This window comes from Hyperolius riggenbachi, chromosome 6 (assembly GCF_040937935.1).
Source record: "Hyperolius riggenbachi isolate aHypRig1 chromosome 6, aHypRig1.pri, whole genome shotgun sequence".
In the NCBI taxonomy this organism is placed as follows: domain Eukaryota; kingdom Metazoa; phylum Chordata; class Amphibia; order Anura; family Hyperoliidae; genus Hyperolius; species Hyperolius riggenbachi.
The window spans coordinates 388,242,219-388,357,218 of record NC_090651.1 but is presented as its reverse complement, the minus strand read 5'-3'; the positions used below and the strand labels follow the sequence as shown (position 1 = coordinate 388,357,218).

Sequence of the window (115,000 nt, the reverse complement as noted above, 5' to 3'; positions counted from 1 at the left end):
ATGAGCTTTACTCACCTGGGGCTTTCTCCAGCCCCTTGCAGCCCGACTGTCCCACGCCGACAGCTCCGCTCTCCGCCGTCATCCCGGGCTCCCCGCATGTTGCAGAGGCCGACCGCGGGGGTCGGTCTTACTGCGCCTGCGCGAACCGCCACTGTCAATCATCGCCATGTGGTCCGCTGTGCACTGCACAGGCGCAGAACTACGCCTTTTCTTTAACGATATTGCACAAGATTGTTTAACAAAAGATTGTAAAAAAAAAAGTGTCACGACATCACGCCACCCACGGCGATTGTTCGTTTTTGAACGACCGACATGTTGGATTGAAATGCAGAGGATCGTCCTGATCCTCATTAGAGATGAGCCGAAATTTTCTTCGAACTGCTTTTATTACGAATGCGAAATTTAACATTACGACCCAAATTCGTAATTTCGTAATTAATTTTCAAATCGTAATTTATAATTTCGTAATCGAAATTTCACTTCCGTAATGGCGAATTTCGTGTCTCCAACCGAAATTTTACTTTTTCAGGTTTGTAAGGGTTTCTATCCCTCTAGATGCCTAAAATGAATAGCACAGCCAGTCCTCCTTCTCTCGCTCTCTCGCTCTCCTCGCTCTCTCGCTCTCTCTCTCTCCAGAGATTTGTAGTATTTTCAAAACCATACTCACATTCATGACATATCCAGGGATCAAACACCAGGCCAACCACATGGAAGACAGCTATGCTCACCACATACCACCAAACACACACTAAATAGACTGCTAACCTAAATCTTACTTGTAGACAGTCATATGAGACACATGCTGGGTGCAGGGCTTTGTGATTGGACCATGGACCATGCGATAGAGTGAGGTGCAAAAATGAAATCATGCCTAGCAGAGGATGGTTTCACAATGCTAAATGCTAGGCTGGCTGTGGTGCAATTGGTTAGTGCGTCTGGCTGGTAACAGCAAGGTTACAGGTTCGATTCCATCCAGCATGTCTTTTCCTTTTGCGTTCAACAGTTGTCCAAACAGAGCCAACAGAGCCCCAGATAGCCATGTAGAGTTAGGTCACAGCTAGCCTGGCTGTGGTGCAATTGGTTAGTGTGTCTGGCTGGTAACAGCAAGGTTACAGGTTCGATTCCATCCAGGCATGTCTTTTCCTTTTGAGTTCAACAGTTGTCCAAACACCGAGCACAAAGTTTTGCAATGCGTAAAGTTTTACGCACGCAAAATACCCCATGGGGTTCAATGGCGCAGCGCGCGCACGCAAAAGGAAAAGACATGCCTGGATGGAATCAAACCTGTAACCTTGCTGTTACCAGCCAGACACACTAACCAATTGCACCACAGCCAGGCTAGCTGTGACCTAACTCTACATGGCTATCTGGGGCTCTGTTGGCTCTGTTTGGACAACTGTTGAACGCAAAAGGAAAAGACATGCCTGGATGGAATCGAACCTGTAACCTTTGCTGTTACCAGCCAGACGCACTAACCAATTGCACCACAGCCAGCCTAGCATTTAGCATTGTGAAACCATCCTCTGCTAGGCATGATTTCATTTTTGCACCTCACTCTATCGCATGGTCCATGGTCCAATCACAAAGCCCTGCACCCAGCATGTGTCTCATATGACTGTCTACAAGTAAGATTTAGGTTAGCAGTTTATTTAGTGTGTGTTTGGTGGTATGGTGGTGAGCATAGCTGTCTTCCATGTGGTTGGCCTGGGTTTGATCCCTGGACATGTCATGAATGTGAGTATGGTTTTGAAATACTACAAATCTCTGGAGAGAGAGAGAGAGAGAGAGAGAGAGAGAGAGAGAGAGAGAGAGAGAGAAGGAGGTTATTCATTTTAGACGTAATTTGCGAAAATAACGAAATTTCGATTACTGCTAAAATCGTAATTGTAGTAATTTCGCGAAATTTCGGAAATTCGTAATTAGGTCATTACGCTCATCTCTAATCCTCATTGACCTCCACGGATTTTGCTGCGATTGTGTAAATGATCACCCACATGACCCTTTGTTTACAACGGCGGGGAGGGGGGGAGAGTTGGGTAGGTAGGTAGGTAGGAGAGGTAATTGGGGGGTGGCTAGAGAGGAGGTCACTGTGAGAGGTGACAGGGGGAAGGGGAGAGGTCACTGGGGGCTGGCTAGGTGGGAGATTTCACACGGAGTGGCAGGGGAGCGGGGTTGGCTAGAGTGGAGATGTCACTGGGGGTGGCAGGGGAAAGACATCACTGCGAGAGGTTACGGGGGGGGGGAGGTCACTGGGGGATACCTGGGGAAGATTAGCTGTGAGGGGAGGTCACTAAGGGTGGCTAGATTGGAGATGTCATGTCACTGGGGTCGACAGGGGAGACAGGTCACTGTGAGAGACTAAGGTGGGGAGGTTCACTAGGGGAGGTTGGTTGGGAGGGGTGGTCACTGCGGTTGGCTAGAGTGGAGATGTAACTAGGGGTGGCAGGGGAGATAGGTCACTGTGAGAGGCTACGGGGGAGGGGAGAGAAGGGGGTCACTGGGGGTTAGTTGGAGGAAGTTGGCTGGGAGGGGAGGTCACTAAGGGTGGCTAGATTGGAGATGGGAGACAGGTCACTGTGAGAGACTAAGGTGGGGGGGAGGTTTCACTGGGGGAGGTTGGCTGGGAGGGGAGGTCACTGTGGGTGGCTATAGTGGAGATGTCACTGGGAGTGGCAGGGGTGACTGTGAGAGGTTGGGGGATCACTGGGGGATTAGCAACCCACAGTTTGACTCCTGCTACACCTCAAAACAACCTGCTACACATGAAGCCCGGCCCCCTGCTCAGCAACCAACTCACCCGAGAAACAGTTAGGGGAGAGTAGCTTGCCGGGATAAGCCCCGCCCACCCCGCGGCCGTAAGCCCCGCCCCCCATATTTCAAACTGCAGCGTAGAGAATGGCTAGTCACTCACATTCCACTGATCTTCCATCCTGCTGAATCACCTCGCTGTCCTCTGCTCTGCGAGGTCTCATCTCTTCTTTGCACTTTACCAGCCACTGTCTGCAGCCCAGAGTTGTAGTTACCTACCTACAGTCTGATGGCTCCAGGTCGGGGGGCGGAGTTTGAGCACCAGAACAGTCAAGCAGCCAGCCAATAGGCTACCTTGCCTGCAGGAGGGACGCTGTTCTGACTTCTGACTTGCTCATGGCACAGAGCGACAGCCAGACCAGAGTGCCAGGACCGAACTGCAGGGGGCGGGGCCGTTCAGCGAGCGGCCACTGCGCTGCTATGGTAATTGAAATTACTGGCATCAGCCTGCTCTGGCCAGCCCGATTGTTTGGGGAAGTGGCGGCCCGGGGGGAAACCGCCCCCCATCCCCCCGGGCCAGTCCGCCACTGGCTGCTGCCAAATGCCTGGCAGTGGTGAGGCAGGGGCTCTGTGGCTGCTGCTGGCAGTGGGTGAGGCTGGGGCACTGTGGCTGCTGCTGGCAGTGGTGGTGAGGCTGGGGCACTGTGGCTGCTGCTGGCAGTGGTGGTGAGGCTGGGGCTAGTGTTGGGCGAACAGTGTTCGCCACTGTTCGGGTTCTGCAGAACATCACCCTGTTCGGGTGATGTTCGAGTTCGGCCGAACACCTGACGGTGCTCGGCCAAACCGTTCGGCCATATGGCCGAACTAAGAGCGCATGGCCGAACGTTCCCCGAACGTTCGGCTAGCGCTGTGATTGGCCGAACGGGTCACGTGGTTCGGACCCGAACGCGCTCTGATTGGCCGAACTGTCACGTGGTTCGGGTAAATAAATACCCGAACCACGTCATATCTCCGCCATTTGTCTGTGGGTTTAGCTTTGGGTAGGCAGGCAGGGTAGTTCGCGCTCCAGCCACGCTAGCCAGGGTCCCCCCCAGTCATTGTGTGTCACTGCTGGGAACAGTAGTACACCGCTCGTTCAGCCACACTATATAGCATTCTGTTTACTGCCACTCTGTGTACCTCGCTCAGCCACACTATATAGCATTCTGTTTACTGCCACTCTGTGTCTGCTGGGAATAGTAGTACACCGCTTGCTCAGCCACACTATATAGCATTCTGTTTACTGCCACTCTGTGTACCTCGCTCAGCCACACTATATAGCATTCTGTTTACTGCCACTCTGTGTCTGCTGGGAATAGTGGTACACCGCTCGCTCAGCCACACTATATAGCATTCTGTTCACTGTTCTGTGTCTGCTTGGAATAGTGGTACACCGCTCGCTCAGCCACACTATATAGCATTCTGTTTACTGTTCTGTGTCTGCTGGGAATAGTGGTACACCGCTCGCTCAGCCACACTATATAGCATTCTGTTTACTGTTCTGTGTCTGCTGGGAATAGTGGTACACCGCTCGCTCAGCCACACTATATAGCATTCTGTTCACTGTTCTGTGTCTGCTGGGAATAGTGGTACACCGCTCGCTCAGCCACACTATATAGCATTCTGTTTACTGTTCTGTGTCTGCTGGGAATAGTGGTACACCGCTCGCTCAGCCACACTATATAGCATTCTGTTTACTGTTCTGTGTCTGCTGGGAACAGTAGTACACCGCTCGCTCAGCCAGAGTATATAGCATTGTGTTTACTGCCACTCTGTGTACACCGCTCAGCCAGACTATATACCATTGTTTACTGACACTCTGTGTACACCGCTCAGCCAGACTATATACCATTGTTTACTGACACTCTGTGTACACCGCTCAGCCAGACTATATACCATTGTTTACTGCCACTCTGATTCTGCTGGGAACAGTAGTACACCGCTCGCTCAGCCAGACTATATACCATTGTTTACTGACACTCTGTGTACACCGCTCAGCCAGACTATATACCATTGTTTACTGCCACTCTGATTCTGCTGGGAACAGTAGTACACCGCTCGCTCAGCCAGACTATATACCATTGTTTACTGACACTATATAGCAGACTATATAGCATTGTGTGTACACCGCTCAGCCAGACTATATACCATTGTTTACTGACACTCTGTGTACACCGCTCAGCCAGACTATATACCATTGTTTACTGCCACTCTGATTCTGCTGGGAACAGTAGTACACCGCTCGCTCAGCCAGAGTATATAGCATTGTGTTTACTGCCACTCTGTGTACACCGCTCAGCCAGACTATATACCATTGTTTACTGACACTCTGTGTACACCGCTCAGCCAGACTATATACCATTGTTTACTGACACTCTGTGTACACCGCTCAGCCAGACTATATACCATTGTTTACTGCCACTCTGATTCTGCTGGGAACAGTAGTACACCGCTCGCTCAGCCAGACTATATACCATTGTTTACTGACACTATATAGCAGACTATATAGCATTGTGTGTACACCGCTCAGCCAGACTATATACCATTGTTTACTGACACTCTGTGTACACCGCTCAGCCAGACTATATACCATTGTTTACTGCCACTCTGATTCTGCTGGGAACAGTAGTACACCGCTCGCTCAGCCAGACTATATACCATTGTTTACTGACACTCTGTGTACACCGCTCAGCCAGACTATATACCATTGTTTACTGCCACTCTGATTCTGCTGGGAACAGTAGTACACCGCTCGCTCAGCCAGACTATATAGCATTGTGTTTACTGCCACTCTGTGTACACCGCTCAGCCACACTATATAGCATTGCGTACTCTGCCAGTCAGTGTGTATATTGCTGGGATCAGTAATACTCCACTCACCGTCAACCACTATATGAGCTCAACATGAGTTCCCCAGAGACCTCCGCTGTGAGCAGCACTCCCAACAACAGCAACAGCCAACACCCCACGCAAGCTATAACATCCACCCCAGCAGCCAGTGGTCAGCAGCAGCCCTCCCCAGAGGAGAACGTTGTGTCCATCAGTCCGTCGCCAGAGCGATTAATGAGGGCTGCCATTGAGGAGATGATGGGGCCTGATGTGGAGGAGGAGGTCTGGCTCAGGCCAGCATCCCAAGTTAATGTTGAGGACGATGAGGGGTCTGTGTCTGGGGATGTTGGGGTGGCAGAGGTGGTGGGTGGGTCAGACTCAGGAGAAGAGTTGTATGATGAGGATGATGATCGGGACCATCTGTATGTGCCTCAGAGTCCGACCCCGGAAAACATGTTGTATCGTGTGTTTAGGTACTAAAATCTGCGTTCCCTCCCAGTAGTGTTGGGCGAACAGTGTTTGCCACTGTTCGGGTTCTGCAGAACATCACCCTGTTCGGGGTGACTATATAGCAGACTATATAGCATTGTGTTTAATGCCACTCTGTGTACACGGCTCAGCCACACTATATAGCATTGTGTTTACTTCCACTCTGTGTCTGCTGGGAACAGTAGTACACCGCTCACCCGCCACTGTATAGCATTGTGCTCTGTGTCACTGCTGACAATAGTGGTACACCGCTCACCCACCACTGTATAGCATTTCTGTACTGCCACTGTACTGCTGCCAGTCAGCGTGTACTTTAAGGATAAGTGAAATGAGGAAGAAATCCGGTGAAAGAGGGAGGGGCAAGGGAAGAGGTGTTTCCCCTGACGGTTCACGTACAGGCCACAGGGGAGCACCCAAGAAAACCCACTCAATACTGCCCATGTTGTCCAGGACAACAACCCTCACAGATCCAAAAGAACAGGACCAGATAATTACTTGGATGACCTCTCAAGCGTCCAGCAGTGGGTTAAGCAGCACCAGCACATCACGCACGAGGTCCGAGTCCTCAGCCAGTTAAAGTCTGGGCTTTCTTTGAAGACTGCACTGAGGATGTTACCATGGCGATTTGCAAGGTGTGCAAGACCCGCCTGAGCAGGGGGAAAAGTATTAACAACCTCTCCACCACCAGCATGAGCCGCCACATTCTATCCAAACATCCCACTCTGTGGGCAAACGCGGCAGGACAGGGTACCACCAGCAACACTGCCTCCCTTGGGTTCACCAGACTCACCACCAGACCCGCCTCAGCAGCAGCAGTAGCCCAGCCATTGCGTGGTTCACAACATTCACAAACATCAGACGATGCTGACACTGTCACTTTCCGGACTAGTGCTCTTGAGGTCTCCCAGTGTTCATCAAACACAACAACCAACAGCCCTTCGGTGTGCAGCGCTACGGTTGAGTTGTCTGTCTCTGAGATGTTTGAGCACAAGAGGAAATTGCCAGCAAATGACCCCCGGGCCGTGGCAGTAACAGCCAGCCAGCATAGCCAAGCTTCTGGCCTGCGAAATGCTGCCATATCGAGTGGTGGAGACAAACAGCTTCAAGGGCATGATGTCAGTGGCCATCCCACGTTACGTGGTTCCCAGCCGCTACCACTTTGCGCGCTCTGCAGTGCCTGAGTTGCATGAGCACGTGGTCAGCTAAATAACCCGAAGCTTGAAGAATGCCGTTGCCTGCAAGGTTCACCTCACCACTGACACCTGGACGAGTGCGTTCGGCCAGGGTCGATACATCTCCCTTACCGCGCACTGGGTGAACCTTGTGGAGCCTGGCAGCGATTCCTCACCTGCTACGGCGCGGGTGTTGCCCACGCCGCAAACAGCTGGATAACAACAGCAGCACCTACCTCTCTGACTCCTTCTCCTCCAACGCATCTCAAAGCTGTACCTCATCCGGAAATGCTAACCCAGCACCAGCAGCAGTAGGATCGTGGAAGCAGTGCAGCACAGCTGTTGGCATGCGTCAGCAAGCGTTGCTGAAGCTGATCTGCCTTGGGGATAAGCAGCACACAGGGGAGGAAATTTGGAGGGGAATAAAGGAACAGACGGATTTGTGGCTGGCACCGCTGGACCTGAAACCGGGCATGAAGCTAGACACCTGGCACGAACTGGCAATGTACACAATAGAGGTGCTGGCTTGCCCGGCAGCCAGCGTTATGTCGGAACGCTGTTTCAGTGCTGCCGGAGGCATCATCACAGATCGGCGTATCCGCCTCTCCACAGAAAATGCAGACCGTCTGACTCAAATTAAAATGAATCAATCCTGGATTGGAAACGACTACGCAACACTCCTGGACCCCAACCAAGTAACATGACCGATGAACATCTGGGATGGTTTAGCGTTTCCGGTCCCTGTTTATTGAACCTCTCATCTGTATTACATTTATGACTGCATGGCGGCAAAAAGCATTGCTGCTATATCCGCACGCTTTTTGTCCTCATGCAAGGCCTGGGTTGTTGTGTCTCACAAAGCGTGGCCTTCTCCTCCTGCGCCTCCTCCTGTTCCATCACGTGTGCTGCTGCTGCTGCTGCTGCTGCTGGGTTACTGTTGCCGGTCCCTGTTTATGGAACCTCTTATCTTTATTACATTTATGACTACATGGCGGTACAAAGCATGCTATCCGCACGCTTTTTGTCCTCATGCAAGGCCTGGGTTGTTGTGTCTCACAAAGCGTGGCCTTCTCCTCCTGCGCCTCCTCCTGTTCCATCACGTGTGCTGCTGCTGGGTTAGCGTTGCCGCGTGGTCCCTGTTTATTGAACCACTTATCTTTATTAAATTTATGACTGCATGGTGGTACAAAGCATGCTATCCGCACGCTTCTTGTCCTCATGCAAGGCCTGGGTTGTTGTGTCTCAAAGCGTGGCCTTCTCCTCCTGCGCCACCCTCCTCCTTTTCCATCACGTGTGCTGCTGCTGGGTTAGCATTACCGGTCCCTTTTCCTGGACCCTCTTATATGTATTACATTTATGACTGCATGCCGACAAAAAGCATGTTACCTGTGCAAAGAAAACAGACATTTCCCGCATTTAAAAGACAGTTTTCCCTTTGAAACTTTAAAATCGATTTTCTCAAAAACTATAAGCTCTTTTTGCTAAAAATTTTTTTCCTCTTGTACCCACTCCCAAGGTGCACATACCCTGTAAATTTGGGGTATGTAGCATGTAAGGAGGCTTTACAAACCACAAAAGTTCGGGTCCCCATTGACTTCCATTATGTTCGGAGTTCGGGTCGAACACCCGAACATCGCGGCCATGTTCGGCCTGTTCGGCCCGAACCCGAACATCTAGATGTTCGCCCAACACTAGCTGGGGCACTGTGGCTGGCCTGGCTGGGACCTAACCACTAGCTGTGCTCTGTCTACCTACCTACCCCAAGCTAAACCCCAATGCGAATGGCGGAGTGAGCCGCGCGTTCAGGTATTATTTATATTCCCTAACACGTGACCCGTTCGGCCAATCACTGCTATGGTCACAGCCAGCTAGGCTGTATGACCATAGCTGAGGAAAAAACCATCGTTGCCACTTATTGGCTGTCTGCAAAGGTGCCAATAAGTGAGGGGAGGAGACCGAACAGCGCGGCCGAGCACCATGCTTTTCTCTTTAATCAGTGTTTTAATGATTTTATGTATATATTAAATATTTATATTGTTTTTATTAATAAAAGACTGCTAAAGTCATTAATTTCTCAGCTGCACCTACTGTTCAGCCAAACAGAACAAATCCTAGCTTTCTGAAGAAATGTTACTCAGAAGTACTGTTTATTATTGCTAGATTAGTGTTTTTTAACTGTTTTTATTCGCAGGTCTTAGAGTCAGTGAGAGTAGGTCCTCCTACAGAGGTGGTGGCAGTTTTGTACCCTGAAATAGTGTGTAGTTTGTGTTACTGTAGTTTGCAAGCTCCCTTCTAGCCTGTCTGCTGCTAAAAAATTCCAGCGGTTTCAGCTCATTGATGGTGTCCAAGAGGTTGGATGGTCTGTGGGTTGAAATACATTGTAAGACATTGAGCGGTCAAGCCACTAGGGGGCCTGTGATAGGGGGGTCTTAGGGTTAAATTTTTTTATTAAAGTAACTCAGAGAAATAGCATACAGAAATAATAAATAAGGTTAAAAAGTATGCCATCATAAACTGAAAATAACTTCATCGCATACAACATAAAAGAAAATAGTATGTAGTAATACATCAAATCAGAAAACAGGCTTATTCCATATATACATACAGAAAAATGAAAACAATGCTTGTATTAGGCCATAAACAATAGAAAGAAACACTTTGTTCATCATATCAAACCACAGTAAACCATGTTGGGGAGACAACACTCACCCTCATTTATACCAAGACAACCAGATAAAAAAAAAGGAAAAACCAAAACACATATAACATATACCACCACCAATAAAAGACAATGACGGCACCTACAATACACCATTCACACCAATATGACAACCAAAAGTGAAAAGACAACACCAACATTACACCATACACACCTCATGCATGCTGCGGGACTTTTACGCCCGAAAGTACCCAAGTACGTAAGACTGAAGACACTACATAAGACAGGACAAAATCAAAATAATACCCAAAAACAGGACAAAACCTCACCTACACACAAAAAGAAGCACAAAGGGATACTCCCTGTGTGCCTGCGGCCAATACTTCAAAAATATCGAGAAAAAAAAAAAAAAAAAAAACCTAAGGTGGAAAGAGAAGAGACAGTCAAGCCACACCCAGGAGAGACTCCCACCGAGTCAAGGAGGCTTGATGTTCTGCCAGGCCAGAATCCAAGCTCCTCTCCCCAGCTTCTTCCTCTCCAAGTACCGAATGGTCCCCACCTCACCAAGAATAGTGCTCACCACCACCCGGACGGGCAAGTCTTTCTTTCTAATAGCTAAGTCACACCGTGCCAACCACCATAAGTGTCTCCTAACCACTAGACTGACTACATACAAAGTGCACAAATCATAACCCTGGCGCTGATTGAAAGCTCCATAGGCCCACTCGGCATAACTAAGATGCGCCAGAAACTGGATATTCAGGGCCCTCCCCACCTGTTTGTACACTTCCACATTGAAAGGGCATGACATCAGGAAGTGGTCCATGGTCTCCTCAACAGCGCACCCCTGCCGAGGACAACCACGTTCCACCACACCCCGACACTTCATGTTCCCTCCAACGTAGAGCTTGCCCTGAAAGGTAAGCCAGGCGATGTCCCACAATTTATTCGGAACCCGCGGTGAATTCAACAGACGCAAGCCCTCCTCCAAAATTGTGCCTGGGCAATCCCTCAAGGCCAGTGAGTCAGGAAAGTAGGAGTCCACCAACCTAGCCGACAGGACTTTCCTATCAACAGATCTGATGTCCTCCACCGTCAATCCCCACTGCCATAGTTTCTTCAAGCAAGGCAAGACATAGGTCGGAAGATAGCCATGACGTGTCCTCAGATTTTTCACTGGGCCACCGCTCTTCCATTCCCTAAGGAAAGGCTCACACCAAGTCTGGAAGATCCCTACCCAGCTAGGCGGGTTCTCCATTAACATGCTACCAATATTGTGTTTAATAAAAATCAAGGAGAAAAAAACGATCGGGTTGACCATACCTAGGCCACCCTCCCGCCTAGTTTTATAGGTAATATTCCTGCGCACATGGTTTAGCTTGTTTCCCCATAACATAAGGAAAAACAAGCCATTGACCCTGGTGTACAGGGATGCCGGCAAAATCGTGACATAGCTGACATACAACAATATTGGTATCAGATAAGTCTTGATCAGGTCAATCCTTTCCCTAAAGGTCAAACTCCAACCTTTCCAGCGGACCACTTTCCTGTCGACATCAGATAGTTTGCTAACCCAATTTCGCAGGCCATAATCGCCTGGGCCAAATTTAATGCCGAGAATCTTGATTTCGTCTTGAGGCATGGGAAAGGATCCGGGAAGTCTAAAGGACTCTCCATCTTTGCCCATCCAGTAAGTATCGCACTTATCCGGATTGATCTTCGAACCAGATGCCAATGAGTACCGGGTGATCTCCTCAGCAACCACCGACGCCTCCTCCGCATCCGAGACCACCACAGTAACATCATCGGCATATGCCACCACCTTCAGAGATGAGCTCCCAGAGATGCCCACCGGAACCCCACCAAGCATGTTACCCTCTAGCCTTCTCACGAAGGGGTCGATGGCAAACACGTATAGTAGAGAACTCAGCGGACAACCCTGGCGGACCCCCGAGCTCACCTCAAAAGGCTGGCCTACCCATCCATTGATCAGCATGAAACTCTCAGCCTCTTTGTATAAAGTTCGCAGCCAATCTACAAACCTCCCCTGCAAACCATATACAGTAAGTAGCCGCCATAGGTACTTGTGATTAACCCGATCAAAGGCTTTGGACTGATCCAACGTCAGCAGATACTTTCCCCAACCTTCAGCCCTGCACCGTTCCAGGATTTCCCGGACAGCTAACAGTGCTGAGAGTGTACTCCTACCCACAACAGAGCAGTGCTGATGGCGAGAAAGTACGTCTGTCACCTGGGACAACCGCCAGAACAAAATTTTCGCCAGGATCTTCCTGTCGACGTTGAGAAGGCTGATGGGACGCCAATTCTCAATCATCTCAGGATCACGACCCTTTGACAACAGGATTACTGCAGATTGCCTCATGGAGGGCGGTAACTGGCCCCCAGGAAGGCAATCATTAAAAGCTCCAGCCAATTGAGGGGCCAGAATGGACACGAAAGCCTTGTAAAACTCGGCCGTCAGTCCGTCTGGACCCGGGGTCTTTTTAGGCGCAAGGCCACCAATGGCTCTTGCTACTTCATCTGCAGTAATCTCCGTTGTCAAATCTATGGCAGAAATATCAGCATCTTCCAGACCTGGTGTGGAGTCCAAGAAGTCTTCCATCCTCGCCTGGTCAAGTGGCTTCTCCCCAAGCAGATCAGCGTAAAACTCTCTAGCGATGGCTAGGATCTCCGACCTGGACTTTGCCAGAGACCCCGAGCCATCTCTGAGACCGATGACCGTCTTAAGCGCCGAGCTTTGTTTCAAACTCTGGTAAGGGTCAGGCGAGTGGTATTTACCATGATCCCTTTCCAAAGCCAAAGAAGCCAGCCGATCGTACTGCTGCTGTTTAAGGCGAAGTTTGACCTCAGAGATCTCCCCCGGATCTCCGCCCTCAGAAACGAGAACAGTCAACCTCTCCCTTAGAGCCTGGTAAGCCAGATTTCTATCAATACCTCTGCGAGTAGTTAGACCCTTGAAAAATCTAACAACACGTTTTTTGACCTCCTCCCACCACTCAGACCTATTGTCAAAGCAGTCCAGGATGGAGACCTGTGCTTGAAAAAACTCCTCAAAGGATTGTCTTACCTCATCTTCCAGTAGCAGGGACGAATTCATTCTCCAAATATCCCGACCTCTGGGAGGAGCATCTGAAGCATTCAAGCCCACCGACAGAATAAGGTGATCCGAGAACTCCACCGCCAACAACTTAGGAGTTGAAGTGATGAGGCTCTCTGAAATAAAAAATCTATCTAACCTGGACCTACTGCTGCCTCTATAAAAGGTGAAACCCGTGAGACCTGGGGAGTGACGAACGTGCACATCCACCAGATCAGCCTCATTAGCTAATCTAACTAAATACTGACTATCTACACCTATCCGGACCTGGGCCCTTGCCCTTTCCATGGCCCTAGTGATGGTGTTAAAATCACCACCCAGGATCACAGGATAGGCTGAAAAAAGGTATGGCCTGATCTGCGTGAGAAGGCGCTTTCTCTCCCCCTTAAACCTGGGGTTGGCATAGATATTAATTAGCCTGAGATCTTGCCCCCTCACGCAGACGTCTAGGACCAGACACCTACCCATCTCCACCTCAATAACCCGCCGGCAAGTTACCATGTCGGCCCTAAAAAGGACCGCCACACCACTACCAGGCTCTCCCGCAAGAGACCAAAAACTCGGACCGGACACCCAGTCCCTCTCAGCCAACCAGAGGTCAGCCACAGAGGTGAGCCTGGTCTCCTGCAGGAAAAACACATCAGCCTCGTGGGCAGCCAAAATCGAGAAAGCCAATTTTCGAGCCCTGGTCATTTTAATACTGGCAACGTTGATCGTTGCCAGTATGAGTGGTGGGGGAACTGCCATCAGAGTGATTTAAGGTTTCCCTTCATCCTTCTTTAGACAAAGACAAAAATGCAAAAGCAAAGGACAACATCTACAAAAAGAAAACACAAACACAGATCACAATGCCTCCCCAACGGAGGTAGGACTCTCCGTTACCATCTCCTCCTCCTCAGAAGCGAGAGGAGAAGTGGCCAATACCTCGAACCTGTTGGTCAGGTTTACCTCTTTCTCCTTCTGCCTCCTTTGATAGGCAGCTATCCTACTTGCCTCCCTTGGGTTTTCAGGAAGACCCCTAGACAAAGGTTTGACACCTTTTTTCTTTTTTGTTTTGAACCGTTCTTCCAAATAGGATCTATCCTCTTGTGAAAGATGTTCCTTTCTCCAAGGGGCAAGGGCTGCACCCGTGGGGCCAGGGGCTGAGAAGGCATAAGCAGTGGGGACAGGACTGGACAAAACAAAACCACTGCCATCAGTTGATGCGGAGGGGCAGGCGGGAGGGAGGGGAGGGGGCAGGGTGGTGATAGGAGGGGCAGGGGGGGGCACTGGAAACAGCTGGGACAACAGGGCTGGGAGGGGGAAGGGACACAGCAGGAACAGGGGGGCCAGGAGGGGGAGGGGACACTGCAGGAGCAGGGGGGCCAGGAGGAGGAAGGGACACTGCAGGAGCAGGGGGGCCAGGAGGGGGAAGGGACACTGCAGGAGCAGGGGGGCCAGGAGGGGGAAGGGACACCGTAGGAGCTGGGGGGGCAGGGACAGGAGGGGGCGGGGTAGGGCCACCTGCAGAAGAAATGGTGACAGGGGGAGTTTTTGTCTTCCTAGGAAGAGGCTTAGGAGCTAAAGGTTGATCTACGGGAGCAGCAGTGAGGGGTCGAAGACCACCACCTCCTCTACTCCTCACAGGTTTAAGTCGCTGCTCCTTGGGAGGAGGGCCACCTCCGCCCCGAACAGCACCCCGGGCAGGAGCCAGTGACTCAGGCCCATGCTGCCTATCAGAGGCCATGCTGACTGAGAGAGAACCAGGGGAAGGGACTACAGAGGACGGGTTCACACTGGACGTAGGCACGGTAGGAGCTGGAACGGACTCAACAGACACATTAGGGTCACATACAGAGACATCTTGGCTCTCTCCTATATTTGACAACATGGCAACTTTCAGATCTGAGGGCATCGTCGCCCAGGAGATCGGGCACGCTGTGTAAGGATGACCAAATTCAAAACAAAAGTTACACTTTATCCTTTTGCAAGATGACGCAGCGTGCCCGAACTCCTGGCAGCGACTGCACCTCGGATCCGGGGAGCCGCTGGCCAAATGTCCCCTCTTGCCGCACCTATTGCAGGTCCTGGGTTGGCCCGGGTAGTATGTGATGACTTTGTCCCGCCCTATAAGGGCGGAACGGGGAATATGGGTGACGACCCCCTCCTTTGTGCGGAGTCGGATCGCCACCTCATACTCCCCCCACCAGATCCCGAGCTCGTCCAGGACCTTGTGCGGCGGGGACATTATGTCCGCGTAATGTTGGACCCAAGTCACTAGGTCCCGCACCGGGATGCTTTCGTTTTGCACCACAACGTGTGCCTTTCTCTCCAGCGTTTGCCTGGATAGAGGAACGACTTTAAAGCCATGCCACTCATTGTTTTCTGACTGTCTTAGCCGCTCCTCTAAAAACGATTCCATGCCGTGCTGGGAGAGAAAGGACACGTCATAGTACGGCGGAGGGTCCCCTGGAGCCAGGATCGCAAAGAGGTCCGCCGGCCTTATCCCCAGATCGAGGAGGTATCCAACAAACTGTTTCTTGGTAGGAATAGGAAGTAGGGCATGATCCCACTTGAGGCGGACAACATTCCTCCGACCTGGGGTGCCGTCCTCCAATCCTGTCTCCAGGGGAGCCATAACCCTCCTACCAGGAGCAGGACCCCTAACCACTCTCGAATATGATACTGGGCGAGCTGATGAAGTACCCTGAGCCGAGGCTGCCAGAGGAGCAAGGGCCCCCGGATTCTGGGCAGGACCAAGCTCAGGAAACCCAACCCTCACCACACTTTCCAATTCTGGCACCCTCGGCTCAGTCACAGCACCCCCACCAGCCTCTGCCACAACAACACCACTAGTCTCAGCGGTCACGTCTGCACCAACGTTTTCCCTGACAGCACCAGTTTCGGCTGTAGGGGTCACAACACCCGTCTGGATAAGGCTGACTGCAGTGGAGGCGGGGGGAGGCCCACGCCTGGGGGCATTTGACCCGAGCCCAAATATGACCTCCATCCACTCCGTCTCTCCTGAAAACGAAAACCTTGTGATAGTATCATTTCGCACTGTAAACTTTTTACCATCCGCTCGGAACTCGAGCTGGAGGCCACAATCTGGGACACCCATGCCCACCAGGTGTAGGCCCCCGTAATATCCCCCCGGCTCCACCGCCAAAACCACAGCCTCACCAGAGTGGTCATCGATGACCACTAATCTGGTCTTCTCTAACCTATAAGTTAGATTAGCCGTTGTAAATTCTGTGACAATATCGTCAATCACCAGAGGGGGGGGGGGCTCAGGGTGCTTATCCTTTTTCTTTTTCTTCCCCCCTTTTTTCCTGTTCCCCTCCTCATCCTCAAATATAAAATCTGAAAGAAGATTCTTTTCAAAGAGAGGGTCAAGATCTCTGTACCCTTCACCTCTTTTTTTGGATGCACCTTCATCCCCTTTTTGCACCAACAAAATATCCCCACCCTCACACTCTTGTACAAAAGCAGGGGTACCTTCTTTATCCTGGACACCCTCCCCTTCCCCACCTAGGGTACCCTGAGAGGATACGTCAGTCTCCCCCACCACTGACTTAGACACTTTTTCGTTCTTTCCCTTCCTCCCACCAATACCAATATTTAATTTTTCCATTTTACTTATTTTGTTCTTCCCTTTTTTTTTATTCTCTTTTTGGGCAATTTATCAGACAGAGAAGGTTGTGTCTCACCCATCAGGTGCTTAGCGTCCTCGTCACCACTCTGGTCCTCAGGAGAACTTGAGTTTGCCTCTCCAGCAGAGGCCGGAAAGAACTCCTGGGCTAATTGGTCAGTGCCACTTTCAATGCCTTCCATGCGCTCGGCAGGCTCAGGCATCTCAGATTCATTATCCTGAGGAAAATCCTCTTCACCAAACTCCTCAACAGGCAAATCCATGTCCAGACTCGGTTCCGTGGCCAAACGTATAATTTTCTTGCTTTGATCCTTATCTAAGGATGAGTTCACAAGTCCCAGGAAAGCTGCCCCACTTCCATCTGGGTCTTCCCGCAGCATTGTAGATGTTGTCGCCACAACTCCCCGTTCAGGTTGCCTTTTTTGGACTCTGATTTCCTCCTCCTCCTCATCTGCATCATCACCGCCTCCAGAAGCCATCTCATCTTGTGATATCTCACTTGGTGACTGGTTTTCTGCATCCCCAGCTTCCATTAGTAGTGGAGATGCATCCCCTGCATCACCAGGCTGAAATCCGCCTTCCCTTGCATTCACATTAGTGGAAATTCCGCCATCAGCCGCATTGGGAAAATTTCCGCATCCACTTGCATTGGTGTCAGTGGTATTTCCGCCTCCATGCGGAATCACTGTCGCATTGACTCCAACAGAAAGTCTGCATTCACTTGCATTGACATTAATGGTAATTCCGCTTCTATGCGGACCCTCAGCCGCATTGACTGTATTGGAAACACTGCCTTGACGCGAAATTACCGCCGCATTAACGCTAACAGAATTTCCGCATTCACTTGTATTGGTGGTAATGGCGTTTCCGTCTTCAGGCGGAATAGCGGCTGCTGACATCACTTCCGCCCCGCCGACCGGAAGCTGGCTCGGCGTGGACGAGGCACCGCTCGGCAAGCCGGCGCCATCTTGCTGGGACACATTGCAAGGCAGGGAGCTTTCCCTTTGGCTCTGGGCGCACAGCCCCGCTCTCAGCTTCACCCAGGACCCCACATCAGCCACCTCAGGTGACCCCAATGCAGGGACCAGGAATCCACCAGGAGCAGGGGCCATGCGAGCATCCAGGGAGGCCGCTGCAGCTGCAGCCACACCACCACCTCCAGGTATGTTAGAGGGGGGCATGCCAGCCACAGCCACAGCAGAGACAGCACCAGCACCACCACCCACTACCTCACTAAGGGCCCCAGTAGCACCCACGCCACCAAGACCCCCAGCAGCAGGGGCAGCGGCACTAATACCACCAGCACTCACCTGGACACTCGCCACAGAGCCCAGTACTAGCATCCCCTGCACCTCACTCCCGCTCTCTTCCTCCATGGGGTCCTCAGCTCGCACACTCTGCCCAGGTGGAATAGGGGATTGGGACACCTCCTCCATCCACAGTGGTCTTTCTGGGGGGGTGCACTCATCTTCCATGATCCCGCAGTCCTCCTCCGTGTCACTATCGTCTACATCTTGTTCTGGTTTGAGCATTTGCTTAAACCTCTTTTTGTATCCCAGCTGTTTAGCGAAGGGACCGCCAATCTTCTCCAAATCAGCTAATTTTGCTTTCTGTATTTTTATCTGTTTTCTCAGGTCCAGCATTTGTTCGTCCTGCCACAACAGCTCAGGCCTCCATTTGATGCCATAGCGAAACTTGGCCCTGGCGAAGCTGTACCTAAGTTGTCCCAGGGTCTCCTCACAAGCATTTGCGGCCTTGACCCAGGCTACCGCATTACCCGCAATGTCCTCTTCCGAGGAGTCTCCGCCATCCCCCAGGTGAGTTGGTGAAGCTGTAGGGGGGTATGAGCTGGCCGCTCCATGGCTGGAGCGGCCAGTTAGCTTAGGACAAGCCCCTGCCCGGCAAGGCCCGGAGCAGGGACTTCAGGTGAAATTGTGCCCAGGAAAGGTTTTCCAAAGCTGGACTCGGCTCTGCAGTCTGAAGACCTCCTCTGGAAGTCCAGGAGCTCTCCCAACACACGTCCTCACCCTCTGAAGTTAGGGTTAGGCACTAACAGGGGGTCTAAGGGTTAGTCACCACTAGGGGGGATTTAGGGTTAGGCACCATCAGGGGGGATTTAAGCCTAGGCACCACCAGGGGGTCTTCGGGGTTAGGCAAAACCGGGGGGGGGGGGGGGGAGTGTCACAGGGCCCCTAGTGGTCGGAACGCAAATTGACTTCCAATCGGTTTCAGCACACAGATCATGCAAGCTGTGTGCAGAAACTGACGGAATTTGGACAGCAGCCCGACTAAAAGGGAGCCTGTGGGTTACGGTAATTACAACTTACACACTATTTCAGGGTATAACTGCCACCACTTCTGCTTTCCTGGGCCAGAAGCACCCACTGACTAGCTATTTCTAGACCTGCAAATAAACGGTTAAACACTCTATTCTGTCTAGTTAACAACAATACAATAGTAGCGTCTCTCCAGAAACCTGGGTTCAGGTCGTTTGGCTGAATAGCAGGGTAGCTGAATAAACAAGGACGTTTGAAAATCGTTTATTAATGCAATATAAATAATTAATATATACAGACAATCATTAAAATCAACAATTATTGAGACATTAATAGCGCAGTATGAAAAGAAAAGGATAAAATACTTAGGTTCATGGAAAGGTGTCCTTTTGTGGGAAAACTTGTAAAGTTCAGTTTCAGTTTCAGCAAAGTCTTTGGTTTCAGCTCAGTTCAAAGTCCAAACAAAATGGCTACCATTTGTTCCTCAAAGTGTCAACAGCTTTCATGAAGGTGTAAAATGGAGGAATGAGGGAGGAGTCCTTCGCAGACACTTTTGAACAATGCACATCTTTGGGTGGAGTCTCAAGTACAGCCCAGGGGTTGGACAGGGGCGGTTAGCTCCCTGGATGGGTTCCCCATGCCCACCAAATATGACATTTGTCATATCTCGGCTTACGCTTTCCGCACACACATGACCATCACATATTCATATACCTCAGAATATGCCAGTTCATATGATACCAAACTTGATTAGGGTAGAGGATTCAGTTCCTGAGAAGTTTAATAACTGGGTTGTAGGGACCCCGGGCCCCTCTCGACTGGTATCAAGAGATTCAGCATGACCCTACGGATGCAATGATACCGCTCTCATAACTACCCTATTTACGGTATTCTGTAAATAGGCAAAAAATCATATAATACCTGCATCTGCCCTTAGCGGTGCCAGTCAGTCTGTGGGAAGCAGGTTTTGAATAGGCCTCCTGCTGTGAGTAGCTTCCTGGCTCTCCCTGTATGAAAAGGGCTCACCAAATGGTGGGCAATTGACATCTGCCGGAGGTAATTAAAAAGTAAACATTCCCTTGGACACAAGCCTGGCCCAAGCTAATTAACAAATCAAAAGACATCCTGCACCTAAAGGTCCGTACACACGCCGGACTGGAGGCAACGACGGGTCCGTCGTCACCTCCCGCTGGGTGGGGGTTCCAGCGACAGTCCGGCGTGTGTACAGTCTGTCTGCAAACTGATACGGCTGTTTCTGAGCGATCCGCCGGGCGGATCGCTCAGAAACAGCCGTATCAGTCTACAGACAGACTGTACACACGCCGGACTGTCGCTGGAACACCCACCCAGCGGGAGGTGACGACGGACCCATCGTTGCCTCCAGTCCGGCGTGTGTACGGACCTTAAGTACTGCTATCTCTCTGCTGGGAAAAGAGAGAGCCCAGATTGACTGCAGATGCTCCTACACAACCAATCTAGATTCTATCGATCTTAATCGCAGTCGATGCAGAGAATAGATGGTGATCGCATGTTCTGCACGGGCGGTTCAAGGACGCGGCGCGGCCACGCAACCGTCCGTCACAGGGGGGTCTTAGGGTTAGGCACCACCGGGGTAAGGATCTTAGGGTTAGGCACCACTAGGGGGTCTAAGGGTTATGGAGAGGTAGAGGGAGTATTCTGTAGAATAGTAGGTTTAGGTTTAGTTGTAGTAAAATGTTAGTAATATTTACTAATGTTTTACTACAGATATTACGAACATACTATATTTTATTACATGAAAAAATTATAAGTGAAGGTTATACACAATATTATACAATTATAACGATTATACATATATTATGGTTTTCAATGTTATAAACGTTATTTTCAGATTTATTACATGAAGAAATGATAGAAGAAGGTTATACACAATATTATACAATTATGCATATATTATCGTTCTCAGTTTTATAAACAATATTTTCTGTTTTTTTTTTATTACAAGAAACTATAAAATATGGTTATTGACAAAATCATTAAATTTCAGCTACACCACGTGCCTTTTTTTCCAGGCACCCTTTTTTGATGTATACATATGGATCTGCTGTTGATTTGTAAGTGACATAGAAAAAAATAACAGAATTTTTAAATGTATGTACTGTATAGAGATGGCTCGAACGCGAACTTCCGCAAAAGTTTGTGAACATGCAAACTTTTCGAACAGCAATAGACTTCAATGGGCAGGCGAACTTTCAAAACTTCAAACATTAATTCTGGCCAGAAAAGTGATGGAAAAGATATTTCAAGGGGTCTAACACCTGGGGGGGGCTTGGCGGAGTGGGATACACGCCAAAAGTCCCGGGGAAAAATCAGGATTTGACGCACAGCAGCGTTTTAAGGGCAGAAATCACATTGCAATGCTAAATTGGAGGCATAAAGTGCTTTAAAACATCTTGCATGGGTATACATCAATCAGGGAGTGTAATTAGAGTTCTGCTTCACACTGACACACCAAACTCACCGTGTAACGCACCGCAAACAGCTGCTTATGTAGTGACGACCATGCTGGACTGGTGCGCACCATGGCGAGAGTGCAGGCCATGGCGGTTTTCAAGCCCATATGGTCGCCGGGCTGTGGTAGCTCAATGACAGAACAACTGACTGTCCAGCTGATCAAATTTGGTCTGTCCACAATGAAGCAATGACCTTATTATCTTGGGTGTGCCCCCCCCCCCCCCAACACTTTCATATAGCCAGCAATCATTGCTTCATTGTGATATGCAAGCCCCTTCACCGCGGCAAGGTAATGATCACAAAGGGGAATTGACATGTGTACATGCCTTTTGTTTTGTTGTTGCAGCCGCAGTGCAGCCAGAAAAATTAGGCAGGCATGTACACGCACCAGAAAAATATTAGTATTGTTTTTGTTAGTGGCCGCTGCTAGCAGCAGTCTTAAAAATTCAGGAATCCACCTGGAGTCCTGGACTCTGTTGGTGGTGGCGGAAAAGACAGTCAAGCGGATGACTCCACTTGCCTTTCAACATCACGGTACAGTTTGGGTATCGTCTTTTTTGACAAATAATTGCAGCCTGGTATCTTCCACTGCGGTGTGTGGCTTTGCTTTTGTGTGCTGCTTTCCCTCAGGTGGTCATCCCATTGCAGTTTGTGCTTTGTCATCATGTGCCTTCATAAGGTAGTTGTTCCTAAGCGGGTCTTGGTCTTTCCACGGCTCAATTTTTGGTGGCAGAGAGTACTGATGGCATTGCTCTCATCTGAGGCAAACACACAAAAAAATGTCCACAACGCTGAGCCCTGGGGTGATGGCACTTTAGTGGTGACGGCCAACTGAGTGTTAAGTGGGGTGCCAGAATCAGAGCAGGAGGAGGAAGATATGTAACGGTTCCATGCGGAAGCTGAGAAAGATGAGGTGTTCTGTGTTAAATAGTCAACTACGACCTGATAATCTTGGGGGTTGATGGCACGTGCCTTCTTCTGAACACTGTACTTTGGTTCAGGGCCGCACAAAATCACAACAGCACAACCTCGAACAGACCTGCCGGGTGGCCTGCCTTTGGCTCTACCTCTGCCTGTTTTTTCCATATTGGGGGTGATGAAGTGAAAGGTATGCACTGCCTTGACTAATACAATGTGCAGTCACACAGTTACTGTGAACAGGTATGCAGTGATTGGTATATAAAAGTGCGTGCTGTCACACAGGTGCAATAAACAGGTATGCACGGACTGGTATCAATACAATGTGCAGCTGTCACACACACAGGTACCATGAACAGGTATGTACGGACTGGTATATAAAATTGCGTGCTGTCACGCAGGTGCAATGAACAGGTATGCACGGACTGGTATCAATACAATGTGCAGCAGCCACACAGGTCAGGTGCAGTGAACAGGTATGCATGGACTGGTATTACAAATGTGCAGCTGTCACACACACAGGTACAGTGAACAGGTATGCAGTGACTGGTATATAAAACTGCGTGCTGTCATGCAGGTGCAGTGAACGTGAACAGGTATGCACGGACTGGTATTACAAATGTGCAGCTGTCACACACACAGGTACACTGAACAGGGATACACAATGAAAGTGGAACTATGCTCAATACCTCTGTCAGCCGACAGTGCAGGAAAACAAGCTGCTCACACCCAGAAATCCATGTAGTGAAGGTGAAATCCGCACTATGTCGGTTGAAAAATTCCTTTATTTCATCAGATACATATCAATCCAGAACACCACATGCTGACATGTTTCGGACGTAACACCGTCCTTAATCACAGCATAGGTACAGAGTGGCGGGAGGGCCCTTTTATAGAAAAGAGCCACTTGTTATAGGGTGTAGAGTTGGGCCGAACGGTTCGCCGGCGAACGGTTCCTGGCGAACTTCGGTGGTTCGCGTTCGCCTCCCGCAGGCGAACGTTTGCGGAAGTTCGCTTCGCCCAGTTCGCATCAAAAAACAAAATTTTTACCCTCCATTTCACTGTCAGCAGACATGTTATGGTCAAACACACTGCTTGAGGACCCGCCCACCCTCCCTTCAAGCTAGGTCCTTTATACCATTTGACTCAGTTGTCTGCCTACACTAATTAGTTATGGGACAGCTGCTACACTCTCTGCTAGTGAGATTTTAATTGGCCTCCCACCTCCCACCTCCCTCCTCCCACCTCCTCCCACCTCCCTCCTCCCTCCTCCCACCTCCCTCCTCCCTCCTCCCACCTCCCTCCCTCCCTCCATATCCTTCTCCGTTTAGGTTCCCTTTAAGGATTTGTAGCATAAAAGCCAACTCACATTGGCTGGGATTCGAACCTGGGTCTCACTGTATGGTGGACAAGCACACTATCCACTATACCAACTGAAGCTGGCCTGAAATTGCTGGCCTGAAATTGCTGGCCTGAAATTGCTGGCCTGAAATTGCTGGCCTGAAATTGCTGGCCTGAAATTGCTGGCCTGAAAACAAGCTGCATCACACCCTGAAACAAGCATGCAGCTTGTTTTCAGGCCAGCAATTTCAGGCCAGCATTTTCAGGCCAGCATTTTCAGGCCAGCATTTTCAGGCCAGCATTTTCAGGCAGGCCAGCTTCAGTTGGTATAGTGGATAGTGTGCTTGTCCACCATACAGAGAGACCCAGGTTCGAATCCCAGCCAATGTGAGTTGGCTTTTATGCTACAAATCCTTAAAGGGAACCTAAACGGAGAAGGATATGGATTTTTCCTTTTAAAATAATACCAGTTGCCTGAATTGCCTGCTGATCCTGTGTCTCTAATACTTTTAGCCACAGCCCCTGAACAAGCATGCAGATCAGGTGCTCTGACTGAAGTCAGACTGGATTAGCTGCATGCTTGTTTCAGGGTGTGATTCAGCCACTATTGCAGTCACAAAGATCAGCTGGACTGCCAGGCAACTGGTATTGTTTACAGGAAACAGCCATATCACTCTCAGTTAAGGTTCCCTTTAAAGGAGAACTGTAGTGAAAGGTATATGGAGGCTACCATATTGATTTCCTTTTAAGCAATACCAGTTACCTGGCTATCCTGCAGATCCTCTGCCTCCAATACTTTTAGCCCTAGACCCTGAACAAGCATGCAGCAGATCTGGTGTTTGACATTTTTGTAAGATCTGACAAGATTAGCTGCATGCTTGTTTCTGGTGGGATTCACATGACAGTGGCTGGATAGTGTACTGGTTAAGGGTTCTGCCTTTGACATGGGAGACCAGGGTTCAAATCCTGGCTAGGTCAAGTACCTATTCAGTAAGGAGTTCAAAGCAAGACTCCCTAACACTGCAGGGTGGCCTCTTGAGTGCGTCCCTGTGGCTGCAGCTCTTGAGCGCTTTGAGTCTGACAGGAGAAAAGCGCTATACAAATGTTTGGATTATAATTATTATTATTACTGCAGCCAAATAGATCAGCAGGGCTGCCAGGCAACTGGTATAGCTTAAAAGGAAATCAATATGGCAGCCTCCATATACCTCTCACTACAGTTCTCCTTTAAGCAACCTAATGGTTCTATTGCATTGAGCATTAATGGTACATTTTACGGTAGCTTCACTTACTACTGTAGTGGTACAGTGCTTAGGGTGATGCACTGACGTGTCCACCATGCAGTGTGATCTGGGTTCGATTCCCAGCTATGGTATGATATATACTGGCTTTTAAAAAAGTATAATTCCCTGCCAGAAGACACCCTCCTCCCGGAGGGAGGAGGGAATAGGTTGAAGGGTTGAAGGGGGGAGGGAGGGTGGAGGAGGGAGAGTAAAAACTCCCTAGCAGAGTGTGTAGCAGCTGTTCCATAACTAATTAGTGTAGGTAGGCAAATGGTATAAAGGACCTTGCTTGGAGGAAGGAGGGAGGGTGGGTGGGTCCTCGAGCAGTGAAGTGTATTTCACTCAATTAGGTGTGACTCTAGGCATTAGAGCTTTTGAAACATGTTTTCTATCATTTTTGCAGTGTATAGAATTTTTTAAAACTTTGAAAGTTCGCCTCCCCATTGAAGTCTATTGCGGTTCGCGAACTTTTTCGCGAACCGAACCTTTCGCGGAGGTTCGCGAACAGGGAAGGAGGGGGGAGGGGGGAGGAGGGAGGGGGGAGGGGGGAGGAGGGAGGGGGGAGGAGGGAGGAGGGAGGAGGGAGGGGGGAGGAGGGAGGAGGGAGGGGGGAGGAGGGAGGAGGGAGGGGGGAGGGGGGAGGAGGGAGGGGGGAGGGGGGAGGAGGGAGGGGGGAGGGGGGAGGAGGGAGGAGGGAGGGGGGAGGGGGGAGGAGGGAGAGTAAAAACTCCCTGGGAGAGTAAAAACTCCCTAGCAGAGTGTGTAGCAGCTGTTCCATAACTAATTAGTGTAGGTAGGCAAATGGTATAAAGGACCTTGCTTGGAGGAGGGAGGGAGGAGGGAGGTGGGAGGAGGGAGGTGGGAGGAGGGAGGTGGAGGTGGGAGGAGGGGGGAGGAGGAGGGAGGAGGGAGGTGGGAGGAGGGAGGAGGGGGGAGGAGGGGGGAGGGGGGAGTGGGGGAGTAGGGGGGAGGGGGGAGTAGGGGGGAGGGGGGGAGGGGGGAGTAGGGGGGAGGGGGGGGGGAGTAGGGGGGAGGAGGAGGGAGGAGGAGGGAGGAGGGAGGGGGGAGGGGGGAGGAGGGAGGAGGGAGAGTAAAAACTCCCTGGGAGAGTAAAAACTCCCTAGCAGAGTGTGTAGCAGCTGTTCCATAACTAATTAGTGTAGGTAGGCAAATGGTATAAAGGACCTTGCTTGGAGGAGGGAGGGAGGGAGGGAGGGAGGGTGGGTCCTCGAGCAGTGAAGTGTATTTCACTCAATTAGGTGTGACTCTAGGCATTAGAGCTTTTGAAACATGTTTTCTATCATTTTTGCAGTGTATAGAATTTTTTAAAACTTTGAAAGTTCGCCTCCCCATTGAAGTCTATTGCGGTTCGCGAACTTTTTCGCGAACCGAACCTTTCGCGGAGGTTCGCGAACAGGGTTCGCGAACCGAAAATCGGAGGTTCGGCCCAACTCTAATAGGGTGTTGCTCTTTTCTATAAAAGGGCCCTCCCGCCACTCTGTACCTATGCTGTGATTAAGGACGGTGTTACGTCCAAAACATGTCAGCATGTGGTGTTCTGGATTGATATGTATCTGATGAAATAAAGGAATTTTTCAACCGTCATAGTGCGGATTTCACCTTCACTACACTGAACAGGTATGCAGTGACTTGTATATAAAACTGCGTGCTGTCACACAGGTGCAGTGAAAATGAACAGGTATGCACGGACTGGTATTACAAATGTGCAGCTGTCACACACACAGGTACACTGAACAGGTATGCAGTGACTGGTATATAACACCGCGTGCTGTCACACAGGTGCAGTGAAAATGAACAGGTATGCACGAATTGGTATTACAAATGTGCAGCTGTCACACACACACAGGTACACTGAACAGGTATGCAGTGACTGGTATATAACACTGCGTGCTGTCACACAGGTGCAGTGAAAGGTATGCACGGACTGGTATTACAATACAATGTGCAGCTGTCACACACACAGGTACACTGAACAGGTATGTAGTGACTGGTATATAACACTGCGTGCTATCACACAGGTGCAGTGAACATGAACAGGTATGCACGAACTGGTATTACAAATGTGCAGCTGTCACACACACAGGTACACTGAACAGGTATGCAGTGACTGGTATATAACACCGCGTGCTGTCACACAGGTGCAGTGAACATGAACAGGTATGCATGGATTGGTATTACAAATGTGCAGCTGTCACACACACAGGTACACTGAACAGGTATGCAGTGACTGGTATATAGGTGGTATATAGGTGCTGTCACACAGGTGCAGTGAACATGAACAGGTATGAACGAACTGGTATTGCAAATGTGCAGCTGTCACACACACACAGGTACACTGAACAGGTATGCAGTGACTGGTATATAACACCGCGTGCTGTCACACAGGTGCAGTGAACATGAACAGGTATGCACGAACTGGTATTACAAATGTGCAGCTGTCACACACACAGGTACACTGAACAGGTATGCAGTGACTGGTATATAACACCGCGTGCTGTCACACAGGTGTAGTGAACATGGACAGGTATGCACGAACTGGTATTACAAATGTGCAGCTGTCACACACACAGGTACACTGAACAGGTATGCAGTGACTGGTATATAACACTGCGTGCTGTCACACAGGTGCAGTGAACATGGACAGGTATGCACGGACAGTGAAAAGGTAGGCACTGAATGTGCTGCCCCTGGCACAGTATAGCAATTAACAAGGACTAGCTGCGACAGACAGGGCTGTATATGCAAGTGTCAGTGGGCCACACAAAATAAAACAAAAAAACAGATCACAGGAACATTAGCTCTCAAAAGAGCTGATTTGGGGTGATTTTTAGCAACAAATATGAGCAAGGAGCAAGCTAACAATTCTAACAACAGCCTAACTAAGCTTTCCCTATCTTGTCTCCAATGTCTCTCCCTAATTTCTGAGCAGACTGAGTGAGAACATGGCCGACACTGCCTGCCTTTTATAAAGAAGAAGAGGGGGGGGGCTCCAGGTGGGAGTGTAGCCTGATTGGCTGCCATGTGTCCGTTGACTGTGATATAGAGGGATGTTCGCGTGAATAAGCTTGCATGCGAACCGTTCGGGCCATCACTAGTACTGTAATAATGTTGTATCGTGTAGTACAACACAATAAAATATGTAAACCACTTCGGGACCGGCCGCCTACCCCCCCTTAAGGACCAGGCATTTTGCGGTGGAGGGGGGTGCGTGCGTTTGGGGGGGTCAGGCGGCAGGATCCCGTCTATGGCTGGCTGGGCAGTGTCCCCCCCATGGTGGCAAGTGTCCCCCCTTATGCCAGCAGCCATCACTCACCTTCCAGGCTCCAGCGATGAGCCTCAGTAGCTCCCTTCTTCTCCAGCCGGCATCTCCGCTCCAAATGACGCTCAGGTCGGGTCGCGGCTTGATGACGTCATCAAGCCGGGACCCGGCGCTGACGTCAGACGGAGCAGAGATGCTGGCCAGAGCGGAGGGGGGCACCGATCATCGCTGGAACAGCACGGAGGTGAGTGGATCCTCTTCTTTTCTCCCTGCCGCCGCCGCTGTCAAAGTGATCACTACGATCCGACGGCGATCGTAGTGATCACGTGATCAGCAGCCATACGCGATTGCTGAAGGGAGATGCCAGCTGTCATATGAAAGCTTAATCTCCACTCTCGGGTGCGCACGATCGCATCGGGATAGTTCTTTAGCGCGGACATTGAATCAACGTCCGGTCAGAATGGTAGCACCACCTGCTGGACGTTGATTCAACGTGCCTGGTCCCCAAAACGTTAAAGAAAAAGCAGAATGAAATGGAGTGGATTGTGTACTATTAAGATTCCAAAAAAAGCTGTAAGTGCCTGAGGACTAGTTCACTCGGGTGATTACGGGTCGTTTCCCACTGGCCACGGTGCTCACCGTTAAATCGCTGCCCATTAAAGTGAAGCAGCAGCGCCTGAATGCTGCATTACAATACCGATTTATTTTTTTTTGTCATCTCAGCCAACACATGCAGCTTCCAGGGTGGCTTACCGCCTCATCACCATGTCCCCCAGCGGGGAGGAAAACAGCCAGAAGCTACTGAAAACCACCAGAAGATATAAAATGCTTTTCTGCATGCCGTGACTCTGGCAGACGCCCATGTGAACCGGCCCTTAACCTATATATTTTATCTGGTTTTCTTTGTGTCTGCCATATGGGTTGTTTCGAATGCGAAAGAGAGCAGAGGTCATGTATTGCGTAAGTGTTCACCTTTGTCTGGTTTGAACTAGCTGTTGTTTGTCATGCGAGGAATGGGCTCCTTATTGCCTTACTGTGTTGTTTTATCTGGTTTGTACTGCCTGTGCATGGAACTGTAGAGACACACCTAAGTAATAGACTATCACACAGGTAGGGCTAGACCGCCAAGGAATGAGGTTTCACATAGAGGTGGCTGAGCAACCCCAAAAACATGGTGCTGAGTGTGTATTGCCTGAAACTGTGCAGTGTTTGAGGAAACTTAAAGTGGACCTGAATTAAAAATGAAATAGCAATAACATAATAAATGTTACTTGTTACTATCATCAAAATAAAGGAATAAATATATTATTTTACTGTTCAGAAGTCGTCATTTCTGTGCCTGCTGTCTGGTGGCGTGTACCTCCATATGCCAGCTGGCATGTAACAATCGCCAGCCAGCTCCTCCTCCAGCCCCGCCCCCTGAATATGCTTATTAGCTATGGGAGTGTACACCTGCACAAGTGTTTGTCTCTCCATATAAGCCAGTGCTGTGTCTGAAAATGCTGTAAAAAGAATGGACCAGCACACCAAACTGCTAAATGAAACAAATATGTTTTGAAATATACAAAATTAAACACAAAGGAATAGTTATAGCAACACTATAATACACAGCAATGGCACTTTGAAATACAATGGTAAATAGTAATCACCCAGCAAAAGCATACAGTAGCTGTATATAGCACAAAATCAGCAATAAGTCCCTTAATAGCAGGTTGTATACAGCGTAGTGCAAAGGCAGCAAAATATGACAGACTAGCTGATGACCTGGTGTTGCCTGGGTATGTATTTAGCTGGTGTTGGCTCCGCCCACTGATGATCCGGTGTTGCCCGGGTATGTATTTGGCTAGTGTTGGCTCCACCCACTTTTCTAACCCTAACACACAAACACTCAATGACCAAGTTTTGTGAGCTTTGTGGTCTTTGGCATCAATAATTTGCATTGAAACAAAACAAATCTGATTGGCTGTGCCCCCCCCCCCTTTTTCTGAATTTGAACCCCAGTAACCCAATGACCAACTGTACCAGGTTTGAGGCTTGTTCTACTAACAATGCAAGAATGGCAGCAATGAAATATTCCCCTTCAAAAGCAATAGGTGTATTTTGATTGGCTGTTGTAGGCTCCACCCACTTTTCTGAATATTAATCCTAGTCTTCCATTGACCAACTTGTATTTGTATTGGTCTCCACCCACTTTTTGGTTATGAGGATAAAAAGTATCCTATACTTTATTCCAGGTAATGTACTATGTGTGTGCCAAATTTCATTCAAATTCGTTCAGCCATTGTTGCGTGATCGAGTAACAAACATCCAAACATCCAAACATCCAAACATCCCTATCCTACCAATATAATAAATGGGAAAGTTCGGATGTTTGGATGTTTGGATGTTTGTTACTCGATCACGCAACAATGGCTGAACGGATTTGAATGAAATTTGGCACACACATAGTACATTACCTGGAATAAAGTATAGAATACTTTTTATTCCCATAACCACAAAGGGGGTGGAGACAAATACACATTTCACTGGAAAATGTAAACTGCAGCCATTCTTACACTGTTAATGGCAGGGTTCTCAAACTTTGCACAGTCGGTCGCTGGGTGACTGGGATTAATATTCAGAAAGGTGGGTGTAGTCTATAAAAGCCAATCAAAATTAACCTATTGGTTTTTTAAGGGGAATATTTACATTGCTGCCATTCTTGCACTGTTAATGGCACAAGCCTCAAACCTGGTACAGTTGGTCATTGGGTGACTGGGGTTCAATTTCAGAAAGGGGGTGGAGCCACAAACAGCCAACCAGATTTGTTTCATTCCAATGCAAATTATTGATGCCAAACACCGCAAAGCTCACACACTTGGTAATTGAGTAATTGATTAATTGTGTGTGAGGGTTAGAAAAGTGGGCACAGTCAACACCAGCCAAATACATAAGCGGGCAACACGGGTCATAAGTGGGCGGAGACAAATACAAATTTTACTGGGAAAATGTAAACAGCAGCCATTCTTACACTATTAATGGCAGGGTTCTCAAACTTTGCATAGTTAATTACTGGGTGACTGAGATTAATATTCAGAAAAGTGAGTGGAGCCCACAAAAGCCAATCAAAAATTACCTATTGATTTTTCAGGGGAATATTTCATTGCTGCTATTCTTGCACTGTTAATGGCACAAGCCTCAAAACTGGTACAGTTGATCATTGGGTGACTTGGGTTTGAATTGATAGAAGGGGGTGGAGCCACAAACAGCTAATCTTATTTGTTTCGTTTTAACACAGGTTATTGATGCCAAAAACCACAAAGCTCACAAACTTGGTCATTGAGTAATTGAGTAATTGTGTGTTAGAATTAGGACAAGTGGGCGCAGCCAACACCAGCCAAATACATATTGGGCAATGCTGGGTCATCAGTAGGCGGAGACAAATACAAATTTCACTGAGAAAATGTAAACTGCAGCCATTCTTACACTGCTAATGGCAGGGTTCTCAAACTTTGCACAATTGGTCACTGGGTGACTGGGATTAATATTCAGAGAAGTGGGTGGAGCCTACAAAAGGTAATCAAAATTCACCTATTGATTTTCAAGGGGAATATGTAATTGCTGCCATTCTTGCACTGTTAATGGCACAAGCCTTAAACCTGGTACAGTTGGTCATTGGGTGACTGGGGTTCAAATTTAGACAAAGAGGTGGAGCCACAAACAGCCAATCAGATTTGTTTAATCTCAATGCAAATTATTAATGCTAAAGACCTCAAAGCGCGCAAACTTGGTCATTGAGTAATTGTGTGTTAGGGTTAGAAAAAGTAGGCGGAGCCAACACCAGCCAAATACATACCTGAGCAATGTCAGGAAATCAGTGGGTGGAGAAAAATACAAATTTCATTGGGAAAATGTAAACTGCAGCCATTCTTACACTGTTAATGGCAGGGTTCTCAAACTTTGCACAGTTGGTCACTGGGTGACTGGGATTAATATTCAGAAAGGTGGGTGGAGCTTACAAAAGCCAATTAAAATCCACCTATTGACTTTTAAGGGGAATTTTTAATTGCTGCCATTCTTGCACTGTTAATGGCACACGCCTCTCGCACTGTTAATCACCTGTACCTGATACAGTTGAACATTGGGTGATTGGGGTTCAAATTCAGAAAAGTAGTGGAGCCACATCCAATCAGATTTATTTTATTTCAATGCAAATTATTGATGCCAAAGACTGCAAAGCTCACAAACTTGGCCATTAAGTAATTAAGTAATTGTGTGTTAGGGTTAGGAAAAGTGGGCGGGGCCGACACCAGCCAAATACATACCCGGGCAACGCCAGACGTCCAGCTAGTATATAATATTAGTGAGATGAGATGATCACAGCGGGGTGACTACATGAGCAGTCCATTACCCTGACAGCACCATTTTGGACAAGCGTCCTTCGTCAGAGGGTAGTGTGCAGGTGGCTCCTTTAGGCTGTTGCAATATATCCAGCATGCAAGACATATTTATATATATCCAAAACACAAAAGCCTGCGCTGGACGCTGGAGCCGTCTCCTATGACGCACATGACATCACGGGGCTCATGCCACGGCATCACAACGTCACTTCCGGGTTCCGGTGTGTGCCGCTCGAGGCTGCCAGGCAAGTGGGGAATGAGATGCCATCACCACTATGGCTGCTGCACCTGCACATTGCACTGCGCACCACCCGGAGTAACAATGAATGAAACTAAAAGCAACAGAGCCATGTGGTCCAGGAGGCGGAGCTTGAAGTTCAAAGCAGTGTCCAGCAGTGAAGAGACTTGCTTTCTGAAAAAGAACAAACAGAGAAAATTACCAAACGGCCTTAAAGGGGCATAAACCAAAAATTTTAAAAAAAACTGGAAACATTAAATCAAGGATAAAAAAAACGTCGCTCTAGAACCTTACACAGGAAAGAGTGCAATAGTGATGCTCAGAAGCCAGTAAACCTATTCACCTCAGAAATGGGGTCAAGTTGACATCCCCATTCATCCTCTTAAAGGGACACTTAAGTCAAACAAAAAAAAATGAGTTTTACTCACCTAGGGCTTCCAATAGCCCCCTGCAGCTGTCCGGTGCCCTCGCCGTCTCCCTCCGATCCTCCTGGCCCCACCGGCAGCCACTTCCTGTTTCGGTGACAGGAGCTGACAGGCTGGGGACGCGAGTGATTCTTCGCGTTCCCAGACACATTAGCACCGTCTATGCTGCTATATGGTATATGATATATGCTATAGCAGCATAGATGGCGCTATTGTGGCCAGGAACGCGAAGAATCACTCGCGTCCCCAGCCTGTCAGCTCCTGTCACCGAAACAGGAAGTGGCTGCCGGCGGGGCCAGGAGGATCGGAGGGAGACGGCGAGGGCACCGGACAGCTGCAGGGGGCTATTGGAAGCCCCAGGTGAGTAAAAAAAACTTTTTTTTTTTACTTAAGTGTCCCTTTAAGCTTGTATATCAGTACAGTATACAGTTCTCTACATAATATTTTTGGTCCATGTCGCCCCCTCTGTATGGAGGAGTCACCACCTCAATCGCCCTGAACCTCAGCTGGGTGACATTGTTATGTCCTGCCACCATGAGATGCCTGGCGACCGGGGAATCTGTGTCATGGCAGCCGATATTGCTACGGAGTTCACTGATCCTAGTGCAGACTTCCCTTGTGGTTTGTCCAGCATAGAGTTGGCCACAAGGAAACATCAGGCCAGAGGCATCACTAGGGTTGGTGTCACCTGGTGCAGAAACTCATGGTGTCACCCCCTCATGAACCTCCAACCTCACCAGGTAGTAACATTGATTGTAATGTAAATATGATCACCTTGTGGCCCTGGTGGCCTCTGAATTCCATTATCAGCTTAACATGGAACAGCCAGAAGGGAGAGGAGCAGGAAGCAGAGATACACCAGGCGTTAGCCTGGTCTGTATTTGCATAGCCTACTCCACACTCCGTAGCCTAGAGCTTGGTGTCACCCCCTCTGCTGGCGAAACCTGGTGCGGTCCGCACCAACCGCACCCCCTAGTGACACCACTGCATCAGGCAGTACACCACATACAGTTATTTCCACAGCCGGCACTACCATACAGGCATAGGGGGCATTTGCCACGGGGGCCCCGACCTCTGCTGAGGCCCCAGCAGTGCCGACCACCTGATCTGCTGCATGCTTCAGGGTCTAGGGCTACAAGCATTAGAGGCATCAGCAGGATAGCAGATGATCAGCAGGATAGCCAGGCAACTGGAACTGCTTAAAAGAAAATACATTTAGAAGCCTTAATATCACCCTCACCTCAGGTCCACTTTAAGTTCCCACTGGACCCCCTATGCTCCAGGGCCCCATAGCAGCTGCTATGGCTGCTATGGCTATTGCTATGCCCCTGACCCGGCGTGTGTTTACACATGACGCACTGGGTCATAGAGTGGGAGGGAGACAGCGTGTCTCCGAGGGCAGCCGCTGCCTGCCCCCTCAACCGCCGGTACTAAGGTAATTATGGCTGCTAATATACTTGCAGCAGGGCCCCGGGGAGCAGAGGGGTAATGGGGGGGGGGCTACAGGGGGCCAACGCTGAAGTTTTCCCCAGGGCCACAGGGCCCCTTGAACCGGCCCTGGATATTTCGATGAGCAATTAGCAAAACAAAGTAAGGAAGTGTGCACCCCAGTGCAAGGATGGGGAAATGTTTGACCACGGTGAACATAACTACACTGGGCACAATGACCACATTGGAACATGCCTTTTGGTCTGGGCAGACTAGAAAGCCAATTACCTCGTCCATCAGAAGTCAGTCTCCCGCTGCTGGCATGGACCAATGAGTCACGGAGGTTCCTTGAATCAGCTGTTCACGAAAAATGTGGGATAAAGCAGGATCCCTGCTCCGTATGTGCCAGTGACTTCTCACGATCATTTGGAAGAATAAGTTGGCACCATAGGGATGCACGATTGCTCAGACCTGAGGTTAAACCATAACAACGAGGACCTATCATTGTTATAATTTAAGTAGGCCTCAGTTATTTGGACTAAGTTAGTCAAAAAGGCTTGGGGTGCAGACCTGCCCTTTAAGGGGATTTTCTCTGAGAGAGAAAATCTACAGTTCTATCAGCAGAACTAGAACATACCAAGAAGCTGTTCTATGGACAAGGCCACAGGTCTCACTGACCTCAACATGTACACCACAGTAAACACAGGCCATATTTACCAAAATACCAAATTCCTGTATGTAAGTGAGAAGTGACATAAAATATTAATCGAGTAGGTGTGTATTATGACACCACGAGGGGTCTAAGCTAATAGTCAGGTCTGGGGGATGGCTAAGATGAGGTCACATTTAACTCTTTCCTGGTCAGTATTAAAGGGCCGGATGAGCTGTCAGAGCTCACTCTGATTCCTGCTCTGCTTCCTACTTTCATGCTATCTAGATGCTGACTGGGACCTCTAAGTATTTTCATTCTTTATGTAATCTGATCTGATGTATGCTGTACATAGGTAGTCTAGAGTAACGTAGTCTAGAAAGAAGGTAACTGACTAACATTCAGGAGGAGGTTAGTCAAGAGCTGTAACGCCAAGGACTTAAACAGAAGAAGTTGCTTTGCTAGGATATGATGAACTGTATTTGTATCTATGTGTAGTGAATAAAGAGCTTATACTTTGAAGACGACTGAGAAAGTCTATCTCCTGCTTGCTGGGATGAGTCGTGTTTGCAACTCTTGCTGAGGAGTTTGCTGGTGCCGGAGCAAAAGGTGATTAGAACAGTTTATAACAGTGGTGCCGAAACCCTTTGCTGTCTAACAAAACAGGCAGACAGGGGCCAGGGGCCGAAGTTTTTAAGATATTCCACAGCGACACAAGCGGAGTAGACGCGGACTGGAAAGCTTATCAAGCTGATAAGTGGTGTGCGTGAGCCAGCAACGGGCTGCAATTCAAGGAAATCAGCGGCGAAACTCTTGGACATTAAACGTACGCTGCAGGTGCACATGCAGTTAGAAGCCTAGACTGGATCACAGGTTACTGGAACGCTCCGAGGCCGGCCGCAACTGCCGCAGGAGATCGATCCGCTGAGCCAGTGTGGGGACAGAGAGAGATTACGCTCAGAAGTTCCAGGGGGTCCAATCAGAAGTTTCGTGGGAAAAGTTGCAAAGGCTGATGAATTGGCAGGCGTATGACGTCCGGGTCCAGGCAAGTATGGTTTACGTTGTTATATTGCATTATCTGTATTGTATTTGCAGTTGAGAATGTATTCTGTGTTAGGTGCAGCTGGAATGTTAGGCTGCGTGCTTCCTCCCCCTCCCGGGAGAGGTGTCTGTTCACAGGCATGGATTCTGTCTCTGGACAGATGTTAACTGTGTTCTCTGCTGGGTTTGTTTTGTTTTTTTTCTTCTCTCTCTCGCTTTTTCAGAGAAGGTCTGCTGCTGTCTGCGTAGGGATTAGAAGAGCTTGGAGTAATGCCAGCTGTGTTTCAGTCTACTAGTGGATGGAAGGGAGATGCTGGTAGAGAGAGGCTGGTAGAGAGAGGCTGGTAGAGAGATTGGGTAGAGAAAAGCGTAGAGAAAAGCAAGCTGGTTCCAGTTAGTGCTAAAATGTTATTTTTCATGTCTGCATAAGTTTATGTTGTTCGGCCAGCTACGGCTGATATATGTTCGTCTCAGAATAAGTTTGTATCTGGGATGGTAACGGTTTAGAGTTACACAGCATGCTCTGGTAGTTCTGAGTTATGTCTGAGATAAGCGGACGGCTGTCCTGTGGAGAAATTTGCACGTTACTGGGGATCCTAAGGTCTGAAACAGTTAGGATTACAGCTGGGACGTAAGGTTTTTGCAGGCATCCAAGAGTGTATGTAGTGGAATGCTGATTTTCTCCACTGTGTACTTATGCTATAGGTAACTAGGCATAAAATGTTTGTTCTGTTTGATTTTGTTTTTTTCTCCTAATGTGTATAGGATTAAGAGGTTGCTATGGGAGATTGTATAGCAGTCATCTTAGCTGGCAGTCCAGGACTCAAAATGGCGGCATTGGGGAGGGCTGCCCCCACGAGTCATGGCCCCCACACGTCATGGCAGGGGGGATGAGGGGCTGGAGGATCCACGTCATGTCAGGCTGCACTCGCGGCTCCGGGCAGAGCAGCTGAGAGGAAGGGAGGGTAGAGATAATGAGACATTCTACTGAGTATCTCGGATCCCGGAGTATTTCCCCATAGCCTGGGTCCAGGGATAGGAATGCCAGAATATGTGCACCAAGCAGTTGCTGTGAGACTAGCATGGTCACGGATAGGAAGTGTTTCCCATGGAAACACGAAGAAGTCAGATATTTCCCAGGGAGTGATTTGCAAGTGCAGCGCAGATCAGGAAAGTGTCTGTAGTGAGTTGCTTACGGGATTATTCCTTTAAGTGAGGCACCTTAACGGGTGGTGCAGCATGAGTTCCCAATAGAGTAAAAGGGGGGACAGTGCATCACGGGGTGCCGGAGTTGGAAAAAAAGGGAGGTGACCAATCCAGGTATCCGTCGCCGTGGCTGCAGAGCGGTAACGTTTTTTCCAGTTTTTGTCGTGGACAGGGCCAGAGCTTGATTAAGAGGTCAATGCTGGGCTGGGGCTGTTTGTGCGTTTTTTTCGTCCACTGATTGGTCAATTTTTTTTTCTCTCCAGCTCCTACCAAGTGTAGCACAAAGAACGAGAACTGACAGCAGTTCATGGGGCAATTATAAAGATGAAAGAATTTCCATTTGCAGAGTGACAGTGTATCAGTACGGTGTTTACCATATAACTACTTACCAAGTGGGCATTCAGGGATCTGCATACAGGCATTTGACGCTGGTATGCTTAGCCCTGCACCCTGTGTAGTTTAAGTGCAAAGTGCTCCTTCCTACAGGGAAGCAGCCATTTTTTTTGTAGTATGGGGGTAGTAGCACGGCAAACATTGGTCAGAGGGTACAACACACAAAACTTCTAGCATTGGTCAGAGGGTACAACACACAGAACTTCTAGCAGAGCTGGTATCGCGATGAAGTTTTAGGTAAGTAAATGCGAAAATGAGCAAGAGCATTGCAGGCTCACCTGTAAAGCAGCAACAGGTGTGGCATCCGTAATCTGTGCATGCGACGGCCGCGTATGTACAGATAGGGGGGGATGTGGAGGGAGCTTGCAATGAGGTGGGAGCTTCCAAAGGTGAAGTCCGCGGGAGCATATTTTACACAGGTAAGTACTTAGGATAGTACTGAGGTAGGGGAGAGAAGTTTAACTCCAATCTACCAAAAAGAGTAAACAGAGTTCATGAGAACCATAAAGCAACAAGATCAATTACGATATATATTGATCAATTTAAAGTGTACAGAGTACAAGCCGCAGGGCGAAACCCAAATCATTAATAAGAATTAATTTGTTTGTATTTCGATTTCAGGAGTTTGGCAATATGGAATCGAGACAGCTGCAGTGCTGGCAGCAAAGATGGAGATGTCAGTCGGATAAGCGAAAGGTTCCAGATGATCTGAGTTTGGAGAACAGCGAGATTCCTGAAATCGGAAAGAGACTAAAAAACGAGATTCCTAAGATCGGAAAGAGACTAAAAAAACTGACTGAGCAAAGCATAATGCAAAGTGCTAATGTTTTTCTTTCCCAAGGAGGTGCTTTTATAATGAAGAGTACCGTGCTGATGGTGATCCTAGGCTGCCATTTCGTCCTAGGAGAACGAAGAGAGGACATTCTCATGAATAATAAGGGGTTAATGAGAACACAAGGCCCAAACATGTTGTTGTTGGGTGACAAAGGTACTGATCCTTTCACACCTCCCTCTGATTGGCACAGATGGACCAAGCAGGGATGGAGGAAACGAGCACAAGTGCCAGGTGAAAACAAATTTCATGGCACAATGTGGGTGGGAGGTCTGAAGGGTCAGGTGTGCGGGCAGTATGAATTGAATGGCAGGGTAAATCTGCTATTGAATGCCACACTCCCAGAATCGATGCACCGATCCAAAGAGTTGTTAAAAGGTACATTGCAGTACAAGGGGTACATGCAAAAGGTGGAGTGTGTGATTCAGGGGTACCTTGTCTTGGTTATGCAGAGTGAGATGGTTCCAGATTGGAGAGGAACGAGTAGGAGGCGTCAATTCTCCTGCCGGAGAGACGCAGGGGACAACATCACACTCTGGAGCTACCAACAGAGAGTGCCTCTGAAACAACTTTACACACGTAAAGGCTGGCAAGCCGAGGGTGGGTGGTTCTTGAAACAAGAAGTAAAAATCGAGATCAAGCCACATTTCCAGGTGACAAAGAGGGTGGGGAGAGCGATCCCGGGGGAGGGAGAGCCAACACAGGGAACCCCATTCTCACTACACGGGTCACAACAGGGGACGATATTACACAGTCCATATGCAGCCATTTATCCTCATGCTAGTTGGGTAAGTGAAAAGGTACTCTTAATTGAAAGATTGCAGAGAGTACAGTCTTCCCGACCCCAGGTACATATTGTGCCTCAGGACATAAGGGGGGAAGAGGTCCAATCAGGACAGTTGGGGACATATTTTGTCAGGGAGATGCTTAAAGATCCTGTACAACGGAGATTGGACAAAGGGAGGTATATCGATTTTTCTGGAGAAGGATCTTTTTGCATGGAAGCTTCGAGATGTTTGGGTGAACAAATGGAAACGTTGCAACATTTCTTTAGGCACCGCCACTTCCTTAGTTCCCACCTCAACACATGTCTTACACCAAGACCTGAGAGGTCAACTTTTTGTGGTGCTAGACAGGGAGGTGAAACGAGTAGACTTGTCCTCATGCGGGCAATTCTCACAGAGGTACCTGTGTTGGCCAGGGCAAGTCAAATTTAGTGGAGAAGCCTGCTGGCGCAATAACACAGAATGCGAAGCTACCATTCAAAAGATCCACCCTGAAGCCAAACCGATAGTTCCGGTGGCTGAAGGAAGGGTTTGTTTTTTAAACAGGAGGTCTAATGACACATGTTTTGTACATTTTCACAATTGTTCCGATAAGGTGGATCTTTCACGGGGAACATACCCACTTCCTACACCCACTGGTCGTCTGGATGGGGATGACAACTTTGGGCATCATTATCCAGGTGAGGTTGTGTGTCAAATTACGCAAAACAAATTAACCTGGTCAAGAGATTGGTGCCTCATAAACAATCTCATGAACCAATATTTCCAAATTAAGGGATATACAGGGTTACGGGTATAGGTGTAGTAGTACCTGGTATGGAGCTGATTGTATAAAGGCGCTCTTTTAGAAGGCACCTGGCACTGCTCCGTTGTGTAACAAACAAACGAGTTTCACTTTTCTGTAGTCATGCAAGTTTGTGAGTGATACTCAAGTGACGCAAATGCTGAGCATGTGGTATAGAGGGACTTAGAAGTAGGGCCTCCCCAGAGAGCTTGGTTACAGGAAGACCAAGAGGTCTTGCCCTCTCTTCCAGGGATAACCGCCTAGAGCAGAGAAGTTGTGTGAGCATGAACATCGAAAAGTGAAACATAAAGAAAAGAAACCAGGTACTGTTGGGTTCAGAAGCAGGGATCTGCGGATCAAGCCTTTTTAGGGGGGATTATTATAATTTAAGTAGGCCTCAGTTATTTGGACTGAGTTAGTCAAAAAGGCTTGGGGTGCAGACCTGCCCTTTAAGGGGACTTTCTCTGAGAGAGAAAATCTACAGTTCTGTCAGCAGAACTAGAACATACCAAGAAGCTGTTCTATGGACAAGGCCACAGGTCTCACTGACCTCAACATGTACACCACAGTAAACACAGGCCATATTTACCAAAATACCAAATTCCTGTATGTAAGTGAGAAGTGACATAAAATATTAATCGAGTAGGTGTGTATTATGACACCACGAGGGGTCTAAGCCAATAGTCCGGTCTGGGGGATGGCTAAGATGAGGTCACATTTAACTCTTTCCTGGTCAGTATTAAAGGGCCAGATAAGCTGTCAGAGCTCACTCTGATTCCTGCTCTGCTTCCTACTTTCATGCTATCTAGATGCTGACTGGGACCTCTAAGTATTTTCATTCTTTATGTAATCTGATCTGATGTATGCTGTACATAGGCAGTCTAGAGTAACGTAGTCTAGAAAGAAGGTAACTGACTAACATTCAGGAGGAGGTTAGTCAAGAGCTGTAACGCCAAGGACTTAAACAGAAGAAGTTGCTTTGCTAGGATATGATGAACTGTATCTGTATCTCTGTGTAATGAATAAAGAGCTTATACTTTGAAGACGACTGAGAAAGTCTATCTCCTGCTTGCTGGGATGAGTCGTGTTTGCAACTCTTGCTGAGGAGTTTGCTGGTGCCGGAGCAAAAGGTGATTAGAACAGTTTATAACAGTCATGGCTCGCAGCGCGTGGAAGCAGGGCCGGGCCGAGGCATAGGCTGGAGAGGCTCCAGCCTCAGGGCGCAGTGTAGGAGGGGGCGCAGAATTCATTCAGCTGTCATTCCTAATTGTGTTTGAAGCAGAAAGAAATAAGAAAAGGGGATACATGGCAGTGACTGCAAGCCAGATAACTAGAGATTAAGGTGTTGGGGAGGTTGTGGGCCCTGTGGCGCCTCTTAGTCTAATAGCAATCAGTGTGTGACGGCTGAGGTAGCAGGGATGGAGGGGCGCACTTTGGTGTCTCAGCCTTGGGTGCTGGAGGACCTTGTCCCGGCTCTGCGTGGAAGTGCCCTGTTGACAGACACAGGGTAATAGCCCTGCTCCAAGAAATGGTCCAGCATTCCCGGCCTCCTGGGACAAAATCAAAGCATGAAGGTGATTTTGTTGTTGAACGGAATCAGTCAGGAAAAGGGTTAAAAACACATTCCCTAGCATTGAATATACCTCAGAGCACAATGAAAAAGAAAATAAGAGATAATAGTGTTATCCAAGTGTGTTGCCAAGAACTGGACCTCCATCAAAAAATGATGAACAGACAGTATGTCAACAGATCAGGAAGGCTTCCACAAGACTTAGAGTGCATTTACACAATATCCGATGCATTGCAGAATGATTCTGCATGTCAACTCACTGCCCAACCAATTCTCTGGGGCTGTTCACATCTGTGTGTTATGGGTTATTTAACTCTATGCATAGCCTATACATCTTGCACAAAAAAACATGCCCTACCTACATCTTTGAGCTTGTTCACAGGTATACACCAAGTTGTCCCCCCCCCCCCGGTCCTCCAATGACCTTCGTCTGACTGCCCCACGCATTTCCCACTCCCATACAGTCCGGCAGGATTTCTCAAGAGCCGCCCCCACCCTCTGGAACTCCCTTCCACCACCCAACAGACTTGCTCCCTGCTTCAACACATTCAAACAAGCCCTCAAAACCCACCTCTTTAAAGGAAACCCGAGACAATGTTATACCTAGATTTTTTACTTTCCCGGGGCTTCCTCCAGCCCCATAAGCACGTTTGAGTCCCTGGCCATCCTCCTGTGGTCCTCTGCTCCCGAAGACTTCTGAAGCCTCCTGCGGCAGGAGATTTGAACCGAGAGTCAGCACTGGAACACAGGGACCGTGAGGATAATGGGAACATTCTATAGGACCCAGAGACTTCCCTCTCCTTAGGTGAGTATTTTTATTTTTATTTCAGACTTGCTTTAATGTCAGGGAAATCCTCACAGGACAGCTAAATGTTTTGTCAGAATACAGTAGAGAAATTCCCCAGTTAAAAATTCAAATTTTATTCCATCCTCTTGGGCATTTAGTAAAATCAGGCAATATTAGATAGGCAATAGTTATCAGCACTGTGGCCTGAGATTGGCAGTGCTGATGAAGATCGAGGATCGTTTAGCCTGCAATTTGGGCTTTCTCAAGACCAGAGCTCAGATTGCCTGCTTTCACTGAATCCCCAAGTGGATGGAACGCAAGTTGTATTTTCAACTGTGGATTGCAATTCTCTCTACTGCAGGGGCGTTCCTAGGGTCCTTGGAGATCGGGGGCACCTGTGGACACTAGGTGGGAGGGTATATGCGGCGGGTGCAGCATGCCATGGCAAACAATCGGCGTGGTCATGCAGTGAGTGGGCGTGGCCATGTGTGGGGCCAAATGTGCATAAACTTAGCAGCGGTGTAAGTTATAGGTAACGGGCCTGCCCATCAAAATATTGGATGGAGCCCCCTGTCCTTTATTTAGATAATTTACAATCGGTATAAGCATAGATCAAAGATGTATACACACATACAATTTTGATTGGTCAATCACTGACCAATTTTACCACCCCATGCAGTAGATGGGCCAACAGATAATGAATTTGATGAACAGAGCTAAAATTGGCTAATCAAAATTGTATGTGTGTACCAGGCTTTACAGCTAATACTGTACATACTGAAAGTAGCAGGGATCAGCATACAATACAGCTGGTTTACAATCAATAAAGGCACAGAGTAACACCTTACACTGTACACACTGGAGGTAAATCAGCACACAGTGCAAGCACTAGAGAACAGCGTATACTGTACATACTGTAGGCAGCAGAATTCAGCACACTGCAGCTAGCGTGCCAAAAATATGAGGATCACGTTGTGCGGCGTGCTTATCGTGCTGAACCGAAAAATGGGTGGGCCATGGACCAGAATATAGGTGTGGTAACGGCCGGGTGGAGACAAATTTACATGAACCTAGCAATGGTGGAACATCAGATTATGACAGTGGTGGCGAACTTTTTGGAGGCCGAATGGCCAAACTGCAACCCAAAAGTCACTTATCTATCGCAAAGTGGCAACAACAATTTAAACTAAATACTGTACAAACGTTTTAACACATACATGGACCCGCCGGCGGCTACTTCCGGTTTCGCTGTCACCGGCCGTCAGGCTGGGAACATGAGTGATTCTTTGCGTTCCCAGCTACAATAGCACCCCCTATACGGCTATTGTGGCCTTCCTTGCCGCAATAGCAGTACAGGGGGTGCTATTGTGGCTGGGAATGCGAAGAATCACTCGCGTTCCCAGCCTGACGGCCGGTGACAGCGAAACCGGAAGTAGCCACCAGCGGGTCCAGGAGCATCAGAGCGACTCTACGTGGGCACCGATCAGCTGCAGGGGGCTGAGGGAAGCCCCAGGTGAGTAAAACTCATTTTTTATTTTTGACTTAAGGTTCACTTTAATGTTATTGTCTCATATGATGATGATTCAGCTTTTCCCATAGTCTTGCAGTTAGCAATCATGTGACCCTCAACAAGACAAATTCAGCAATCATGAGGCCCCCAACATGACAAATTCAGCAATCGTGAGGCCCCTATCAAGACAAATTCAGCAATCATGGAGCCCCCAACAAGAAAAATTCAGGAATCTTGAAGCCCCCAACAAATCATGAGGCCCCCAACAAGACAAATTCAGGAATCTTGAAGCCCCCAACAAATCATGAGGCCCCCAACAAGACAAATTCAGCAATCATGAGGCCCCCAACAAGACAAATTCAGCAGTCATGAGGCACATAAATAGACAGTATTTCACATAAATAGGCAGAATGCCCCCTTAATATGGTAGACACCTCTCACCTGGCTTCGGAAATCTCCTCTACTGGCTGCAGTGTCTGGCAATACTGTTTTTGGCTGGATTGGGGATGATGTGTGGGCTGAAAGGCCTGGCAGTGATGTGTGGCCTGGATGGCGGTGATGCTGTGGCCGATGCTGTGGCTGGGTTGGCTGGCGGTGATGCTGTGACCTGGCTGGCAGTAATGCTGGGCTGTGCTTGGCTGGTTGAAGTAAATGCTGGCCTGCCTGGTGGTGATGCTGTAGCCTTTTTGACAGTGATTCTGGACTGGTTGGCTGGTGGTAATGCTGGGCTGGCTGGCCTGGATAGTTTAGGTAGCGACAAGTGCCCCCTAGTTAAGGTAGCGCCAGGAGTCCCCCAGTTTAGGTAGTGACTGGTGCCCCCCAGTTCAGGTAGTGACAGGAGCCCCCCAGTTCAGGTAGTGACAGGGATCCCCCAGTATATGTAGTGACAGGAGCCCCCAGTTTAGGTAGAGACAGTAATCCCCCAGTTTAGGTAGTGAGTGACAGGGACCCCCAGGTTAGGTAGTGAGTGACAGGGACCCCCAGGCCAAGAGGGGGCAGTGGGTACCCCTGGAAATAGATTGGGGGCACCCCAGGACATGGTGGGGGCACGGGCCACCCTAAAATATGGCCCATGCTCTACTGTACTCTGACATGTGCTTAAATCCTTAAACCACTTATCTACATAAAGGGAAGTCAGACTATTTTAACTTCTCTTCATATTGAGATGGACAGCTAAACTTTATTTGGGGTACAGTCTCCTTAATTAATGTCAGTTCAGTTGTCTACCCAAGAAAAGTGCTGTAATTATACAAAAAGGTGCTTCAGCAAAGAATTAGTTTAAGGACCCTTTCACACTTGAAATGTCTGTTGCGGTGAGATGCTTCTGAAATCACACCGCCATGGTGCTGAAAGCTTGGTCCACGCGTTACTGTTGTGGTGTGACCGTACAGTGAGAATACTTTACAATTTATGTATGCCTTGCTTCCAGGTTTACTGTGCAAGACACACTGCAGACCCTTTCGTCGCCATGACGGCCGGGACACACGGAAACGTGATTAGTGCAAATGCGAATGGTCCCTAATTATGTGCCCACTTATGCAAACACCTTATACATTTTTATTTTTATTCTTTCTCCCCTAAAAGATTTGATTCTATTTCAGTTGTAAAGGATACTTTGTTACTTACAGGAGTTTACACTACAAAAACATATCAGCATTGGCGTGTTCACTGTTTATACCCCTCTTTTATAACTCTTTGTTTGCATTTCAGCATTTGTTTTCCTAAGGCAGGGACTCAAACATTATTCACGGCACCAAGTAAAAATTCCAATAATAAAGTCTCAGTTTCGGCAAAACTGAAAGCAATCTATGTCAGAGTATATAAAAAACAATAGTATAGCTAGCACTAAGTCAGACTGTGGACATACAGTGCCCGCTCTGGAGCAAAGCGCTACAAGGTAAACACCCTCTCCTTTATCTTATTGTAATACTTGTAATGACAGAATGATCACTTGAAGGAATCAGATATTTTAGCTTGTCACTACTGATAATTGATAATAATAATAATTGATAGAAAAAATAAAGATAATAGCATATTTGGACTTTTTGAATAACCATGCACACGGAGTACCAGGATTGTTGTGGGATCAGCGAAGAACCCTCAGCCAATTGTGATTAGCTGGTTAGCACTAAGCAGACAGTTCTCTTATCAATATAGTGCTGGCCACACATGGGCAAACTCTATTTTGATAATAAAGATACCAGTCTTTTACATGTTTCTGCACCCATAGCGCTAGTCCAGGTAGGACAAATTGGGCATGGTTAGTTTCTCCCTGGTACTCATTTGGATAGTTTGCGACTTCTTCAATAATAAATACATTTTTGCAGTAGACTTCAGTGCAAAAATCAAATTGGAACCTGATATCAAATGACACCACTAAGGCTCGGTTCACATTAGCGTTATTTTGTGGAACGTAAGCGGAACGTATACTGTACAAACGGAACAGATGTAAATGGATCTAATGTTAACTTATGGATCCATTCACATCTGGTCGTTGGTACGGATATGTTCCGTACGTTCCGGCCCCCAGATCCCAAAATTGCTGCAGGCCCTAATTTTCTGGACCATTCTGCCCTGCGGAACGGAGCCGGAAAAAAAAATGCTGCAGAATTGGGGGCAATGGGAAACGGAATGTTTCTTCACACTAGTGGGCAATCGGGGCGATGGGGGCATGGGCGACGTGATCGTGAGCAACGGGAGAGAGAGGGGAGGGTGCAGCGGCCGGGCGGGTGGGCTAGGGAGGGTTTATACATACCTGATCGTGCGCAGCAGCTGGCGGTAGAGTCTTCCGTCTTCTTCCGGGTCATGTGACTACATGATGCGTCATGTGACTAGTCACATGACGCGCTGTGTAATCCCAGCAGGAAGAAGAGGACCCTCTAAAACCGGTTGCTGCGAAGATTAGGTATGTATTTGCTGAGTGAAAACTGATCCGATCAATCATTGATCAGATCCGTTTTCACAATGTGAATGGCCACTCCGTGGGCCATCCGGATCCGGTGATGCGTACCTGGATCCAGTCATCGGATCCGGTTTGGCCCAAAACGCAAATGTGAACCGAGCCTTAAAGTTTGATAGCAGGCTGAAAATAATCAAAAATATCTTAAAGGGAACCTAAAGTGAGAGGAATATGGATTTTTCCTTTAAAAATACTACCAGTTGCCTGACTCTCCTGCTGATCCTGTGTCTCTAATACTTTTAGCCACAGCCCCTCAACAAGCATGCAGATCAGGTGCTCTGACTGAAGCCAGACTGGATTATCTGCATGCTTGTTCCAGGTGTGTGATTCAGCTACTACTGCAGCCAAAGAGATCAGCAGGACAGCCAGGCAACTGGTATTGTTTAAAAGGAAAAATCCATATCCCTCTCAGTTTAGGTTCCATTTAAATGCTTATTCAAATGTTTAGTCAGGTAACTGCTCAATTTTTCAAGCCTCACCTATTGTAGGGGCCATTTCTAATTCTATGTTCCTTTGAGGTAAGAGGTACTAGGGGTCGTGGTGGTGCATCATCCCATGACCATGGCATATGTGATCTTCTGCAGTAGAAAGGTATAAGTTACAAGAATGCAGAAGAGGTGGTTTACTGGTAGAGATGTAGCAAACATCAAATTTTCAGTTCGCAAATGTGAATTTAAGGCAAATGTTTGCAAACCAGCAGTTTGCGGCAGGCTCCATAGACTTTAATGGGCAGGAGAACTTCAAACTTTCAGGGCATTTCTGCAGCTACAATTTATTTAAAAAAGGTGTAAAAATGTACCCAAACCCAGACAGTGGCATGGTGGAGGAGGATCAAATGTGAAATACTGGCCAAAAAATACGTATTTTGCACAAACGTTTTTTTTAATGGTTATTCTTAAAGTTTAATGGCCGATGAATTAAGCGGTTAATAGTAAAGACCTCGTATGTGCTAGAAACACCAAATTTGGAGGGTTTGTGGAGGTGGACAGTGGGAACAAGGGGGCTTTGGGTGCTCCAGGGTGACGGTGTGGGTGGGCACTATAGGTGCAGTGGGCGGGGAGGAGAGCAGGAGCCCCGCAGGGATACAGCTCTACCTATACTAAGTATACCTAGAGTACATAAGCATCTTCAAATGTCCAGAAAAAGTGGGGGGAAAGGCTACGCATCCCTAAACACATGTTGCAATTGAATGGTTAATCGCACAGGCATACACCGCCTCTGCCAGACTGAAAAATGCATGCCCTGCATCCAAAACAATGCTAACATTTATTACACTAGGAGGTACTTTAGCTTCCAATATGGTTTGCATGCAAAGTATATTATACTAGACACTTGCGCCACGGTGAGGCAATCCTCCGGGCAAGTGACCTAACCTAAATTAAAACAACATATGTAAAACCTTGGGAGCAGCTAAGCAAAAAAATATGTAACTTACATTTTGTTGGACAGTGAGGAGAGGGCCAGCGCATATGGTAAGGGGCTGCATGTCCGACATCACCATAAGATCGCTGGAGTGTGAACATGGGAGGAGGAGGAGGATTACTGGCACCTCTTTCCCATTGTGCTGTGACATCACCCTTAAACACACTGTAAAGCATACTTGCCAGATTGTTGTGCATGTGCTGCATCCTTTCTGCCTTCTGGTAATTTGGTAACATTTCCTCCACTTTGTGCTTATACCGAGGATCTAGTAGCATTTCTACCCAGTACAGGATCTGGTCCTTGAGTCATTTTACTGTCTCCCCCTCTGAACTGTCCTCCTGTTCATCTCGTCTTTCGGCGGTATGGCGATACCACATGTGTGACACTTTTTTGCACCCTAACTGCGCTAAGGGGCCCAAAGTCCAATGAGTACCTTTAGGATTTCACAGGTCATTTTGCGGCATTTGGTTTCTAGACTACTCCTCATGGTTTAGGGCCCCTAAAATGCCAGGGCAGTATAGGAACCCCACAAATGACCTCATTTTAGAAAGAAGACACCCCAAGGTATTCCGTTAGGAGTATGGTGAGTTCATAGAAGATTTTATTTTTTGCCACAAGTTAGCGGAAAATGACACTTTGTGGAAAAAAAACAGTGAAAATATATTTCCGCTAATTTGTGACAAAAAATAAAATCTTCTATGAACTCACCATACTCCTAACGGAATACCTTGGGGTGTCTTCTTTCTAAAATGGGGTCACTTGTGGGGTTCCTATACTGCCCTGGCATTTTAGGGGCCCTAAACCGTGAGGAGTAGTCAAGAAACCAAATGCCGCAAAATGACCTGTGAAATCCTAAAGGTACTTATAGGACGTGGAGCCCCTTAGCGCAGTTAGGGTGCGTAAAAGTGCCACACAAGTGGTATCGCTGTACTCAGGAGAAGTAGTATAATGTGTTTTGGGGTGTATTTTTACACATACCCATGCTGGGTGGGAGAAATATCTCTGTAAATGAACAATTGTGTGTAAAAAAAATCAAACAATTATCATTTACGGAGATATTTCTCCCACCCAGCATGGGTATGTGTAAAAATACACCTAAAAACACATTATACTACTTCTCCTGATTACGGCAATACCACATGTGTGGCACTTTTTTTGCAGCCTAACTGCGCTAAGGGGCCCAAAGTCCAATTAGCACCTTTAGGCTTTACAGGGGTGCTTACAATTTAGCACCCCCCAAAATGCCAGGACAGTAAACACACCCCACAAATGACCCTATTTTGGAAAGTAGACACTTTAAGGTATTCAGAGAGGAGCATGGTGAGTCCGTGGCAGATTTCATCTTTTTTTGTCACACGCTAGCAAAAATGGAAAAAAAAATGTTTTGTTTTTTTTTGTCTCAAAGTGTCATTTTCCGCTAACTTGTAACAAAAAATAAAATCTTCTATGAACTCACCATGCCTCTCAGTGAATACTTTGGGATGTCTTCTTTCCAAAATGGGGTCATTTGGGGGGTATTTGTACTATCCTGGATTTTTAGCACCTCATGAAACATAACAGGTGCTCAGAAAAGTCGGAGATGCTTCAAAATGGGAAAATTCACTTTTTGCACCATAGTTTGTAAACACTATAACTTTTACCCAAACCAATAAATATAAACTGAATGGTTTTTTTTTTATTAATCAAAGACATGTAGCAGAATAAATTAATGTATACAGAAATTTTACTTTATTTGACAAATTTTATCACAGAAAGTTTAAAAAATCATTTTTTTGACAAAATTCATGTCGTTTTTGATGAATATAATAAAAACTAAAAATCGCAGCAGCAATCAATTACCACCAAAAGAAAGCTGTATTCGTGACAAGAAAAGGAGGGAAAATTCATTTAGATAGTAGGTTGTATGACCGAGCAATAAACCGTGAAAGCTGCAGTGGTCTGAATAGAAAAAAAGGCTCTGGTCCTTAAAGAAAACCTGAACTGAAAATTAAAAGTCAAAATAAACATACACAAGTCATACTTACCTCCCGTGTATTCTACTCCTCAATATCTTTCTCCTCTCCCGTGTCCTGTTTGTCCTCTGTGATCTAGGGAATTTTCCGTCCTCCATTTTGAAAATGGCCATTACTCCCATAACAGCTTCCTAGTCAGCACACAGTTAAACTGTAACATCGCCCACTTGAGCCATAGGGAAACATAGACATTACTTGGCACATCAGTTGTCCTCGCAGCTATAACTGACAGCAACTGATAAATAACTGACAGCAACTGATATATTTAGGTTCTGACAAAATGTTGTCAGAACTGGCAGGGATCATTGCCAGAAGAAAATGGTGAGCTTCTGAGAGGAACTGATGGCAAGGTAACTTTGTAATGTTCATTTGAAGTTACCTCATGTGTTTATTTTAAATAATTTTATTCAGTACAGGTTCCCTTTAAGGGGCGAAAAGACTGTGGTCCTCAAGTGGTTAAGGACCCTTTCACACTTGAAATGTCTGTTGCGGTGAGATGCTTCTGAAATCACACCGCCATGGTGCTGAAAGCTTGGACCACGCGTTACTGTTGTGGTGTGACCGTACAGTGAGAATACTTTACAATTTATGTATGCCTTGCTTCCAGGTTTACTGTGCAAGACACACTGCATCCCTTTCATCGCCATGACGGCCGGGACACACGGAAACGTGATTAGTGCAAATGCGAATGGTCCCTAATTATGTGCCCACTTATGCAAACACCTTATACATTTTTATTTTTATTCTTTCTCCCCTAAAAGATTTGATTCTATTTCAGTTGTAAAGGATACTTTGTTACTTACAGGAGTTTACACTACAAAAACATATCAGCATTGGCGTGTTCACTGTTTATACCCCTCTTTTATAACTCTTTGTTTGCATTTCAGCATTTGTTTTCCTAAGGCAGGGACTCAAACATTATTCACGGCACCAAGTAAAAATTCCAATAATAAAGTCTCAGTTTCGGCAAAACTGAAAGCAATCTATGTCAGAGTATATAAAAAACAATAGTATAGCTAGCACTAAGTCAGACTGTGGACATACAGTGCCCGCTCTGGAGCAAAGCGCTACAAGGTAAACACCCTCTCCTTTATTTTATTGTAATACTTGTAATGACAGAATGATCACTTGAAGGAATCAGATGTTTTAGCTTGTCACTACTGATAATTGATAATAATAATAATTGATAGAAAAAATAAAGATAATAGCATATTTGGACTTCTTGAATAACCATGCACACGGAGTACCAGGATTGTTGTGGGATCAGCGAAGAACCCTCAGCCAATTGTGATTAGCTGGTTAGCACTAAGCAGACAGTTCTCTTATCAATATAGTGCTGGCCACACATGGGCAAACTCTATTTTGATAATAAAGATACCAGTCTTTTACATGTTTCTGCACCCATAGCGCTAGTCCAGGTAGGACAAATTGTGCATAGTTAGTTTCTCCCTGGTACTCATTTGGATAGTTTGCGACTTCTTCAATAATAAATACATTTTTGCAGTAGACTTCAGTGCAAAAATCAAATTGGAACCTGATATCAAATGATACCACTAAGGCTCGGTTCACATTAGCGTTATTTTGCGGAACGTAAGCGGAACGTATACTGTACAAACGGAACGGATGTAAATGGATCCAATGTTAACCTATAGATCCATTCACATCTGTCCGTTGGTACGGGTACGTTCCGTACGTTCCGGCCCCCGGATCCCAAAATTGCTGCAGGCCCTAATTTTCTGGACCGTTCTGCCCTGCGGAACGGAGCCAGGAAAAAAATGCTGCAGAATTGGGGGCAATGGGAAACGGAATGTTTCTTCACACTAGTGGGCGATGGGGGTGATGGGCGATGTGATCGTGAGCAACGGGAGGGTGAGGGGAGGGTGCAGCAGCCGGGCAGGTGGTCTAGGGAGGGTTTATACATACCTGATCGTGTGCAGCAGCCGGTGGTAGAGGCTTCCGTCTTCTTCCGGGTCATGTGACTACATGATGCGTCATGTGACTAGTCTCATGACGCGCTGTGTAATCAAGCCGGAAGAAGAGGAACCCTCTACAGCCGGTTGCTGCGAAGATTAGGTATGTATTTGCTGAGTGAAAACTGATCCGATCAATCATTGATCAGATCCGTTTTCACAATGTGAATAGCCACTCCGTGGGCCATCCGGATCCGGTGATGCAGACCCCGGATCCACTCATCGGATCCGGTTTGGCTCAAAACGCAAATGTGAACCGAGCCTTATAGTTTGATAGCAGGCTGAAAATAATCAAAAATATCTTTGTCGGACATATGGTATGCGCTGGCCCTCTCCTCGCTGTCCAACAAAATGTAAGTTACACATTTTTTTGCTTAGCTGCTCCCAAGGTTTTACATATGTGGTCTTAATTTAGGTTAGGTCACTTGCCCGGAGGTTTGCCTCACCGTGGTGCAAGTGTCTAGTACATTATACTTTGCATGCAAACCATATTGGAAGCTAAAGTTCCTCCTAGTGTACTAAATGTTAGCACTTGTCTTGGATGCAGGGCATGCATTGTTCAGTCTGGCAGAGGGGGTGTATGCCTGTGCGATTAACCATTCCATTGTAGCATGTGTCTAGGGATGCACAGCCTTCCCCAAACTTTTTCTTAACTCTGCAAGTATATAACTATCAGGTTAGCTGCTCCCAGCCCCTCCTCCTGAGTTTCCTGTTTGCATAATAAGTAGTAGCTAAGTAGCAGCAGATTTGCATATGATTTGCATCTGAATTGAATGCGAAGTGTGCAGAAAGCCTATTAGAGGTGCTGCACACATGAGCTGGTGGTCATTTCAGATGCACCTTTGTGGTATGCGCTGGCGATCTTCAAATGTCCACCCAGGGCTCCCCATTCCTCCAGATATCTGTTAATAGACCAAATGAGAGCCTTGGAGGGAAATTTAAAAATGATTTGTGCTCTACCTATACTTACTTATATACTATACTTACTTAGTATAGCTAGAGCTGAGCAGGGAGCAGCGATGTAGCGGCGGGTGCACAGCGGACATCTTCAATCAATTTAACGAGAAGATATTGGCATGGGACATTTACAAGGCTATTGGCATGGAAAGATTTTCTTAGGTAAGTATTCATGATTAATAAAGGACCTTTTCCAGTTTTTTATTTATTTATTTATAATATTTATAAAGTGCCAACACATTTAACCCTTTGTGGAAGTGGGTAAGGGGAACTTTATACCCCTATACTAATTTCTTCCCAGGAGGGGGCTGGCATCTGGGAGTCCTCTTCTTAAAGGGAGTCGTCGCCCCCACCTCCTCCTGGGGCACCGGAGGTGGGGAAGAGACCCTTGTCCATGGATTGGACAAGGGCTCGGGGAGAGGGGAAGGCTTGGCCACCCCTCTCCCCCAACCTCCCCCCCCCCCCATACCAGGGACCACACGGGCTGCTATAGCTCAGGGTGTGAAGCCCCATGCGGCCGGGGCTCCGCATTCTGGCTATCTCAGCCTGCATGGGGGACAACGAGTTAAAGAGGCTCGGGAGGGGGGACTCCACGTCTTTTTTTTTTTACCACACTCTGGACAAAAAAAGGTCCAAAAAACTGGTAACGTTGCCAGGGAACCTTATACAGCCATATTGCGGCTATATAGCGATACCTGGCCAAAGCGTTGCCACAATTCCATGGGGTTTCCAGGGGGTTTGTACGCACTATGTACGGACCCCTTGGAAATATTTCATGAAATTCACTGCTCTTTGTTTTGAAATATTTAAATTTACACTACTGTTAGGTTGATACATTTTTTGTTATTTACCACATTTAAATATTTACTTTTTCCTATGAAGTTTTTAAATCGATTCTCTCCAAAACTATAAGGTCTTTAAAAAATAATAATAATCTATTGTTTCTTGCATGTATGGGATCTTTAGCACATATGAGGGCTTTGCTATTAACCACTAAAGTTGGCAGCCATTGACTTTAATAAAAAAAATGCTTATGCAAATTTTTGACAACAAAATTTTTTTGCATTAAATGCAAATGGCGAACAGCTCAAGTTCAACAGGAATTGTCCGCTGGCAAACTGTTTAGGCCATCTCTATTTATTGGCTCACTCTGCATTTCAGGTAACCACGGTCATTCTTAATACCTTTATTTGAAAAATCTAGATCACCCTTGATCCACCTCCACCATTCTGCTGTCTGGGTTTCGGTACACTTTGTACACATTTTTTTAAGAAATGTTGTTCTTGAGGAGGTAAGATCTACATACTCCTACTGTATATTGACCAATTGTAACTAACACCCTGATTCACTAACCTGTGGTTAGATAGCTCTACACAGACAGAGCATGGCATATGTAACTATTATTACTGCTGATATCGTAGTGCACATCTAATTAGCACAACCCGTGTTACCTAAGTCAGCAATGTGAGTGTTGCTAGCATAACATGTGCAACAGTTGGCGCTACCTTAGTATTGCACATATTATGGATAAACTCCACAGTGCAATAGGTTAAACTGGGTGTTTATTGAGGATTAGAGATGGTCCGAACATCAGATTTTGGGGTCGCGAACCGCGAACTTCCACAAAAGTTCAAGATCTTGCGAACCAGGATAACCGCCGTAGATATCAATGAGTAGATTAATTTTAAAACATACAGGGACTATTTCTGGCCACAAAAGTGATAGAAAAGTTGTTTCAAGGGATCTAACACCTGGAGGGGGGTATGGCGGAGTGGGATACATGCCAAAAGTCCCGGGGAAAAGTACGTATTGACGCAGGGTAGGGTTGTAATCCCTAAAGGACAGAAATCACATTGCATTCCTAAATTGGAGGCATAAAGTGCTTTAAAACATCTTGCATGTGTATACACGGATCAGGTAGTGTAAGTAGTGTACTGCTTCACACTGACAGACCAAACTCACTGTGTAACGCAGCGCAAACAGCTGTTTGTGTAGTGATGACTCAAGGGCCAGCATACAGGCGAGCCACGCCCCCGCTTGGGGCCTCACACGGAGGGGGGCCTCGCTTGGCTGCTGGCGGCGGAGAGGCAGGAGAGTGGGCGCAGCGGGGGCCGAGGGGAGCGGGCAGAGCAAAGTTTCAACTGACCTGCCTCGATCCTGCACACAGCCTCTATCTTCACCCTGTCCCGGCGTGCAGCATCTGTCGCTATGGTAACAGCGCCCCCTGTGATGACGTAACCGCATGTCATCACAGGGCGAGCTCTTACTGATGCAACAGACAACACACGCCAGGACAGGAAGAAGATAGAAGCTGTGTGCAGGATCAAGGAAGCCAGGTGAGTTGAAACTTCACTCTGCCCGCTCCCACCACCCTATTCTGCCGGAGACACTTATCTATCTAACCTATCTGGGGCTCGATTCACTAACCGGCGCTAACTCAGTTAGGACATCTTAAGGCTTAAGACGTCCAAACTAGGACGCTAGGCAGTCATCGCATATAAAAATCTGCATTGTGCACGTTACATCGGTGCACCAAAAGGTCGCACCATTGGGCGCACTGGTGTGACGTTTCAGGGGCATCATATGCAACATTTTCGTCACACCGCTACAGCGATAATTTTGCACCACGCTGCACACAGAGTGCGACGTTTTCTGCGTGATGTAGTTTTGCGCGACTATTAGAGCACGCAAAGCTACTTTACGTGCACTGAGCAGCTTTTCACTGGGGCGCTAACACTTAGCGCCCTTTTGTGAATCAAGCCCACTGGGGGCATGCATCTACCTAACCTATACTGAGGGTACCTACCTTTCTAATCTATACTGGGGGCATCTACCTATCTAACCTATACTGAGGGGCATCTATCTATCTAACCGATACTGGGGGCATCTACCTATCTAACCTATACTGAGGGGCACCTACCGATCTAACCTATACTGAGGGGCACCTACCTATCTAACCTATACTGGGGGCATCTACTGATCTAACCTATACTGAGGGGTACCTCTACCTATCTAACCTATACTGCGTGCTCCTACCTATCTAATCTATACTTGAGCATCTACCTATCTAACCTATACTGTGGACACTTACCTATCTAGCCTATACTGCAGGCACTTACCTATCTAACCTATACTGGGGGCACCTACCTATCTAGCCTATACTGCCAGCACCTCCCTATCTAATCTATACTGGGGGCATCTACCTATCTAACCTATACTGAGGGGCACCTACCTATCTAACCTATACTGAGGGGCACCTATCTATCTAACCTATACTGGGGGCATCTACTGATCTAACCTATACTGGGGGCACCTACCTATCTAACCTATACTGGGGGCACCTACCTATCTAACCTATGCTGGAGGCACCTACCTATCTAATCTATACTGAGGGCATCTACCTGTCTAACCTATACTGTGGGGACTTACCTATCTAACCTATACTGCAGGCACCTACAGGGGGGGGGGGGGGGGGTGCTCATCCAATATTCGGGTGTCCGAACTATCAGATAATCCAAACTTTTTCCACTATCCAAACTTTGAATCGGAATCGGATTCGGAGAGAGTTTTGGAAGCAGTTGGTGGAGGGTGTATCCGGAAGGGCTGAGATGAGGCATTGGACTAAAGAAAGTCTGCATGTCCGACATCACCATCAGATCGCTAGAGCGTGAACATGGGAGGAGGAGGAGGATTAATGGCACCTCTTTCCCATTGTGCTGTGACATCACCCTTAAACGCACTGTAAATCATACTTGCCAGATTGTTGTGCAAGTACTGCATCCTTTCTGCCTTCTGGTAATTTGGTAACATTTCCGCCACTTTGTGCTTATACCGAGGATCTAGTAACATTTCTACCCAGTACAGGTCCTGGTCCTTGAGTCATTTTACTGTCTCCCCCTCTGAACTGTCCTCCTGTTCATCTCGTCTTTCGGGCTCCCACATAGCATCCATGCCCACATCATCATCATCCATAGCTTCGCTTGTATCAGACACTTCCAAAACTGCACCAACAACAGGTAGTTCATTATCATCATCCTCACACCTTATGTCTATGTGTGTAGTGGTGCCTAACTAAGACATATGAGGTGATGTAACATCCTTAGTGCATTCATCTTGTAACATTAATGATTGTGGATCAGTAACTTGACTCCAGACATGTGTGGATAACTTCTGCGACATCTGAAGTGGAGTGGCTGTGGTGCTAGTAGTAGTGGTGGTGGCTGCCGGTTGAGTGGTAAGTAGTTGTGGGGTGCCCAAATCAGAGCAGGAGGAGGAAGATATGTCATGGTTCCATGCAGAAGCTGAGGAAGATGAGGTGTTCTGTGTTAACCAGTTAACTAAGTCCTCAGAATTTTTGGGGTTGAGGGTACGTACCCTCTGAACACTGTGCATTGGTCGAGGGCCGCACGAAATGACGCCAGCACGACCTCGAAAAGACCTGTGGGGTGGCCTGCCTCTGCCTCTGCCTTGGGGGTATGCAGTACTACTAAATCCTTAGCGCCTTCATCTTGTACCAATAATGCTCCTGCATCTTTAAATTCACTACAAACCTGTGTGAATAACTCCTGCAAACTCTGAAATGGAGTGGCTGTGGTGCTAGTAGTAGCGGTGGTGGCTGCCGGTTGAGTGTTAAGTAGTTGTGGGGTGCCAGAATCAGAGTAGGAGGGGGAAGATATGTCATCATTCCGTCCGGAAGCTGAGGTGTTCTGTGTTATGAAGTCAACTATTTCCTCATAATCATGGGGGTTAAGGGTACGTACCCTCTGAACACTCTGCATTGATCAAAGGCCACACAAAATCACATCAGCACTACCCCAAAAAGACCTGTGGGGTGGCCTGCCTCTGCTTGTCATTTTTTTCCCATCCATATTGGGTATGTACTAACAATATTCAATAGTGGTAGACAGTGTTTGTAATCGCAAAGAGGCACACAATCAGTGTCAAATACACAGCAGCTGTGTGTGTGTACAACAGGGCTGTGTACTTTAACCCACACAGACAGATACCCTATAGTATGTTCAATCACAAATACAGTTGCAAGCTAAGCACAGCTTATGATGATAGACAGATGTTGGCTTGTAATAGATAGAAGAGGATAGTAGAAGTGCAAGGCCCAGCAGTGACTGTGGCCTGGCCTATATGCAGTGCGTAACCCTCCCAGACAGATATGCTATAGTATGTTCAATCACAAATACAGTTGCAAGCTAAGCACAGCTTATGATGATAGATAGTGTGCTGGCTTTAAAAAAACACAATTGAACAATGTGTTTTGGGGTGTATTCATCAATAAATAACAGCCTAGCTAACTGTCCCTGTCTCTGCGGCAACCTGTCCCTTCCTCTCACTATAGCAGCAGCAGACTGAGAACATGGCTGGCGCTGCTTTGTTTTTATGAGGGGGGGGGGGGGGGGGAGTGAGTGCAGTCTGATTGGCTGCCATGTGTCTGCTGACTGTGATGTAGAGGGTCAAAGTTTACCCAATGACGAGGTGTAGTGGGTGGGTTGAAAGCGCTATGTGTTCGCGTCCCACCGTGGATACGAACAGCTGAATTTTGCTGGGAACTGACCATTTGGGCTATCTCTATTGAGGATCAAACAATCTGTATTGAGATGGAGGAACACCCTTTTACTATAGCAGGAACAGTGCAACAAAGGCTACTACCCCACCAGCAAGAAAGTACAGTTGGTCCCCCCTCCCACATGAAGTGCAACAGATATGCTGGGGTAATGTGTGTCTTTCCTACAGAATATCAGAATTATATTTCTGGATCTATAATTATTATATCAATCTATGAAACTGACATTAAAACATTTTTAGGGGTGCCTGTTTTATACATACTTTACACTCTCCCCCACAAAAGTTTATGTTGTCCCCAACATAAGCCAATCTGATATTCCAAAATGCACAAACACTGTATGAATCTGACAGTTGTTTGGAAACTACTGTATAACTGAAGGAATTATCCTCTCAAATATTTCCATGTTACTTTAATCACAGGTTCTCACCAGGTCCATTGTGTGCCATAGTTCCTAATAGCAAGAAGTTGTGAATCAGGATGATACCATTTATTAACTAATTAAAAAAAAAACTGTAAAGGGGCTCATACACTGGTCGATTTCAGCCATCGATCGATTGATCAATTCTATGGTATCGATCGATTGATCAGAAATCATTCTGAAATGCATTGGAAATCTGTTCCTAGTCAAACATCAGATAGATTCCTGTCAGATTGTACTTGACAGGCATCTGCCAGGAATCTATCTGATGGTCAAATATGCTGCAAATCTATAAGTGTATGGCCACCTTAAAGAGACTCTGTAACATTAAAAAGATCCCCTGGGGGGTACTCACCTCGGGTGGGGGAAGCCTCCGGATCCTAATGAGGCTTCCCACGCCGTCCTCTGTCCCACGGGGGTCTTGCTGCAGCCCTCCGAACAGCCGGCGACTGTGCCGACTTTCAGTTCAATATTTACCTTTGCTGGCTCCAGCGGGGGCGCTGTGGCGACTTTCGGCACGGAAATAGACGGAAATACCCAATCTCCGTCGGGTCCGCTCTACTGCGCAGGCGCCGGAAACTTGCGCCTGCGCAGTACAGCAGACCCGACGGCGATCGGGTATTTCCGCCTACTTTGGAGCCGTCAGCCGTCAGAGCGCCTGCGCAGGAGCCAAGAAGGTAAATATTACGTCACCGCTGCACGGAGGGCTGCAGCGAGACCCCTGATGGATGGAGGACGGCGTGGGAAGCCTCATTAGGATCCGGAGGCTTCCCCCACCCGAGGTGAGTACACCCCAGGGGCCGTTTTGTCGTTACAGTTCCTCTTTAAGCTTTTGGCTATTGTGCCTTCATCAGACTCAATTCCTGTATGCTGACAGGTTGTTAAAGAGAATCTGTATTGTTAAAATCGCACAAAAGTAAACATACCAGTGCGTTAGGGGACATCTCCTATTACCCTCTGTCACAATTTTGCCGCTCCTTGCCGCATTAAAAGTGGTTAAAAACAGTTTTAAAAAGTTTGTTTATAAACAAACAAAATGGCCACCAAAACAGGAAGTAGGTTGATGTACAGTATGTCCACACATAGAAAATACATTCATACACAAGCAGGCTGTATACAACCTTCCTTTTGAATCTCAAGAGATCATTTGTGTGTTTCTTTCCCCCTGCAGCTATCTTCCACTGAAGTGTCAGGCTGTTTCTTCCTGCAGAGTGCAGACAGCTCTGCCTGTATGTAATTCCTCAGTATGTGAAAGCCCAGCCAACTCAAAGGAGGATTTATCCAGCTTGTAAAAGCTAAGAGAGAAGAGAGAAGCTTCCCTAATCTAAATAATACACAGGCAGTGTGCAGAGAGGGGCCTGGAAGGGGGAGTTCATAGTAGAAGCACAACACTGAAGAACTTGGCAGCCTTCCAGACACAGGCTGACAAGTCTGACAAGAGAGAGATAAGTTGATTTATTACAGAGATGGTGATAGCAGAAAGTGCTGCAGTAAGCCAGAACACATTAGAATAGCTTTTGGAACTTGTAGGATGATAAAAAACAGGATGCAATTTTTGTTACGGAGTCTCTTTAAAGCACACAGCTACTGTATATACATGGAACACCAAAAGGGGATACATAGATTTTTTTTTGGAAACATAAATACATGTCATTAATATGCCTTAATTGAAACAAATTAATCCAAATAGGGTCATTAGAGGATGATAAAACTTTGTTTACTCAGTCCTCACATAAGTGAGGCTTTGCCTGGCACAGAGGCATTGTAAATTCCCAGGTCAAGAGTTAGCTACAGTGGCTGAAGTTTGTCTGGGCTGAAAAATAATTATGAAATTAAATATCTTCAACCTTATAACAATTTAAAGGGACACTTAAGCCAGGAATCAGTTTTACTTTCCTAAGGCTTCTACCAGCCCCCTGCAGCCGTCCTGTGCCCTCGCCGTCACTCACAGCGCCTCCAGGCCCCTTCTGCCAGCTAGTTTTGGTTTCGCTGACAGGCCTGATAGGCCTTTTATTTGCATTCCCATCCGCAATAGCGTCCTGTGCCTGTGCAGGACGCTATTGAGGATGGAAACATGAAGAAGGATAGGCGTGACCAGGCCTGCGCAGGCGCAGAAAGTCCGCCAACTCCCTGTAAGGACTAGAGATGGCCCGAATGGTTCGCCAGGTGGGTAGTTCATGCAAATTTCAGCTGTTCACTTCCGCAGTGGGACGCAAACACATAACGTGTTCGAGCTGCCCCCTATATCTCCTCATTGGACTAAACTTTGACCCTCTACATCACAGTCAGTAGACACATGGCAGCCAATCAGGCTGCACTCACCCGGCATAGGTGCCCCAGTATAATTGCCCCCAGTATTGGTTAGTGAGGTAGGTGCCTCCAATATAGGAAGTCAGTATAATTGCCCCCAGTATAGGTTACATAGGCAGGCACCCCCGGTATAGCTTAGATAGGTAGGTGCCCTGGCCAGTACAGATTAGCTAGGGGGTTGCCTCCAATAAAGGTATCCAGAATAGTTGCCCCCAGCATAGGTTAGATAGGTAGGTGCCTCCGATATAGGTAGCTAGTATAGTTGCCACCAGTATAGGCTAGCTAGGTAGGTGCCCACAGTATAGGTTAGATAGGTGCCCCCCGTATAGGTTAGATAGGTAGGAGCCCCCATCTCACGATCCAGACACTGGATAGAATCGGTGAAGATGAGGTGGGTGGAGTAAAGCCGGCGCAAGAAGCAGAGGTAGCCGCTAGTTGGGTCACAGTTAGAAGGGGTAGGGGAAAAAGTGGCAGGGAGGCTAGTCCCGAGTTGTCCCTCCCTAATAAGTATGCTTGTTTGCGTAATATTGGGGAGGATGATTCAGGAGTAGCAATGCGGCAGCAGGATGTGCTCCTTAGCAACCAAGGGGCAGACTGCTGTAACAAGAAAGGGAATAGGAGTGCAGCTAAGGCTAGACAGGTACTGGGGGTAGGGGATTCAATTATTAGGCGCACAGATAGGGTAATCTGTCGAAGAAACCGTGAATGCCGTACAGTCTGTTGCCTCCCGGGTGCTCGGGTTCGGCATGTAGCGGAAAGAATTGACAGATTATTGGGTGGGGCTGGGGAAGACCCGGCTGCCATGGTACACATTGGCACCAATGACAAAGTTAGTGGGAGATGGAAGGTCCTCAAAAATGATTTTCAGGTACTTGGAGATAAACTTAAAGCAGGGACCTCCAAGGTGGTGTTCTCTGAAATACTGCCAGTGCCACGTGCTACATCTGAGAGACAGAGGGAGCTTAGGGAGTTAAATAAGTGGCTGAGAAATTGGTGTAGGAAGGAAGGGTTTGGGTTCCTGGAGAACTGGGCAGACTTTGCAGTCGGCTACAGGTTCTACAGCAGGGATGGGCTGCACCTTAATGGGGAGGGTGCAGCTGCATTGGGGGAGAAGATGGCTAAACGGTTGGAGGAGATTTTAAACTAGGATCTGGGGGGAGGCGGGAGGATAAAGTCTCAATTCGCAGGCAAGATAAGGTAAAAGACAGTGGGAACCTAACATTATGGGGGGTGGAGAGGGGGGTGGGGACAGTGTAAAGATTAAGGAGGTTGGTAAAACTTCAAGTAGCCAATTTCATGTAAACAAAATTGGTAAATGTGGTGGTAAAAATATAAAGTGCATGGTAACCAATGCTCGGAGCCTTGCAAATAAAATAGACAAACTAGAGTTCATTCTGAATGACAAAGGCTATGACATTGTGGGAATAACCGAGACATGGATGGATGAAAGCCATGACTGGATAGCTAATTTAAAAGGATACAATGTGTTTAGGAGGGATAGAACAGGGAAAAAAGGTGGAGGGGTTTGTCTCTTTGTTAAGAATTCTTTTACAGCTGTCCTCAACGATGAGATGGAGGAAGATTGCGAAGATGTGGAGTCCGTTTGGGTAAATATTCATGGTGGAAATAAAAGTTGCCAATTGCTTATTGGGGTATGCTACAGGCCACCTCTTATTAATGAAGCTGCAGAACTGCGATTACTACAGCAGATTGAAAAAGCTGCAGGTAAAAATGAGGTCATAATTATGGGCGACTTCAACTTTCCAGACATTGACTGGGGTATTGAGGCTACCCATTCTGGTAAAAGCAGCAGATTTCTGGCAGCACTACAGGACAATTACTTGACTCAAATGGCAACAAAACAAACTAGGGGGAATGCGTTACTGGATTTGATCCTTTCAAATAGACCAGATAATGTATCAAATGTGCAGGTTCAAGAACATTTGGGAAATAGTGATCACAACATGATAACGTTTGATCTGGTGACTGATAGGCCACGGGGCAGCAGGGCCACTAAAACTATGAATTTTAGAAAAGCAAAGTTCAATCAACTCAGGCAGGCACTAAGTTTGGTGAACTGGGATAATGTACTACAAGGGGAGGACACTGAAGGGAAATGGCAAGCTTTTAAACTTATACTCAATCAATATTGTAGTATGTATATCCCATATGGAAACAAAATGTCTAGGAATAAAACAAGGCCTCTATGGATGAATAGAAAGGTTAAAGATAAAATGAAGAGGAAAAGGAATGCCTTTAAGGTCCTAAAACAGGAGGGGACCGAGGCTGCACTAAGCAATTATAAGGAGTGCAATAAAAATTGTAAAAAAGAAATTAGGCTGGCAAAGATTGAAGCTTAAAAACAAATCGCTAGGGATATCAAATCTAACCCAAAAAAGTTTTACAAGTACATTAATTCTAAAAAAAGAAAGGTTGACTGTATTGGACTCCTAAAGGGGCGCTGGGAAAAAAGGGCGCCGGGTTTTAAACGATAAACATGGATAACGTTTAAAAATATAATGTACTATATTTCGTTTAAAAATAATGTTTTATAAAGTTATAAATCATTAAATAATGTGCATGAAATTGGCAATTGTGAAAACGTTAATCTTCCGTTTAAAAAGTGAAACGTATAATAACGTTTAAAAAAAATTAGTAAGTAACCCTCCCTGTACCTACCCCTAACCCCTAGACCCCCGTGTTGGTGCCTAAACCTAAGACCCCCCTGGTGGTGCCTAAACCTAAGACTCCCCTGATGGTGCCTAAACCTAAGACTCCCCTGGTGGTGCCTAAACCTAAGACTCCCCTGGTGGTGCCTAAACCTAAGACCCCCCTGTTGATGCCTAAACCTAAGACCCCCCTGGTGGTGCCTAAACCTAAGACCCCCCTGTGATAAGCATTAATAACGTGTGAAAAAAATATTGTGCTGTTTTTCGTTTAAAAATAATGTTTTAAAAAAGATTGTACTGTTTTTCGTTTAAAAATAATGTTTAAAAAATTATAAATCATAAAATAATGTGTAATCATGAGAAGCAGTTATAAAACAGTAAAAGTCTCCGGGCGCCGCTTATAAAACGTTATTTTTCTCCGGCGCCCTTTTTTCCTGTCGGGCGCCCATTAAACGATATTTATTATGGGAGTGAATGGCGGCGCCCGATTTATCCACTTGCCTCAGGCGCCCGAATTTACTGTTACCCCTAAAGGATGAGGGTGGGAACTCAATGGTGGATGACCAAGGTAAGACAGAGTTATTAAAGCGGACACAAACCAAACATTTTTTTTAATTCAAAATATTTAGTTGCACCACTCTGACACATACAAATATAAATAAACACTCCTTCCAGCCCTATGAGCATTTCAGTGCATGCTTTTCACCCTCCTCTTTGCATAACTAGGGTTATACAGGGGGCAGCCATTAGCAATTCCACCATTGCCAGACACCATCTACTCCACCAGTTTGCCGGATTATTTGCAGGCAATATGAAAGGAAGGGAGTGGTTTCTCCAATAAATGTAAAATATTTTATATTTGTCATCATCCAGCTGAAAAAAGGCTGCTATTTATTATTATAATTTAGAAAATAGATTTTATTTCTGAAATCTTGTATTTTTAGTTTGGGTCCACTTTAAATGCTTTCTTTGCTTCTGTCTTCACAAGGGACACATCAGTGTTGCAAATTACAGAGGCAGAAGAGTCTCAATCTTCCAATTGTAATATTAAATACTTAACGCAGGAAGAAGTGAAGGCAAGACTAAATAAATTAAAAATAGACAAGGCACCTGGCCCAGATGGCATGCATCCTCGGGTCCTAAGGGAATTAAGTTCAGTTATAGATAAACCCCTTTATCTTATCTTTTGTGACTCTCTTGCAACTGGCAGAGTCCCGGTGGATTGGCGTACAGCCCACGTTTTCCCATTATTTAAGAAGGGCAAAAAATCTGATCCAGGAAATTATAGACCTGTAAGCTTAACATCAGTTGTATGCAAACTATTTGAGGGGTTACTAAGAGATACTATACATGACTTCATAGTAGAAAATATTCTTATTTCTCAGCATCAGCATGGGTTTACTAAAGACAGGTCCTGTTTGACTAACATGCTGTCAGTATGCCTGCTCTTACCATGTCAGGTTCGGCTGCCTCTGCTGGCAGCGCATCTGGGACTTCCAGTGCGGCTGGCCACATCAACAGGGATGGTGTCGGCAGCGTTCATGCGGAGATCCGGCCGCATGATGCTCAGACTGTAAATGAGGGTGGACACATGCGCTGTCAGCATCGCTCCTCTTATGCTCTAAGGAAGCGTGTCAGCTGATTACCTGTCAGCTGACACACATGGCTCCACCTCTGGTTCCTGATTGGCCAGGCGGCTTGGGGGCGTGTTCTCCTGCTTACCCGGGCTATTTAAGCTCTGTTCTGACACTTGCTCACTGTCTGCTCTAGCTAACACTTTGCAGTGAAGGCTTCAGACCTTAGTCAGTTCCTTGTGTGACTTGAACCGGCAGGACCCCGGGGATTCCATAATAGCTCAGCTTACTTATATATTGATTATACCTGTGTTTGACTTCTGCCTGTTTCTCTGACTACTCTTTGCCTGCCGATTCTGTACCTTTGCCAATCTGATCTGTTGCCGACCTCTGCCTGATTAACCACTTAGATATTGCCTGCCGATTTTTTACTTGACCAATCTGATCTGTTGCCGACTCGATTTGTCTGACCATTCTCTATATCTGTATTCAGTGTTTGTACTGCCTTCCACTGTTACTGTCTGTAAGACTTTACCCTTTCAGGAAAAGTCTGATACTTGTCTGTCTGCTAGTGACCTCACACACTAGCAAATCGTTACATTAGAGCAGACCATATCGATATAGAAGAACTTTGCAAACAAGTGCAAGCTCTCGCGCTGGCGGTTGGTAACGTAAGCAGTACTGTAACCAACCAACAGCAACAGTTGGACAGTTTGTCCCAGGCTGTTCACGGACTGCAGCCGCAGCAGCAATTTCAAACTGCTCCACCAGTTCACCTGGTATCTAAGCCTAATATGCCATTGCCAGAGAGATTTTCCGGACATAGTAGCGATTTCCGCAATTTCAGGAATCACTGTCAATCTTACTTTGAAGTGAGACCTATTTCTTCTCGCAATGAGCATCAGAGGGTCACCCTGGTTAAAACACTGTTGCAGGGTGATTCCCAAACTTGGGCCTACAATTTACCACCTAACCATGAGGCTTTAAATTCTGTCAATGATTTCTTTGACGCCATGGCTATCATTTATGATGATCCAGATACAGTTGCCACTGCTGTGTGCAAAATCCGCAACCTCCGTCAAGGACATAGTTCTGCGGAGGATTATGCTGCGGAATTTCGAAAGTGGGCTAGTGCCTCTAGGTGGGAACATTTTGCACTCATGGATCAATTTGTATTGGGTTTATATGATAAAGTGTCCGAAGTCCTGATTGATCACCCTAAGCCCCGCACCCTGGAGGAAGCCATTTCCTTGGCTATTAAAATTGACCGCAGAATCCGTTATCATCACCAGAGCCGGTCTCGGTTATTTTTACGATCCTCCGTGCAAACTTCCTGTCCTGTTACGCACTCTGATGAACCCATGCAGCTGGGTCACATGAAATTGTCTGATCTTGAGAGGCAGAAAAGAAGACAGGAGGGTTTGTGTCTTTATTGTTGGAAAAAAGGGCATGTGGTACAAAATTGTGTTAAGAAGTCGGGAAAACTTCTCCACCTAGGTTCTGTCAGGGGTGTAGCCCTAGGCGATCTACAATCACCCCAGTCCTTTGATAAACTACTGCTACCTATTAAGGTATCTTTGAAGGATTGTGAGTTCTCTTCTCAAGCCTTCTTTGATTCTGGAGCAGCAGGGAACTTTATTGATGCCAGTTTAGTAGAGGAATGGGGAATTCCTTTAATACCCATGGCAAAAAAGCTCTACGTAACTGGTATTGATCAAAGAAAATTTAGAGAAGGGTTTCATCCGCCCTTCTAGTTCTCCGGCCGGAGCAGGGTTTTTCTTTGTTCAGAAGAAGGATGGTGGTCTTAGACCATGCATTGATTATAGAGGTCTGAATAACATCACCATAAAAAACAAATACCCCTTACCGCTTATAGAAGATTTGTTCTCACAAGTCACTGGGGCACAGATATTTTCCAAATTAGACCTCCGAGGGGCTTATAACCTAATCAGGATCAGACAGGGGGATGAATGGAAGGCCGCTTTCAACACACAAGATGGTCACTACGAGTACCTGGTGATGCCTTTTAGGTTGTGTAATGCACCTGCTGTGTTCCAGGATTTTGTGAACGAGATTTTTAGGGATGTACTTGGTAGATTTGTTATCATTTATTTAGACGATATTCTTATTTTTTCCAAGAATATTGAGGTACATCGCCAACATGTTAAGTTTGTGCTACAGAAATTGAGAGAGAGCTCACTTTATGCTAAGATTGTGAAGTGTGTTTTCGAAGTCAGAGAAATTCCATTTCTGGGATATATCATCTCAGTCTCAGATTCAGGTTTATCTATGGACAAGAAAAAGGTTGATGCAGTGTTGGAATGGCCTCAACCTCTCGGTCTGAAACCCTTGCAGAGGATTATTGGTTTCCCGAATTATTATCGCAAATTCATTTGCAACTTCTCTACCATCATAGCTCCTTTGACCAATATGACCAAAAAAAGAGCCGATCCTTCGAATTGGTCTGTTGAGGTGTCCCGGGCCTTTCAGACCCTCAAAAAGGCCTTTTGTTCTGCCCCCATCCTTATGCATGCCAATGTCCTCCGACCCTTTATTGTCGAGGTTGATGCCTCAGAGATAGGGGTAGGTGCCGTCCTATCTCAATATTCTGGTCAACCAGAACGCTTGCACCCTTGTGCGTTCTTTTCACGTAAATTCAGTTCGACAGAGAGAAATTATGACATTGGTAATAGAGAATTGCTGGCGGTTAAGATGGCATTCGAGGAATGGAGGCATTGGCTGGAAGGGGCAGAACACACCATTATTGTGTACACAGATCACAAAAATCTGGAGTACATACAAGGAGCTAAAAGACTGAATCCCAGGCAGGCTCGCTGGGCTTTATTCTTTTCCCGCTTCAGGTTTAACATAACATATAAACCTGGGAGCAAGAACGTAAAGGCTGACGCATTATCCAGATGTTTTGATCCTGTTGAGTCACTACCTGTTACTCCTCCTAACATACTTCCAGAGCATATTGTCATTTCTGCAACTGAATTGTCAGCTGATTTATTGGAATCACTGGCTCAATTTCAGGCAGAGGCCCCGTCGGGGAAACCTGAGTAATTGTTTGTCCCTTTGCATTTACGTCTATCTGTACTGAAGCAATGTCATTGCAGTAAGGCAGCTGGTCATCCAGGTGTCACCAGATCGTTGGATTTACTCCAGCGGCACTTCTGGTGGCCTTCTATCCGTACTGATTGTAGGGAATTAGTGGCAGCATGCACCATTTGTGCTAGAAGTAAAGCGACCAGGAGTGCTCCTGCTGGTACGCTACAACCGTTGCCAGTCCCCAGTTCTCCCTGGATGCACATTTCCATGGACTTCATTGTTGATCTCCCTGCGGCCCAGGGAAAAACGGTTATCTGGGTTGTCGTGGATCAGTTCAGCAAAATGGCACATTTCATACCACTGTGGAAACTACCTTCTGCCAAAGAATTGGTCGATTTGTTTATTGAAAATATTTTTCGATTACACGGTATTCCAGAAAATATTGTATCTGACAGAGGGGTGCAATTTGTTTCCCAGTTCTGGAAAAACTTTTCTGCACATCTGGGTATGTCTTTATCCTTTTCCTCTGGATTTCATCCTCAGACAAATGGCCAGATGGAAAGAACTAATCAGTCCCTTGAGCAGTTTCTGAGGTGCTATGTTTCTGAGTCCCAGGAAGATTGGGTTCAGTTTTTGCCGTTGGCAGAATTTTCTCATAACAATTTATTGAATGCCTCATCCAAACTTTCTCCATTCCAAGTGGTTTTCGGGAGATCTCCCAGATTCTCCTTTGTCCCCTCTTCTTCCTCATCCTTCCCGGTTCTGCAGGACTGGGTGATCAGGATGTGAAAGATTTTGGCCTCAGTCAATCAGAATTTAAAGAAAGCTGTTGCATCTCAGAAGCAACAAGCCGATCGTCATCGCTCTCCTCACCATCAGTTTTCTCCTGGAGATTGAGTATGGGTTTCCACGAAAAATATTGGTTTGCGCCAGCCTTCAGCCAAACTCGGTCCCAAATATATTGGTCCTTGCCTTATTTCTGAAAAAAACAATGAAGTAACCTATAAGGTGTCTCTGCCGGCTTCCATGAAGGGGAGCAAGTCTTTCCATGTGTCATTGCTGAAGTCTGCTGCTGAAGCTGATATTGATTCCACTCCCCCCCCCCCCCTCCCGTGATTATTGATGGTGAACCTGAATATGAGGTAGAAAAAATTCTGGATTCTAGGAAAATAAGGAATTCCATACAGTATTTGGTACATTGGAGGGGTTACGAGCCGGAGGAAAGATCTTGGATTCCTACTCATAGACTTCATGCAGATGAATTGATTTCTGAATTTCATAATTCTCAACCGGATAGACCAGTTCTGGCGTGTTCGGAGTCCACACCTCAGGAGGGGGGGGGGGGGGGTAATGTCAGTATCACCGCTCTTACCATGTCAGCTTCCGCTGCCTCCGCTGGCAGCGCATCTGGGACTTCCGGTGCGGCTGGCCGCATTGACAGGGATGGTGTCAGCAGCGTTTATGCGGAGATCCGGCCGCATGATACTCAGACTGTAAATGAGGGCGGACGCACACGCTGTCAGCGTTGCTCCTCTTATGCTCTAAGGAAGCGTGTTAGCTGATTACCTGTCAGCTGACACGCATGGCTCCACCTCTGGTTCCTGATTGGCCAAGCGGCTTGGGGGCGTGTTATCCTGCTTACCCGGGCTATTTAAGCTCTGTTCTGACACTTGCTCACTGTCTGCTCTAGCTAACACTTCGCAGTGAAGGCTTCAGACCTTAGTCAGTTCCTTGTGCGACTTGAACCGGCAGGACCCCGGGGATTTCACACTAGCTCAGCTTACTTATATATCGATTATACCTGTGTTTGACTTCTGCCTGCTTCTCTGACTACTCTTTGCCTGCCGATTTTGTACCTTTGCCAATCTGATCTGTTGCCAACCACTGCCTGATTACTCACTTAGATTTTGTCTGCCGATTCTGTACCTTTGCCAATCTGATCTGTTGCCGACCTCTGCCTGATTACTCACTTAGATATTGCCTGACGATTTTGTACTTGACCAATCTGATCTGTTGCTGACTCGATTTGTCTGACCAATCTCTATATCTGTATTCAGTGTTTGTGCTGCCTTCTACTGTCACTGTCTGTAAGACTTTACCCTTTCAGGGAAAGTCTGATACTTGTCTGTCTGCTAGTGCCCTCACACACTAGCAGATTGTTACACATGCTCAGCTTTTATGAGGTAGTGAACGCTAATGTGGATATTGGGAATGATGTAGATGTGATATACTTGGACTTTGCAAAGGCCTTCGACACTGTTCCCTACAAAAGTCTGGTGCAAAAGTTGAGGATGCACGGACTGGGGAAGAGTCTGTGTGCATGGATAGGGAACTGGCTAATGGACAGAAAACAAAGAGTTGTGGTCAATGGATCGTACTGAAAATGGGAGACTGTTAGCAGTGGGGTCCCACAGGGGTCTGTTCTGGGTCCAGTGCTCTTCAATTTATTTATTAATGACCTAGTAGATGCAGTAGTGAGCAATGTTGCTATTTTTGCAGATGATACAAAATTGTGCAGAATCATCAACTCTCAGGAAGATAGTGTCATATTGCAACAGGATCTGGATAGGATGGCTATATGGGAACATACATGGCAGATGAAATTCAATGTTGACAAATGTAAAGTCATGCATTTTGGACGTACTAATGGTCTAGCACCATACAAAATAAACGGGATACAGATGGGGACATCAAACTTAGAGAAGGACTTAGGAGTACTCATTGACAAGTTAAATAATCATACTCAATGCCAAGCCGCTGCAGCTAAAGCTAACAAAATTTTGGGATGCATTAAAAGGGAAATAAAAACTCGAGATGCTAGCATAATATTGCCCCTGTTTAACTCTCTAGTAAGGCCACATCTGGAATATGGAATTCAGTTCTGGGCACCACATTACAAAAAAGATATTGCAGTTTTAGAGCAGGTGCAGAGACGAGCTACAAAATTGATACGTGGGATGGAAGGTCTCACTTATCAAGAAGAGGTTAGATAAACTGGGTTTATTTAGTCTAGAGAAAAGACGCCTTAGAGGGGATCTAATTAACATGTATAAATACATCAGTGGGCAATATAATAGCTTGGCGGATGAGCTTTTTGTCCCTAGGCCTTCTCAAAGGACTAGAGGACATGATCTGCGCATGGAGGAAAAATATTTTAGCCATTTAGGATTCTTTACAGTAAGAGTGATTAAGATGTGGAATGCATTGCCACAGGAAGTAGTTATGGCAAATTCTATACCTGCATTTAAAGGGGGCTTAGATGCTTTCCTTGCGTTGAAAGACATCCATGGCTACAATTACTAGGCAATGCCTACTGATGTTGATCCAGGGATTTTATCTGATTGCCATCTGGAGTCGGGAAGGAATTTTTCCCTTTTGGGGCTAATTGGACCATGCATTGTAAGGGTTTTTTGCCTTCCTCTGGATCAACAGGGATATGTGAGGGAGCAGGCTGGTGTTGTACTTTGTTCTCTGGTTGAACTTGATGGACATATGTCTTTTTTCATCCTAAATAACTATGTAACTATGTAACTAAGTATAAGTTGGATAGGTAGGTGCCCCAGTATAGGCTAGATACCTAGGAATCCCTAGTATAGGTTAGATAAGTAGGTGCCCCCATTATAGGTTAGATAGCAGTGTTCTCCCTAGAATTTTTTTCCAGACGGGTGGAATGAAATAGTAGCCAGGTGGGGGCGAGATGAGAGAATGCATGGCCGGTGCTTCTGTAAGCAAATCTGCTTACAGCATAGGAGGAGGTGTACTGATGACAGCTGGATGCTCACCAAAACTAGCCTGGTGGACCACCCATCAAAAAGAGCCTGGGGATAACACTGGATAGGTAGGTGCCCACCACTTAGGTCAGATAGGTAGGTGCCCCCAGTATAGGTCAGATAGGTAAGTGCCCCCATTATAGGTTAGATAGGTAGGTGCCCCCAGTATAGGTTATATAGGTAGGTGCCGCCAGTATGGGTTAGATAGGTAGGTACCTGCAGTATATGTTAGAAAGGTAACTGCCCCCAGTATAGGCTAAATAGGTAGGTGCCCCCTGTACAGGTTAGATGGGTAGGTGCCCCCAGCATAGGCTATCTAGATAGGAGCCACCAGTATAGGTTAGATAGATAGCTGCCCCCAGTATAGGTTGGATAGGTAGGAACCTGCAGTATAGGTTAGATAGGTAGTTTCCCCCAGTGTAGGCTAGATAGGTAGGTGCGCTCCCCCCATAATGGATGCGGGAGTCAGCCACAGGGAGGGTGGCCTGACTTCTCCCTCCCTTCCTCTTCCAGGCCACCCTCGTGCTACTCCCTGCGCTGCAGAGTGAGCGCAGCAGGAAGCGCTGTATACAGCAACTCACCTTCCTGCGTTCCAAGGGTGTCCCGGGGAGAGGAAGGGAGGGAGAGGTCGGGTCGCCCTCCCCACAGCTGCGGCTCCCCCCTCCATCACAGTGCCCTCCTCCCTCAGTGCTCAGGGTGGCTGCACGGGCCGCACGGCCTTAGACACGAGCATGATGCAGGCCACACAGACATCACTGGGCTGTGTAGTTCTACTATATTCTTCTATCTATATTGCAAGCAAGGCAGCACACTGTCTATCATAAGCTGTGCTTAGCTTGCAACTGTATATTTTACTGATATCTGTGTGGGTGGGTTACACACACTGCATACAGTCCACAGTCATTGCTGGGCTTTCTATTTCTACTATACTCTTCTAACTATTGCAAGTCAGCACACTGTCTATCATAAGCTGTGCTTAGCTTCCAACTGTATCTGTTATTGATATCTGTGGGGGTTACACTTACACTGCATACAGGCCAGGCCACAGTCATTGCTGGGCCTTGCAGTTCTACTATACTCTTCTAACTATATTGCAAGCAAGCCAGCACACTGTGTATCATAAGTAGTGCTTAGCTTGCAACTGTATTTGTGATTGAACATACTATAGGATATCTGTGTGTGTGTTAAAGTACACAGCCCTGTTGTACACACACACAGCTGCTGTGTATTTGACACTGATTGTGTGCCTCCTTGTGATTACACACACCGTCTATTACTATTGAATATTGTTAGTACAGGGGTGTATTTGACACTGATTGTGTGCCTCTTTGCGATTACAAACACTGTCTACCACTATTGAATATTGTTAGTACATACCCAATATGGATGGAAAAAAAAAAATGACAAGCAGAGGCAGGCCACCCCACAGGTCTTTTTGGGGTAGTGCTGATGTGATTTTGTGTGGCCTTTGATCAATGCAGAGTGTTCAGAGGGTACGTACCCTTAACCCCCATGATTATGAGGAAATAGTTGACTTCATAACACAGAACACCTCAGCTCCGGATGGAACAATGACATATCTTCCCCCTCCTACTCTGATTCTGGCACCCCACAACTACTTACAATACAATAGAATACATTAACATTTCTATAGCGCTTTTCTCCCATAGGAGCAGCCACCACCGCTACTACTAGCACCACAGCCTCTCCATTTCAGAGTTTGCAGGAGTTATTCACACAGGTTTGTAGTGAATTTACTGATGCAGGAGCATTATTGGTACAAGATGAAGGCGCTAAGGATGTTACACCACCTCATAAGTCTGAGTTAGGCGTCACTACGGAAGTAAGGTGTGAGGATGATGATGATGAAGTACCTGTTGTTGGTGCAGTTTTGGAGGTGTCTGATGCAAGCGAAGCTGTGGATGATAATTATGATGATCATGGTATAAATGTCACTTGGGATCCGGGAAGACAAGATGAACAGGGGACAGTTCAGAGGGGGGGGGGTCAGGGAGGAGGAAGAGGAGACAAGTTTCTGTAAGAAGCAGGGGGAGTTTGTCGGAAACAACTCGTGCCAGTGTCCAGCGGCATGTATCGCCACCTAGGCATAGCCAGCCAACATGCTCTTCAATAAATGGCCTCAATTCACTAAGCTTTATCAAACACTCTATCGAACATTTGATAATTTACCTCATGGGTGAAATCTAATTTTGAATTCACTAAGGTGTTAAATGTGTATCGAATGTTTCATCGATAAAACGTTCAATATATCTATAACACCCTAGTGAATTCAAAATGAGATTTTACCCACAAGGTAAATTTTCAAACGTTCGGTAAAGTGTTTGATAAAGCTTAGTGAATTGAGGCCTATGTCAGTTGCTGCCACCACCAGAATGCCGTTATACCAGAGCTCACCAGTGTGGAAATTTTTTTGTGTGTCTGCCTCACATTACTGCATTGCCATCTGTAATATCTGCCACCAAAAATTGAGTCATGGAAAAAGCAACATCCACCTAGGGACAACTGCCTTACAAAGGCACTTGATCATGAAGCACAAACACCAATGGGGTGAGCTCATGAGGAAAAACAAACCAAGGAAAGGCTATGACCAAAAATTAGCACCACATGCAATGATATACAAAAGGTATACAAAAATTATTATACAACAATAAACACTATAAATGAATAAAAGCATTTAAAAACACAAGTCAATACACCTCATATGCATAGGGTAATCAATTGGTGTTCAATACCACCTCAAATAGGTGATATATAAGTAGAAATACTAGTCATCATCTGGGGTGCTCAAGATAAGAGCTACCACAGTGATAGAACCTGGGTTCTGGTTCTGTAGTACTCAATACATTTAGAGTGAAAGTGCATATAGTATGAGCAGCCAGTACGAAAACTGATCCAGCAGTTACATGCAGTGGTGCTCAACCCAGATAATACGAAATTTTTCAGCTATCCGACCTCGGATTCGGATTCCGGTGCAAATTCGAATAGCACTACCCAATCCGGGTATCTGGTCGGATATCTGAATCCGGATACTGTAACCATGAAGATGACATCCATGACGTCATTGAGCCAATGACAGGGCTCCCAGCCTAAGCCCAAGCAACCAATCACAGAGGGGAACCCTGGCCAGCCCCTCCTGACCTCATTGAGCCAATCAGAGGGCTCCCAGCCTAAGCTCTAGCACCCAATCACAGATGGGAACCCTGGCCAGCCCCCCCTGTATATAAGGAGGGGTGCCATGATGAGAAATATTGTCCTTGCTTGTGTGAAGGCACACTGAGAGACATGCTCCAGTGCTACTGGCCTAGCAAGTGCTGTATACAGTGATAAACCTAAAGCTGTTCAGTAGAGATGGGCCGAACAGTTCGCCGGCGAACGGTTCCCGGCAAACTTCGGTGGTTCGCGTTCGCCTCCCGCAGGCGAACGTTTCCGGAAGTTCGGTTCGCCCCACAATGCACTATGAGGGTCAACTTTGACCCTCTACATCACAGTCAGCAGGCCCAGTGTAGCCAATTAGGCTACACTAGCCCCTGGAGCCCCACCACCCTTATATAAGGCAGGCAGCGGCGGCCATTACGGCCACTCGTGTGCCTACATTAGAGAGAGTAGGGCGAGCTGCTGTCTGTCTCTCATAGGGAAAGATTAGTTAGGCTTAGCTTTTCCTGGCTGCATACCTGTTCAGTGATCCTGCCACTGCATTCCTGTTCTGTGAACCCACCCACCACTGCATACCTGTTCAGTGATCCTGCCACTGCATACCTGTTCTGTGAACCCACCACTGCATACCTGTTCTGTGATCCTGCCACTGCATACCTGTTCTGTGAACCCACCCACCACTGCATACCTGTTCAGTGATCCTGCCACTGCATACCTGTTCTGTGAACCCACCACTGCATACCTGTTCTGTGAACCCACCCACCACTGCATACCTGTTCAGTGATCCTGCCACTGCATACCTGTTCTGTGAACCCACCACTGCATACCTGTTCTGTGAACCCACCCACCACTGCATACCTGTTCAGTGATCCTGCCACTGCATACCTGTTCTGTGAACCCACCCACCACTGCATACCTGTTCAGTGATCCTGCCACTGCATACCTGTTCTGTGAACCCACCACTGCATACCTGTTCAGTGATCCTGCCACTGCATACCTGTTCTGTGAACCCACCACTGCATACCTGTTCTGTGAACCCACCCACCACTGCATACCTGTTCAGTGATCCTGCCACTGCATACCTGTTCTGTGAACCCACCACTGCATACCTGTTCTGTGAACCCACCCACCACTGCATACCTGTTCAGTGATCCTGCCACTGCATACCTGTTCTGTGAACCCACCCACCACTGCATACCTGTTCAGTGATCCTGCCACTGCATACCTGTTCTGTGAACCCACCCACCACTGCATACCTGTTCAGTGATCCTGCCACTGCATACCTGTTCTGTGAACCCACCACTGCATACCTGTTCTGTGAACCCACCCACCACTGCATACCTGTTCAGTGATCCTGCCACTGCATACCTGTTCTGTGAACCCACCCACCACTGCATACCTGTTCAGTGATCCTGCCACTGCATACCTGTTCTGTGAACCCACCACTGCATACCTGTTCTGTGAACCCACCACTGCATACCTGTTCTGTTCAGTGGACCCGCCACTGCATACCTGTTCTGTTCAGTGGACCCCCCACTGTATACCTGTTTAGTGAACCCGCCACTGCATACCTGTTCTGTTCAGTGAACAGTTTGGTGTGTCAGTGTGAAGCAGTACCTTAATTACACTACCTGATTGATGTATACACATGCAAGATGTTTTAAAGCACTTTAGGCCTGTCATTTAGCATTCAATGTGATTTCTGTCCTTAAAACGCTGCTTTGCGTCAAATCCAGATTTTTCCTGGGGACTTTTGGCGTATATCCCACTCCGCCATGCCCCCCTCCAGGTGTTAGACCCCTTGAAACATCTTTTCCATCACTTTTGTGGCCAGCATAATTATTTTTTTTTTTCAAAGTTCGCATCCCCATTGAAGTCTATTGCGGTTCGCGAACTTTAACGCGAACCGAACCTTCCGCAGAAGTTCGCGAACCCGGTTCGCGAACCTAAAATCGGAGGTTCGGCCCAACTCTACTGTTCAGTGATTAACACCTTCACTACACTATTGTTCGATTGTTTATTAGTAAGCTAGCTTGATTTTATTCAGTGACAGTCAGAGTTTGTGCTGCAGCAGCTGCTTGTTAGGTCCTGTGTCTGTGTGTGCTCTGTGTGCTGTGCACAGAGACCAGGCCTGCTGCTGGCCTGCTATTAGCCACAGTATAGGTTAGGGAATAGGATTACTGTGTAGAGTGACCAGACGTCCCGGATTGCCCGGGACGCGTCCCGGATTCGGGGTCCGCTGTCCCAGGCTGCATGAGGTCCCGGGAAACGTCCCGCTTTCAGCAGCGGGACGACTCTGGCCACTCTATCCTTATGAACTGGCAGCGGCGTCTATAGACGCCGTGCCAGTTCATTGCCCGCAGCCCCGCTCCAGCCTCCTCTTCCGGTGTCTGTTCCGACACCGGCAGGCGAGCAGGGCTACGGCAAGATGGCTGCCGAAGCCCTGTACTGGAGACCTATTTTTGTCTCCAATACAGGGCTTCGGGCGCCATCTTGCCGTAGCCCTGCTCTGCCAGGCTGTCAGCGCGGGAGACTTCAGGAGGAAGGTGGTCCCGGGAGCAGCGCGCCAGAGGCCGGAGACTTCTGCCAGGTGAGTAAATGCTTTCTTTTCCAGGTGAAATGTTTGCCCGCATTGTTTCTTTTCTGGGGAAATGTTTGCCCGCATTGCGTTTCTTTTCTGGCGAAATGTTTGCCCACATTGTTTCTTTTCTGGTGAAATGTTTGCCCGCATTGCGTTTCTTTTCCAGGTGAAATGTTTGCCCGCATTGCGTTTTTTTTCCAGGTGAAATGTTTGCCCGCATTGCGTTTCTTTTTCAGGTGAAATGTTTGCCCGCATTGCGTTTCTTTTCCAGGTGAAATGTTTGCCCGCATTGCGTTTCTATTCCAGGTAAAATGTTTGCCCGCATTGCGTTTCTTTTCCAGGTGAAATGTTTGCCCGCATTGCGTTTCTTTTCCAGATGAAATGTTTGCCCGCATTGCGTTTCTTTTTCAGGTGAAATGTTTGCCCGCATTGCGTTTTTTTTCCCAGGTGAAATGTTTGCCTGCATTGTGTTTCTTTTCCAGGTGAGATGTTTGCCCGCAATGCGTTTCTTTTCTGGTGAAATGTTTGCCCGCATTGCGTTTCTTTTCTGGTGAAATGTTTGCCCGCATTGCGTTTCTTTTCTGGTGAAATGTTTGCCCGCATTGCGGTTTTTTTTCCAGGTGAAATGTTTGCCCGCATTGCGTTTCTTTTCTGGTGAAATGTTTGCCCGCATTGCGTTTTTTTTTCCAGGTGAAATGTTTGCCCGTATTGCGTTTCTTTTCTGGTGAAATGTTTGCCCGCATTGCGTTTCTTTTCTGGCGAAATGTTTGCCCGCTTTGCGTTTCTTTTCTGGTGAAATGTTTGCCTGCATTGCGTTTCTTTTCTGGTGAAATGTTTGCCCGCAGTGCGTTTCTTTTCTGGTGAAATGTTTGCCCGCAATGCATTTCTTTTCTAGTGAAATGTTTGCCCGCATTGCGTTAATTTTCTGGGGAAATGTTTGCCCGCATTGCGTTAATTTTCTGGTGAAATGTTTGCCCGCATTGCATTTATTTTGTACTGACATGTTTGCCCGCATTGCGTTTATTTTGTGCTGACATGTTGCCCATTGCGTTTATTTTCTGGTGTCCGGGGTAACTGTTACTGCATTTATTATTTAATGGTCATAGATGGCTATGTTTGCTGCTTTGTGGTTACGGTATACTATTAGCATCACACAGTTTCTGCACACCCATGATGCAAAGTCTCGTTTGTCCACATCATGGCGTAAACACTGCTTTCTTATGCCTCGCTGTTACATCATTACGTTAGCTCCGCCCATACAATGGCATGGCCACGCCCATTTCTCACCGCGGTGCAGCCCCCTCCCCAGTCTTCGTCGCTGCGCGCTCCTCAGTCCTCCCCACTTTTCGCCGCCACCCCACGTCCCCCCCTCCCCAGTCTTCGTCGCTGCGCGCTCCTCAGTCCTCCCCACTTTTCGCCGCTGCGCGCGCTGCCCCCCCCCCACGTCCCAGGTTGGACCCACAAAAATCTGGTCACTCTATTACTGTGTTATTGTGTAGTTAGTACTGCAGTTAGTTGTTAGAGTAGTACTACTGTGTTAGCTTATTGCAAATTACTGCAGTGCTGCTGTGCTGAGCAGTGTCAGTGTGACAGTTAGACAGTTAGGGCTCGATTCACAAAGCGGTGATAACCCAGTTAAAGACTTTAGGCGTGATAACCATTTTTATCATGCCTAAACTCAGTTTAGGCATGATAAGTTTAGGCATGATAAGTTTAGGCATGCTAAGTTTAGATAAGTTTAGATCGCACGCAAAGTCCCGCACGCAAAGCAGCGCCATTAAACTCTATGCAAAGTGCACCAGACTTTGCTAGCGCAAAACTTTTGATCAGCTGTGCACTGCGATGCTAGCCCAGTTGGTACTTAAACTTATCACACCTAAAAACTTATCACACCTAAACTTATCACACCTAAACTTATCATGCCTAAACAGAGTTTAGGCGTGATAAAGGGCTTTTCACCACGGTGCTAACTGTTAGCACCGCTTTGTGAATCAGGCCCTTAGTGTGCACTGTCTTCTCCTCTGCTGTCCGTCACTCCGTGCTGATTTGTTTTAAAGTCCAACCCCGATTTTAATAAAGTACAAGTACCCCACATCATCTGGCTGAAGCCAGCTTGCAATGGCAGTGGTCAGACTCAGAGCACCAGAACCCCCTCTGTCACTCCTGCCGACAGTGAGGCCTGTTCAGGCAGCAAGTCCTCAGTGGCCTCCTCTGCTCCCTACACCGCTTCCCGTGCAAGACAAAACTGCCGCCAGACCCTGTTGGGCGAGTCTTTCCCTGTTGTTGGCAAGAGGGGGACATGAAGTGGCTGGGAATCACTATGTCTGCCTTACCACCCTTTACCACCACAACCTCCTGGCTCCTCCTGGTTGTAAACTATTACTAAGTAAGCAGCCTGGTTCACAATTTTTTTACAGCCGTGGTACTAACGCTACGTGTTACATACACGTGCCACGTACACGTGCCACGTCCGGCATGCTCCTGGCACACGTTACACCTCCTGCTGCTGCATTGCCCTGCTCCTGCTGCCTGTGCTGCTCCCACTGCCAGACCAGGGTGCCACAGGCCACTGCTGCTGTGCTGATACCACCTATATTTAACCCAAAAAACAATTGCTTGCGTAATTTTTTGGAGGTGTGTGGGCTGAAAACTGCCATGTCCTAGTTGTGCGGTTGGACTTTGGACACAATGTGGGCTGCACGACCGCTTTCTGGAATCTAGTCCTGATGTTAATTGACAGCCATTTTTTTCGTTTTGTATTTTAAGTCCCCACATATTCAATTAGGGTTTCCCTTTAAAAAAAACATGATGCTACATGCCTCATTTACCTAAAAAAAAAACGTTTTGGAAGCAATTTAAAGGCCACTTCCGGCTTTCTATCTGGATATCCACATCCAACCGGATATCCCGGATATTGCGTTTGAATTTACCGCAAAGTTCGGATTCGGATATCCAATTCGGATCTGGATATCTGGGTATCCGGATCCAGGATCAATTCAGGTTTTAAAAAGGGGTATCCGAGCATCACTAGTTCACACCCAGATTTACCTCCATACCACTGACCTCTCCACCACCACCATGGAGAAGGTATCCTCTGGCCTCTCAGCTATTTCATCCTGGATGTCTGCCAAGTTCCTAAAATTAAGCCTGGATAAGACTGAACTCCTAATCTTTCCACCCCATGCTGCTTCACCCCCCACTGACCTCTATGTCACTGTCAATGGCACAATCATTCATCCAACCACACAAGCCCGCTGCCTGGGTGTCACCCTGGACTCGGCCCTCTCCTTCACCTCCCACATCTAAACCGTAGCTAGAGCCTGCTATTTCCACTTACGCAACATCTCCAAGATCCGGCCTTTCCTGACCCCAGACACTACCAAACTCCTTGTCCATGCCCTCATCATCTCCCGCCTGGACTACTGCAACTCCCTCTTGTCAGGCCTTCCTCAAAACCGCACCGCCCCCCTAAAATCCATCATGAACGCAGCAGCCAGACTCATCTACTCCTCCCACCGCTCTGTCTCCACAACTCTCCTACGCAAATCCCTTCATTGGCTTCCAATTTACTTCAGAATCAGCTTCAAGAGCCTATGTTTGGCCTACAAATCCTTACACAAGTCCTGCCCAACCTACATCTCTGACCTGGTCAGCAGATATACACCTGGCCGCCCACTTCGCTCCTCCAACGACCTCCTCTTAACCACCCCATGCATCTCGCACTCCCATGCCAGACTGCAGGACTTCACTAGAGCTGCCCCTATCCTGTGGAACTCTCTCCCACTGCCCATCAGGCTCGCTCCCACCTTCAACACCTTCAAAAAAGCACTCAAAACTCACTTCTTCAAGGAGGCCTACATCAACTCAACACTACCCTAATCCTTTCTGCCAATAACTTCTTGATGCACCCCCTCCTTTTGTGTCACCAGCCCCTCCCTCTAGATTGTAAGCCTTTGGCAAGGCCCTCTCCCCTTGTGTATCATACTTGACTGTGTGCACTTTACCCAGAATTTGGAACTGGTAATTTTTTACCACTACCATTCCAGTTTATGATCTGGCATTGTACTATTATCTGCATTGTGTTGTGTATCTTATTGCTATTACCTGTATTGTTGTATCTATGGTCTGTTACCTGTATTGTTCTGTCAACCCTGTTATCATTGTCTGTAAGCCTATTTATTGTACAGCGCTGCGTAATATGTTGGCGCTATATAAATCTAATAAATAATAATAATAATAATAATAATAATATGCAATCAATCGCATATGTGAACAAAAATCGTGCCATAAAAATATAAACACATAAAGAGATACATGAAAACCCTGTAAACAGTGAGCAAAATGGATGTTATGATGCTGGGACCGCAGTGCAAGGCAAGGTGGAGTGATGGAGTAGAGCGCTTACGTGACCCGCAAGCAGCTTCAAGCATTTGTACATCAGGGATTACCTGTAAATTACTCATACATGTGTGTATAAAATCTTATATAACATTTGACTCAATAATAATGATTGTTTTCTTCGTCTTGCAGCAGCAGCAGCAGCAGCAGCAGCACTCTCCAGAGATGGGAAACAGAACTTCCAGGATGCTGGAGGAGAATGAGAATGCCTCTCGAATAATTCCTGAGGAGGAAACACAGAGAATGCAAGAGGCTTTAGTTGATGGTGACATTATAGAGGGAATAGGAAGGGTAAAACGTGCTATGGAGAAAGCAGATGATGTCCCTCTGAATATTGCCATAACTGGAGACTCCGGAGTGGGAAAGTCCACCTTTATCAATGTTGTCAGAGGTCTTAGTGATGAAGATGAAGGTGCAGCTCCAACAGGAATGAACCAAATTACCATGGATCCAACTCCGTATCCCCATCCACTTTATAAAAATGTTATTATTTGGGATCTTCCTGGTATTGGAACCCCTGATTTTCCGGCAAATGGATACCTGGAGAAGGTTAAATTTCACACATATGACTTTTTCATTATTATAGGTAGTCAGCAGAGGAGGGACAAGGTCCTCCAGCACCCAAGGCTGAGACACCAAAGTGCGCCCCTCCATCCCTCCCACCCCAGCCTTCACTCACTGATTGCTATTAGACTAAGAGGCGCCACAGGGCCCACAACCTCCCCAACACCTTAATATCTAGTTATCTGGCTTGCAGTCACTTCTATGTATCCCCTTTTCTTATTTCTTTCTGCTTCATACACAATTAGGAATGACAGCTGAATGAATTGTGTGCCCCTCCTACACTGCGCCCTGAGGCTGGAGCCTCTCCAGCCTATGCCTCGGCCCAGCCCTGGTAGTCAGCGATTCACAGAAAATCAGTTTTTTCTTGCAAAGGCTGTTCGTTCCAAAAAGAAGAGATGCTACCTTGTCCGGTCCAAAATAGACGCTGATCTGGAAGCTCGGAAAAAGTCTAAACCAAACACATATAATGAAGAGAGATTACTGCAGGAGACAAGTGAAAAAATGTTCAAGGAAGTCAGGTGCCAAGCGATACAACAAAAACATATATTCCTGATCTCCTCCTTTTATCCTGAGAAGTATGACTTCCCTCGTTTCATGGAGACTCTGGAAGAAGAACTTCCAGATCACAAGAGGGATATGTTTGTACGTTGCATGCCTGCCATATCTGCCCAGATTCTAGAGAAGAAGAGGAAAGCGATAAAAAATCGGATTTGGCAGGTTTCCCTAATTTCAGCTGGTGTAGCGGTCATCCCAGTGCCTGGCCTATCATTTGCTTGTGATGTTGCCATTATCGTAGGGGCTGTGATATTCATTCTGGATGACTTTGGCCTTTCTTGGGCCAACCTTGAAAAATTATCCAAGAGATACAACAAAGATATTAATGAACTGAGATCTGTAATTAAATCACCGTTCTTTAACGCAGAAATAAATAGGGAGCTCATCATTAGACTGTTACAATCAGCTGTAGTGGGAGCAGGGATGGTGGTGGAATTTGCCCTCAGCACCGTTCCAATCATTGGCAGCTTGGCTGCTGGAGGAATATCATTTGGCACCACTTACTATATGCTGAATAACATCTTGAAAGAGATTGCAGCCGACTCCGAAAGAGTTCTTGCTAAAGCTTTAGAGGGGGAAATTTAGGTAAAAGAATAGTTACAAATGTTATGTACAGGGTTACTCTCCAAATTCACGAATTTGTTATGTACCCGAAAATTCGAGTCAATTTTCATGGTTGCCGAATAAGAAACCAAATCCGAATTTGAATTCTGATGATTCGAATTTAAATCTACCCAAATCGTGCCTCTCAAATTCGTCCGAATGATTGCAAATTTGGGTTCGATTCGGATAAAAAAAAAAACTAGAAGTCTCCTTCTCCCTTGTCTTGTCTTCCAGGGATTTGTAAGATGTCAAAAGCCAGCTCACATACATTGGCCATGGCCAGGAATAAAACCCGGGTCAACTGCTTGGAAAGCAAATATGCTCACCATTATACCACCAACACTGCCTGCTGAAGTACCACTGTGATATACCTTGAATCTACATGGCTATCTGGGGTTCTCTTCGGACAACTGTTGAACACAAAAGGCAAGGCCATCCCTGGGTGGGCTTGAACCACCAACCTTTCGGTTAATAGCCAAATGTGCTAACTGATTGTGCCACAGAGACTGTGTATGTAGTTGCTGCTAAATGATTTTATGGGGATGTATGTGTGTCTTTTGGAGGGAGGAAGTAAGTCTGCTCCAAGAAGTTTAATGCCACTTTTTCCTACAACAAAGCATTCCCTATGTGGCAGCAGAGTGGTGCAGTGGAAGTGTGCTGGGCCCATAACCCAGAGGTCAATGGATTGAAACCAACCTCTGCTAGGAATGATTTCATTTTTGCACCTCACTTTATCGCATGGGCAAAACGGTTTCCATAGACCTGTAAGAGTAAGTGTAATAAGGGCCCTGCCGTAACATAGATATTAGGGTTGCTAATACTACTCCTGGGCCTTTCTTGTAGTTGAAGAGATGAGTGAACTGTGACACCACACTTAAAAAAACAAAATAAAAACAGCAAACAGAGAAGCATTCCCATATTGGAGCATTGGATTTGGTAAAGTCATAAGCCAATGTGTTGTAAGGCACAAGTAAGCTTTAGGTTAGCAGGTATGGTTGCATGGCCACCTAGCTTTTCACCCTTCCCAGGCCAGCTAGGCCGGCTTCAGCCTGTAGTGTTGGTGGTATAGTGGTGAGCATAGCTGCCCTCCACGCAGTTGACCTGGGTTTGATTCCTGGCCAATGTATGTGAGCATGCTTTTGACATCCTACAAATCCCTGGAAGAGGATCACTGATTTCCCTTAAAAAAAAAATTGAATTTGCGAACACAAATTTTTCCCGAATTTTGTTACTGAACAAACCCGAACCGAATTCGAATTTGAATCGAATTCGGTGCTTGCGATCGAATTCGAACCCGAATTTGCCCCGGACCCGAATTCGAATGTAATCGAATCGAATTTGGGTACATTTGAGCATGCCTGGTTATGTATACAAGGATGCCAAGAAAACATCTGTGGTCAGGTTATTAATTTTGTTTCAGCACATTTCTAATTATCTTTCTTAACAGGAACATTCCAAACTCTACATATGATCAACAATTACTTAACCACTTGCCGACTGCACAATGCCAAAGTGCGGCGGCAAAGTGGCACGCCCAGGACCACGTAACGCCAATTGGCGTCAGGTCCTGGGACACTAGCTGGCCGGGGATCGCGCGCTGGGATGCACGCACATCTGCCGGCAATAGGCTCCGCCCACCCATGTCGTCAACCCGCCAGCCGTTCCTAAGCGTTGGCGGGTTGTTAACCCCTCGATCGCCGCACAGTAAGCGTATAATACGCTTTGTAATGTATACAAAGCGTACTATACAGGCTGCCTCCTGCCCTGGTGGTCCCAGTGATTGAGGGACCACCAGGGCAGTCTGCAGCCACCCTAGTATGCACCCAAGCACACTAATCCTGCCCCCCCTGCCCTCTGATCACCCACAGCACCCCTCAGACCCCCCCCCCCCCCGCCCACCTCCCAGACCCCTGTTTGAACCCAATCACCACCCTATTAATCCATCAATCACTTCCTGTCACTATCTGTCAACGCTATTTTCAAGGTTAGGTCCTAAACTGCCCCCTGGGGGCTCCTGATCACCCCCCACATACCCTCAGATCCACCCCAGACCCCACCCCTGTGTACTGTATACATCTATTCTCCCCTGTAATTACCAACTGATCACCTGTCAATCACCTGTCAATCACCCATCAATCCCCCCCTGTCACCACCTGTCACTGCCACCCATCAGATCAAACCCTAACCTGCCTCTTGCGGGCATCTGATCACCCACCCACACCATCAGATTGCCCGCAGATCCACCCTCAGCTCACCTCCGAAGTGCATGGTTTACATCTGTTCTCCCCTCTAGTCACCCATCAATCACCCATCAATCACCCCCAGTCACCACCTGTCACTGCTACCCATCAGATCAGACCCTAATCTGCCCCTAGGGCACCCAATCACCAGCCCACACCCTCAGAATGCCCTCACTCCGCAGCCCTGATCACCTCGCCAGTGCATTGCTTGAATCTATTCTCCCCTCTAATCACGCCCTGATCACCTATCAAACACCCCGTCATCCCCTGTCACCACCTGTCACTGCTACCCATCATATCAGACCCTAAACTGCCCCCTGCGGGCACCCAAACACCCGCCCATACCCTCAGATCACCCTCAGACCCCGCCTGAACACCTCAGATCACCCTCAGACCCTGTCTGAACACCTCTCCAGTGCATTATTTACATCTTTTCTCCCCTCTAATCATCCATCAATCACCCATCATTCACCTCATGTCACCACCTGCCACCCCCTAGCACACCTACCCATCAGATCAGGCCCTAATTTGCCCCGTGTGGGCTCTTGATCACTCGGCCAAACCCTCAGATCCCCCTCAGACCCCCTTCCGATCACCTCCTCAGTGCATTGCTTGCATCTATTCTCCCCTCTAATCACCCCCTGATCACCTATCAATCACCCTGTCACCCCGTGTCACCACCTGTCACTGCTACCCATCAGATCAGACCCTAAACTGCCCCCTGCGGGCACCCAAACACCCGCCCATGTTCTCTGCAGCCATATCCAGGTCAGGATTTGAGAACATCCTGCGCTTCCTGCACTTCAGTGCCAATACAACCTGTCATCTAAGAGGCCACCCTGCTAATGACCGGTTCTACAAAATTCGGCCCCTCATAGACCACCTGTCATCAAAATTTGCAGATGCTTATACCCCTAAACAGTCATTTTGGGGCATTTGGTTTCCAGATGTGAGAAAACGCGGAAAAGCCGGCGCATATGCCAAGAGCAGGGCGGCTGACTCTGCGTCCAACGCGGCGGTTTGCACGCATAGACGCGTCTGGTAGTATGGTGGAATGCGGAAAAGCCGCCGCATGTCCTGACAGCAAAGCGGCTGTTTCCGCGTCCAACGCGGCGGTTTGCATGCAGCGGCGTGTGCTTGGTGTGGCTGGGTCTGTTAGTGCACATAGGCAGATGAAGAGCTACGCGCGCGCGGGCCTGAACTCAGGACCTTTATACCAGCAGGGGAAGTGTCAGCTGATCAGGAAGATCAGCTGATTCCTGCAGGACTCATGATTGGCTGAATGGCTCGGGCGGGGCGGCAGAGTCCAGCAACTATATATTCTGCTGCTTGTCAGTTGCTGGTTGTCTGCCATTGCTAACACTTGCGTGAAGGCACTCAGACCATAGTCAGATCCTATCAGTGTGTTTGAACTAGGTGGACCTAGGAATTCACACTTAAGGTGCGTACACACATGCGACTATAGTCGTTTGTAACGATCGTTCCCCGATCTTTACCAACGACGATCGTTACAAAAAACGAACCACCAACTATTAAGTCTAACGACGAACGAGCCAAATCGCTACAAAAGAAAGTTCTGTCTCGGCGGATTTTAACCAACGACGATCGTTTGCAAAAGTAGTACATCGTTGGAAACGATCGTTTGTACCAGGCTGGACATGCGCATTTCACTTTTTCTCCAGGGAACTTTACAATTTTATGCGCAGGCGCATTGAGTGCTTTTACGTGGTGTAACGTTCGTTCTAACGATGTGATCGTTACACACTTTTTAGAACTAACTTTACTCCGGTCGTTCTTTCGTCAATTAAAAGATCGTTCGTCATTAACAACGAACGATCGTAGTCGCATGTGTGTACGTAGCATTAGCCAGATGATGTTTATAGCTTAAAGTACTAATTGAATTGTATTATTTGTTACTAGCCGTCCCGCGTCGTAGCATACGCCGCATCTTCTATCTATCTAATAGAGTACGTGCCTCAACCTTGAAGCAAGAAGAATAAAGGTGGGTACACACATCAGATAAAAGTCTTTGGAAAAATGAAAGATCACAGACCAATTTTACCCCCTTCCATGTAGTATCAGAGCCACACCTACACAGTCTATTCTATGGAGCTGCACTCCCCATCAGACAGAGATCTTACCCCCTTCCATGTAGTATGAGAGCCACACCTACACAGTCTATTCTATGGAGCTGCACTCCCCATCACACAGAAATCTTACCCCCTTCCATGTAGTATGAGAACCACACCTACACAGTCTATTCTATGGAGCTGCACTCCCCATCAGACAGAAATCTTACCCCCTTCCATGTAGTATGAGAGCCACACCTACACAGTCTATTCTATGGAGCTGCACTCCCCATCAGACAGAGATCTTACCCCCTTCCATGTAGTATGAGAGCCATACCTACACAGTCTATTCTATGGAGCTGAACTCCCCATCAGACAGAGATCTTACCCCCTTCCATGTAGTATGAGAGCCACACCTACACAGTCTATTCTATGGAGCTGAACTCCCCATCAGACAGAAATTTTACCCCCTTCCATGTAGTATCAGAGCCACACCTACACAGTCTATTCTATTGAGCTGCACTCCCCATTAGATAGAAATCTTTGCAAGATGCTGCACACAAAGTTGCTGTACACATTCAAAAGATCATTATCTGCAAAAGATCCGTTCCTGCAAAAGATCAGTACCTACAAAATACATTCATAGTCTATATTTCCATGCGGATTATTGTGGACATTTTTCCGCATAAGGGCATAAGCATCCGCATACAATGAATTTTCGATGCTGGTCGAAAACACAAATATTTCTGAAGATTTTCGTGAAAATTCGCCAAAAAACGAAAACAGGATTTTCGATGCGAAAATGACTTAGGCGAAAATTCGCAAGCAACACTGCTACATGCTACATTAGCACTATCCAGGAGCGCCACAGGGAGGATTCCCAATGCCCCCTTTTTATACAACCGGAGGGACCGCGGGAACCACAGCGGCACCCCGGAGGGGGAGGCTAGGTGCCGCAGGCGACCCCCCCCAAGCGTGGCCAGCGCCAGGGAGAGCCGTCTGCACCCACCTCCCAATATTAAAAACAGGCACTTACCTTAACATCCATTGCGTTCTGCTACATGCGCATTAATTTTCTCATGGAAAGCATTTTTTGCAGTTTGTATCCTTTGGAGGCAGGTGGTGGATGGCTTGCTCCGGTGGTGTGAGCCCTGGAGTGAGTTGTCTGCACCTGCCCCCTCCCCCCTCTGGAGTGCTGTATGTGAGCCAGCCCTGAGCTCTAAAGCTCGGGGTGACCCATGCTTCACTCCTTTCTCATGTGGTGCTCCCAAGTTAATGCGCATGTAGCAGAACGCAATGGACGTTAAGGTAAGTGCCTGTTTTTAATATTGGGAGGTGGGTGTGGACGGCTCTCCCCGACGCTGGCCACGCTTGCGGGGGGGTCGCCTGCACCTCCCCCTTCGGGGTGTCGCTGTGGTTCCCAGGCAGTGAGAGAGCCTGGGACCCTGTGGTCCCCCCGGTTGTATAAAAGGGGGACATTGGGAATCCTCCCCGTGGCGCTCCTGGATAGTGCTAATGTAGCATGTAGCAGTGTTGCTTGCGAATTTTCGCCTCGAAAAACCCGTTTTCGTTTTTTGGCGAATTTTTTAACGAAAATCTTCAGAAATATTTGCGTTTTCGACCAGCATCGAAAATTCATTGTATGCGGATGCTTATGCCCTTATGCGGAAAAATGTCCACAATAATCCGCATAGAAATTCAATCTATGCGGACATTTATACGGAAAAATGCCCGCAATAATGCGCAAGGAACTTCTCTGAATGCGGGCGCTAATGCCCTTATGTGGAAAATGTCCGCAATCATACGCAAGTAATGCGAAAATGACTGGCCTTAGGCGAAAATTAACGTGAAAAAATTAGATGGAAAATTTGCCTGTCAAAACGAAATTAGGGGAAAATTCGGTAAAAATTTATCGAAACAAATTTTTGCATTTTCGCTCATCACTGGCATGTAGCAGGGCGACTGCTTTGCAGTATTGGTTTTTTGACCCTGCATAGTTTGGCATGCAAAAGCAAATGCATATTTGCATGAGCATTGCCTCATGAATAGCCAATTAGGCCAGATTTGCAAAGCCAGACTTGCTAGGGTAGGCCTCTTTTCCACGGACAGTTGATAGGCAGTAACATGCCTCTCAAACTCTTACAACTGCTCACTACTGCCTGGTAACAGCTTGTTGCTGCCTGGTATCTGCTCGCTGCTGCCTGGTAACTGCTTGCTGCTGCCTGGTAACTGCTTGCTGCTGCCTGGTAACTGCTTGCTGCTGCCTGGTAACTGCTTGCTGCTGCCTGGTAACTGCTTGCTGCTGCCTGGTAACTGCTTGCTGCTGCCTGGTAACTGCTTGCTGCTGCCTGGTAACTGCTTGCTGAGCACACAGCTCAACAGTCCGTGGAAAAGAAGCCTAAAACTTGGTGATTGAGCACGCATACATTTTCTCATGCAAAGTACTTCTTCTTCTTGCTCGAAGGTTGAGGCACTTACTCTATTATATATATAGATATAGATGCTCCAGACTAGTTCCAGGGTGTTGTGAATACGGACCTCACACCCAAGACTAGGATTGTGCTACTACTGTATTACGTTAGCCCAGTTCAGGGCAAGACCTTATATTAGCAGCAGGGCTTCCTGCTACCCCAGCCTCGGTCCCTCGCTCAGGGGTCCACAGGCTACAGGAATAGCACCCACAGTCAGGGGTGAATTCCTCAGGAGTCTCAGGCCACCAGCTCCTCTGGTGGTCTTCATTCAGTGTTGTTACTGTTGCACCAAATACTTACACTCTCTCAGGTGTCTAGAGGTAGGGGCGTAGCATTAGGTATAGCAACCATAGCGTTGCTATGGGGCCCTTGGTAGCCCTACGCCACAGGGGGCCCGTGCCTCTCAGAGGACTTTTTTTTTTATTACCACTGCCGGTCCGGTGGGCCCCCCCCCCATCATTTTAGAAGAGCGGGGCCCCCCAGGCCCTCCCCCGGCCCCCCTCCTCTGATAAGGTGGCTGGTGAGGAGGGGGACTACTTAGCGGCGCATTGATCCTCCCTTGCGGCCGGGCCCGATACTTACTCTATAGTTCCGGGCTTCCGGCCAGCCAGGGAGGAAGAAGAAGGAGTCGGAGGAGTGACGTGCGACCAGGAGGGAGCGTCAGCGGACTGGCTGCAGTCACAGTGCTGGTGCCCGCACTGGCTGCCTAGCCTCATCTCAGCCGGAGAGGAGGAGGCGGAGCTGCCCTGGAGGCACTCGAGCAGTGACGCACACGAGGAGAGCGGAGCACCGACCCGACCTGTTACCCGTCCTGGGGCGTGGCCAAGATGGCGCCGTGAGAGGACGCACTCCTGAGAGCTCCGCCGTCCAGCCTCACTTACACGCCATCCTGCTGATCACTGCGGGCACCTTCCACCTTGGGCAGCACTCACTCTTCCTCCTGCATCGCCGCTCACACTCCTGAGCGGATTCCGGATCCTCTGGCGACCTGTTACCCGTCCTGACACCACGCAAGCTGCAGGCAGCATAGGTAAATGCTCCCCCACATAGCGATTATTGTCTGGTGACTGCTCCCCCCCTAGCGATTATTGTCTGGTGGATGCCCCCACATTGCGATTATTGTCTGGTGACTGCTCCCCACATAGCGATTATTGTCTGGTGACTGCACCCCACATAGCGATTATTGTCTGGTGACTGCACCCCACATTGCGATTATTGTCTGGTGACTGCACCCCACATTGCGATTATTGTCTGGTGACTGCACCCCACATTGCGATTATTGTCTGGTGACTGCTCCCCACATTGCGATTATTGTCTGGTGACTGCTCCCCACATAGCGATTATTGTCTGGTGACTGCTCCCCCACATAGCGATTATTGTCTGGTGAATGCTCCCCCCCTAGCGATTATTGTCTGGTGGATGCCCCCACATTCCGATTATTGTCTGGCGACTGCTCCCCACATAGCGATAATTGTCTGGTGACTGCTCCCCACATAGCGATAATTGTCTGGTGACTGCTCCCCACATAGCGATTATTGTCTGGTGACTGCTCCCCACATAGCGATTATTGTCTGGTGACTGCTCCCCCACATAGCGATTATTGTCTGGTGACTGCTCCCCCCCTAGCGATTATTGTCTGGTGGATGCCCCCACATTGCGATTATTGTCTGGCGACTGCTCCCCACATAGCGATTATTGTCTGGTGACTGCTCCCCACATAGCGATTATTGTCTGGTGACTGCTCCCCACATAGCGATTATTGTCTGGTGACTGCTCCCCACATAGCGATTATTGTCTGGTGACTGCTCCCCCACATAGCGATTATTGTCTAGTGACTGCTCCCCCACATAGCGATTATTGTCTGGTGAATGCCCCCACATTGCGATTATTGTCTGGAGAATGCCCCCACATTGCGATTATTGTCTGGAGAATGCCCCCACATTGCGATTATTGTCTGGAGAATGCCCCCACATTGCGATTATTGTCTGGAGAATGCCCCCACATTGCGATTATTGTCTGGAGAATGCCCCCACATTGCGATTATTGTCTGGAGAATGCCCCCACATTGCGATTATTGTCTGGTGAATGCTCCCCCCCCAAAGCGATTGTCTGGTGAATGCTCCCCCCCAAAGCGATTGTCTGGTGAATGCTCCCCCCCATAGCGATTATTGTCTGGTGAATGCTCCCCCACATAGCGATTATTGTCTGGTGAATGCTCCCCCACATAGCGATTATTGTCTGGTGAATGCTCCCCCACATTGCGGTTATTGTCTGGTGAATGCCCCCACATTGCGATTATTTTCTGGTGAAAGCTCCCCCCCACATAGCGATTATTGTCTGGTGAATGCTCTCCCCATAGCGATTATTGTCTGGTGAATGCTCCCCCCACATAGCGAATATTGTCTGGTGAATGCTCCCCCCACATAGCGAATATTGTCTGGTGAATGCTCCCCCCACATAGCGAATATTTTCTGGTGAATGCTCCCCCCACATAGCGATTATTTTCTGGTGAATGCTCCCCCCACATAGCGATTGTCTGGGGAAATGCTGCCCACTTTACGATTTCTGGTTAAATGCTGCCCGCATAACGCTTATTTTCTGGTAAAATGCAGCTCTCTTTACAAATATTTTATGGTGAAATGTTGCTCTCTTTTCGATTAATTTATTGTGAAATGCTGCTCTCTTTACAATTAATTCAGGGCTGAGGAGTCGGAGTCGGGGCAATTTTGGGCACCCGGAGTCGTGGATTTCATAAATGTCGGAGTCGGGAGTCGGATGATTTCTGTACAAAATCCACAGCCCTGTTAAGTATTAGACTGAGGAGTCGGAGCCATTTTGGGTACCTGGAGTCGGAGTTGGAGTCGTGGTTTCATATACTGAGGAGTTGGAGCCGGAAGATTTTTGTACCGACTCCACAGCCGTGGATTAATTTATGGTAAAAATGCTGCCCACTTTACGATTAATTTCTGGTGAAATGCTGCTCTCTTTATGATTATTTTATGGTGAAATGCTGCCCATTTTACGGTTATTTTCTGTTGAAGTGGGGGTGGTGGCGCGGGGGGGCCCATACAAAAAATTTGCTATGGGGCCCAGTCATTTCTAGCTACGCCCCTGTCTAGAGGTTAGACATATCTGATTATTGACGATTCCGCAGATCCTCAATAATCGGGTATATCTGTATTCTTAGGGATACTGCGGATCTCCAAGGATCAGATTCTCTCTCTGGTTGCTGACACCGATCATTACACCAGACTACTCCTCACGGTTTTGGGCCCCTAAAATGCCAGGACCGTTTTGGAACCCCACAAGTGACCCCATTTTAGAAAGAAGACACCCCAAGGTATTCTGTTAGGTGTATGATGAGTTCATAGAAGATTTTATTTTTTGTCAAAAGTTAGCGGAAATTGATTTTTATTTGTTTTTTTCACAAAGTGTCATTTTCCACTAACTTGTGACAAAAAATAAAATCTTCTATGAACTCACCATACTCCTAACGGAATACCTTGGGGTGTCTTCTTTCTAAAATGGGGTCACTTGTGGGGTTCCTATACTGCCCTGGCATTTTAGGGGCCCTAAACCGAGAGGAGTAGTCTAGAAACCAAATGCCTCAAAATGACCTGTGAATAGGACGTTGGGCCCTTTAGCGCACCTAGGCTGCAAAAAAGTGTCACACATGTGGTACCGCCGTACTCAGGAAAAGTAGTATAATGTGTTTTGGGGTGTATTTTTACACATACCCATGCTGGGTGGGTGAAATATCTCTGTAAATGGACAATTGTGTGTAAAAAAAAAAATCAATAAATTGTTGTTTACAGAGATAATTCTCCCACCCAGCATGAGTATGTGTAAAAATACACCCCAAAACACATTATACTACTTCTCCTGAGTACAGCAATACCACATGTGTGACACTTTTTTGCAGCCTAGGTGCACTAAGGGGCTTATACCCCTGGACAGTCATTTTGAGGCATTTGGTTTCCAGACTGCTCCTCACGGTTTTGGGCCCCTAAAATCCTAGGGCAGTATAGGAACCCCACCAAGTGACCCCATTTTAGAAAGAAGACACCGCAAGGTATTCCGTTAGGTGTATGATGAGTTCATAGAAGATTTATTTTTTGTCACAAGTTAGTGGAAAATGACATTTTGTGAAAAAAATCAATTTCCGCTAACTTGTGACAAAAAATAAAATCTTCTATGAACTCACCATACTCCTAACGGAATACCTTGGGGTGTCTTCTTTCTAGAATGGGGTCACTTGTGGGGTTCCTATACTGCCCTGGCATTTTAGGGGCCCTAAACCGTGAGTAGTCTAGAAACCAAATGCCTCAAAATGACCTGCGAATAGGACGTTGGGCCCCTTAGCGCACCTAGGCTGCAAAAAAGTGTCACACATGTGGTACCGCCGTACTCAGGAGAAGTAGTATAATGTGTTTTGGGGTGTATTTTTACACATACCCATGCTGGGTGGGAGAAATATCTCTGTAAATGGACAATTTTTTTATTTTTTTACACACAATTGTCCATTTACAGTGCTATTTCTCCCACCCAGCATGGGTATGTGTAAAAATACACCCCAAAACACATTATACTACTTCTCCTGAGTACGGCGGTACCACATGTGTGACACTTTTTTGCAGCCTAGGTGCGCTAAGGGGCCCAACGTCCTATTCACAGGTCATTTTGAGACATTTGATTTCAAGACTACTCCTCACGGTTTAGGGCCCCTAAAATGCCAGGGCAGTATAGGAACCCCACAAATGACCACATTTTAGAAAGAAGACACCCCAAGGTATTCTGTTAGGAGTATGGTGAGTTCATAGAAGATTTAATTTTTGTCACAAGTTAGTGGAAATTGACACTTTGTGGGAAAAAAACAGTAAAAATCAATTTCCGCTAACTTGTGACAAAAAATAAAATCTTCTATGAACTCACCATACTCCTAATGGAATACTTTGGGGTGTCTTCTTTCTAAAATGGGGTCACTTGTGGGGTTCCTATACTGTCCTGGCATTTTAGGGGCCCTAAACCGTGATGAGTAGTCTAGAATCCAAATGCCTCAAAATGACCTGTGAATAGGACGTTGGGCCCCTTAGCGCACTTAGGCTGCAAAAAAGTGCCACACATGTGGTACCGCCGTACTCAGGAAAAGTAGTATAATGTGTTTTGGGGTGTATTTTTACACATACCCATGCTGGGTGGGTGAAATATCTCTGTAAATGGACAATTGTGTGTAAAAAAAAATAAAAAAAATCTCATTTACAGAGGTATTTCTCCCACCCAGCATGAGTATGGGTAAAAATACACCCCAAAACACATTATACTACTTCTCCTGAGTACAGCGATACCACATGTCTGACCCCTTTTTGCAGCCTAGGTGCACTAAGGGGCCCAACATCCTATGAGCACCTTTAGGCTTTACAGGGGTGCTTACAATTTAGCACCCCCAAAATGCCAGGACAGTAAACACACCCCACAAATGACCCCATTTTGGAAAGTAGACATCCCAAAGTATTCAGAGAGGGGCATGGTGAGTCCGTGGAAGATTTCATTTTTTTGTCAAAAGGTAGCAGAAATGGAAACATTTTTTTTTTGTCACAAAGTGTCATTTTCCTCTAACTTGTGACAAAAAAATTAAATCTTCTATGAACTCACCATGCCTCTTAGTGAACACTTTGTTACATAGTTACTTGGGTTGAAAAAAGACATACGTCCATCGAGTTCAACCAGTATAAAGTACAACACCAGCCTGCTCCCTCACATATCCCTGTTGATCCAGAGGAAGGCGAAAAACCCTTACAAGGCATGGTCCAATTAGCCTCAAAAGGGAAAAATTCCTTCCCGACTCCAGATGGCAATCAGACAAAACCCCTGGATCAACATCATTAGGCATTACCTAGTAATTGTAGCCATGGATGTCTTTCAACGCAAGGAAAGCATCTAAGCCCCCTTTAAATGCAGGTAAAGCGTTTGCCATAACTACTTCCTGTGGCAATGCATTCCACATCTTAATCACTCTTACTGTAAAGAACCCTTTTCTAAATAAATGGCTAAAACATTTTTCCTCCATGCGCAGATCATGTCCTCTAGTCCTTTGAGAAGGCCTAGGAACAAAAAGCTCATCCGCCAAGCTATTATATTGCCCTCTGATGTATTTATACATGTTAATTAGATCCCCTCTAAGGCGTCTTTTCTCTAGACTAAATAAACCCAGTTTATCTAACCTTTCTTGGTAAGCGAGACCTTCCATCCCACGTATCAATTTTGTTGCTCGTCTCTGCACCTGCTCTAAGGCTGCAATATCATTCCTGTAATGTGGTGCCCAGAACTGAATTCCATATTCCAGATGTGGCCTTACTAGAGAGTTAAACAGGGGCAATATTATGCTAGCATCTCGAGTTTTTATTTCCCTTTTAATGCATGCCAAAATTTTTTTAGCTTTAGCTGCAGCGGCTTGGCATTGAGTGCGATTATTTAACTTGTTGTGGAGGAGTACCAAGTCCTTCTCCAAGTTTGATGTTCCCAACTGTATCCCATTTATTTTGTATGGTGCTAGACCATTAGTACGTCCAAAATGCATGACTTTACATTTGTCAACGTTGAATTTCATCTGCCATGTATGTGCCCATATAGCCATCCTATCCAGATCCTGTTGCAATATGACACTATCTTCCTGAGAGTTGATGATTCTGCACAATTTTGTATCATCTGCAAAAATAGCAACATTGCTCACTACTGCATCTACTAGGTCATTAATAAATAAATTGAAGAGCACTTGACCCAGAACAGACCCCTGTGGTACCCCACTGCTAACAGTCTCCCATTTTGAGTACGATCCATTGACCACAACTCTTTGTTTTCTGTCCATTAGCCAGTTCCCTATCCATGCACACAAACTCTTCCCCAGTCCTTGCATCCTCAACTTTTGCACCAGACTTTTGTGGGGAACAGTGTCGAAGGCCTTTGCAAAGTCCAAGTATATCACATCTACAGCATTCCCAATATCCATATTAGCATTCACTACCTCATAAAAGCTGAGCATGTTAGTCAAACAGGACCTGTCTTTAGTAAACCCATGTTGATGCTGAGAAATAAGATTATTTTCTACTATGAAGTCATGTATAGTATCTCTTAGTAACCCCTCAAATAGTTTGCATACAACTGATGTTAAGCTTACAGGTCTATAATTTCCTGGATCAGATTTTTTGCCCTTCTTAAAGAGGAACTGTAACGACAAAACGTCCCCTGGGGGGTACTCACCTCGGGTGGGGGAAGCCTCCGGATCCTAATGAGGCTTCCCACGCCGTCCTCCATCCGTCAGGGGTCTTGCTGCAGCCCTCCGTGCAGCGGTGACGTAATATTTACCTTCCTGGCTCCTGCGCAGGCGCTCTGACGGCTGTCGGCTCCGAAGTAGGCGGAAATACCCGATCGCCGTCGGGTCTGCTCTACTGCGCAGGCGCAAGTTTCCGGCGCCTGCGCAGTAGAGCGGACCCGACGGAGATCGGGTATTTCCGTCTATTTCCGTGCCGAAAGCCGCCACAGCGCCCCCGCTGGAGCCAGCAAAGGTAAATATTGAAGCTACAGTCGGCTCTGTCGCCGGCTGTTCGGAGGGCTGCAGCGAGACCCCCGTGGGACAGAGGACGGCGTGGGAAGCCTCATTAGGATCCGGAGGCTTCCCCTCCCCGAGGTGAGTACCTCCCAGGGGAGGTTTTTGTTGTTACAGAGTCTCTTTAAATGGGAAAACATGGGCTGTACGCCAATCCACTGGGACTCTGCCAGTTGCAAGAGAGTCACAAAAGATAAGATAAAGGGGTTTAGCTATAACTGAACTTAATTCCCTTAGGACCAGAGGATGCATGCCATCCGGGCCAGGTGCCTTGTCTATTTTTAATTTATTTAGTCTTGCCTTTACTTCTTCCTGCGTTAAGTATTTAATATTACAGTTAGAAGATTGAGACTCTTCTGCCTCTGTAATTTGCAACAGTGCTGTTTCCTTTGTGAAGACAGAAGCAAAGAAAGCATTTAATAACTCTGCCTTACCTTGGTCATCCACCATTGAGTTCCCACCCTCATCCTTTAGGAGTCCTATACAGTCAACCTTTCTTTTTTTAGAGTTGATGTACTTGTAAAACTTTTTTGGATTAGATTTGATATCCCTAGCGATTTGATTTTCAGCTTCGATCTTTGCCAGCCTAATTTCTTTTTTACATTTTTTATTGCACTCCTTATAATTGCTTAGTGCAGCCTCGGTCCCCTCCTGTTTTAGGACCTTATAGGCATTCTTTTTCCTCTTCATTTTATCCCTAACCTTTCTATTCATCCATAGAGGCCTTTTTTTATTCCTAGACATTTTGTTTCCATATGGGATATACATACTACAATATTGATTGAGTATAAGTTTAAAAGCTTGCCATTTCCCTTCAGTGTCCTCCCCTTGTAGTACATTATCCCAGTTCACCAAACTTAGTGCCTGCCTGATTTGATTGAACTTTGCTTTTCTAAAATTTATAGTTTTAGTGGTCCCGCTGCCCCGCGGCCTGTCAGTCACCAGATCAAACGTTATCTGTAACGATTGTGGGATATCTCCGTGTTCAGCGCACAAGGCGTGCGCTGACACGGCGGAAATCCTCCACAAGCGTATGAAGAGGGGAACCCAGCTTTGGTGCAAGCACCAGTACAGGGCAATTCCCATCGGCAGATGGCGCTGTGGAGTGCAGACGAGTACAATCGCTGCACAGCCACAGATGCCAGATGGGGATTGTACAGATCAAGACAATGCGGGGCTGAACAGCCCTTAAAGAGAAAGAGCACAGGTACAGGATGAATGTGTGTTCACCAATCTAGTCGCGACCCTGCGACGGTGAACACACATCAGCAGAAACAAAAGTAGGAACGCGATCGCGAGAAGGGCGATCGCCAGAAGTGACACAAGACAGATCAGAACAGAACACGAGAGGAGCAAAAGCACAGCAAACGAAAATGAGAAGTAACGAAAATAACAAACGCTAACTAAACTCGAACACCGCACTCATTCGCAACAGTGAACACGTTTACAGCGCGGTCTCCGCGTGTTAAGCACAACAGAGACAAGCACGCCTAACTAACCACCGACAAACAAACACGAAACAGAGAACGCGAGCGATTGCTTAACGGTTACCTCACCGAGCCTACAGCAAGCGTTCGTATCAGACAAGACAGACAAACGGAAAACAGGAATAAGCTAGGAAGGATCCACAGCCGCTACCACTAGGGGCTAGTGCGATCCAAGCAAGACAGGCAGATGAGATAGCTGGTAGCAACCGCTGCTCCAGGCTATACTCCAAGAAAACAGAACAGAAGGATCCACAGCACTACCGCTAGAGGCTAGTGCGATCCAGGAAAACAGAACAGAAGGATCCACAGCACTAGCGCAAGGCTAGTGCGATCCAAGCAAGACAGATCAGAAGGGGCTACCGGTAGCAACCGCTGCTCCGGTTAGCACCCAGACAAACAGAACGTTTTCCTGTCGACCACCGCTGGGACAGGACAATCGCAACAGACAGACAAAACAGATACGCAATCTAACTGCACTAGGAAACTGCCTAGTACAGTTCCAAGATTTACTCTAAGATAACTTTAACAAGAAATAGCATGGCTGACACTCTAGGGGCTTGATTCACAAAGCGGTGCTAACTGTTAGCACGCCTGTGAAAACCCCCTTAGCACGTCTAAACGAGCTTTTCGCGCATAAAACTTTATGCGCGTAAAACTTTACGTGCGTAAAACTTTACGCGCACACTGCACAGAGCGCAGGGCGCTCCGCGCAAAGTGCCCATTAAAGCCTATGGGACTTACGCGCGCAAAGTTAGCGCGCGATCTGATTGAGAAATCCGGTGCTAACCTACTTAGCACCCTGGTTAGCATGTCTAAAGACTTTAGACGTGCTAAGTAGGTTAGCACCGCTTTGTGAATCAAGCCCTAGGAGTGTTTCAACAAACCCTGAAGGAATGACCAGCAAAGGATTGTGGGTGATACCAACCTTTATACTGCCAGCAGCTAGATGATTTGCATAACCAATGTATTCAAATCCCTCAGCAGCAGAGCAGGTCTGGAACTTGCAAGACAAAGCCAGGTCTCTTATCCAGAGACCTGCATCCCTCAGACACAAGGAATGGTCAAACAGCTGTCTGCCTGTGCAGCCAGCTGAGCGGATCCTTACATTATCATGTTGTGATCACTATTTCCCAAATGTTCTTAAACCTGCACATTTGACACATTATCTGGTCTATTAGAAATGATCAGATCCAGTAACGCATTCCCCCTAGTTGGTTCCGTTACCATTTGAGTCAAGTAATTGTCCTGTAGTGCTGCCAGAAATCTGCTGCTTTTACCAGAATGGGTAGCCTCAATACTCCAGTCAATGTCTGGAAAGTTGAAGTCGCCCATAATTATGACCTCATTTTTACTTGCAGCTTTTTCAATCTGCTGTAGTAATCGCAGTTCTGCAGCTTCATTAATAAGAGGTGGCCTGTAGCATACCCCAATAAGCAATTGGCAACTTTTATTTCCACCATGAATATTTACCCAAACGGACTCCACATCTTCGCAGTCTTCCTCCATCTCATCGTTGAGGACAGCTGTAAAAGAATTCTTAACAAAGAGACAAACCCCTCCACCTTTTTCCCTGTTCTATCCCTCCTAAACACATTGTATCCCTCTAAATTGGCTATCCAGTCATGGCTTTCATCCATCCATGTCTCGGTTATTCCCACAATGTCATAGCCTTTGTCATTCAGAATGAACTCTAGTTCGTCTATTTTATTTGCAAGGCTCCGAGCATTGGTTACCATGCACTTTATATTTTTACCACCACATTTACCAATTTTGTTTACATGAAATGGGCTACTTGAAGTTTTACCAACCTCCTTAATCTTTACACTGTCCCCACCCCCCTCTCCACCCCCCATAATGTTAGGCTCCCACTGTCTTTTTACCTCATCTTGTCTACTGTAAGGAGGCGCGGAGGAGAAGCCGCCTCTGATCAGCGCGAGGCGGCTGCTCCCACTAAACGCAAAATGGAATGCGGAGGAACGTGGCCCGATCTCCTCTGGATCCCAGCGCGGGGAGGCCGCCGCTCGTACGGCTAGCGGTGCGGCCAACCCCGCGCATGGAGCACCAGAGGGCTTGCCGCACTGTGATGTGGCTGGGACTCGTAGTCCCTCTAGATTTAGAGTGACGCGCGTGCGCGCACTCAGGCAGAATTTATGTTAGTCAAAACTGAGTCAGCTGACCAGGCTGGTCAGCTGACTCTGACTCCACTCCTCATTGGTCCAGCACTTAGGGAGGTGCTAGGAGTGCATTGTGTATATATACCACTGGTTGTTCACTTGCTCCTTGTCTGGCGTTGCGATCACATACGTGGAAGCACCCAGATCCGTAGTCAGATCCGCAAGTGTGCCGGGACCAGCTGGAGCTGTAATCCTACACTTAGCTAGATTCTTTTGATAGCTAAAGTACTAGTTTGATTGTGATTATCTGTTATGACCTATTTGCCTGCCTGACTATCCTCTTGAAACTTTGATCCTGTACCTCAATAATTCTGATACTCTGTTGCCAAACACCGGCTCGTCCTTAGACTCTGTTTCTGCCTCCTGATCTTGTACCTCGATACTTCTGATATCCTGTTGCCGAACCCTGCCTGTACCTTGACTCCGCCTTTTGCTTTACGATACTGTACCTTATCTGTCCGTGTGTGTATGACTTGGCTTGTCCGACCTCGAGAACCGACCTCACTGTTGGAGGCGGTTCCCCGTCCTGTCAGTGACACCTCCTCCTGAGTGTCACTTTCAGATCAGCCTTCCTACTGTCAGTCTGACTCCTCCCGTCTTGGAGAGCTCAGGTCTGCGGAAGGAATCTGTGCAGTACTCCTTGCTGCACTGAGTCTTGGCCTAGTAAGTGTTACTGTTACACCTAACACTACACTCTACTCAGGTGAACAGAGGTTAGCTAGTATATCGGATTATCGGTGATACTGCAGATCACGTATAATCTGGTATACATCTGTATTCCCCGTGATACTGCAGATCACCGGTAATCAGACCTCTCTGTGCTTCACCGATCGTTACATCTACATATTAAGACTTTATCCTCCCGCCTCCCCCAGATCCTAGTTTAAAATCTCCTCCAACCGTATAGCCATCTTCTCCCCCAATGCAGCTGCACCCTCCCCATTTTGGGATGTCTTCTTTCCAAAATGTGGTCATTTGGGGGGGGGGGGGGTATTTGTACTATCCTGGAATTCTAGCACCTCATGAAACCTGACAGGTGCTCAGAAAAGTCTGAGATGCTTAAAAATGGTAAAATTAACTTTTGGCACCATAGTTTGTAAACACTATAACTTTTACCCAATCCAATAAATATACACTGAATGGATTTTTTTTTTATCAAAGACATGTAGCAGAATAAATTTGGACAAAAATGTATATAGAAATTTTACTTTATTTGAAAAATGTCAGCACAGAAAGTTAAAAAAAATCATTTTTTTTAACAAAATTCATGTATTTTTTGATGAATATAATAAAAACTAAAAATCACAGCAGCAATCAAATAGCACCAAAAGAAAGCTTTATTAGTGACAAGAAAAGGAGGTAAAATTAATTTAGGTGGTAGGTTGTATGACCGAGCAATAAACCGTGAAAGCTGCAGTAGTCTGAATGGAGAAAAAGGGTCTGGTCCTTAAAGGAATACTGTAGGGGGGTCGGAGGAAAATGAGCTGAACTTACCCAGGGCTTCTAATGGTCCCTCGCAGACATCCTGTGTTGGCACAGCCACTCCCCAATGCTCCGACCCCGCCTCCGGTTCACTTCTGGAATTTCTGACTTTAAAGTCAGAAAACCACTGCGCCTGCGTTGCCGTGTCCTCGCTCCTGCTGATGTCACCAGGAGCATACAGCACAGGCCCAGTTGGTCTGTGCCTGCGTAATACGCTCCTGGTGACATCAGCGGGAGCGAGGACACGGCAACGCAGGCGCAGTGGTTTTCAGACTTTAAAGTCTGAAATTCCAGAAGTGAACCGGAGGCGGGGCCGGAGCATCAGTGATTGGCTGTGCGGGCACAGGATGTCTGCAGGGGGGAGGCGGGGCCGGAGCATCGGTGAGTGGCTGCGCAGGCACAGGATGTCTGTGGGGGGCGGAGCATCGGTGAGTGGCTGCGCGGGCACAGGCTGTCTGCAGGGGAACCAGTAGAAGCACCGGGTGAGTTCAACTCATTTTCCCCTGACCCCCCCTACAGTATCCCTTTAACCTCCTTGCCGGTCTAAAAAATCCGGCAAGGAGGCAGCCTAGGGCTCGCTACATGACAGCCGCTGAGCGGCGGCATCCCCCCACCCACTCCGATCGCCTTCGGCGATCAGAGTATGCAGGAAATCCCGTTGAGAACGGGATTTCCTGCAGGGCTTCCCCGGTCGCCATGGCGACCGGGCGGGATGACGTCACCGACGTCATCAACGTCGGGACGTCACAGGGAATCCCGATCCGCCCCTCAGCGCTGCCTGGCACTGATTGGCCAGGCTGTGCAGGGGTCTGGGGCTGGGGGGGGGGGGCGCGACTCGGCGCGGCGAATCGGCGGCGAGCGGCGGCGATCGTACTATGCAGGAAAAAAAATTATGCAAATCGGCCCACCGGGGCCTGAGAAATCCTCCTACGCAGGTTACCCCGAGCTGAGCTCGGGATAACCGGCAAGGAGGTTAAAGGAAAACTGAAGTGAGAAGAATATGGATGCTGCCATATTAATTCCCTGTTAAACAATACCAGTTGCCTGGCAGTCCTGCTGATCTGTTTGGCTGCAGTGGTGTCAGAATCACACTAGAAACAAACATGCAGATAGTCTTGTCAGATGTGACAATGCCAGAAGCATCTGATCTGCTGCATGCTTGTTCAGGGGCTGGGCCAAAATTATTGGAGGCAGAGGATCAGCAGGACTGCAAGGCAATCTGCATTGTTTAATAGGAAATAAATAGGTCAGCCTCCATATTTCACTTGCTTCAGGTGTCCTTTAAGGACGGCTATCTCTGGCTCATTGTTTGTATATGTGAACAAGACACAATATAAGATTGAAGTTTGCAAAACAAGCAAAATCAGTACAAAGCTATATTTCATTATTGATTAAAGATTCATTTTCAGTTACTTTAATCAGAATTAGAATCAGAATCAGAATCAGTTTTATTTCGCCAAGTACAGCAGAGCTATACTCGGAATTGATTGTGGTACACATGCAATAGACCTCTTTAAGCACACACAAGTAAGTGATCTTTGATGTAGACTTGTAGCTGAAGAAAGGTGCCCCTAGGAGGTACTTACCTCAGGAGGGGGAAGCCTCTGGACCCTAAAAGAAGAGGGGATCCAGTGCTGGTGGCACCCCTAAAAAGCCACCTACAAGCCTTGTCAGCAGTGCGTAGCCGCAGTAGCAGCAATGGGCTTTGGTGGAAATGGCCGAGCCCGATCTGGTCCGCTCTACTATGCAGGTGCAGTGGCAATAGGGGGTGCAGAGAAAGCACCAGGGCCCCTGGACCAGAGGGGCCCACTAGGGGTCCTCCATTAACTACTTTATTAGTTCTTTATTGGTGCTATGCTGGTAATAATCACCTCTATAGGTGCTTTAATTGTAACCATGATCAGACTGTCCTGCTCCCCAGCCTACCAGAGCTCCTAAGCTATGCTGCTGTGCAGGTGCAAACCGCCTGTGTAGTAGGGAAGACCCAGTTGTGCTCAGCTATTGTCGCCGGAGCTCGAGTAGGAAGCTGCTACTGCGCCGGAGTGCAACGCCAGTTGTAAACAGGGATGCTCATCACAGAATAATCACAAGTAACCACGGTGGTTACTCGTGATTCAAATTAGCTTTAATTGCCCAAGCTGAGCGGGTAGATGCAGCGGGTAGAGATGGGCGAACAGTTTGGCTGTGTTAGCCGAACTGTTCGGGCTGCCCAATCTGTCATTTATCTATGCCTCTTACTACTTCCGGGTTGCAATGACCCGGAGTAGTACGTCTGCGCTGCCCGGCGGAGCGCGTCCTAGCGACACGCTCCCGTTGCCTGGCACTTTCTGCGCATATGCGTGACGTCATGAGTGACGTCACGCACATGCGCAGAAAGTGCCCGGCAACGGGAGCGCGTCGCTAGGACGCGCTCCGCCGGGCAGCGCAGACATACTACTCCGGGTCATTGCGACCTGGAAGTAGTAAGAGGCATAGATAAATGACAGATTGGGCAGCCCGAACAGTTCGGCTAACACAGCCAAACTGTTCGCCCACCTCTAGCAGCGGGGTTAATTACCCATAATGCCGCTCGCCGCTCATTGTTTCAACAAGCTCGCAAGGGTCTATTGGACGCGTTCCAAGCCTCGCTATGGAGCACTTCCTCCTTCCGGCTTAAAGGAGAGCGGCGTTATGGGTAATTAACCCCGTCCAATCTACCTGTTTAGCTGTGGCAATTAAAGCTACTCGTGATTATTCCCTGATGAGCATCCCTGGTTGTTAATATTTTGGTTTGTGTCACTGCGGGGGGCAATGCCGAAACGAGGTGGCTGCGGAGGACGGAGGAATCCTCATTAGGATTCAGAGGCTTCTCACCCGCAAGGTAACTACAGGGCCCCTATGCTTAAGTATCAGGGGCAGTTTTTTTCCCTATGGGTTTACTTTAAACTTTCATTTGTAGTGCTGAATATTTGTTACTGGTCTATGCTGATCTATTTGCTCTTACATTAAAGCAAACCTGAACTGAAAATAAACGTAGAAGATGATGAATTGTATGTGTAGTAGCAATAGTATATAGAACCTCCCTGCAGTCTCAATTTATATTTTCAGTTTAAGGGGTTGAATTTTCTTTTTTCTGCAAACGCTCAGTTTGAACCAGCTGAAATGCCCAACCAACCAGGAGCAGGCTTCATTACAACTCTCTAAGGGCCTGTTTCCACTAGCCGCAAATTTGCCTCACATCAAACATGAAGCCAATGCATGTCAATGGATTACAATAGTTTCCATTGCATGCAAATTTCCATTCGCGATGTAATGCGACCTGGGAGAATTATGGATGGCATGCGGCAGATATCCGCAGCACGCATCCAATTCCCCTTTGTGCAATCAGACAGCTGCATCCGGACTTCCAGAAGACAACCGGAAGTCTCCCGCAGCTAGAGGTGCGCAATGCAATATGACCACATCCGGGCAGGGGAAACGGGCCCTAAACGTTGGGCTGGGTGACACATCATGGTTTGCAATTATTAAAAAAAAAAAAAAAAAAAAAAGTATAAAGATGAAATGTGAAGGGTGAAGTACAGAAGAAGCAAACAATGAGTAGTAAGTGTGGAAAAAGAAGCCCCTTGGACAGTGTATAAGAAAATGAGAAAGATTAGAATCCAGATAGCTTATTGCTGGTTGAATTTTAACTCTGAATTTTGAACAGCAGCCAATTTAGTGTGACATAAATACTTGTTCATTCAGCTTCCTACAAAATGAAATAATGATCATTTAACATTTGTAGCTTTCTTACTCTATCAGCAGTGTTTGCTTGTCCAGATAAAATAGTTTGCTTTGTTTACACTTCAGGAGAGGAGGGACTGCATTGGTGGTTGCTGTTTGACTTCTTCATTTGCATACAGATCACAATAGTCCATTCACTCTCTTAATGCTTGTTCAGGGGCTGTGGCTAAAAGTATCAGAGGCAGAGGATCAGCAGGACAGCCAGGCAACTGGTATTGCTTTAAAGGAAATAAATATGGCAGCCTCCATATCCCTCTCAGTTCAGTCATCGTTTAAATGTAGCTGACTGATATTTGCCACCATAGTGCATTATTAACCAGTTACCTCACTCAGGATGATATATACATTATTTTATTTTAATTGTTTGATTTTCTTCATGTATTTTACAGCTAAATCAACTCAGGAACGCAATAAGCTCAGAAAGCCGGCAACAAAGTCTCCAATGCAAAATACTCAAACCTGACACAATTCCCAGCAAGTTCTGACTATTGTATTTCATCTGGTAAATGTCGTATTCTGAGCAGAAACTTTGGACTTGGAATCCTGTGGAACTGAAAAGCTTGTCCCTGCTGATGAGCTACACCAAGAAGGGGCAGGATGAGGCCATTAAATCAACGAAAAATTATCGTAACGGCTTATTAACAGGATCATCTGCTGGAACTTGTGATTTGCTGATCCCATCTCTGGCCTCCTGGATGGGACTAAGCAGCTCATTTGGATCTTATTTCACCCATCAGTACTGGTGACCAATTTCCATCCAACTCTGCAATCTCACCGAGGCTTAGTAGAGGCCTACTAGTAACGGCTTACAGCAGCATGTCAAGGCAAAACTCTTTGTTTTATTTTAGCAGTGTACTGTGCTGAATACTAACCATTAGTCAATTCAGAAAGTATTGAATTAGACTAATGCCATTTATTAACTACCTAAATTTTTATTCCTCATATAGTTGCTGAAGAAATCCACTGCTCTGTGTTCCTGTGGCTGCTTAGCCAGATCAAAGTCTCTAATACATTCTTATCAGCAGCTGTGAATAGACTGCAGGAGCTCTGCCAAGGCAGCTCTCCCCATACAGTAAACAATGAGGTGTAACCCTTTCAGTCTCACCTGAAAAGTGATACCAAATTGTAAATTATATTGTTTTAGGATTTCCATAAATTGTAATAAAGAAATGTTTTGTCCATAAAGGTTATCATGATGTGACTAATCTTTTAGAGCAAAGAAAAAAACTTTACAGAGGCCCTGTAGCGACAAATAGTAGAATGTAGTAAATTATTTTGGTTGTACCAGCCCCAAGCCTCAAATTTCCGCTCCGGGGGGCCCACATTTCTGCTTAATGAGAGGAGTACAAGCTCAGCGCAGGATATGCCGCGGTAGTACAGTTAGCGTGCGCTGGTAACTTACTCGCGCTCCTAAGTAACAGCCACTCTACTGACCCACCCTGGCGGGTCCAGTGGCTTTAATGGACGTGATCCCCGAACTTTGATTGGCCAAATAGGCTGCCTGTCAAGTAATTATAGTAAACATCACTGATAAGCAAATTACAGCCATAAAAGTTTTCCTGGCAGAATACAACTTCGGAGGGCAGGGAGATAATATACATGAACTATTGACCTTCTTCCTATTCTGGGCCACTTATTAGGCTGCCACTGAGCAAAGGCAACAAAACATTCACTCTAGTTAGTACATGTTTAATTATAAAATAAACCATGGGATATCTATCTATCATTTTTAGGAGTAAGAGGATAAATACAATTGTTTATCTCATCAGTTTATTTTCACCTGATGTTCACTCTAAAACAAGGATCAGAAGACTGAGGTAGTCAGAACAATTATAGAAAGACTGACAGATGGTCTGTAACTTATGCATCCAAAAATCCTCAATGCCTGGCTATCCTGCTGATCCTCTGCCTCTAATGCATTTATCTATAGCCCCTGAACAAGCATGCAGCAGATCAGGTGCTCCTAACATTATTGTACAGACAAGCCCTATAGGTAAGTATATACAAGTGAATAACTTGTTTGTATTAAAAAGAATGTTTGGAGAGGAGGAGTCACACAGTATGTAAGACGCCTCTGCGGAGTCCTCATGTATAAATTAGGTCCACTAATACCAGTGGAGGTCTTCGCTTATCCCCCAACACCCTACTATTTCAGGGGTGTGGTGTAGCTATTCCCTGGTTGGGTACCTGGCGGTGGACAGTTCCCGGCGAACGTCGCCCATTCCCGCCTTAATGTAGTAAAGTTTTTGTCAAAAATTTGGCCCCAAATTTAGCGGCTAATAGCAAAGTCCCCGTACATGCTAGAAACACCACATTTGCAGGGTATGTTAAGGAGGACAGTGGACAGGGGTGCTCGGATACCCCTTTTCGAAATCCGAATTGATCCGGATCCGAACGTTCAGATATCCACGTACATGCGGATATCCGAACGCATTATCCGGGCTGATTCGGATATCCGGATAGAAAAACCGGAAGTGCCCTTTAAATTGCTTTAAAAAGGGTTTTTAGGGTAAATGAGGCATGTAGCATCATTATTTTTTAAAGAGGAACACAATTGATGATGTGGGGACTTAAAATCCCGCCCCTCCACCCAAAAAAAAAAATGGCTGTCAATTAACATCAGGACTAGGCTCCAGACAGCGGCCGTGCAGCCCACATTGTGTCCGAAGTCCAACCGCACAACTGGGACATGGCAGTCTTCAGCCCAGACACCTCCTAAAAAATGATGCAGCAATTGTGTTTTGGGTTAAATATAAGTGGTATCAGTGGCCTGTGGCACCCTGGCGGTGGGAGCTGCACAGGCAGCAGGAGCAGGGGTAATGTGTGCCAGAAGCATGCCTGACGTGTCCCGTGGCACTTGGCATGTGCCAAGGGCCACGTGGCACATGCCAAGTGTCACGTGACACGTGCCAAGTGTCACGTGCCAAGTGTCAGGTGCCAACTAACAGTCAGACAGCAGAGAAGGCACTAGTGCACACTAACTGTCACACTGGCACTGCTCACAGGCAGCACAGCAGTTCTTTAGTAAGCTAACACAGTAGTACTACTACTCTAACAACTACTAGCACTGACTGTACTAAGTTCACAATAACACAGTAATCCTATCCCCTAATCCCTAACCTAACCTATACTGTAGCTAGCTAAGGCTAATAGCTGGCCAGCAGGCAGAAGCTGGCCTGCAGCCCTGCAGCACACACTCTGACGGTCACACAATGACATCAAGCTAATTAACGATTTAACAATAGTGTAGTGATAGTAGTGAAGGGGTTAATCACTGAACAGCTTTAGGTTTATAACTGTGTAGAGCCCCCTTGCTAGGCCACCAGCACTGGAGCATGTCTCTCAGTGAGCATTCACAAGCAAGGGACGAGATTTCTCATCATGGCAGCCCTCCTTATTATACAGGGGGGCTGGCCAGTGTTCCTTTCTGTGATCGGGTGCCAAGGCTTATGCTGGGAGGCCTCTGATTGGCTCAATGAGGTCAGGTGGGGCTGGCCAGGGTTCCCCTCTGTGATTGGTTGCTAGGGCTTCTGCTGGGAGCCCTCTGATTGGCTCCAGGAGTCCAGGACGTCATCTCCTTAGTTACAGTATTTTGGATCCGGATATCTGCAATATCCACGGATATCCGCGTTATGCGGGCAAATATCTGCAGATCGATATCCGGATTTCTACAGAAATCCGGAATCCGAAAGCTGAAAAAAGTTTGGATATCCGGAATCCAGATGAGCACCCCTGACAGTGGAAACAATGCAGTATCTGGTTGTGGATAGGCACACCTTGCCGTGGGTATTGGGTGCTCAGCCTTGATGCAGAAGCAACATCAGTCCAATATCAGCAATTCAAGTTTGGCTGGCACACCAGTATCAATAATCAAGCAGTTTATTGTATGGACAACATGACAATTGTTTCGGGGCCACGGAGGGTCCCCTTCATCAGATAAAGTGCAGACATACAAGTGATGCATGGTACAAACACAAATATATATCAGAACTGTGATCAATCACCAAGCATTGGAAAAAAGGGAACCTCCCCCTTCATTGACATGCATATTCAGCTTCATACAAAAGCATTGCATAATAGATCATGCAGCAAAGTGCTCAATTCTTACTCAGCAACTGACCTGTATATTAGGCTGTTCCTGTAGTTACTGTACACATCTCCCTGCACATTCTCCAGCCACAGCAGTATGGAATTTACAATGTCAGCCTGCATAATAGCAGTCTGCAACTAAAACCGGTTGCTATGCACTTTGTTGAGAAAGGCCACCGAGTCAGTGAACTGAGAGGACTGGTTATCGACCAGGTGAAAAACCGAGGAGAGGTGGCGACAGAGAGAAGCACACTGGATTTATACTCTAGAGACACTACAACCCAAAGGTTTAAATCAGATCCATCCGCTCACATGTTTTCTGGATGACAGATGACACTGTGACATAGCCTCCTTTGATTGAGTGACTGTACTTGGCTGTTTTATGATTTGCATAATATCCATAGATCCTCTGTCCTTGATTTATGAGCATGCAGTGAAGTGAGGTATGGTGGCCCTTCAGCATGTCATATGCTTCACTATCCCACATAGTCCATGGTATGGGGGGCCAAGCCTCCCCCTGTCCCCCAGAGCCCTTGTCCAATCCATGGACAAGGGGCTCTACCCACCTCCGGTGCTCCAGGACAATGTGGGGAGCCGACAATGGAGGTTCCTGGTGGCATCTTGCTTTGATTGCTAGAACAGTACTAGCAGAGCCTCCCTTCAAGAATCTCTTACATGGCTCCTATGTTGTAATAATATTCACCCATCCTAGCTGATATCCTTAAAGGTGACATGTGACATGATGAGATAGACATGGGTATGTACAGTGCCTAGCACACAAATAACTATGCTGTGTTCCTTTTTTTCTTTATCTGCCTGAAAGAGTTAAAAAACAGGTATGCAAGTGACAGTTTCTGTCCGGGTCGGGAATGGGTCAGACTATAGCACAACCCTCACTGATAAGTAATTACAGCTATAAAACACTTTCCTATCAGTAAATGGGTTCTGAGAGCAGAAAAGAGATAAAAAGGGTCAATTATTCATAGATTTGAGCTCTGGCATACTTCAATGAAGGTGTCATTGAACAGACAATGAAACAGTAAAAACGTACAAACTAGATTTAAATATGAAATAAAACTGTGGAATATCTAAAAAAGTAATTTTTAGGAGAAGGAGGCTAGATACAATTGTTTTTTTCTCGTGAGTTTTTTTTTTCACCTTTGATGTCCTTTAAAGGAAATTCTTGTTAACTGTAATTACTATTGTGCAAAATGCTGTCTGGACGCACACAGCGTCCTCTGTCATCCCCCCTGATCCAGTGCTCCTTTTAGCTGCAATTTGGTCTGGGCTGGGGGGTCAGAGCATTCGAACTGGATGGAATTTTAGAAGATTGTTAATGACCACACCAATTACCGCAGGTCGGGTGCTTGATATCGTGGCATAGGCAATTCCCCCATCAAAGTCAGCAGTCCAGTATATCAGCACACTGTTTTCACAAATCACGCTCCTTATTGAGCAATCATCTCCACAGGAAATAGCCGACAATTGTTTTGGGGGCCACGCAGACCCCCAAAACCACACGCATTGATAAAGGGGGACCCTGCGTGGCCCCCGAAACAATTGTCGGCTATTTCCTGTGGAGATGATTGCTCAATAAAGAGAGTGATTTGTGAAAACGGTGTGCTGATATACTGGACTGCTGACTGGATGGAGTCTGTTGCACATGCTCAGATCGGGCGGTTTGCATAATGCACATGAGCAGTTTATGCAGATTGCTGTGGCTGCGCTCCCTGCAGCCTCCTGAGCATGATGCGTGCACTGCTGGCGCAGTTGCCGTCTACTTACAAGTCGGCAGCAACAATACTGCACTGCGGTGTGAACACAGATGATCGTGCAGGACCGGCATGGGACAGGAGGGCTGCAGGGGGTTTGGAGAAGCCCCAAGTAAGTGAAACTGTTTGTTTTTATAGCAATCTTCAGTTCCGCTTTAATGGCCGACTGAACCAGGTTTGAGGCCTCTGCCATTATTAGTTTAAGAATGGCTGCAGTTTCATTATTCCTCTTGAAAATGAACAGGTGAATTTTAATTGGCTTTTGTAGACTCCACCCACTTTTCTGAATATTATTCCCAGTCCCCCAGTGACCAACTTTGGCAAGTTTGAGAACCCTGCCATTAACAGTGTAAGAATTGCTGCAGTTTATATTTTCCCATGTAAAAAGTTAGTTGTTTTTGGCTCCTCCCACTATTTCTAAACTTGACATACCGTCACTCAATGACCAAGTTTATGAGCTTTGGGGTCCTTCGCATCAAAAATGTGCTTTTTCTCATTGAAATTAAACAAATCTGGCTATTTGTGGCTCTGCCTCTTTCCAGAATTTGAACCTCTGTCACCCAATGTACCAGATTTGAGGTATCTGCCATTAACAGTGTAAGAATGGCAGTAATGTAAATATTCCCCTTGAAAATCAATAGATTAATTTATATTGGCTGTTGTAGGCTCCACCCACTTTCCTGAATATTAATCCCAGTCACCCAGAGACCAGGGGCTTGATTCACAAAGCGGTGCAAAGTGTTTGCACGCCTGTGAAAAGCCCTTTATCACGCCTAAACTCAGTTTAGGCGTGATAAGAAGAAACTCGCGCAAGCGCGCAGGCGCGCGCGCAGCACCCGGCGCTTCGCGCGAAGCTCCCATTAAGCCCTATGGGACTTTGCGCACGCGCTTACGCGCGAAGAGCAGCACAAATCGGTGATAACTCAGTGGTGCAAAGGTTATCACGCCTAAAGTCTTTTAGGCGTGATAACTGAGTTATCACC

At 47.0% G+C, this 115,000-nt stretch overlaps 2 protein-coding genes across 2 annotated transcripts; both read left to right on the top strand.

The window, feature by feature from the left end:
• Positions 1 to 51,736: 51,736 nt before the first annotated feature.
• LOC137523129 (interferon-inducible GTPase 5-like) lies at positions 51,737 to 109,341 on the top strand. The gene is made up of 3 exons (XM_068243363.1): positions 51,737 to 51,770; positions 83,279 to 83,695; positions 108,546 to 109,341. Exons 2-3 carry the CDS (start codon positions 83,312 to 83,314, stop codon positions 108,639 to 108,641), a joined length of 480 nt encoding a protein of 159 aa, XP_068099464.1. The 5' UTR covers positions 51,737 to 51,770; positions 83,279 to 83,311; the 3' UTR covers positions 108,642 to 109,341.
• On the top strand, positions 83,893 to 94,409 carry LOC137523128 (interferon-inducible GTPase 5-like). The gene is made up of 2 exons (XM_068243362.1): positions 83,893 to 84,850; positions 94,348 to 94,409. Exon 1 carries the CDS (start codon positions 83,969 to 83,971, stop codon positions 84,848 to 84,850), a length of 882 nt encoding a protein of 293 aa, XP_068099463.1. The 5' UTR covers positions 83,893 to 83,968; the 3' UTR covers positions 94,348 to 94,409.
• Positions 109,342 to 115,000: the final 5,659 nt, after the last annotated feature.

Bases quoted from the DNA above. Each gene is read 5' to 3' on its own strand.
- LOC137523129 (XM_068243363.1), top strand. From the start codon at position 83,312: ATGGGAAACAGAACTTCCAGGATGCTGGAGGAGAATGAGAATGCCTCT. The intron at 83,696-108,545 runs GTTAAATTTCAC...TGTATTTTACAG, and splicing joins CAAATGGATACCTGGAGAAG to CTAAATCAACTCAGGAACGC.
- LOC137523128 (XM_068243362.1), top strand. From the start codon at position 83,969: ATGAATTGTGTGCCCCTCCTACACTGCGCCCTGAGGCTGGAGCCTCTC.